The following is a 144,179-nucleotide window of genomic DNA, read 5'->3' on the forward strand; positions in this document are numbered from 1 at the left end:
GACAGCAGTTGTAATATTTCCCCTATATCAAGTAGGGGAGAAATTGTTTATTTTCAGATGGTCATAATGATTAGGGAATGCCCATTTCAAGTGGGTGATAAGAAGCATGGCCAGAGTTTCTAAATGCCCTTTCAAGCGGAAGAGAAGATAAGGGCAGACTCTGGTCAGGAAGTCCCTTGTCAAGCAGGAGACGTATATACCATGGGTAACATTTCCCTACATAGAGTAGGGATGAAATTGTTCTATTTCAGATTTCCACAATGAATAGGAAATGACAATTTCAAGCAGGCGACAAGAAGATGGGTCAGAGTTTCTAAATGCCCTTTCAAGTGGGCGAGAAGATAAGGGCAGACTCTGGTCAGGACGTCCCTTTTGTCAAGCAAGAGAGACAGATGTCAATGGTAACTTCACCATTACTGTAAGTGGGGGTTGAAATTTTGTTCAGATGACAAAAACGATTAGGAAATAACCTTTTCAAGTGGGCGAGAAGAAGATGGACCAGAGTTTATAAATGCCCTTTCAAGCGGGCGAGAAGATAAGGGCATACTCTGGTCAGGAAATCCCTTCTCAAGCAGGAGAGATGGATACCTATGGTAACTTTGCCGTACATCAATTGCGTGAGTAAATGTTCTTTTTCAGATGTCCACAGTCATTAGGAAATGTCCTTTTCAAGCAGGCGAGAAGAAGATGGGCCAGAGTTTTTAAATGCCCTTTCAAGCGGGCGAGAAGATAAGGGCAGACTCTGGTCAGGAAGTCCCTTGTCAAGCAGGAGACATATATACCATGGGTAACATTTTCCCTACATAGAGTGGGAATGAAATTGTTCTATTTCAGATTTCCACAATGATTAGGAAATACCCTTTTCAAGTGGGCGAGAAGAAGATGGGCCAGAGTTTTTAAATGCCCTTTCAAGCGGGCGAGAAGATAAGGGCAGACTCTAGTCAGGAAGTCCCTTGTCAAGCAGGAGAGATGTATACCTATGGTAACTTTGCCGAACATCAGTTGCGTAAGTAAATGTTCTTTATCAGATGTCCACAATCATTAGGAAATGCCCTGTTCAAGCGGGCGAGAAGAAGATGGGCCAGAGTTTTTAAATGCCCTTTCAAGCGGGCGAGAAGATAAGGGCATACTCTGGTCAGGAAGTCCCTTCTCAAGCAGGAGACATATATACCATGGGTAACATTTTCCCTACAAAGAGTGGGGATGAAATTGTTCTATTTCAGATTTCCACAATGATTAGGAAATACCCTTTTCAAGTGGGCGAGAAGAAGATGGGCCAGAGTTTTTAAATGCCCTTTCAAGCGGGCGAGAAGATAAGGGCAGACTCTGGTCAGGAGGTCCCTTGTCAAGCAGGAGACATATATACCATGGGTAACATTTTCCCTACATAGAGTGGGGATGAAATTGTTCTATTTCAGATTTCCACAATGATTAGGAAATACCCTTTTCAAGTGGGCGAGAAGATGATGGGCCAGAGTTTTTCAATGGCCTTTCAAGCGGGCGAGAAGATAAGGGCAGACTCTGGTCAGGAAGTCCCTTTTCAAGCAGCAGAGATGGATACCTATGGTAACTTTGCCGTACATCAGTTGCGTGAGTAAATGTTCTTTTTCAGATGTCCACAGTCATTAGGAAATGCCCTTTTCAAGCAGGCGAGAAGAAGATGGGCCAGAGTTTTTAAATGCCCTTTCAAGCGGGCGAGAAGATAAGGGCAGACTCTGGTCAGGAAGTCCCTTCTCAAGCAGGAGAAATATATACCATGGGTAACATTTTCCCTACATAGAGTGGGGATGAAATTGTTCTATTTCAGATTTCCACAACGATTAGGAAATACCCTTTTCAAGTGGGCGAGAAGATGATGGGCCAGAGTTTTTCAATGCCCTTTCAAGCGGGCGAGAAGATAAGGGCAGACTCTGGTCAGGAAGTCCCTTTTCAAGCAGCAGAGGATACCTATGTTAACTTTGCCGTACATCAGTTGCGTGAGTAAATGTTCTTTTTCAGATGTCCACAGTCATTAGGAAATGCCCTTTTCAAGCAGGCGAGAAGAAGATGGGCCAGAGTTTTTAAATGCCCTTTCAAGCGGGGGAGAAGATAAGGGCATACTCTGGTCAGGAAGTCCCTTCTCAAGCAGGAGACATATATACCATGGGTAACATTTTCCCTACAAAGAGTGGGGATGAAATTCTTCTATTTCAGATTTCCACAATGATTAGGAAATACCCTTTTCAAGTGGGCGAGAAGAAGATGGGCCAGAGTTTTTAAATGCCCTTTCAAGCGGGCGAGAAGATAAGGGCAGACTCTGGTCAGGAAGTCCCCTTTCGAGCAGGAGAGACAGCAATTGTAATATTTCCCCTATATCAAGTAGGGGAGAAATTGTTTATTTTCAGATGGTCATAATGATTAGGGAATGCCCATTTCAAGTGGGTGATAAGAAGCATGGCCAGAGTTTCTAAATGCCCTTTCAAGCGGAAGAGAAGATAAGGGCAGACTCTGGTCAGGAAGTCCCTTGTCAAGCAGGAGACGTATATACCATGGGTAACATTTCCCTACAAAAGTGGGGATGAAATTGTTCTATTTCAGATTTCCACAATGATTAGGAAATACCCTTTTCAAGTGGGCGAGAAGAAGATGGGCCAGAGTTTTTAAATGCCCTTTCAAGCGGGCGAGAAGATAAGGGCAGACTCTAGTCAGGAAGTCCCTTGTCAAGCAGGAGAGATGTATACCTATGGTAACTTTGCCGAACATCAATTGCGTGAGTAAATGTTCTTTATCAGATGTCCACAGTCATTAGGAAATGCCCTGTTCAAGCGGGCGAGAAGAAGATGGGCCAGAGTTTTTAAATGCCCTTTCATGCGCGCGAGAAGATAAGGGCAGACTCTGGTCAGGAAGTCCCTTCTCAAGCAGGAGACATATATACCATGGGTAACATTTTCCCTACAAAGAGTGGGGATGAAATTGTTCTATTTCAGATTTCCACAATGATTAGGAAATACCCTTTTCAAGTGGGCGAGAAGAAGATGGGCCAGAGTTTTTAAATGCCCTTTCAAGCGGGCGAGAAGATAAGGGCAGACTCTGGTCAGGAAGTCCCCTTTCGAGCAGGAGAGACAGCAATTGTAATATTTCCCCTATATCAAGTAGGGGAGAAATTGTTTATTTTCAGATGGTCATAATGATTAGGAAATGCCCATTTCAAGTGGGTGATAAGAAGCATGGCCAGAGTTTCTAAATGCCCTTTCAAGCGGAAGAGAAGATAAGGGCAGACTCTGGTCAGGAAGTCCCTTGTCAAGCAGGAGACGTATATACCATGGGTAACATTTCCCTACATAGAGTAGGGATGAAATTGTTCTATTTCAGATTTCCACAATGAATAGGAAATGACAATTTCAAGCAGGCGACAAGAAGATGGGTCAGAGTTTCTAAATGCCCTTTCAAGTGGGCGAGAAGATAAGGGCAGACTCTGGTCAGGACGTCCCTTTTGTCAAGCAAGAGAGACAGATGTCAATGATAACTTCACCATTACTGTAAGTGGGGGTTGAAATTTTGTTCAGATGACAACAACGATTAGGAAATAACCTTTTCAAGTGGGCGAGAAGAAGATGGACCAGAGTTTATAAATGCCCTTTCAAGCGGGCGAGAAGACAAGGGCATACTCTGGTCAGGAAGTCCCTTGTCAAGCAGGAGAGATGGATACCTATGGTAACTTTGCCGTACATCAATTGCGCGAGTAAATGTTCTTTTTCAGATGTCCACAGTCATTAGGAAATGTCCTTTTCAAGCAGGCGAGAAGAAGATGGGCCAGAGTTTTTAAATGCCCTTTCAAGCGGGCGAGAAGATAACGGCAGACTCTGGTCAGGAAGTCCCTTGTCAAGCAGGAGACATATATACCATGGGTAACATTTTCCCTACATAGAGTGGGGATGAAATTGTTCTATTTCAGATTTCCACAATGATTAGGAAATACCCTTTTCAAGTGGGCGAGAAGAAGATGGGCCAGAGTTTTTAAATGACCTTTCAAGCGGGCGAGAAGATAAGGGCAGACTCTGGTCAGGAGGTCCGTTCTCAAGCAGGAGACATATATACCATGGGTAACATTTCCCTACATAGAGTGGGGATGAAATTGTTCTATTTCACATTTCCACAATGAATAGGAAATGACAATTTCAAGCAGGCGACAAGATGATGGGTCAGAGTTTCTAAATGCCCTTTCAAGTGGGCGAGAAGATAAGGGCAGACTCTGGTCAGGACGTCCCTTTTGTCAAGCAAGAGAGACAGATGTCAATGGTAACTTCACCATTACTGTAACTGGGGGTTGAAATTTTGTTCAGATGACAACAACGATTAGGAAATAACCTATTCAAGTGGGCGAGAAGAAGATGGACCAGAGTTTATAAATGCCCTTTCAAGCGGGCGAGAAGATAAGGGCATACTCTGGTCAGGAAGTCCCTTGTCAAGCAGGAGAGATGGATACCTATGGTAACTTTCCCGTACATCAATTGCGTGAGTAAATGTTCTCTTTTAAATGAACACAGTCATTAGAAAATGCCCTTTTCAAGTGGGCAAGAAGAAGATGGGCCAGAGTTTTTAAATTCCCTTTCAAGCGGGCGAGAAGATAAGGGCAGACTCTGGTCAGGAAGTCCCTTGTCAAGCAAGAGAGACAGATGTCATGGATAACTTTACCATTACTGTAAGTGGGGGTTTAAATTCTTTTTCAGGTGACTACAATGATTAGAAAATGCACTTTTCAAGTGGGCAAGCAAGGGCAGACTCTGGTCAGGAAGTCCCTTGTCAAGCAGGAGACATAGATATCATGGGTAATATTTTCCTTACATAGAGTGGGGATGAAATTCTGCTATTTGAGATTTCCACAATGATTAGGAAAAGTCATCATTACGCGGGCGAGAAGAAGATGGGCCAGAGTTTATAAATGTCCTTTCAAGCGGGCGAGAAGATAAGGGCAGACTCTGGTCAGGAAGTCCCTTGTCAAGCAGGAGAGATGGATACCTATGGTAACTTTGCCGTACATCAATTGCGTGAGTAAATGTTCTTTATCAGATGTCCACAGTCATTAGGAAATGCCCTGTTCAAGCGGGCGAGAAGAAGATGGGCCAGAGTTTTTAAATGCCCTTTCAAGCGGGCGAGAAGATTAGGGCAGACTCTGGTCAGGAAGTCCCTTCTCAAGCAGGAGACATATATACCATGGGTAACATTTTCCCTACATAGAATGGGGATGAAATTGTTCTATTTCAGATTTCCACAACAATTAGGAAATACCTTTTTCAAGTGGGCGAGAAGATGATGGGCCAGAGTTTTTCAATGCCCTTTCAAGCAGGCGAGAAGATAAGGGCAGACTCTGGTCAGGAAGTCCCCTTTCGAGCAGGAGAGACAGCAATTGTAACATTTCCCCTATATCAAGTAGGGGAGAAATTGTTTATTTTCAGATGGTCATAATGATTAGGAAATGCCCATTTTCAAGTGGGTGATAAGAAGCATGGCCACAGTTTCTAAATGCCCTTTCAAGCAGGAGAGAAGATAAGGGCAGACTCTGGTCAGGAAGTCCCTTCTCAAGCAGGAGACATATATACCATGGGTAACATTTTCCCTACATAGAGTGGGGATGAAATTGTTCTATTTCAGATTTCCACAATGATTTGGAAATGCCATTTTCAAGTAGGCGAGAAGAAGATGGGCCAGAGTTTCTAAATGCCTTTTCAAGCGGGCGAGAAGATAAGGGCAGACTCTGGTCAGGAAGTCCCTTTTGTCAAGCAAGAGAGACAGATGTCAATGGTAACTTCACCATTACTGTAAGTGGGGGTTGAAATTTTGTTCAGATGACCACAATGATTAGGAAATACCCTTTTCAAGTGGGCAAGAAGACGATGGACCAGAGTTTATAAATGCCCTTTCAAGCGGGCGAGAAGATAAGGGCCGACTCTGGTCAGGAAGTCCCTTGTCAAGCAGGAGAGATGGATACCTATGGTAACTTTGCCGTACATCAATTGCGTGAGTAAATGTTCTTTTTTAGATTTCCACAGTCATTAGAAAATGCCCTTTTCAAGCGGGCAAGAAGAAGATGGGCCAGAGTTTTTAAATGCCCTTTCAAGCGGGCGAGAAGATAAGGGCAGACTCTAGTCAGGAAGTCCCTTGTCAAGCAAGAGAGACAGATGTCATGGATAACTTTACCATTACTGTAAGTGTGGGTTGAAATTCTTTTTTCAGATGACTACAATGATTAGAAAATGCACTTTTCAAGTGGGCAAGCAAGGGCAGACTCTGGTCAGGAAGTTTCTTGTCAAGCAAAACAGACAGATGCAATGGGTAACATTTCCCCTACATTATGTGGGGGAGAAATTCTTTACAGATGTCCACAATGGTTAGGAATGTCCTTTTCAAGTGGGTGAGAAGAAAATGGGCTAGAGTTTCTAAATGCCCTTTCAAGACTCTGGTCAGAAGTCCCTTGTCAAGCAGGAGACACAGATACTATGGTTAACTTTTCGCCTACATCAAGTGGGGGAGAAACTGTCCTATTTCAGATTTCCACAATTATTAGGAAATGCCCTTTTCAAGTGGGTGAGATGACAGGCTAGAGTTTCTAACTGCCCTTGCCACCAGGCAAGAAGATAAGACAGCCTCCGGCCAGGAAGTCCCTTGTCAAGCAGGAGACACAGATTAAATTGTTCATTTTCAGATGTCCACAATGATTAGGAAATGACTGTTTCAAGTGGGTGAGAAGAAGATGTGTCAGAGTTTCTAAATGTCCTTTTAAGTGTGCGAAAATAAAAGGCAGGGTATGGTCAGGCAGTCCCTGTCCATAAGATGGAGAAACTTAATTGTCAGTAAGGCATACCTGAATACTCTAACAGAATCGGAAAAATACTTAACGACTTTGTCATAGAGAGAAAGAAAATGAGTACAATTTTATTTTACGTGATGATAAAGGAATTTTATCTGGAGTACCTCTCTCTGTGTTGAGATTATTTTCTCTCTGGGACTTATTTTTATAATGTGTCACTTCTTTCCTTTTTGTCACAATTTTCATGTCTACTTGAATCTCTCTTTCTCTCTCTCTCGATTACACACACATACACACATTAACCTACTATCTCAGCCTTTTCTGTTCTTTTTCCATTCTTTTACCCCTTCACATTATACTAGAAGAGCTGGTAATCTTTGGCAATGTGTTTGGTTTTAATTCCCCAGCTCTTTTAATTCTGACATATAAAGAAAAAAATATTCTAAATTAAAAGCATTCGGCTACATTTGGCACAAAAAGTGAGATATACATCACTAAAATAATACAGTATAAGGTTGATTATCCAGACACATGGGGGGGGGGCAATCATTTCATCCAAAGAATCTGGATGATAAAATTTGGTTAAACCTTACATTACTAAAGGAAGAAATAGTATAAACAATGAAAAACTGGATTCCGTATGGATCATGAACTTAACTAATATTAACATTTTATAGATGGCTAGTATTAATGGAGGAAGAACAAGTTTGAACAATGAAATATATTATTTAGATACATTTGTTAAATAATAAAAGATTTTACACCTGCACTTTACACCTATTTATCACCCTTTAAGTCACCATGTATTGTTGATGGAAAGTTAATTATGTCATCTTGTATTATAGAATACATCAGATCAGACTGTCTTTAATCATGCCTAATTACCAGTAGCTCCAGATTTCTTTTTCAATTTTTTCACACCATAGCACAAGAATAAAACTTTACTCTCTTTGTAACTCCTTCTCTCCTATGTATATATACCTTGCAAAGATGATGATTTAGTAATTTCATAATACAGCTGTAATTATAATTGGATGAGATATTTCATTGTGTTTATTCCTGATTTTTACTGAACTGTATTATTTTGTGATTGGTAAAATAGTTTCTTTTTAAAAATATATGTACATATTTCACAAGACATGGGAGTAGTTCAAATAAGGGAATAATCTTGAAAATTGGTGTCTGGAAAATCAACATTTTACTGAGCTATAGAATACGTCTACTATTACACTTTTTTTTATATGACTCTTCTATTAATTCTCTCCATCTGTATCTCTTAACATTTTAGGACTTGTAGTAGACTTATTCAGTAGCAGGTCTAAATTTCAAAAAATCAAAATTTTCCTCCGGGAGTAGGCGATACCTTGACGTGGTCCGGGGGCTTAAATCTCAATATCTGTGATAACGAAAATCGCCTAACTTTCTTTCATTCGTCTGTCTGTAAATTCATCTATGTTATTATGTTTCTTGATCATTTAATATATCTTTTTCAGTTTTTCTTTTTAATTCAGACAGAGAAAAATTAATCCCACAAAATTAAAGAGTTTTCCCTCAGCAATATGTAAATTTAACCTTGGAATAGCCACGAAAGACTGCATCTATGTCAAGTATGAATAGTAGGGATAATTTAAGGGAAATCTGAGAGAAGTATTGACCCAAGTAAAAGTTGGAAAAAGTAGAAACCATGACACAAAAGCTGTGAAAAGTAGGGACCCCATTAAAAAAGGGGGTAAAGTAGTGACTGCATTAATAAAGTAGGGAAAAGTAAGAAGTAGGACTAATTTAAATATACAGCAAAATTACTAATTCAAATATGCCAAACACCTGCTCATTTACATATGGATTTTAGAACAAATTATCTGCAATGAATGTTACAAACACACATACACACACACACATTATACACACATATCTTTTTACATAAAGGAAAACATCTGGTTTGACATCAAGTAGATACGCTTTACTTTAAGAAACTGAGGTATGCTGTCACATTAAGAAATGTAGATATGCTGTTACATTCACAAACACATATGCTGTTACATTGAGATGCATATGCTGTTTCATTCTCACATACATGCTGTTACATTAAGATGCACATGATGTTACATTAAGAATTGCAGATATGCTGTTACATTTACAAACAAAGATATGCTGTTACATTAACACATGCTGTTACATTCAGAAATGCAGATACGATGTTAAATTCACAGACATGCTGTTACATTCACACAGATATGATGTTAAATTCACACAGACATGCTGTTACATTCACAAACACAGATATGCTATTATATTAACACATACTGTTACATTCAGAAATGCAGATATGTTGTTAAATTCACACAGACATGCTGTTACATTCAGAAATGCAGATATAATGTTAAATTCACACAGACATGCTGTTACATTAAAAAAAGCAGATATAATGTTAAATTCACACAGACAAGCTGTTACATTAAAAAAAGCAGATATAATGTTAAATTCACACAGACAAGCTGTTACATTCAGAAATGCAGATATAATGTCAAATTCACACAGACATGCTGTTACATTAAAAAAAGCAGAGTAAGATCATGATTTGTTTTGGTCAATTCAATTAATAAAATGGTTCAGGTTACAGTTTAATCTTATACTGTTTCTTTTAAAGAATACACTGATTTCTTTCCATTTGTGCCTGAAGCCACACATGCACCAACATTATTTACATTTGACGTAAGCAGGGTCAGAATTAGGTTAAACATTTTGCTATTTTCTTAACATCGGAACTTCTCCATGTTAACTTCACAACTGTGTAATTAACACAAGCCTCATAACTTTTGTCGAATTTACATGTAAGCTGTTTGTTTTGATGCAGTATTTGAAGAAAAATATTTAATATCTCAAGTACAGTAACATCAGCCCTTTTTCTGCTGGTACATCTTTGGATAGTACAAAAGAAAGGTTCACTGTTTTGAAGATTCATTTATTCATTGTATGAAATATTAGTGCCCTGGTGGTAAAAAAGATTTATCTAGCACATCAAAAAACTTTGGATAACTGTCTGCTGGGCTAGAAAACAACATTTTCGATTTGTATGACTAATGTGGAAGACAGACAGATGTACACATAAACTGATTTAAACATGTGAGTAATGTTTTAAATCCTCCCCGAAGAATATGACTGGGGCATAATAAAGTCAAGATCAAATGTCGTCTAAATCACTGCAAAACTGCACAAACAAGAAAAAATTTTAAACTTCTTTCATTCTTTATTTCTTCCAATTTTGGCTTTCACACACTTCAAAACGTGTCACTGAAGGTTAAGGTAACATAAAGCACAAGATTTCCTCAAAGGGACAAAGTGAAATGAAGGTCATGATTTCTCTTCGATTTCTTTGCTCTCAGCAGCTATTGCCCTGTACTCATCATAGTCATATTCACGAAATGGCAACACGTCTTCAATAAAACCTAGAGAAAGATTTCAGAAAACATTATTTGCTGTATAATTCATTTAGCTTTTGTTGTAAATATTTTGATGGTTTTGCCAACAATAAAACAATCCCATTTTCATTGGTAATTACACTAATGAATATATTTCTGGAGAGGAATGGGGTTCCACTGTCTTTCACTGATGGACCATGTTATGTTGGTCTTGAAATTTGAAATTTATACTTTAAAACACTTTATCCACCAAAACAGATTATCCCATGAGTAAAATTGAATCCTGGAAGACATTAACTAGGATGTGATCAGTAAGATGATAGAGTACAAAGTTTAATTTTTAAACACTAAACATTCTGAAACTAAATTTTATTTTAAAAAAATTGCTGAAACTTACCATAGTCTCTTGCTCTGGCTACTTCTAAAAGCAGGTTTTTGTGCTGTTTTTGACAAACCCCCGTTTTTATGGAGGCAATAACTTTCCCATCAGAAGGACTAATAAACTGTTCTAGAAGCTTTACATTCTGAAAAGAAAGGCAGAAAAATGAAGAAACTTTGAACAGAACCTGCAGTCATGTTATCCATAAGTAAATTTCATCTATGAAATACGAGTGCCTATAGGAAAGTCAGCTAAAGGATCTGACAAAAAGAAATCTCTGTGGCGAATGTGGTTAAAGCCTACACAGCAATCCTGTCTCTTTCCCCGTGTCTTATTATAACATTGAGTTTTAAGATCCATGACAAGAGAAGAATAAGAACCCATATTTCTAACAAACCTTTGAAAAATAAGTGATCTTAATTCAAATTAGATGACTACTATATGGTCTGATGATTTACCGAAGGTTGAGTTGCCTCCCATGACATAAAATTCACATGAAAGATCTGGGGATATGTACTTCATAACCACAGTTTTGCAAGATCATCAATTTTATTACAATGATTAGTAATTCAATATGATAAAAGAGAATGGATAGATTTCAACTTGGCTGTTTAGGAAGGCAGATAGATAGACAGTTAAGAGGTACCACAACTGTTTTAGCAAAGGATGTCAAACTAACTGCAAGAAAAAATCTATACCCTATAGTCTACAACAAGGTATTCATCTCTGCAAATGGGGCATGGACTCCCTGTAGCCATCTTTCCTGCTCTCTGCAATGAAAAGTTTCATAATACATGTTGGATCCTCGCTTTAAAGCCTTTGAGCTAAGCCATAAATAGTTTACCATGTTATTATCAATAGCACCTTATACAGAGGCACTCAATAAGCCCATCATTCTGTATCATGTTATAGTTAAGAGCACCTTATACATGGCAGCCAGTGTAATTGGTGGAGGAAGAAAACCCTAGATAACCCTGGTAAAAAAACACCGACCTACCCAAGCACAACACTTGAAAAACACGGACAGAGGTGAGATGGCAGTGATCAGTAGAGGAAAGCACTTTAGACAGTTCAGGGCCACGCATATTGTAATCAAAATCAATTTATCCTGAGCTACACTATAAACCTGACAACTAATAATGGGCATATTCTGTACCTTGTTGAAGTCAATAACGCCTTATACTGAGGCAAACAATCAGCACAAAAATCAATAATGGACATGTTATATACCATGTCATAGTCATTAAACCTAATACTAAAGGATAAATAAACATGTTGCCAACAGGACATTATAATGAGGTAGACAATAAACCTGGTAATCAATAATAGGAATATTGTGCACCATGCTGTAGTCAAGAACACCTTATACTTATGTATACAATAAACCTGGCAATCAATAATGGCCATACTGTGTACCATGCTGTACTCAAGAACACCTTATGCTTATGTATACAATAAACCTGGCAATCAATAATGGACATACTGTGTACCATGCTGTACTCAAGAACACCTTATACTTATGTATACAATGAACCTGGCAATCAATAATGGGCACAGTGTGTACCATGCTGTACTCAAGAACACCTTATACTTATGTATACAATGAACCTGGCAATCAATAATGGGCATATTGTGTACCATGCTGTAGTCAAGAACACCTCATACTTATGTAAACAATAAACCTGGCAATCAATAATGGGCATATTGTGTACCATGCTGTAGTGAAGAGCACCTTATACTTATGTATACAATAAACCTGGCAATCAATAATGGGCATATTGTGTACCATGCTGTAGTCAAGAACACCTTATACTTATGTATACAATAAACCTGGCAATCAATAATGGGCATATTGTGTACCATGCTGTAGTCAAGAACACCTTATACTTATGTATACAATAAACCTGGCAATCAATAATGGGCATATTGTGTACCATGCTGTAGTCAAGAACACCTCATACTTATGTAAACAATAAACCTGGCAATCAATAATGGGCATATTGTGTACCATGCTGTAGTCAAGAACACCTTATACTTATGTATACAATAAACCTGGCAATCAATAATTGACATACTGTGTACCATGCTGTAGTGAAGAGCACCTTATACTTATGTATACAATAAACCTGGCAATCAATAATGGGCACAGTGTGTACCATGCTGTACTCAAGAACACCTTATACTTATGTATACAATGAACCTGGCAATCAATAATGGGCATATTGTGTACCATGCTGTAGTCAAGAACACCTTATACTTATGTATACAATGAACCTGGCAATCAATAATGGGCATATTGTGTACCATGCTGTAGTCAAGAACACCTTATACTTATGTATACAATAAACCTGGCAATCAATAATTGACATACTGTGTACCATGCTGTAGTGAAGAGCACCTTATACTTATGTATACAATAAACCTGGCAATCAATAATGGGCATATTGTGTACCATGCTATAGTCAAGAACACCTTATACTTATGTATACAATGAACCTGGCAATCAATAATGGGCATATTGTGTACCATGCTGTAGTCAAGAACACCTTATACTTATGTATACAATAAACCTGGCAATCAATAATGGGCATATTGTGTACCATGCTGTAGTCAAGAACACCTTATACTTATGTATACAATAAACCTGGCAATCAATAATGGGCATATTGTGTACCATGCTGTAGTCAAGAACACCTTATACTTATGTATACAATAAACCTGGCAATCAATAATGGGCATATTGTGTACCATGCTGTAGTCAAGAACACCTTATACGTATGTATACAATAAACCTGGCAATCAATAATGGGCATACTGTGTACCATGCTGTAGTCAAGAACATCTTATACTTATGTAAACAATAAACCTGGCAATCAATAATGGGCATATTGTGTACCATGCTGTAGTCAAGAACACCTTATACTTATGTAAACAATAAACCTGGCAATCAATAATAGGCATACTGTGTACCATGCTGTAGTGAAGAGCACCTTATACTTATGTATACAATAAACCTGGCAATCAATAATAGGCATATTGTGTACCATGCTGTCGTCAAAGGCACCATATACGGAAGTACACAGTAAGGAAACCAATCAATAATAAGCATATTACTGCAAGGACAGAAAAAATGTTTTTCTGGTCTGCTTACTGTTCCTTTTTTTTATTGTCAACCCTCGAAATACTTAATACTCTATATATACTAAATCAATAAAACATATTTATTGTAAAAACACTAACTACCCTAATTTTAAAACCAATGCAGTAGGAAAGACACATATTGGGGGAGGCATTGGCAGGAAATCAAGCTTCTAAATTCTGTATGGTTTCAAATTAAGTTCTTTAAAGTGTGGTAAGTGGTAGTACTAGTACCAGTACCAACATTTTGTAGACGGGTTTACTACATCATAGTTAGGTGGGTGGTAAGTGGTAGTACTAGTACCTGTAACAACATTTTGTAGACGGGTTTACTACATCATAGTTAGGTGGGTGGTAAGTGGTAGTACTAGTACCTGTAACAACATTTTGTAGACGGGTTTACTACATCATAGTTAGGTGGGTGGTAAGTGGTAGTACTAGTACCTGTAACAACATTTTGTAGACGGGTTTACTACATCATAGTTAGGTGGGTGGTACGTGGTAGTACTAGTACCTGTAACAACATTTTGTAGACGGGTTTACTACATCATAGTTAGGTGGGTGGATGTTCTCAACATCTATTCTCATTATTAATTTATCCATTAATACCTACCGTTATCAAATCCAAATGATGGTTGGTAAAAATTCTTGGGTATATTTCATATTCCTCTATAAAATGATCATAAATCATCCTTTGAACTCTGTAATTTCATGATGTTATTTTGCCGAGAATGTATTGTAGAGGAATTCATTCAGCTACACAACCCCAAGTTTTTGCTATCTCAGGGGTTTTTAGAATAGGTCTCTATGTTGGAATGATACAGCAATGTATCTGTCTGAGTACTGGCACTCCAGAATGTGACAGATTTCTACTTCAGCAGGATATGATCATTTTCCTGGCTTCTTGTTGCTGCCTGGTTGCCAACTAGATTGTCAAAAGGACTGTCTTCATGGTCACAGATTGGTCATGTACTGGGTTGCCAACTGTGTCAATGACTAAGTCATCATTTGGTCACAGATGAGTTGTTGACTGGGTCATTTTTTGAATCCCCAACTGTGTCGTTGAGTCACTGGGTCGATCTGGGTTGCCAACTAGGTCATCAACTGGATCAATGAGTCATCAACTGTGTCATCCTCTGCATCATAAACAAGTGTCAATGACTGAGGTGTCATTCTGGGTCCCCAAATGAGTCAATGGGTCATTGACTGAGTGGTCCTTCTGGGTTGCAGACTGGGTCACTGAGTTTTCAACTGAGTCTTGATCACATGATGCCACTCATTCAAGACTGACAGAGAGATGAATAGGGCAAAATGATGAGAGAAGAGAAAACTTATGTGTATTCTTGCAATGTCATGATAACAAGATTTTTGTCCTTCTTAACTAGCCTTGCAGCACCTCTATTCTGGTCAAAAAAAGATCCAGCCCCTTACCATTTGAGATTCCCCCATTTTACCCTTCCTGTCTAGCGAACTATGACCAAGTGCACTTTCTCCGGATGTTTGGTTATACAGCTTCTCTTCAAAGGGCCATCTTCACACTACATCATATCATACCCCATTGCAACCAGTACTGGTCCACATATATACCTAGCAGATGGAATCACGTAACCCAAAAACTAACACACTAGATGGTGCTACAAAGCCTGCTAACATTTAATGTCAAAACTTAGCTTTAACAAAACAAAAATTATCTTCAATAAAATGAAAATTACTGTCCATGGGATTTCTCATTACAGTATATATTAACTATCCTAGGCATCAGCCTCATTTCCAAGATTAGCACATCTGGAACAATCCCATCATTTTCTCGCTAATGGTCAATGGTTGCTTACTTGTCTTTAAATCTAAACCGTTTTTTTATGGCAAGTTTTGACTATTTAAACAATTATTTGTTGTATGCACACCTTGCTAATATTCTAAGTAATATTAGCAAATGTACTTTGTTGCTACTGCTAGCAACATAAAGTTGCCCCTGTAAGAGCACACTTGCAAACTTTTCCCAGTGGTTGCTACCCAGCGAATGACAGAATTTTCCCTGCCCACACAGACTGCACAGGAAGCCACAAAGGGCTTGTCAACAGTTGTGCTAGCAAATGTTCAGCTTTCTGACAGTGCATGAGAAAATCATTTAACTATTTTACTAAGAAGGCAGTGAGCAAAGAAAAGGAACTCTTTTGTTTATTATTTTTCAGTGAATCAGAAATTTATAGTTATCCCACAATGTCTTTGTAAATTACTGCCAGTAAAATTAACACTTTTATTAGTAAAATTTAGACAGGTCTAAAACTAAGTTTTCAAATCTACATCTGTGTAATAAAAACCTTTCTGAGAATATTTGTTTATTCATTTTTATGTTTTGAATCAGCTACTTTAGCTTAAATATATGCTTAATGTGTGTGTGTGTGTGTGCACACATATGTGATTTGGATTTTTTTCTGTACCTTTAACATTTTTTCAGTCATATCACTATAATTTCTGCTGTGTGACAGCTTATAGCGATGTCTAGCACTGAGGCATCATGCTGCAGACATGTAGGATCATGTAGCACCCGTCACATTATCCTGACACCAGGCCAACCAGTCCTAACACTAACCTCTTAATGCTGAATGCCAAGCAAGGTGGCTGCTAGTACTGTTTTGATAAGTCTATGGTATGACTCAGCTGGGGTTTGAACCTGCGACTTCCCACATCTGCTTAATCAGTAAAATTGTAATCATACAGTATTTTTCATAATCCTCTGAGGTCAAGTCAAGTGTTTCTTGCAGACCTTATTCGAATAATCATGCTTATTACAGTTCAATACAAATAGGAAATCACAGATTAATAATATTAATAATAATAATAATAATAATAAGTGCAAGTTTGTGTAAGAAGTCACTGAGTGTTCCTCAAGGCTCTATTCGTAAATTATTTGTTGTTTTGTAAAGCTATTGAGTGTTTCTCAAGACTGTACATAAGTTGATAGTTATTGTAGTTATAGCCTTGAGTGTTTCTCAAGACTGTACATAAGTTGTTAGTTAATGTAGTTATAGCCTTGAGTGTTTCTCAAGACTGTACATAAGTTGTTAGTTAATGTAGTTATAGCTTTGAGTGTTTCTCAAAACTGTACATAAGTTGTTAGTTATTGTAGTTATAGCCTTGAGTGTTTTTCAAGACTGTACATAAGTTGTTAGTTATTGTAGTTATAGCTTTGAGTGTTTCTCAAGACTGTACATAAGTTGTTAGTTATTGTAGTTATAGCCTTGAGTGTTTCTCAAGACTGTACATAAGTTGTTAGTTAATGTAGTTATAGCTTTGAGTGTTTCTCAAGACTGTACATAAGTTGTTAGTTATTGTAGTTATAGCTTTGAGTGTTTCTCAAGACTGTACATAAGTTGTTAGTTAATGTAGTTATAGCTTTGAGTGTTTCTCAAGACTGTACATAAGTTGTTAGTTATTGTAGTTATAGCCTTGAGTGTTTCTCAAGACTGTACATAAGTTGTTAGTTAATGTAGTTATAGCTTTGAGTGTTTCTCAAGACTGTACATAAGTTGTTAGTTATTGTAGTTATAGCCTTGAGTGTTTCTCAAGACTGTACATAAGTTGTTGAAATGGTACCGTAACTATTCTTGAATTAAAAGGAATAACCTAATATATCTTAACTTTCCATCTCAAACACCGATAGATTTTTAACAAAGTTCTGGTCTGAACACTGTAATTGTTTGTTTTTCTCTCAGTCCACAATGCATTTTGTGTGGGTGCATTTGTAGAGACTTTTCAATACTATCTTGTGTATATGGATTTGTGCTGACTTTTCCATGCTATTTTGTGTATATGGACTTGTACAGACTTTTTCTGTACTACTCTGCATATATGGATTTGTACAGAATTTTCCATACTATTTTATGCATATGCATTTGTGTTGACTTTTCCATATTATTTTGTGTATATGGATTTGTACAGGCTTTTTCCATACTCTTTTGTGTATATGGATTTGTGCTGACTTTTCCTAATATTTTGTGTATATGGATTTGTACTGACTCTTCCGTACTATTTTTTTTTGTTTATATGGATTTATACTGACTTTTTCATACTAATAGTTGTATATGAATTTATACTGACTTTTCCACACTATTTTGTGTATATGGATTAGTACTGACTTCTCCATACTATCTGCTGTATATGGATTTATACCGACTTCTCCATACTATTTTGTGTATATGGATTTATACTGACTTCTCCATACTATTTCATGTACATGGATTTGCACTGACTTCTCCATACTATTTTGTGTATATGTGTATACGGATTTGTACTGACTTTTCCATACTATTTTGTGTATATGGATTTATACTGACTTTTCCATACTATTTGGTGTATATGAATTTATACTGACTTCTCCGTACTATTTTGTGTACATGGATCTGTACTGACTTCTCCATACTAGTATAATAATTCAACTCCTCTTTGATGTTTTCATTTTTCTTACAATACTTACAATCCAACAGAAATCAGCAGTATTTCAACGAGTTTCATTTTTCTCATCATACGCAGGAACAGCTTACCATGATCTTCATCTCGAAAACTATTGCAATGAATACTGATATAAATACAGACAAACCCAGCTACCTGGATTACATCGGGGGTGCCAAAAAATCATTGACATGACTGGGTCCAGAAATACCAGGAGGCCTTGACCTTTATTCCTGTCTCTTGCTCTTAGGTTTACTGAATATTGCTGACAAACAGGTCGTAGTTTTATGATTAATTATTGCTTTATTTGTACATTTTTACTTTTGTAAGAAGTGTTGTGATAGAATTCTGACCACAGCTGTACATAGTGCAACAATACAAAATGTTTTTTATAAGGTATTCACATATGTGTACATGTATGTGCACTCTCTGAAATAAAGGAACAATGAGTACCCTATTTTCTCTTTTATTTCCACAACCATTGTATATTTTGTAGTGAACACATCGTAGTATGAATATTCCTTGCTAAAAAAAATAATCTTACCTCCTGAAGAAATGTTAAAAACTACTAACTTATCTAATCCTGAACACCCCTATGTAAGTACAATGGATTTGCCAACAGGAAAGAAATACGATATGCAAACATACAGCTGACATGAATCTAACAATGATTATTATATTTAATGGAAACTGATACACTGTAATGTGTCACTATAGTAAAGTTTTATGGGTTGAAGACATAATCAAAATTTTAAAAAATGTTAATAAACATCCAACCTCACCTAACACATTGCAGTGGTTAAAAGAAATGATTGGGCTTTTAGAGGGGTGTTCTTCGTGTTTTCTGGATTAGCCAAATGTATGATGTAAATTAATTTTTGATGCAGATCTCTTTAAGAACAAATTTGATTGAAATCAACCTGACTGACAGTGAAAAGGCTGATAAAGGCACATAATAATGTAGGTGTATACAACACATATTGTGTAGTTTGTTTCTTAATACTTACAATACAAGTCTTCCTTGTTTCTGGAACAATCCAACCTTTGAAATTCCTTCTATAGTGAAACCAGACAGGCTTATCGCCGTAAGTGTGTGTGTAAGCTGTAAACATAAAAAGGTTATATATTATACAAGAAACAACAGATGACAAATTCATCACTGGAATAATCAACAACTATTCTTGGTCTTTTTTATGATGCATAATTTTGGGACTCACGCTAATTCTTCTTGACAACTGTGCGCAAGAAATTAACAACACCAAAAGGTCATGCATAACAAGCAAACACAAACTATGTTTATTCCTTTTTTTCTTCATTTGAAGGATAAAAATTCAGCCTTCCATAATTTCTTAGCCGAACCTGAAAGATCTATAATTATTGACTGATTCTCCTGCTCTCATTCAAGAACGCATCAGACTCAGTCTTCACATGAGACTAGTGAACCAGACAATTTGTGTTTGGTTTTCCTCAGAAGCATACACTATGTTCCGCACCTGACTAGTAAACTGGCTATTGCCTGACAAGTTGACAACTGTACACAAAAAAGTTGTCCCTGTTGCATGCATGCTGAGTAAAATATTTCATGGGGTCAATCAAACATGCCAAAACATGCAAATATGGATCCAATGGTAATTCTTTAACAAATCCATTACCGGCAAATGAATCTTCATTTAAATATGTTTTACAGTGTTCTTTGCATATGTAAAAAGGCCTGTACATTCATATATGTAGTGTATTGTGTATCCATTAAGTACTTGTGTGTATGTATTGTATTGTGTATTCATATATACTTACATATATGTATTGTATTGTGTATTCCTATGTACTTAAGTGTACTGTATTGTGCACTGTATTGTGTATTCCTATGTACTTTTGTACATGGATCAATCATATATTCATATGTACTTGTGTATGTGTATTGTATCATATATTCATATGTACTTGTGTATAGGTATTGCCTCATGTATTCATATGTACTTGTGTATTTCATTGTGTATTCATATATACTTGTGTATGTGTATTGTATTGTATATTCATATGTATAACATATGTACTTGTGCATGTGTTGTGTATATATATGTACTTTTGTATATGTATCATATGTATTCATATGTACTTATGTATCTCATTGTGTATTCATATGTATGTGTGTGTATTGTATATTCATATGTACTTGTGTACGTGTATTGTTTCATGTATTCATATGCATACTTATTTTCAAATCCTCTGTATATGTAGAAAAATCCCACCCACCCATTTTTTGCATATGGGGAAAATTTAACTCCTACAATTTCAGTTCTAGAACAGACCCTAAAACTTTTCTACCTGCCTAAAATCTATTTCTGCTAGTTGAAGTGGGTATGTAAAAATAAAAACATTTACAAAATTAAAAATGGTAGCTATAAACCTTTACAAACTTTAGTCTGCTACAATGACAAACACTGAAATTCCTGTATAATTAAGCTATTTTTGCAAGTTACCACTTAACTTTCTCCATGGCACTGTGTGTAAAACTGAAAGTTATAATTTCACTAGTTACCATTTTTATCAATTAAAATTTGTACAAATTACATGTACTAACCTAATATCAATCATACGGATACATCTTTACAAAAAATTACTCACAATTACCTGTAAAGATGGTACTGATATCTACAGGAATTTCCAATGTGTAGGTTCTCATCTTCTAACTCAAATTCATTTACATTTAATTTGGTGAACATTTTCTATGTCTACTCAACTATGAAGAGCCAGCATATGCTATTTTTGGTGAAGTATATGTTATTGGTTCTGGTATATCACTGAGCAAATATGTTTGAGACATCACTCTTTCAGGAAAAATACCCCTACTATAGAAAGTACACTCCAGATTTGATCCGTCCATAAAAAGACATTCAAATTTGATCAAATTCTATTGACTTCTTTCGAGATGTTTTAACATTTTTTGTTTCTTCAGCAAAAATATCATTTTCTGTTAAGAATCAGAATCTTTTGCACACTCTAATGATGGGCTGATATCATAGTCTACTAAGCTGGTCATGACCTTTTTTCAAAAGAAGTCCACACAAATGAATGCCGAATAATGAATTTTAAACAAGTACATTAACAATGTAGAATCCATAGGATCAAATAAATTGATAGATAACTCTACCATCCTCCCTAGCATGCAAACTAATCCTGACAATCAATCACCTGCAATGAGACCTATAGTTTCAATGCAATTTTTCAAAGCTGTCAGTATTAAGGTTTCCAAATTGTACTGGGTTTCTTTGATTTTAATCCTTTAGTTTCTTACTGATGATTTTATTTATTTATTTACTTAAATCTTTTAGTACAAATTTAAACTTTTGCACTCTCATTTCCTGATATCCTAAGTAACTGTGCATGTATTTTAAGAATAAATTTGTCTAATTTCTTAAATATTATCCTATTCCTAATCTTTGTTTTCAAATGTATGCATTGGTGATGTCTCTCACACTTACACGCTTTTTATAATATGTTTATAAAAGCATACCTGCATGTATCATACTGCTATTTTGTCTCTTAAGCTTCTGCTACTGTTGGCATTTTAATATTTTGGGTCTATTACTTTACTGTAAATATGTATGTTCATTTTTACCAGTCCATTGCAATTTGGTGGAACACTCAGAAGTCAAAAATAAAATCTCTCAGATTCCACTTTACCAGTCAGGAAACTACTATTAAAGATTTTTACTCACCCAGAATTCACTTGTAATAACTTGTGACCAGTCTGGTCTGCATATATTTGTACTGAAGAGTGACAGTGATGCATTTGTATAGTTTGATCAAAACAAATGGAAAACCTGGTTCATACAGCCCTGGATATTTTTTTTTCTCCCTTTTTCAAAGAGTTTTCAATGACATTCAAAAGTTCTCAAGGAGTATTTCTTAATTCTTCTTCAGAAATGCAACTTCATCAACGAGTTACCAGTACCTTGTTTATTATAAATTGGTACGCTGCACAAATTGGTACACTACAAAAATTGCTACAAAAGCTTGAAGAAACACAAGTACTTTTAACTTGAATATTCTTCAAATTTAATTTGCTTTCAAATTCAGCAAATCAGTGTATTTCAGCATTTTCCATGCCACTCATAAATTGAGTAAGTACGTGAAAAATAATGCAGAGTTGATTTGCCATAAGTGTAACAAACCATGTACCATTATTAACAACGCTTAATCTGATGATGTACCATATATACTCGCATATCGCTGAATAATTTAGGAAAAAAATGGCCTGAAGGGGGGGGGCGGGGCGGCTTATCTGCGGGCTAATCTCTAAACTTGACTGTTTTTAGGTCTTTTTATTGACTACAATAATGGATGTAAATCTTTGGACATGAAACAATATTTTTTTCCGTGTCCTAAGACACAGGCATGTAAAAAAAAAGAGTAACTTCAGTGACCTGACAATTATTAAACTGTTATAAAGTACTATGATTGATTTTGTTATTATTTTGCATGTGCATATTTTCTGATTGCTCCAACACGAAGTTAAATAAAGGTAAATACAGACTTCATAATTCGCAGGCCAACTGAGTTTACCAGGGAGACCATGCTGAACTATAATGTACAGTGCTTACACAGTGCAAAGCGTGCATAGCGTCACTCAAATCCTTACTTATTCCCAAACAGATGCAGATTTTGCTTTATTCATTGTTACGATCAAATTGCATTCTTCCAGATATCATTTCAGCTAGTCCTTAATAGCTGTTTCATTTACGTTGAATCACACACTCACGAATTACTCATTCTCAACGATATAAGCGATCCTACAAATTGAGGTAATATTTTTAAAAAGGAATGCACATTTAATTGTACAAGGCACATAACCATCATAATTTACATGTTCACGAAGAGTGGTAATAATAAAGGATTAAATTCTCATATAGTTCAACTAAGATTAACATCAATAAATTTTAGTTTTGTGTTTTAGCTGAACAAACATTATAACTTTGCAGAGGATGGAAAGAACGATGTTTTGGCGTCTCCTATGTTGATCGTCAGCGAATTTCTTTCATTTTGCAACAGAAGTACAGGCCAGTTAATCATTAGAACTCTGAAAGTGGCTTGTGATAAGAGGGAATTTTGACCAGTAACTATACAAGTACACTGATGTGTTATTGCCTTTTATTCCTTAATATTTGCACGATTACCATAGTTTTGTAGAACGAGTCAAAGGCATACCTATGAACTTTTCAAAAGTCAAGAAGGGAGACTGGATAACAAAACAGAGATTGGGACCTAAAATCGGGAGGTTTTTCATGGCATTTTTAAAGCCCTGTTTTCACTAAATATTTATCGATCCTCCTGGTCCAATATGCGTTAAAATCGCAAAAAGACTCACCGTTTCTCCCTGTGACATGCCCTATTTTCATATTCTGGTCAGCTGTGGTCAAACTGCACAACAGCTAAAGATTCGTCTTAAATAAACAAGAAAGCCTGTGCAACTAATTTAAAGTTAAGCCTTATCCATGCAACTATTTTGTGAAATCGAATGGCCTTCTGCTGTATTTCAAAGAAACCACGTTCTACAGCAATTGATTTGCAAATAAAGGATTCCCAATTTTGTTTAATTAAAGGTACCAAAATAGCCATCCTCAAGGTACCGTACATGTGGCAACTATTTCCCTCTCTTTGTATATTCGACCTTATTCCCTTATTGTCAACTCCGAAAGCATTTAGTATTGTTGACTGTAAAACATGTATCCTGAAATAGTATTTTGAGGACACATTTGCTGCGTGGTATGTATTTTCATTCCTTTTTTTAATTTAACAATGGTAATTATCAATGGTATATAAAGTATAAAAATGCCAGGTGTTCACTCTTGTAAGTTTCTTTCCTGGGAATGGCGCTATAGCAGATGGAGTTACAGCATTCATAGTGATCATTCTTGGGATTGAAAATTCAAGTTTTTCAACAAATTCAAGCACTTTTCAAGTATAAATCCAATTCGTTTTCAATGCAACCCATCAACATCAAGGATTTTTCAAAGGTCATAAGGTTGTTCTGGTCAAAAGTATGGACTTAAAATTTACAGTGCTGGCAAAATTCCTGACAGTACCTCTTTTTTTGTTAATGAGAAACAGTGGTCATCCCTGAATCAGCAATAATAATAATAATAATAGAGAGGACTTTGTATAGTGCCTAATCTTTAGAAGCGCCAAGCGCTTTACAACATTAGACAACACCTACAAGATAAAAAACAAATAATGATATGATTACAAAAAACAAATACCCAGTTAGGCATGAAAATGGAAAATTTACCTGATCACAGTAAATTTTCACTGCCATTTAAACCCATGATACTATACTATACAAGAGTGAAGATTCTTGACTTTGAGGACATAACTGTTGCCAGATGTCATTATTTTTTTTCACCATACTTTTTATGGACTCAAACCCCTCTCAGTGACCTGCCCAAGACTGACTCAAGGGTCATAACTCCAAACTTGTAATATTATTATACATGCATGATGTTTCTTCCTGCAAAGATGACTAAAATAAAACCTAAAACCTGATTAACAACTGTTTGAAAATGACACTGTAAATAAAATTGTATTTACTGCTGACCTCTCAACACCCTCCTAAGAACCCCAGAGGGAGCTATGAATAATGCCCTTTTTGTACATGGATTCCTACTGGAAAAGATAATGCGAAAATACTTCCATGGTTGCCATGGGAAAGTCATGTGCTTTTAACTACCTGTACGATGTTCCCATACATGCCAGCCCCTACAGAGGAAAAAGTGTAATCCACATATAACATGATACAAATTCACTGAGCATATGTACAAAATGATTTATTTACCCCACTGGTATTTTTTAACATCAATTACTGCTTGAAGTTTTCATATGGAGTACTGTTAGCTTGAAAATATAACTGACTTGTCATGTTGCATTTCAAAACACTTTGTACCAGCTGAGACTATGAATGTTTTGCACTGGGTTACTGAGCATTCCCAGTGATCACCTTCCTGTGACCTAACAGATATGATCACAACCTAGAGACTAAATGTACAAATGAAGCGTATCATAACATCCTCCGTGACAGTGGTTCCCAAACCTAGGTCGTGGCCCATATCAGAATTGTAGGATGTTCTGGATGGCCACAATAGGTCACCAGGATTTTTTGTAAGGGAGGTAAAACATATAAAAATGTGGAAATGGGGTAGTGAGACTCAGAAAAAAAGTTTTTTTAAAGAGTCACGGCAAAAAATGTTGGAAACCCACTGCTCTATGATGACCTTTCTGGAACCCAATGGACAGAAAGAGGGTATCATAACGTTGCCTAACTAATTAAACTATGGGATAGCTACCACGTTTTCCAGACCCATTCAAAATATCCAATACTTAAAACACAGCGAATATTTAATACCTTTACTATCAAGGTACTCCATACTGGTCAGGGGGTCTATTATGGCAACTTTATCTTTTTGCAAGTCCTCTGTTTTGGCTTCTTTTTCTGTGTCTGATGATGGCTCTGCCTTGAAGCAAACTGCAGAATGCTGAATCAAACGACTTTGTGTCCAATCCTGAACAAAAAATACTGATCCATTACATTTTCATAAATGTTCTAAGGAAAGTCAAGTCACAAAATCTTAAAGTGGTCCCTTCCTTTAAAGCAACTCTGTATAATACCATATCTGATGTAACAAAAGTGTGGTCATTGATCCCACTATATTGGGCAAATTGTATTTTTCCATGCTTAGTACTGTAGTCTCTTACTATAATGCTTGCACAGTACTCCCACATTATAATGCTTGCACATCACACCCTCAGTGTAATGCTTAGTATAGTACTCATAACTACAATGCTTAGTACAGTAATCCCTCATAATGTTTGTACAGTACTCCCTTGTTTTAATGCTTTGTACAATACTTAATTACAATGCGTATTACAGTCCATCATAATCCTTAATATAGTACTCACACATTTTAATGCTTATATAATATTCCTTTGTTTTAATGCTTAGTACAGTACTCATAATACATGTCAGTAATCCTCATTATAATGCTTAGTACAGTACTCCCTTGTTTTAATGCTTTGTATAATACTCTCCATTATAATGTTTGGTAAAATATTCTCTCACAAGAATGCTTAGTACAGTACTCCCCCATTTTAATACTTAGTACAGTACTCCTTCATACTAATGCATAGTACTGTACTACCTCATTTTAATGTTTAAATGAAAGCGATGCAATAATGATCAACTTTTGCTTCTGGGATATTGAGTTTACTCTCTTCAGTAAGTTTGTGGTGCACTCAATTCAGTCTAAAATCAACCACAACAATTTTCAATCTTTATTGTCTTTCATTATTATTGTGCATCCAACAGGCACCAATGTTGAAAAGCATGGGTCATTAGTGCAAGAGGCACACCCTAGAAAGAACCCTGTTGGTCCCATGGACAAAAGGCTGTGAGTATTTGTCCAAGCAACATAAGAAGTATGCACAAATTCAATCACAGGATTTAGGAAAAACAAGCAAATAAACAAACTTTCCACTAAAAAATTTTACTGGGTAACACAAATGTTCTTTTACTGTAACCTTGACCCCACAATGAATCGTTTTTGTCACAGAATTAACTTAGTTTTGATATGATTTATCCCATTATATTAAAACAACATCCATTACCAGGAAGAAATTAAATACAGGATGGTACTAAAACTGTATTTTTTTATATTTTAGTATGGTGTTCAAAAATGAAAATTCATTTTGTAAGCAAATACTTTTTTTTTTTCCTAATGGCTTGCCATGTAGTTCAACTTGAAGATTCAAATCATAATGGATGCTTTAAAGAATTGAACCCATTCAAGTGTACAGTCACTAAATTTGTACCTATTCAAGTGTACAATCACTAAACTTGTACCTATTAAAGTGTACAATAACTAAACTTGAACCTATTCAAGTGTACAATCACTAAACTTGTACCTATTAAAGTGTACAATAACTAAACTTGAACCTATTCAAGTGGACAATCACTAAACTTGTACCTATTCAAGTGGACAATCACAAAACTTGTACCTATTCAAGTGTAGTCACTAAACTTGTACCTATTTAAGTGTAGTCATTAAATGTGCACCTGTTCAAGTGTACATTAAAAAACTTGTACCTATTCAAGTGTATAATCACTAAACTTGAACCTATTTAAGTGTACAGTCACTAAACTTGTACCTATTCAAGTGTAGTCACTAATCTTGTAGCTATTCAAGTGTAGTCACTAAACTTGTACCTTTTCAAGTGTACAATCACTAAACTTGTACCATGTGCCAATAAAGCATGTTGAGTGAGGAGATTATCAAATACCAATGAAAATAAACATTTTACAGTGAATTAAGTCATCACATAAAAGTGATATGTATTTGAGGTCAAATTTTTTTCAAAGTAGGTGGTAGCAGACAAGATTGGCAATCAACAGTTTTGTGCAAATATCCCTAGAATACAATGTGAAAATGAAAAAAAGAATGTATGTTATTGTGAATTAAATCCCCAAATAAACCTAGAATATCAAATAATAAAAGTTCTGAATAAACTTTCGTGGAAATCCAAATTAAGTCCAATGCTGAATGTGTTGATGTGCCTGTGATGATTCATAAGTTGTGTTGATGTGAAAACAGACTTTTCTTGGATCACAATAATACAATCCAAGAATTAAATCCTTATTTGAAATCTCACTGTAAATCAAAGTCTCTATTTTCAAGAATATTAACAGAGCACTTTTGTATTTCTAGCGAAAGAATAATTAAAGTAATTCCAAATCAAATATTGTACACAACAATGACAACTTGATTCTGTTTAGATGTTAAAGCAAGAGTAACAGAATTTTGATCACCATTTAATATTTTCATCAAATTGCCGTTAATTTGGTTGCAAACAATACCATCTATTTGCAAAACATGTATGAACAATTAAAGCAACTTGTTATTTTTCAATTAACTGAACTTAATGCCACATTAAAACACAAAACATAATGCTGACTTTAAATTACTATGCAATCTTGGTTACACTAAGTATTATCATATTACATACAAGTTAATAAAATCTCTATTTAGAAATCAAAAATGAATTCATTATATGCTCTATATGAAATATTTACAATCATTAACATTATAAAAAAAATTCAAAGGTAAATAAAGAAAATACAATAAAATGATTTCACTGGTTTGAGGTTTTACTCACAATATAAAATTTTGGTGGTAACAGCAAAGTACATTTGTATATGCTGATCAACAACTCTTTACAAAATATTTTGTAAATATGAGAAATCAATAAAATCCATGGGTCAATTTATATACATTACTATTAGACAGTGCTGAAAGTGGGCCATATTGGCCCGATTAATTATATGTTTCAAAATATTTTTCAAAGATATGTATATTTAGTTTGTATTGTGTACTTGACCTTTGTGCATCATTAAGGATGTGATGTGATGTGATTTGGATTTTTAACGGAGCTTCAACAATTTTCCAGTCATATCGCTACGATGTCTGCAATGTGGCAGTTTATAGTGCATCATTAAGGATAAAGTTTTGGTGTGTACCTGCTTTTGTCATGTTTGTAAGTTTATAATTAGGTTCCTTATTGATATTTGAGTTGAAGGTATAGCCTTGTTTACACACTTGGAATTTTTGTAAGTGCATTTTAAACCCACATTATGGTCATTTTATTATGACTTAGGTTTTTATATAAGGATGTGATAAACAAAATTATTTCTTTCTTCGTTTAAGTTCAGTCTGCAGAATTACTTACTGCTGTGTTCAGATATAATTTGAGAGGAATCATTATTTAAAAATTATTAATTGGAAATTACAAAGTGCTAATTGACATTTTCGACTAAATCACTATTTTGGGATTATTGTCAATTCAATCAAGAACAATCTGGATTATATCAACGTGATCATTAATACTGGAATTCATTCGAACACTGTAATTTTGGACTTTTGATAAAACATTTAAGATTATTGGAAATTTAATTCACAATACCATAAGTTCCTCTAAAATTTTCACTTTGTACCCTAGGGATATAGATTTATTTGGTTTTTTTGAATATTGGACAATTCATTTCATGGCAGTGAAGTTATGAAAAACAAAATGTTGGCAATAACCTTCTACAATATGCAGAGTCCTAAATTCCGTTAAATGATATACGAATAGATCATGTCAAATCAAAACCAGAAATTTTAGAAAAATCTTATGATTGCAAAATTCAAATAGACCTTACTTCTTAAAACTAGGAAAGGTTGCAGAAATATTTATAGTATCTTGGTTTAATGACACAAAAATATTAGGAACAAAAGCATTATGGAAACTGCAACTTGAACAACCAGACCAACTGGATTGGACAAGTTATTTTGCCAACATACTAAATTACAAAAGGTTCTGATCCAATTTGTTTGAGTATAAATTTCTGCATAGACTTCTTGCAACAAGCACCTTTCTAGAAATAACTGGAATATTAAATAATAATAAATAGTCATTTTGTATGGATTCACCTGAAACATTAATTCACCTTTTTGGGACCTGCAACGCCAGTTGATTAGATACAACAATGATTTCCTGCATACCTTTTCACTTACAAGAATAACTGTTCGTATATTACAAGCAGGAAATGTGTGTGTGTGTGATTTGGATTTTTAATGTACCTTTAAAAAAATTTAAGTTATATCGTTACTATGTCTGCAGTGTGGCAGTTTATAGTGATATCTAGCACTGGGGCATCATGCCGCAGACATGTAGCATGATGTTCCACCCAGTCACATTATCCTGACACCAGGCCAAACAGTCCTAACACTAACTTCTTAATGCTGAGTGTCAAGTGAGGCAGCTGTTAGTACCATTTTTTTTTACAAGTCTTTGGTATGACTCGGCCAGGGATTGAACCCACAACCTCCCGCATCTGTGGCGGACTCTTTAACCACTAGGCCACCGGAAAAAGCAGGAAATGTAATTTTATATTGTTGATATGTAAAAGATACATGTATAATATGTGCAATGAAAGAAATCCTCCATCCATAACTTTAAATTTTTTTACCAAAAACTATATTACATTTGTAAAATGGAATTAGCCAAAATAAACAATAAACTGGAATGTTTTGAAACTGATTGGTACATATTATTTTTTGTACATCACTCAGTTTATGGCACACATTTATTAATTTAGTAGTATAGTAGTCATTTCTCTCTATTGTTTGAAATGTTTTAGGTATATTTACAATCTTGAATTATCTCTTGGTTTTATTTCTGTACATATCATCAGAAACTAGTTTTATAAGATTTATATGTATACCTAATATATACTTATACTCTTACAATACCCCTGTATCTTAATTTCTTCTGTTCCATAATTCTCTCTTCTTTCTTACATCTTAGTTTTCTTTCCACAGGCTATCCTCTTTTCTTTGTGTACCTTTTCCCCCAAATATAACAGCTCAAAATCTTGCTGTTTGAAGCTTTTATATAAAAGACATGGCATATGTAGGAAAAAGGAAGTTTAACGTCGTATGTGGAATGGTTCACTGACTCATCATAGAATACAGGGAATATTTGTAAAAATTATTTGTCAATTTTACTTAACTTGTTTGTTATGCTTCTGTTACTTAGTTTAAGACCACAAAGTAAAAACAATATTAATAACTTTGTTTTCTTTAAAAGTTCTGAGAGTAAAAAAAATCATAAATGTGATAGCTCATACTAATTGTTTTTACTGATTTTGGCCAAGAAATTTATGAAGAACGAGATTTAAGAGCTATCAACTTTAACATTTTCTTACTTAATCAGCCTGACTTCTGGTCTGAACCAGCCAGCAAATTGGTTCAAATGAGCTATAGTCTGGATAAGCCAGTCATCTAAAATGGATACAGAAGTTCAGCAGTGTCCAAAAGGCTAACACGCTCAAATATAAATGCTATTTAATGTATCCTGAGGCTGATATGTGGATTTAGCAACATCACCATCCTCAGTCGGTCTAATCAGGATGTGTATGCTCTTGTTTGCAGTTGGAAAGGGGGGGGGGGCTAAAACAAACGAAAAAATCCAACATAAATCCGTTTTGTTTCTGTTTTATAGAAGTTGAAAAAAGAAAAAGACAAATAAAAAAGTATGACCCGAAAGAAAATCTTTAGTTATTTATCCCTGTTCCCATTCACCAAATAGGAAAAATGGTGGTGTGGTTGCGCTATCGAAAATAGGTGATTCTGACTATATACACTCCTATAAAAATGTAATGCACAACTGACTTGGTTGTTGCAAATATCTTTACATAAGTGTTACCTTTATAGCTTTAGTGGAGAAAAGTCCCCTAAAAGCTAATCGTATACCATTTATTGTTAACGACATATCGAAGCGCCCTGAAGAAAGTATCGAAGTTGTATTCCAATGCGCGTTATAATCTAGGCCCTTGATGAGAAATATAGACTCAACCGAGGGGGCGAAAGGTTTGGACCCTATGGTCTAATAAGCTCACCCACTTTTACTCTAGAAATCTTGTTTTCATGTTATTTTTATGTAATGTTTTCATCTTTGTTAGAAATATGTATGTAGATTTTGAACTAATAATAAAATTGTATTTAGAATGCTGTTAAATTCTAATATTTTATTTTGTGAAAAAGAAATCTTGAAATAATATATTTGATTTTAGACTATAAATCTTATTCCCATACGAAATTGTAGGCTCGTATGGGTTATTAATAATACTGTTTATACTTTCAAAATTTGAACAGTTAAATAGTTTGAGTTTGCGTGTACATTTGTTTCATTAAAACTGAAAACAATTTATAACATATTGGAAAAAGTATTTTACTTGGAATATAATTTTGTAAACCTACAATCTTGGTCCTTTACTTGTGTGTACTGAAATCCGATTTTCCATTCATGTCTACATTCCGATCCAGCTATTGACGTCACACTAGCACATCGCGAGCGAGTTGTAAGCAAACTTGGGTTGACAAGGCATTATTAGGAAATAGGCTAAAGCTGCACCTTCTTAAAATTTTACTTTACTTAACGCAGCAAAATAATCGTTTAATGTACTATAAAAGCATTCTTATAAAAGATAATTGATAAAATAAGAAGATTTACGTGGATATAATTACGAAGAAGTGTCCGGCCAACTTGTAATCGTGAAATTGATGGCTGAGCAGATGTCGGCATAAGATACTTCGACTTTGATGCAAATTTTCAAATATTGCATATATTAATAATTTTACTCAGGCATAAGCATATAATAGCTGGCTGAGATAAAGCCACCAAGGACTGAGGATTGCAGTGCAGTGTAAGTGCACGATGATGCACGAATCCATTTTGGAACGCAGAAATATAATGCGTTGATGAAATGAGCCAAATTTCATGAGGATTTGTGTATCTTTGTTACTCTTTACTCAATTCTCTCTTTTCTAAGGTACACAAGAGGCAGAATATATTAGGACAAACAGGTAGGATGTCTGCTATATACCAGATACAGACTGCGCATTTATTTGTTAACATTTGTTCTGATGGTGCCATGCCAGTCCGCCATTTTGGAAATTCCGCCTTTTATTTGACTTGCTTTATTACAGTTGAGTTAAACTTGCATTTTTATTTATTTTGCAAATACATGCTATTCTATAAATAAATAAAATGGATTGTTTGCAGGATTAAAATTGTGTATGATAATCAAAAGGAATGTTTATTATTGGATTCTTTTGACGGAACCGAAACGGCTCTATCCATGATGACGTCAAATGCCGTTTACTTGGCTGCATGCGCCCATAGTGATCACGTGACTGGGACCGCTGCATGAATGCTGTAAATCTGCCAAGGGATCACTGATGTTATTATCAATTCTAATATCATTTTCCGCTGTAATTTCATCACAGTAACAATCAGTGTAGTAAAGCAGATCATTACGAAGATATGTGTGCGAGTCAGGATTGAATCAAGTATTTGTTCCTTTTATATAAAAATTTGTATATTTTTTAATCATCAAATGATTTCAAATGCATGATAATTGGATTCATCTTTCTTTCTTCTCTGAACAAATTTTAATTTTCAGCTGGACTTGCCCAGAAAGATAATGCTGAAAGTTGTTGTTATTATTATTTTGTAAATTTAAAAAAATGGATGGCATTCACTGATTTTATTATTTATATAATTGTGCAGTGTTAATTTACACTACTTATTCTCAGTCTGATTTCCATACAAAACTTTTATGTGAGGGATCACACTTTTTAAAAGCAAAAATATGTGAATAATACCAATTAATGAATCTAGGGATCACACTTTTTAAATACAAAAATATGTGAATAATACCAATTAATGAATCATAATAGATCACTCAACCCCAAACTTGTGGCAATACCTGTAGACCAGAACTGTCACTTGAACATATGGCAAAATGGCCATCACATAGCTGAGTAACACTATATACAATTAAAGTTGTGATTTCAGTGTTTTTCATTAAACTTTAAACACTAAACAATTATGATTATTTTACATGGGGGCTAAGTGTCATAAAATATTTGTATGGTATGCTTAATGAGTAGGTGTCATTATCTCTGCTCTGATCAGTAATATTTAAACAGTTTTAAATTGTAACCAAACTGCTGTACAGCATACCCTGTTAATCTTTAAATCAGACCAACTTTACAATGGGTGTGATTACCTAATTCACACACAGTTCCCTTTGAATTGGTCAAAAGATGTACTGTCAAAAGCAATGAGCAGCAATCTATGTTAATGTTTTTTTTTAACCTGTAACTTTATTCATTAAGAATTTGTTATTTTCCAATTTTCCATTAATATACATTGACCTGCTTCACCAGTGCATGTAAAATTGTCTGCATGACATTTTTGTGCAGTTTGAATGAACCACAGATTCTCTTCCAAACACTGTCACTTATCGATTAATACAAAGGGCACTTTCATTGATCTGTAAGCTGTTGTTACATTGTGTTGCTGATTATTTGTGACAAATGAGGAAATCTTGTCACAGGCAGGCACTTTTATAAGAGAAAGTGGTGGATTTTGGCCCATGGCTTGTAACAAGGCAATTGTTAAAGAATTTCAAATATGCAAGTATTAATTAAATGCTGTAATGGTAAAAGATTTGGAGTCTGGCAGTTTGTCATTTTAACTTCATTAGAAGAGGGTTTTTTTATGCTTATCAAAATGGCTGGATCAGTTTTATGAAATGTTGTGGGATGTTTCTTGATGTTTTTTATGAATATTGTCATTAGCTCACCTGGTCATTAGGTTTAGTGAGCTTTTGTTATGGTCTGCATTGGGCCTGTATTCTGTCCAACTTTTATTTGTTACCACTTGAGGTTTGATTGCCTAATTATATACAGATTTCATCTCAGTTGGGTAATGAGTGACCTACAATTATATTTTTGGTTTAATAATATTATTTCTTTGTTCTGATTGGATGAGCTTGTTGCTACTTTGGAGACCATATGTCAGATAAAATTTTGAATTTTTTCTTATTTCGTTAAAATCTTGGATACACTCTGTAACAACATATCCTCACACACAAATGATGATTTTGTTACCCATCTTGAAGCCATATTTCTGAGCTGATTTTAAAAAGACTCCACTCATAAGCTTATATCATCAAAATCTAGGACATTTATCGCAATGTGTGAGATCCATGCTTATTAATGATTAGCTGACCTTGTTTATTACTCTGGAAGCTAGATTTCTGATTTTGTTTTGATCAAATTTGGAATATATCCTTACGTCTTCAAGGTATTGATCAAGCTTAATAACAATTAAGATGACCACATTAATAAATTGATTTTGCATCTGATTGACTGGAGTTGTTAGTGCTCTGGAAGCCATATTTGTGATCTGATTTCGATCCAACTTGAAGTATCAATTTATAAATATCTTGGATGGGTTTGATAATATTAGGTGATATATACTCATTACTGATATAAACTTGCATCTGATTGGTCAAGCTTGTTACTACTCTTGAAGCCATATTTTCAATTTACTTTGATCGAATTTGGAATAGATGCTTCCCATAAAGATCGTGAACAATTTCAGTAATGAGTGAGACTGTGAATACTGATGGGTAATGAGTGACCTACAATTATTCATCCAAATTGACATGGTTTCTCGATGTTCTTGAAGCCATATTTTTCATCTGTTGGTTTCATTATCAATGTCAGGCACACATGGGTATCTTTTTGTTAAACAAATTTGGGAAATAGTTTTATGTCGTCATGTTTGCCAGTGAGTTTTATAATGAGTTTTTTGCGTGTTAAAGAGTTTGATCTTGCATAGGAGTGGCTGATGCTTCTACTTTTTGAGTTTTTGCCTAACCTGATTTTAATTGAACTTGTTAATAAAGTTGTCTCGTATATTGTGAGATAGACCGTTGCTTTTTTATGAGGTGAAAATGTGTTTGCATAAGATTTGCTCCATTTTAAAACTATTCTTAAAAAAAAAGATTGTGATCAAATCTGGTAAATGGACTGGAGTTATCAGGATCTTGGTTGAATATGATTATAGGTGCAATTCACATTGATGTTATTCCCGATTGAATGGGCTTTTCAACACTTTAACAGCTATATTTGAGACCAGCTTTTTCTCATACTTGCAGAATGAACTATAAAAAAGGCTGTTGGATGAGTTTGATGATGTGCAAGATCGACATATTTATGAGCTAATATGGTATCAGATTGGCTGGGCTTGTTTCCACTTCAGAGACAAGACTTTGTACCAATTTGGTAAAAAGATTGTATTATCATCATTGTCGCAGACAGGTTCTGTAAAAAGAAAACAAAAGTGTGCATAATAATGAGATGATCTTGTCTCAGGTTGGCAGATTTGTTTAATGCTCCAGTTCTGTAGGCTATATTTGTTTAATAAATCGGTGAATATGATTAATGTCATCAAGATTTTGGATGAATTTATTTATGGGCAGGAGACTATGCATATTAATTATGTGTATGTTATTGGATTTTATCACAGTAAGTAAAATTGATATGAGATAAAGTTGGCAAAATATTTTTCCTTGGATTGTATACTTCCATTGCATAAGCCTGCTTAATGAAATGGTGAAAAGATAGTTAGCGGTATTTTTTATTTATCATTTTGGTGGCTTCCCATGGAGGTGTTTGGTTCCACTAGCAACTGGGTGGAAAAAATTTTTTGGACATGTTCCATCATGATTGTGTATTTGTTGACTTCCCTGCTTCCAGATGAGTAAATTTGTAAATCTCATCCCAAACTAGAAACAGCCGGGATATTTTTTATCAGTTTGTAGGCTTATTCCAAAAGACATGTTCTAAAAAAATTGTCTGCACCAACATTGATCATATTTTGCATGTTCATTTTTATTCAAGTTGTTGTTGGGGGGGGTATTATTTTTTTAATTTGTAGCCTCCCTAGCATTCACATTTTAGCGTCTGATCGGCTTGATGAAAAGAAATTGCAGACTTTTTGTTAAATATTTGGTGGCAAATTGATATCTGGGAATGCTTCATGGCTTGTTCTAAACTGCTTTACTGTGGGAATATTAATTATTAATGGATTGTAAACCATGTAGCAGAAATTGATAATCATGAAATTGTATCCAGTTTCCAAGACGTATTGTTTGTTTTTTTAAACTAATTTGAGCTAGGAGAACATTCTTAGGTTTTAGTGTGGGCTAGTTCATATGTATTGGTTAAACAGCTTTTACTTTCCTTTAACTTAGTTCATTAAGAAAGTTAGAAAATAACAGACCTTGGCAGATGTATTGTTAAAAGACTAGCCAAAGTTACACATCACAAGACCTTGATCACTGTGTCCACATTTTTGCCAGGATCATTTCATGTCATGTTTTGATTGAATGGTGTTCTTATTGGCAAGAACAGCACCACCTATCAGGTGTAGTATGTGCAAGAAATAATGAACTTGGTTAAAATAGATTTGCATTTTTTCGGATAAAATTTTCTTCACCTGTCATAAGATGGGGATTTTGTTAAACTTTCATCCCACAAAATAACTGAAGTTCATTACCACATGCATGTTCAGTGCATGTATCATGGCCAAATTTTGTTCATGTTTTGTGACTAAGCTTGAAAGATTTCTTTCTATATTTTTAAAGGTCAGAGGTTAAGATCTCTGTATCTGACACTGTAGATATAGATCTGGTCAGTAAACACATACTAAACTCCAAGAGTGGCTTATTTTTAGGGTAAGAAAAGATCCTGCAGATTGATGTATCAGTTGAGGTTCAGGTCACAGTGACATAAAATGAATGTTGTTTCTGCATGACAGCTTTATATTGGGCAATATTCACCGACAAAACTTCACTTTTAGCTATATTGGTCATAGACCACAAGAGCTTATGTAATGGACAGTTGTCATTTGTCTGTGCATTTGTTGTCAATACTCATCCAAAACTCGATGGAGGATTAGCTTTGACACTTGACACATGCATCCCAGGGTCTTGTTGTCCCTATATGAAAATAGTGCAGTTTGGGAATCAAGTATGGGTACCAGAAGGGCCATTTTGAACATCTTGCTAATTCTCCTGAATGGATGTTAATATCAGCATGGGGGATTTACTGAATGACTACTTAAGATGACCAGTTGTTCCAAGATAAAATTTGTGCCAGACTAGCATGCAGCATGTTGTCATAGCAACCATCTTGAAAATCTTGTTAATAATACTTCTGAATGGAAATCATATTGAGATTGAGTTTTTAAAAACGAAACTAGTGGTACTTGAGAATTGCATATGGCAGCCACAGTGGCATCTTGACATTCTTGTTATTGCTGCTCCAGAATGGATGGTCATATGAATATAGTTTTCACTAAAATGCTATTTATTATGATGTCTAGTTGGTCCGTAATAAAGATGTTGGTAATCTTGCATCCAAATGGATATTGCAGTGGCTAATTTGAAAATCTCTCTCGAGAATATCTCGGATAGTTTCAGCATTCAGCAATTAAAAGCATAAATGGTCTGAATTCATGGAAATTCATTTCTTTACAGTATATTATTGGTCCCTTCAAGGGTCTCTTGTTATTCATTTGCTTGTATTGGCCTAATAAGAGGTTGACCACTGGATCTCAAAATGCAATGCTTGGCTTGCATTTTAAGCAGGGAAGAAACCTTTAGTTTGAGGTCATTGGTCAAAGACATGTGTCAAACAATGGAACTAGTTTCTGTAAAATAAAGCAACCTTAGCAACAGTTTCAGAAAACACTGTACATATCAGACCATATACTATGACTGAACTTTGAAGGCAGGTTTGTTATGGCTACAAGTTTGCTATAGACCATCTGATCAGTGTCTTAGTCTCAGCAAACTATAATGTGAAAATGATTTCAACATGGCAGCTTTTGTCTTGTGCCCTGGACCATTTGCTTTCAGCAGTCTTTGGGGCCATCCATGTAGTACATATGCATGAGGGGGGTAACCCAAATGCATATGCTTACGTATGGGGGGTTTACTGACATATGCATAGGAAATGGAGTTGGGTGAAACCGTGATAATAAACTGTAAAATACTTACCTGTTCTACTGGGTTCAGTCGGCGTTTGAATTTTAGCTGACACTAGACAAACTTTTCAAAGTTATGCAGCTTATTTCTTTGATGCAGCCAGACATTCAGTGTCGATGGATTATCAGTTTTATTAAACACATTAATGTTATAAATTCTTGATCGTTTCTGCGTGGATTAAATATAGGCTGTTCTATGGAATTCGGGGGGGGGGGTGTAAAAGAAAGTATGGTGGGGGTCATGCTTTGCCAGATTTTTGCATACATACTAAATGGATGGCCCCTTTATTGATAGCTTATTTTGATGGAAGCAAAGTGAGTCTCAAGGTTTTAATGAGTTAGCTCCAAGAAAAAATTTGTTTTTGTGTAGGCCTTTGACATGGGATTCCACTTTAAGGAAAAAAGTCAGTCTTGATGGTGTGAATTGTTTCACTCCCATGCACTAACAAGGCTAATGGTTGCTCTGTGATGTTGATATAGCCTACATACAGTATGGTTTAACAGGGTGGGCATATTTCTTGAACAGTGCTTGTGTTTGTTTTTCCATCAGTGAGAGACGAAAATTGAGCAAAAATGTGATTCATAGGCATATAAAATAAAATGTTGCTAGGTAATTGCTCAAGTAAATTCATGGAAAGAAAACCATGTGTGTGTATATAAATTATTACAGAGAACATTCAGATAACTTTTTAATTTTGACTGTAGTGGCTGTACTATTGTTGAAACTATTTAGAACATCACAAGACATTACAGCTAATGTCATTTGTCATTCATCAGGTGTCCAAGATTAGTCTGAGGGCAGTTGCTTTGCTGATTAGAATATGTATGTTCACCAAGAAAATTTTGGATGGACAAAGAGTTCAGGGTTATAGGTGTTAATTTTGTACAGATTTATATTCCTTGGAGTACCATATATTCTTTATCAAGGTTTTGATAACATTGTTTTGTTGCAAGTTGGTACTGTTTTTATATTTACTCATATTAGACCAGTAGAGTTTATGGGATGAATGTCAGCTAGCCAGCTAAACACTACTCCTGAACTACTTGGAGGATTGCTGTGAAACTTTACACACACAAAACCAAGGTCTAGTTAGTCCTAAATGGAGCTTTGCCACCACAGTAGTCATCTTAAAAATATTGTTAGTGATACTCCTCGATGGATGGTCCTATTAACATGGGGTTATTTTTTTAAAAATCCTTCCCATCATGCCTAGTTGGTCGTAAATAAAAATTGTTCTGCTTGGATATTTAATATGGCGGCCACATTGTCCATCCTCAGAATCTTGCTATCACTACCATCCCCAGAATGGGTGGTCGTATCAACATGGAAGGTTTCACTAAAAGACTTTTTATGATGTCTAGTGTGTCCTAAACAAAAATGGTGCTGGACGTTCGTTGTAGCCATCATGGAAACCATAAAAGAAATCTTGTTATTACTTCTGTCCTGAACGGAATGACATATTGATGTGTGCTTGTCACCAGAAGACAGTGTTCGTCATGAATATCTTTGTTGCTTCTCGACCAAAATGGATGCAGTCTCGGATTGGGGTTGTCATGGAAAGACTTCATGTGATGTTAGTTGGTTCTAAACGAAAAAAGCTCGTTGATCTGACATCCAAAATAGCCACCACAATAGCTGTCATAAAAGTCCTGTTATTGCTATTCCTTCTGAAACAAAAGTCACATCATCATGGGGTTTTCGTCAGATTTCTTATGGTGTCCGTTGGTTCTGGTTACAAAATGTCACTACTCCTCTCATGATGGAGTCCTATCAACATTGGTATTTCACTTGAGGACTTTTTTTTTATTTCTTGTTGGTACTAAATGAAAATTCTGCTCATCTTACACCCATTGTGGCCACCATTGCATGTATCTTGAAATCTTGTTATTGTTACTCCTCTTAAATGGATTGTCAGCATGGTGTCTTCACCAGAATATTAATTAATTACAGTATATTGTTATTTCTTAATGAAAGTATTGGTGATCAAATATGGCTGACACAATGAACATGTTGAAAAAAATCTCCATTTTTTCTGACAATGGTCATATTAACATGGGGTTTTCATCAAATGACTTCAAATGGTGTCTAGTTTGTCATAAATGAAAACTCCCATTTTAAATCCAATATTGCTACCATTGTGGCTAATTTGAAAATCTTTTCACTTGAGAATATCTTGCATGGTTTCAACACTAATTAGTTATAAGGGATGGTCTTATCTTAAATTTTTGGAAATTATTTTTAATAGTAAGGCATCAGACCTTTCAAGGGACTCTTGTTCCTACCATTGTCAATAGTTAGGAATTTTTCAAGAGAGATGGACAAGACTGGCAATTGTAATGAATTTTTGCAACCAAAAGAAACTTGGGGAGGGGGGGAATGGAGGCACAGTTTGTGATATTGTGCTGTGGATTAAATGCAGGGGATTCATTCCTGAAATTATAAAAGACGAATTAGAAAAACAGTGTACCCTGCATACTGTATACAAAGTAACAGTTTTAAGGGGGCAGTCATTAGAGAGAGGAGGAGGGGGGGGGCTATTTATTCTCACACAAGTTTATTATTTTAGGCACTTTGTTGGGGCATTTGTCCTCCAAGAACATAGTTTTAGTTATCCAGTCTGACCTTTTAATAGTTGATTTTTTTTTAAAATTTAAGCTATGTATGCAAGGAAGTTAACATTCCCTCCTTATTTGCTGTAGTATTTGTTAACTGGCATGGCACCATCTTGAAACAGCATGTAATATATTTGTCTGCCTCTTGTTTACCTACTTTTATTATATTATTGATCTCATCATCTTTCTTTCATGCATTTCAACATTGCCTGTCAAGTGTTTTAAATTAAAAATTGATTTGGATAACGAGAAGAAAAATCTCTACATGGACCTTGTTTGAAATAAAAATCTGGTCTGTGCAAAATATACAGGGACTATTATCAGTATTTGTTTATATTTTTGGATGCACAATTGTGAAATTGGCACTTATTTCTGAAAATGTCAACAAAATGCATAAAGTTGCGTATTATTTTTTCAAGCCTTTATTTCTTGAATAAATCTATAGTCAGAAGGAAAAAAGTCCCCTTGTAATATGCCTGCTCTAAGGCAGAGTGTATGTTTTGTTGTTGTCATCCATCTTTCTGTCAGCTGCCAATTTAATTTCCGCACAAGTTGAGGTCTCCCAATCTTAAGTTTGCAAGCTTTGTGGATAGCTTGCACTTCAGATATGGATAAACCCTGTGAATTTTGGGGTCAAAAGGTCATGGTCACCAACTACATGAACACATATGGTCCATGTTTACCATACTTTTTGGATGGGTTGCATATGGGATAAGGGCAGTACCTATTGAATTGTAGACTAAAAAGGTTACTGTCACTTATTGAAAGAATAAATATGGTTTCTAAAATTGTACAGGACAAACCTGGACTGAACATTGTGGATGGCTTGCACATCAAGTAATGAAAAAACCTGGTGATTTTTTAGTCAGAAGGTCACTGATGAAGATAGCTGTTTACCTGGACCAAACTTTATGATGGCATGTACTTTTGGGTGGTCAGAGGGCAAGGTCACTGTGACTGGAAGAAGACCAAGTTTCTGCACAAATATTTCTACTTGAGGAACCATGAAACATACAATATATATAATGTGCTATTCATGGTCCTCTTGTGTTTAAATTGGGGATCTGGGAAGTGGCCATGCTAGAATGTAACCTGAATAAGGATTAATATTACAAATATAGTCAGTAGAGATTAATATGATGATAAGAGAAGAACGAGTATCAGTGCTCACCAAATAAGTCGGTGATAACCATAATATATATGGGTAAATTAAATGGAAAAAAAAGGAAACGAGGTATTGAAGAGTTTTCACTATATTTAAGCTTTTTTAGTATGATCAGTGGATTGCATTTTAGTAGATCTCTTTGATCGGTAATGTATTTTATGGAATAAAAAAAAAAGTTTATTCAGAGTTGTTTCTAGTTCAGTAATAATCATTGTTAAGTGGAATTTTTAAAAAATATTTGATATCAGTATGGAATTTGTAGTAAAAAAAATTGACGATTATAATTTTGATCATAATTCTAATTGATAACATGGTTCATACAGCCATGAAAACTCCTTGAACAAAAGTACTTTTAACAAAAAAATTGAGGGCTGTGAAGGTGAAAATACTTGTCTAATCAATTTTTTTTTAAAACTGCTAATCTTAAATTAAAAAAACATTTTGTCAAGTTCAGTATGTGACGTGTTTTCACATTGGTTAAAAGTAAAGAGATGGTAGAACCATTATATTATTTTTAGCAATACCATAATAAAAGTAATATTAATAATTCTAATGATAACAATAGATAAATGAATAAATTGAAATAAATACTTGCTGATTATGAGATTGAATGGTTAATATCCCAAAATAAATTGCAAGGCCCAAACAATTTTTAAATTGAATGATAAAGTTAACTGATTTGGCCAACCAAAAAAAAAGGTATATTTCCACTTGCACTACTTTTACAATTGGGGTACCTAAGTGAGTTTTTTATATATAAAAAAACACCTTCAGTACAGTATACAGTACAGTATAATGTACTAAGCACTTTAGTTACTGTGTAAAACCAGCTCAGTTGGATGTACAAATCAATTGTGGGAATTTTTAATTTTTGCTTTATTTTATTTACTTTTTGTGTCTACCCTTGGAGGGGAAAAGTGCTAGGGTCAGCAGCAAAAAACAGATGGTTGGCTGACAGGAAACAAATTGTTTTTGCATTGTTAATAATTTAATCATTAGTGATAGTACAACATCGTTTGACTTGTATTAAAACTTCAGTTGGCAGATGACTTTTTAAATTGCTTATTTTGAGATCTTTCCTCTATAAAATTGAAACTTTGCAATGAAAAAAATAATATTGATATGGAATTTTTTTTGAGGTAATATGATGATAAATACATTGTCTTGATTGAGAAATGAATTCTTTGTAAATATTGTCAGTGGAAATATAAAATTCAGATAGCCTCAATTTTAAAAAGAAGGAAATAGGAGTTAAAAAATAAATATTGATTACAACAAATATTCCAAATATTTATAGCAAAATATTTGCTTTTAAGCAGTGGAAGAATTAACCAAATAAAATAATTATTTAGTATTTCAAGATTACATTGCGGTAAGGTTCGCGTCAATCCAGATCTGATTAGGAGATAACTAATGAAGGCCATTGGATGGTATACGTAACTCCAAATTTGAAATATTAATATCAGTAGCTGGACGTCAAACTATGCTAGTAAGTTACAGTATACATTATTTATCTGAATGTAAGCTTAGATGTCAGCTGCATCCCATGAAATTTAGGTTCTGTTTTATTGGGGGGGGGGCCAGAGTGGTCTAAAGTGCTCTCCGTTACGGATCACTGCCATTTCACCTCTGTGTGGGTTCGAGTCTTGGATTCAGCCAATGTGGGTATATGAGAAAGCTTGCCAGTAGCTTTTCGTGGGTCGGTAGTTCTTTTCACGGTTTTCCCGGGTTCTTCCTCCACCTTTAATACTGGCCGCCATGTATTGCCTATCGTGTGCTGAAAAATGCCGTTAAACCCTAAAACAACAACATTGGGGGTGGGTTAGAAAAGAATATCAGTTATGCTTTACTTAACATTTGCACAAAACAAATTGGAAAAATTCTATACTGTTCTAGAGAAGCGATTTTCCTTAAAATTAAGAAAATGCTAAAACTGCTTTATTTCTATTATAAAATATTCTTGGCAAGTAACGTGATTGATTTCCCCCAGTAAAATGTTCAGTTTGTTCAAGTTTTTAAGATAATGGTTTTCTTAACAATTGAAATGTACTTGGTTCACATTGTCATTACCATATCTATGCTAGAGTTAGCACCAACCTAGTACAGTATACATATCTATAAATTACTTATCTTGTGGCTGTGCAAAAACTTTTCTACTCAACATACATTAAAATGTGAATTGAATGAGCACACATTTTTTTTAAAAAATTCTCTATTTTCAAGCATCTGAATTCCACTTGTACAGGGTTCAGGGCACAACATTATTTAGACCATATATGCATCATCCTTGTCACTAAAAATCAATAATGTGTGCCTTCAATAGGCAACTGTATTATCTGCTTGCTTTCTCTTATTACCATGCTTACCAAGATAGTGGTTCCCACTAAATAAGGAATAACACCAAACTTCAATCAACAGGACTGCACCTCGACCTGAAGATTGCTACTTCTTAATTGGTGTCCGCCTCAGAAGCGGGAGGTCGTGGGTTTGAATCCCAACAGAGTCATACCAAAGACTTACAAAAATGGTACTAACAGCTGCCTCGCTAGGCACTCAGCATTAAGAGGTTTGTGTTAGGACTGGTCGGCCGGTGTCAAGATAATTGCAATGTATGACACATCATGTTACATGTCTGCAGCATGATTCCCCAGTGCTAAACATCACTATAAACTGCCACACTGCAGACATTGTAGCAATATAACTGAAAAATTGTTAAAGCTCTATTAAAAATCCTAATCACACACACTTATCAATTGTACAGGTGCAAAAGGTAGTAGTTTTGCCATTATACTGTATGTGTGTGAAACAAACTTGTAAGAAAGGATGCAAAATTGGTATTGACATACACTAGCTTCATTCCCTGTTTTGTAATTGCTTTGTTTTTACAGTGAGCAATGCATAATATTGAGTTACTGCTGTCTAATTGATAGTTTTATATATTTGGATGAGTTTTATATATTTGGATGGTATCTTTACACCCTTTTCTTGTTCTCATTTCAGGTAGATGCCTGACAATCCTGTGGTTAGATGGACATAAACAATTGTGATGTACATGACTGATCATAGGTGTATAGAATAAATGATAGATATGGTAATACTCCTCAACTAAATGAGACTTTATTCGAAGTTTTCTTTTCGTGAAATAAAGAAAATTAATTTTCTCAAATAGCCAGGAACCAACAGCTCTCTTGGATGTGTAGTGAATTGTTTCCTTTCCTTTACAAACAAAATATATTGCTATCGACATGGGAAAATGGTTCATTTATATACATCAACATCTCGGCTCTATGATAATTTAGTTCCAATCATCCAAAGGTACCGGGATAACTGTATCTGCACAGGATGACGCTTTCTATTATGTACCTCTATAATCACAATAGTTTTCATCATCGCTGTAATTATCTTTGCAACTATAATCTTCAGTCCTGAGAACTGCCACAGTTATGTTCATTTTTTTTTTTTCTTCAATATAAGCACTATACTAACTGTAGGAATGGTCTTGGGTTTCAAGCTGATACCAGGATAGAGTATACTCTTGTGCCCAGAGCTTGGGTGCTACCATAATGTTGAGTGTTTGTTACTACATGTTCAATTCACGTAGCCCAGTGGATGCTACTACATTTTATTTCTTTCACATTTTTGTTTCAAAACACAAGTCAAAAAAATAGTTGAGAGAATAATGTATGACAAATAACAGAAAAATATTAGACTTTTAATCTAACAGTTCTATATTCCTATGACATCTTTAGGCCACCAAATTTAGTTGGGCTTCAAGCCCATTTTATGGTAGCCCAATGGGATACCATTATATATTGAAATTGATAGACAATTTTTATTTCCAAGTTGTAAATTTTTGTTTTGAATTTTAATCATGAATATATACATAATTTGAGAGCTAGATAAATGCAGACATTTTTAATAGAAATTATGTTTTGGGTGCAAAGGCAATTTAATTCTGGAGAAAGTTACATTGAATTTCATTTGTCTTGTAAAATGTGATGCTTGTCATGCTTTTATTTTCATATCTAGTGTTCAGGACAATGCAGTTGTTTTTATATGACAGACTATGTTATGTTGTGATTTTTTCCATCTGTCTGTTTTTGTTTCCACACAAAAGCTGGACCATGTACAGTTACTAAACTGGCTTGTATTTGGGATAATAAGGAACCCTATTGATTTCTTAGACAAAAGGTCAAAGATTCGTGTCAATTCTACTTAAAGAAGAAGAATGGTTTCCACACAATAACAAAGTTCTCCACCATCTACAGATACCAAATTTTGTAATTGGCTTGCACTTGGGATAAGAAAGAAGCCCAGGGTGAAATAGTGAAATCACCGACTGAAAAAAAGAAAAGAAATGATTTCTGCACATTAACTTGGAACTCTTTCCACCGCCACAACCCCTGACAAATACAGTTATCAAATTGTGTGAATGGCTTGCACATGGAGTAAGGAAGGACCATGTAGAGGTCAGAGGTCTTGGTCACTGTGTCATTAACGTTTGTTCTCTGCTATACTTACCAGCCTTTGTGAATGGCTTTCACTTGGGCTGAGCAAGAGCCTATTGCATTAATATTGAGATCAAAGTTGCAGCGACTGAAGAAACAAAATGGTTTCTGCACATTAACATTAGTTCTACATCGCAGACCAGGACCAGCTTTGAATGTCTTGTACTTTGGACAAGAAAGAAGTCTATTTATGTGATGTGGATGGGGTAGAGGTTAAGGTCACTAGGCCTGAAAGATGATAACTTGTTTATGCATAATTTTAGTTTTAGACCACATGCCTGGGCCAATGTTTATGGATGGCTTGCAATTGAGCTATGAAAAAGGTATTTTGGTTTGGGTGTCTAAGGTCAGGGTCATTGTGGCTGAAAGAAAACACGATCTTGCAGATGAACTTTGATGTGTCATTTAGAACAGTTCATACTTTTGTTCTAGAACAAGATCGTAGACCAAATTTTATGTTTGGCTTGCACTTGGGGTAATAAAAGCATTGATTCGTGGGTCTGTCAGTCAAAGGGCACAGTCATGGTTTTTCAGGTTTAAAAAAATGGTGGGTTCTGGACATTAAGTTTAGTTCAAGAATACATACCTGGACCATTGGTCAGTAATCTCCGGAGTCAACCATAACCAACTAGTGCCTGTGAGGTGTGCTGCTCAGTGTTGGACAGGTATATCATGTACTGTTCAAATTACTCTTGTAATTAATGAGTATATCTTGTTCTCTTAATCATATCACTCATCAACATTTCTAGTACCAACATATCTTTTATTCTTAATCTTGGATCATTTGTTTTAGAATTTGCGAGACACTGGCATTGATGTCACTTCAGCTATGACAGATTCATCAAACACTTGCAAATTTTTTAACTTGAAAATTTCATTTGATGTATGAACTTGTTACAGGCCAATGCCATTTGAAGATATTCAAGTTTTTCCTTAATTTTGGCTTGTTTTGATCAGTTCGTAGTCGAAGCGATGCACATGTATCTTTTGAACTCGTCAAATTGACCTTTCTGACATGAAGTCTGCCATGTATAGCACCAACTTTACTAATTACCTGGCACCAGTGGGAGGGCCGTTTGGCTTGACAGACAATGAGTCATAGCATTGTGTTGCATAGTGATGGATAATCTGTGGCAGTGTTTGCTTTGAGCCAAGATATCTCAAACTGCTCATTTCATTTTAATCAATTTTGTGGATGTTTTTCCTTAACAGTCCGTAACAAGTTAAAGTTTCTTATTGCTGCTTTAGAAAGATTTTCCTTTATAAATAAATGTATGAGGCTTGGCGCAAATTTCAGAAAGGTCCTTTTTGGCAGAGATGTCTCCCCTGATTAAAATGCAACTTTTGCCTTTTAATCTTTAGTGTTCTATTTGACACTGGCTAGTTTTATAGGAGTTAGATTGTCATTATACATACTGAGCTACTCTTTCTCATGTACTCTATTCATATTGATGCCTGTCTGCCATTTCAGTTCTTTTGACCATTTCATCCATTTCTTGTAAAATAATTAATGATCCTTTGTGACTGTCATGCTACCCAGTTCGACACCCTTTCACATTTGATTGCACATTTTTACTTGTCTATTAGACATCGGTCATCAGTTTTAATCCAAGAAGGAATCGGCCCTGTGCTTTTTCTTTCGTGATTCCTACTCGTTAATGGATGCAAGTGCTACTTCCTGGGGAGTCGTGGTTACAGTGTTGGACTCTATACCAGAAGGGTGTGGGTTGATTCACACCATAAGAACGGCTCAGATTGGCTACCATGATGTGTTCTTGGTGAAGGCACTTAACTCTAAACCTTCTTTCATTAAAGAACAGCTGGCAAAATTTGTTCCATTGTCTTGATATTTTCCGTGAATCACATAGAAAAGAACCAATCAAACTCCAAGTAAACAGAAGAAACTAGTCTTGAGATGTGGTACAGCAGGCATAATTATGGGTCCACATCAGTCTATGAGAACAAATGGTGATAGATTACAAACCGAGGCATTTTTCCATCTTGGCGGAGAAGATATAGGCATTGTTTCACAGTATATTTTCACCATAATTCTTAGCATTTCTGTTACAGTGAATCAAGAGTCAGTGGGAGTGCTGTACAAGAAAAAAATGTCTGGAATTGATGATATTGCAGAAGCTGATGATTTTGATTCAGTAGTGGCAGTGATACAGTCCAATGTGAGCCCCAGGAACAATTTTGGCTAGTTTTCAGAGAAATATCATTTGCAATCAATACGCTAATATTAAATGTTGAATATCCACATGATATGCCCTGGAGTGACAGGTTTTGTCAAGATCGCTATGCCCTAATGTTTGTTGGAATACAGTCACATTTTTCAGCATTACGGTCCATTAGGTAGAAGTTGCAGAAAGGGAGGGAAAGAGAGATTGTGTGTATGTGTGTGTGTGTCAACATGAGATTAAGAATTGGCAGCTGGAGTAATAATGAGGTGAAAATGCAAGTCCATGCCAAGCATTCCAAAACTAATACATAGCGTACCCACTTGGTTAGTCTCATTATTAACAGGATGAAATTTCAGATCAATCAGTCTTGAGTCAGGCTTTCTAATGATGTATATATAGCAGGCATTAAAACTTTGAACAGATGGAGTCGGAGTGATGAAGTCAAGGACCTGTGAAGCTTTTGACTGACTCTGTGAATTGGTTCAAGTCCAACAGAATATTAATCAGGTTTTCACTGATATCTAACTTAGAACTTCTTCGTCTTTTAATACCTCCTTCCCTTGAAAGTCAAGGTGAGCCTATGGCATGTTCAAGCATCCACTGTGCATTGTCTTTATTGTTGATCTTTTTACTTTTTGAATTATACATCTTTTGAACTTTGCACAAATGGTGCTGAGCTGCTATCAAATATGGATGCCATTACTATAAATAGAAACACTTTAAACAACAACAAAAACTAGAGTTTGAACAAATTTGATGATCTAAACATGAAGGATTTTTTTTTTTGTATGATGCTGATGATCTGGTTTTTATATATATATATATATATATATATATATATATATATATATATATATATATATATATATATATATATATATATATATAAAAACAAAGAAAGAAGCACAGAATTAGACCAAGTATGGCAGAATACTTTCTGGCATAAAGGGCTTTCAGAATAATACAAATTATACCAATCCACTATCTCACCTCTGTCTGCATGGGTTCGAGTCTCGGATTCGGCTAATGTGGGTATGTGAGAAAGCTTGCCGGTAGCTTCTCGTGGGTTGGTGGTTCATTCAGGGGTTTTCCCGGGTTCTTCCTCCACCATTAATACTGGCCACCATGTATAGCCTATCGTGTGCTGAAAAATGGCGTTAAACCCTACAACAACAACAACCAATCCACTATCAAGTGTGGATGTTGTTACTAAAACTAAGAAAAACTCTAGGCAGTATTTAACCAAGTCTGACAGGGAGCATCCTGGTATAATAGATTTTCATTTTATGCAAATGATTTGATGTTAAATGTAGCTACTATTTCTGAGTTGAAAAAATACACTCGAAATGATTTCCAAAAACTGTTGTAGAGAATTGGGCCTAAGTTAACCAAAAGCATCCTAGTGTGAAGGGCTTTCTATCCTATACAAATGATGCTTATCCACAATTAAAAATGGCCATCATTACTACAGAAAAGGCTTCATTTGAAGTCCAAATCACACACACACACTACAGAAAAGGCAAGCGTTTAAATAATGTCTATTCAGGCTGAACAGAATTTGACAAAAAGCACAGTCTCATAAAGGCTTTAAATGTTGAAGACCTGATACTAATACTCTTGAAACCTCTTGACAGAATTTTACACAAAAAAACACTGGCATGGAGTGGTTTCAGATTTATTCAAGTGATACCTTTACACCATCAAATATGGCTGTTGTTGCTAAAACTAGGAAAACCTTGTGACAACTGGAGAAATTATACTGTTGTGGCATTGGTTACAAAATATAGAAAACCTGGACACAGTTTTCACAATATGTGCAATCAGCAGCATGGGAAGACATTTCTACAGAAAGCTTTCTACTTGATCTAGTTTTCAAAGTCACCTGCTTTTGCATTTGGTTATTAGGCAGATGTCCATCAGTTCCAAGGCCTCTTGTTGCAGGATGTATTTTCAGAATATTTGTTAATTGAAGGTTTTCTCATCACTTAACTCTCCCAAAAATTTTACATTTAGTTCCCTTGTTGACAAATTAGTAAGAAATATCGCTTTTACACTGCTTGCATTACATCCTAAAGAAGCTTATCTTGTTACCTCACTTAAATAATGGAATAAATAAACCATGAGCTTTCACAAGATACCTGAAATAGTTGTAACATGCAGAAATAAAATTGAAACATTTTGATAGGGTCTGGAAAATGCATTTTTGTTTCACTGTAGATTTTACGTAGTACAGTAAAAACCTGTCTTGAAAGACAACCTGTCTTGAGAGACCCCACTCTTAATGCAAATGTATTGATTGTATAGCGTTGTTGTCTGTTATAAAACACCACCTGTCTTCAGAAACCATAATTTTTTGGCAAAAGAGGTGGTCTTTCAAGACAGGTTCTATTGTAATATATTCATAGAGTGTTGGACTCCTATTCCAAGTGTTTTGGATTTGATATCCATCCAGGTTGGCTGCCCTGGTGCATCCTCAGGAAAGGCACTTGGCTCCTATTCCTTTGGTATGACATAGCCAGAAATCTGTTAAAAGTACCATACAAACATTTTTTTAAAAAAACACAATTGAAATAAAAAGTGGACTAAAACCAGGCTTTCCTCTGTGAACAGATCTAAGGTGTGATGGCTAAATGATTTTTTAAAATATATTGAATGACCTAAAAAGCATCTCTTCGTTTAAGAGTTCATTTTTCTAGAGAATCCTTAAATTTGTATAAAAAAATTAAGGGATACATTGTTAATGGAATTATTGCTTTAAAAAATGAACTTTTTCAAGAATGATACCAATCACAATCTATGAAGTTACAAGAGTTTGTATATAGGTACATGTTCAAACCATGGTGACCAAATCAGCTGACAGGAAGCACCTGACATATAAGGCATGGTACATTTTCTTCGGTTGGAGAAGGCATTGCTGAGTTTGTGCAGTGCCATCAAACACTATAAATTTTTACATATTTATTGAATCTGGAGGGGAATGATATTAAGTGAATTTCAGTGGCAAAATATTGCACGCACTATTAGGCCATATTTTAAAAAAATTGTACTGTCCTCTTTCAACCTATCATTATTGCATTAGCTGACTTTTCTTTTTTTTTTTTTAAATTGCAGGGATAACTTTGCATAAATGACAATGTTGCAAGTTAAAAGTAACCTAATGTCATGCAGCAAGCCCCTTTCCCATTCTTTTGCTCTCTCTTGCAGTCTTGTTAGGGTTCAAGTAAACTAAAAAGATTTAAAGTATTTTATGTCTTCTTTAGTTGGCTTCTGTTTAAAGAATAATTAGAGTAACTGTATCACAATATCTATTATACAACTAGTTTAAAATATTTGAAACAAAGAATTGGGTTCAATGAATCTGTAATGATGCACAAGGAACCAGCAAAAACATTATTATTTATTAATGAGAAAACTTTAATAGACTACTTTATTGGCCTATCATTTCAGTATGGCTCTCTGAAAATAAGCATTACAAATTGTAGTTTGCCATTAAAACTGCTTTGTAACAGTTTTAAATATTCACTCCCTCTTGAGTTTGTGTTTATAAAATCCGCATCAGCATTTCCAGTATTGGACATAAAGTGGCATTATTGTAAAAATGTAATGGACCTGAATAACCAAGCATGTTTATATTCCCTCATTATATCACAGTTCATGGATGCCACACAAGTGGGTCTTATACTGAGGTAATTTATGCTGTATTACTAATAAATATAAATTGGGATCGATGACCATTCCTACAATATACTCGAGCACTTAATGTCGAGGGAGTGCTAATATCAAATAATGTCATGATTAGAAACAATTTCATGTTGATGAAAATCAGTTTCTTTTTCTGATAGTTGTTGGGGAAATAAAAAATCTTTATAAAGTACAAATTCTCAATAAAACTTTACTATGAAACAAATTGGGTCTCTGCCCCATGTCACATGATGTCAAGCCTGGGTCTCTGCCAGATCTGGAGCAAATACAGAAAGTTGAACAGTCTAATGTGCTGGTATACCATAAAATTGTCTTTAAATCAAGCAAATAGCAGTAAATAAATACTTAAATACTTTACTAACTTTGCTGTAAGATACTTTTAGAAGGTTTACATGATGAGTAATGATATGCACCGCTTACAGTGCATAAATCAATAATGTTTATCAGAAGAGAGGCCTCCTATGGGGTGTATCCTTTTATTATTCAAAAGTTATTTCATGAGGTATCTGCAATTTGTTATAATTGGAATATATAAAAGACGGGGCATAGTGTAGTATGTGTGAATTAATTAAATGCCAGTTGGTTGTACAAGGTATAAATTTATCCCACCTAATAACCATTTATGTGGTATTTTGGCTTCTAAAGAACTTTTGTGGGGTTTTTTTTATTTAATTTTTTGTCATTAATGTTAGTATTTTATGGAAATTATATTAAAATGTGTAGCTATTATTTAAATATTGTGCAAGTATTACCCATTTAAAATTTAACACATTTCCTAGTTTCTAGTTAAATAACAGTAGTAGTAGTTTTTCTAACACCCCACCCAAGGGAGCCTCCTATATTTGATTTAGTCCAGTCCAATGAACCAACCATCTGGCTGCCACCTTTTCTTGTAAGCAAGATGGTAAAAATAACTAGTCAGCCTTGGGATTTAGATACAAGGTCCCAAGTTCTGGTAACTTGCTTTATTGTCAACTTTTCCATTCATTTTTGTACTTGAGCTTTGGACATCAACTGTATTAGCACATTTGAGCAGAAATTACTTGAAGTAGACAAATAAAATGCAGTATGCATTAAGAAATTAAACATGGTATAGTTATGTATTGTCATTGGAAAATGTGCCACATACCATATTTGGAGTCTGATCTTGACAATTAAGTTCTGGCTCAATAGGCCTGTTTTCCATCCCTCTTTCCACTTGACTAGAACTTTGAAGCCATTAATGAAGGGATGAAAATTGGTATATTTGTACCTCATCACTAGAAGGTGTCTTGTGTGACATTGGCATAATCATGGCTCAATACTTTACATTTTCAACTGTTTTCCTTCCCATCCTTAACTTTGATCAAGAAATTAAGCTTGCTTTGATTTATTTGTGTGTCATTATAAGATGAGGCACAAATCATGTGGTGGCTCCTGTCTTTCATTATCGAGGTGACTGCTCAATAGTTTCTTTTGTCACCCATTCCTATCCACTTTTGAGATTGAGGGATGAAACCTCATGTATACATCATTACTAGAAGGCATGTTGTATGCCACATTTGTGGTCCTATTTTCAAGGCAAAGGTCATGACTGTTTTGTTGCCATCATGCTCTTACTGGATTTTTAAGCCATTTTGTAATTAAGTGCTGAAACTTTTTATACATGTACATCATTACCAACAGATTTGTTGTATATGGGGGTGATCTCATCTAAGTCAAGGTCATAATATTTTCAATTTTCCATAACTTTCCCTTCCACTCCATAACTTGAACAGTTTAAGATAACAGTGAAATTTTATATGCTTGTACATCATAACTTGAAGGTGCATCAGGTAGCATATATGGGGTACTGTTTTTTTTAATGTCAAGGTCACGGTCAGTATGCAGGTTTTCAGTCACCTTTCCCTTAGCTGGTTAATCTGGGCCATTTGGAATTAATGTAAAAAAAAACTTTGTTTACTCTTTGACAAGCAGCAATGTAGTGTACCAAATTAGATGTCCTGTTTTCAAGGTCAAGGTCACTGCTCATTATTTTTGCCATCACCCTTTCCCTTCCATTTTACAACTTTACAAATCCATTTGAAATGAAGGGATGGAACTTGATTTCCTTTAACATGATTACTAGAGTAATGTTACATACCACATTAGGGATCTGTTTGTAAAGTTCAAGCTCATATCTCAGTATTTGACGTTTTCCCTGCCCCTCTATTCTTCTCAATAACAAACCTTTCAAAATTGACTGATTGATACAGTTGTACATATGACATAAAGGTAGTTTGTATGGGAGGGAGGCGGTGTATGTGCTGTATCGAAGGTCAAGGTTACAGCTGAATAATTTTTTACTTTCCTCTCCTGTATAATTTTATAGCCTTTTGAGATTAAAGAATGATGACCTTGATGTGGTATATGGGTGACCCAAATTTACTGAACTTGTTTGTTTTTATTTTAGTTTGCCTTTTGGGTTTTTTACATTTAACAACTATGGAATCCTAATTAAGCAGATTAATTTAACGTAGAGCTACAAAAATTTGAAGGCATTTTTGGGGGGGAAGATAAAAATATTTCTAGCCATTTTAGCAGTTTTACACGTGAGGACAGAGCTGAAAGTGCCTTCCCTGCAATGATTTTTTATAAATTCACAGATCCCCAAAACTTCATTAACAAGTTAAAGGGTTTTCTATACCCATGTATCCTACCCCATCCCCTGCATATTTTTTCTGTTGTCTTTAATGGGAATGACGACACGCAGTTTCTATGGGTAGAGAAAGCTCCTTATCACCTGAATGCCTATACAGGTATTGAGACTTGTCTAGGTGCTGTCAGTTAAGAGGTGCCATACGGGGAAAATTCAGGAAATTGTTCTATATCAAAATAAATGGAGGGATTCAAGAATCACCTCTTGCCTCCATCTTTGTGACAAGAACAAGCGGCTGCTGATGAAGGAGCAGGGCATCATTCTTGGAAGGATTATAGTTCAAATGAAAAAGGCTGACAAAAAAACTAGAATTAAATGTTAAGTATTCACATTGTTCAATGACTTAATACCAAACTTTTTTCTCCAAGCATATATTACCAATGCATCAAAAGGAAGTGCATAAATGGTAGTTTGTATTTTAAATTTAAATAAAAATTGATTTCACAATCCCATCCCAACAAAAGCAAATATAAACCCAGAATTGATATTAAATGGTATAATACTTTAAGTCGTAATAGTTTATGGAAAACTTGTAAGATCCTGAAATGTAATATTTTTGCATGTACAGAGCAAAATCCACACACACATACATTTATCCATGAAATAAATGGAAACTGCAAAAATGTAGAAAAAGGAAAACATTTACAAAGAAAAGAAGTCACTTGTGTATTTAAGTAATTACAATAATTGCTTGATAGTGCAAAATGATCCCACTAAAAATGTTCATCAAAAAATAATTCTACAATTCAATTCAATTCATTTAAACATTTCCTAAAATAAGCAAAAGGTACTGGATGTTTATTAAAATCTGAAAATCCAATAAAAGCCATTGACCATGGATGATCAGCCACATAATCTTGTACAAGCTGGTGATGGGATCAAACCCAGAACTACATGGATGCAACAGGAATGTATTTACCTCGTTGCCCTTGTCATTGGTATCCAAGGTGAAAAGCTGACACTGAACTTGTGAAAAGACATGGATTGAAAAACAAATGCATAAATTGTCTATCATGCACATGTAGTTCAGTATTAGGTCAGATTAAACGGCTTCAACTTTGAATACATTTAAATAATTTATATTGTAAGAATGTGATAAAAGTTGGCAAATGCACTCAGAATGAACAAAATAGGAATTCTTGTGGATACAAAGCTTAGCAATTTAATCAATTTTTCCCAAACTTTACAGAATAGGGAAACTACAGAAGTTAACAATAATTGTAATGAATTGTGCAACTAAGATGTTTTTTTAAATTTCCCTATATATATGTACATCATGCAAACAAAGACCTACATTTCACAAAACTCTGAGGTTGGGCAGGGCATTTATTGAACCTGCAAACCTTGAACTACAAGTACAGTGCTCTACCAACTGAGCTACCAAAGTTGTCGGAAATGAAGCCAAGTGCCTTGTGAATTTTTTTCAAACCTGGAGTGCAGTACCATTGTCAACACCAGACAGACTTGTGATTATGAATTGTGCACAAGAGAAGATTGCACACAAGCACATTAAAGTTTTATATTTTTCGAGACTTGATAAAAAATGGTGAGCATGGTTTAATAATCGAAGGGAGGGGATTTATACATGAATACAGTATGACGAAGTACATCCTGATAACATAGCGACTTCATGTTACAATAAATGGTTTTGGGCCGGTGCAAAAATACTCTTGAGGTTAATTGTGTTAAATGTGAAGCTGGGTCTTTTTGTGTCCTATGGAAAGATATAGTCTGAAAATCTTGAATAAAAAATTTGCTTAAACAAGGGACTATAATCCTGCACTTCGTGAGCTGTTGGTTGCTGGCATTATATGTCAAGATAGATGATGGTAATTTGCTATTATTTATATTGCTATTATTATTATTATTATACATTTGTATTAATTGCTTTAATTTCTAAAAATATATTGTATTACATATTATTTTTAGGGTGTTGATGTTATTGTATTATTTTTGGTCCAATTTCTAATATTAATGTTATTATAATTATCATTCTGTTTTCAGCATCCAGTCGATCCAGCACAGTTACTGAAGGCTCTTGGTCCACTCCTGGCTCAGAATGGTGCTATCAGAGGACCTATAGAAGCTGCCAGAATAGCTAGGTGAGATGGATGATCAAGGATTTAATGTATATCAGTATTATAACTAGATAGACGTCATTGAAATGGTCCATTTGTTACATGTACTTTCTTTCTTGTGATCCAAGAACAGTATTGATAGAAACTGCTTTTTACTAATATGTGACATGATTTTATATATATTGTTGGATACCATTTTTAATCTTGATGTAGCATCAAGGTCAATGTCACAATCACAAGAATGTTTTAAACAATAAAAAAGGACACCAGAAGTTTGTCCTTTATGGACAGGTGTCCTCTATATGCCATTGATGAGCATGTGTTCTTTATAATGATGTGTCCATTGAAAAGATCCATTGTTCATGTAATGCTGTAGTGTTCACAAATGTAAATAGCTTTACTGCCTGTAAGCATTTACAAAATCGGCAAATGTGTAAACGACCAGTTATTAGGCTCTCGGTAACTGCCAGTGCCAATTACTATACTTAAGCATCTCCACTTAAGATAACTATTTAGTATAATTTCTCTGTTTATACTTTTCTTATAGCAAATGTTACGGCACACATTGCACATGAAAAACTACATTATTTACCTTTGAAATACATGCCTGTTAATAGAAATTTGATTAATAACACTTTCAAGTTTGTAAGCCCACTGCATGGTTTTTTGGTCGCAGTAGATCCACAGAAACTACCTATGTGTGTGTGTTCAGGCTGTATTTCCAATTCCATTGTCAACATTTTTTTATTGTGTACATATATGAAGCAGTTAGAAACAACATCATGACGATCCTAAAGATATGTTACTAAAATAAACACATATTCCGATAAGACATGTCTAAAAAACGAATCCAGAAAAAAAGAGATAAAAGCGGACAGCAAATAAAATGAACACAAATAGAATGATGTATGGTATGCACATAAAAACTACCAGCTGTTCAGTAAGCTTGATGAGTAGAATGGGTGAAAGAGTTTTTAATTGTCTTAATTAAACATCATCATTTTTGGTTATTGTTAACCACATACATACTTAATTTTTTTAAATCATATTGCAGTCTTAGTTTTTGGACCAGAAAAGAAAAGACGATTTAATGTTATGATGTATCAGCACAGCCATTACTATCACATATTTGTTTACATTAAAAAGATTTGTTCTCTGTACTGAATTTTCTTTTCTTTTTTTTTTTTTTTTTTTGCATTCTTATCAGTATTGCTTGTAAAACTACTTGAAGTAATGCAGTCAATTCATTGCATGTATAGATTTCTAACTCCATGTTTAACAGTTACACTATAAAATAATTTTGTGCTTTGTTTCTCGACTTCAGTCTCATGAAAGATGCAAATAAGATTGTAAGTCGGTGTATATATGTCAACATCTTGAAAGCAACCCAGTCCAGTGACACATTGGAGAGGTAAGAAACATGGATATTATAATAAAAAAAAGCAATAAAATTGCTTTTGTACATCTTGTTTTCCTTCATCTGATGCCAAGACTACATTATAAGGTACCAGAGTAGCACAGTGGTTAGCTTGCCAGGCTTGAAACCAGAAGGGTGTAGGATTCAATTCTAACAGAGGATGAGCCCAGGTTGACTACCATGATCTGTAATTGGGCAATTCACTTTACTCCAATGACTCAGTACTAAATAACCCACTTATGTTGCATTGCTATAAAACACAAAACCAAAATTACATTTAACATAGCATTTTACTTCAGTTATGGTAATTAAAAAACGTTGTACATTCAATTCTATTCATGAGATACTAAGGACAGTTGGGAGGTACAAAAATTAATTGATGGCCTACTCAGATATGAAAGACACATCCACGTGTTGCAGTTTCTCAATATTCAGCATAAATTTCAAATTTTGCATGGCTTAACATGAATCATGTTGCTGGTTGTGAAATAAGCTCTGCACCATAATGTGCACATTGGGTATTTAGCTAGACTGGTTATACTGTTCCATATTACTAAGTTTACATTTAACTGTGCATTTAACAATAACCAGTCATGCTGTATTTCATTAGATATTTTGCAACATAATGAGGACTTTATTGTATTCACCCAAATTTGAATAAATCAAAGTTGTACCATTAAATGGAAATTGTCTCCCTTTCTTCATTCAGTCCACCATTACAACCAAATGAAATGAACTTTTCAATACTAAAGTCATCAACTTAGACAACATGACCTACAACTACTATTGTGAAAAGGGGCCCCAAGTGGTCTAAAGTGCTCTTCGTTACGGATCACTGCCATCTCACCTCCGTCTGCATGAGTTTGAGTCTCGGATTTGGCTAATGTGGGTATGTGAGAAAGCTTGCCAGTAGCTTCTCGTGGGTCGGTGGTTCTTTCCAGGGTTTTCCCCGAGTTCTTCCTCCGCCATTAATACTGGCCGCCATGTATAGCCTATCGCGTGCTGAAAAATGGCGTTAAACCCTACAACAACAACAACTATTGTGAAAACAATTTGAAAATCCAAATTTGTGTTCATCTTGCACAGGATAAAGACATTACTAGTAGGTAGAGGTGATTCTAAAATTATCTCACTGTAGCTAGATACAAGGGAAGTGATTGTCATTTGCATGTTGCTTTATGTTTGCTTAATGAAACAATTCAGGTTGCTATCCAAAACAGTTTAAGTGTGTGTGATTTGGGTTTTTAACGTAGCTTTTTAAAAAAATTCCGTCATATCGCTATGATTTTTATAGTGATGTCTAGCACTGGGGCATCATGCCTCAGACATGTAGCATAAAGTTCTACCCAGTCACATTATACTGACACCAGGCCAACAAGTCCTAACTCTAACCTCATAATGCTGAGTGCCAAGCGAGGCAGCTGTACCATTTTTGTAAGTCTTTGGTATGACCTGGGGGGGGGGTCTGGGATTGAACCCACTACCTAACAGCTTAAGTAAACAGTGCATCAGAAATAAAAACCACTGCAGCATACTCATTGACGCTCAAGCAAAACACCCCAAATATTTTTAATTTTGTGTAAAACTTGTTATTTATCTACATTCAAACATGACAATCTCTCACAAGCAGGCCATTGTAAACTTTAATTCGTTGTAAATCGAATGGTGGATAGTCAGACAAAATACTTGCAACACAAATGAGGAATTTTTAAAAAATGTTAATCTGTTTACAGTCATGATTATACATTGCTTGTGAAATTAAAGCAAGAATCATTTTCTATGTTAATAAGCATGTTACATTTATTTATTGTAAAGGTTTATGAGTGTTGGAGGCTGGGACACCCTCAATGCCTGGCTACAGGAGAGCAAGGATGATGAGAACTGGCCAGTCTTGGTGGAGATCTTGAAGGTCTATCAGAATCTGCCAGTCTCAGTCGACATCCTGAAGAAAAACAATGCTGCCAAAACAATAAAACAGTTGTGTAAATCAGATAATGATAGTAAGTACCAATGACTGTGTTCCTTTGTTTTTTTTGTCCATCAAATAATGGGAAAATTATACAGTTGGTGGAGTAGGAGCCAAGAAATTTTTTTTTAGCTCCTCTGATCATAAACCAGAAGAGCTTATGGATTGTCTGTTGTCCAGCAATTTTCCTTGGTCTTTTGTGTCACATGCTGCAAACAAGTCAAGGAGGGTGAGGAATGTTTGTCACTCTCTCGTGTATTCTTCTGCTCGGGTGTTAATATTGATGGCTGTCAGTGTTAGACATGGCTAAGTCACATGCATGTCAGTTGGGGGTTTACTTGGTCCTAAATGAAATTGGTGCCCATCAGAACTCTAATATGGTCACTACAGCAGCTAACATGAAAATCTTGTTATCGCTGAAGGATATCAAAGATGGTTTCAACACTCGGCAGTTAAAAGACAGAAATGGTCATTTCTTAAATTCCTGGAAATGTTTTAATGACCAGTAAAGCACCAGACCTATCGAGAGTCTCTTGCAAAGTCAAAGACGAAGCCTGATGGATGTTTCTTTTACAATTGCTAAGACTAATTTTTTAATTTTAAACCACAATAGATTGTTTTTCAGTGTTTTTTATCTTGTTGCCAGTAGAAATGAAAAGTTGAAGAGATGAGTACTTTTTGGGGATAGGTAATTAATGTAAACTTGAGAGTAGACTTTTATCTTGCATATAGTGTTTCTCATATTTTTTGTTGTTAGAATGTTATGGTCGTACAAACATGTATAGAGCAAGAACTGTTTTAGATTACAGATGAAATGATGTGAAAACGGTCCTTATCACAAAAATTATTTGCTCCAAGCCACCTAACACTTGTGAGATTGTGTAAGCATAGTTATTGAGATCATTGGAATTGATACCTAACAATTTATTTCAATACTAAAGGTTCCTTTTTCAAAATCAGTGAGATTTTGAAAATTGGTTTCAGTGGTATTTCAGTATGCTTTGACTTAGATCAGTTTGTTTACATGTACTATCCATCATTACAAAAAAAAATTCTTGTTTCTTTACATTAAGGGGTTGTCCATAAAGGACATCCATAGATAATACCTGTTTTCATACCCCACTCCACCCCTCTCCCCTTGTCTACTTGTGTCCACATATGGCTTACCTTACACACACACACACACACACCAGCTGCGGATGTCCCCATCTAGCATTATATGCTGCTCTATGGTCTGGCAGTGTAATAGCTGTTGATCTCAAAATACAATGCTCACTGATCTCATTACAACATGTAGCTCAAAACAAAGAAAAAAATAAACAGAAAATACTTTCTTTAAAAATAAAGTCTTTATTTAGGACATAGAACTAAAGTTTTCATCTCACAGAAAGCTAAATTCGATAGACTGTCAATGTCTTTCTCCACTTCAACAAACGTAGACTGTAGCCAGTCAGATAAGTTGCGAACAAATGGCAGACCAACATCACTGCTTTCAGTTGCGGAAGTTGATGATGCAGTTGACAGAATAGAGCTAAGAGATTTAGGCTCTGCAGCGCCAGCATCTGCCACTTCAGCTTGTGTGCTCACTGCTGCATGCCTGTGAATACAGGCATGATTGCATTTCGCAGCCGGAGATGGAAATGACAGGCCACACAATATCATTACAAAAAATACTAGCTTGCAGACATCCGCAAGGTCCTTTACACCTCCTCATCCCATCTTTGCGGACGTCCTTTATGGATGATCCCTTAGTGCTTGCATGCTCACCAATAACTCGAGTTCTTATTCAAAACAAACATAGACCCTTATCTGACATCACTTAATGGGACAGCAAATCAAGGTCTATATTGTTTGTTCTTCTGAATATTACTGCTAAATAAGCAGTAACTTCAATAGCATAGTGATCAGCTAACTGGATTCATAACCAAAACGGTGGGTGTTAAAATTCTAACATTTGATCATCCCAGCTTGGCTACTAGGGTGTGTCCTTGAGCATCACGTCAATTGCCTTGGCTCTAAATAAGCATTGGTTTTGTTCATCCACTATTTTTCTTGTTTTGTATTTGTGGATAATAATTCATGATCACTTCTAAATAGAATAAGATAGTTTTGTACATACAGGTTGGTTTTTTTCTAAAACAAAGGCTATACTTTTGTGGGGAAGTGTTGTTAAACGTTTCACTGAAATAGGTTTTCTCTTTCAGATGTGAAGACAGTTTCTGCAGATATTGTGGATGGGTGGATGAAGAAAATTAGACAGAAAAGCAATAATGATATAACACCTAGTAATGGTTAGTTTTGCCAAGTTATTCATAAATGTTTACTCCTTTGAAACATTCTAAACAGTTGATAATGAAAATAAAGATCAGTAGGTTACAGCAATTGTTACCAAATGGCCTGTCATGGGTGACCTACCAATATAACACCAAATGTTATGTCATTATAGTCCACAGTTTCAAGTTCAGACCCTTAGACATTCTTTGTGATGTGGCACAATGAAGCTTAACTTTTTTAAGAACTTTGTAATAAATTATTCTAAATGTTTATGCCTTGCAATAACTTTCCATCTGTACACGTCTTCTTAAAGGTGCCATTTAAATCAAAATGGAGGAGTATCATGTTCCATGAACACATTTCTAGTTTAAAAATGGAAAAACAACCTTGTGTTTTGATCAGGGAATTTTAATGGTGGTTTTATTGTTGTGCACGAGTCTAAAAGGTGGGATAAAATTAGTGTCACTTGTGAAATACAGGTTGTATGCATACATAAGCCATGTCAAAAAACTGAATGCCCATTGAATCCTTTAATTTTACATTTTAGTTTCCTTCACATTTTTCATTGCCTATTCATTTTCTTGCAGATAAAATTAAGAAGAAAAAGAAGGACAAGGAAAAAGAGAAAACCAAAGAAAAAAATAAAAATAAGGACCACAAACATCATTCAAATAAAAATTCTAAATCTGAGAAAGAGGAACAGAGGAAAGAAGATAATGAGGATGGAGATGAAAATGAAGAGGAGGAGACAGATACTAGTGAAAGTTCACATACTGAGATTTTAACTGTGACCCAATCAGAAGGGCTTAAATTGCATATAAAACTAGGCAGAACAGATAAAACTGAGTCAAGTAAGGGAGATAACTCTTCTAGTGGCTTTGCAGACCTAAATGATAAATTGGAACCAGAGAAAAAGAGAGCTTCCACTGTGAAAAGGCCACCTGTGAAATTCAGGTCAACAGGTGAGGATTTGATATAGTCAGTTGTTCTCTCTCATGTTATGGCTGTGCAGTACCTTTGTGCATAGATGAAAATTCAGAAAGTGGAAATATAAAATTTTCACTCTCTTTCTTTATGTGCATTAAGTTTGTGCTAATAAAAATAATAACACATTGTCCCTAGTACGTATAAAATTTTAGTAGCTGTAGAGCAACATTCCAAAACTCTTTAGTGGCAGTTTGAAAATTTAGGTTACCGAGCCATAAATGGTCACTTAGATTAGAGGTCTTGACCAAAAATTACCAAGACGGCCACATTTAATCATTTTCTGTTCATAATGACTGGCCTCAAATTTGCCAGTAAAGGGTCTTAGCCTTCGTTTATATCTGATGATAGTTTATATTAATAAAGTCTTAGCCATTCTATATTTGTCTCCATTAGCTAAGGTTGACTGCAGAGGCCATGTATTAGACTGGACAGTTGTGAACTGTAAGCCATACTAGTTACAGGTAAACATGGGGACTTAATATTGGAAACAACAGTCTCTCAATTGAAACAGGATTATGCTGTAAATTGTATCTGCTGAATACCTTTAGCATACTCTGTGGTATATACATGTAATAAGAATATATTTATGCATAATGTCAGGTTGACACATCATGATTATGAAGGTTGGCATAGGGCAACCAGCTGACGTTCACGTACCAGTTCTGAAGTGTTGTGACCATTTTCAGTTGCACATGGACTGCAGTAATATCTCATGTATTATGGACAATAATTTAAACAAGTTTCTACATTTACTTTCCTCCATAAATGTTGGCCATCTACAAAATGTTATTATTAATTAAGTTCATGTTCCATACAGAATCCAGTTTTTGTTGTTTATACTATTTCTTGACCACTCCGGTGACCTATTGGTTAGAGTGCCCACCCCGGTCAAGTCATACCAAAGACTTACAAAAATGGTACATACAGCTGCCTCACTTAGAGCTCAGCACTAGGAAGTTAGTGTTAGAACTGGTCATCATGGTGTCAGGATAATGTGCCACATCCATCATGCATCCACCATAATGCATCATATGTCAACGATTGTTTTGCTTTGAACATAGTCAAAAAAAACACTGGACCAGTCTCAACTTGATGGAGAACATTTTGGTACATGTATTTAAGTTGTATTCTTTTTTGTCTTAATTTCAAATTTGACCTTACGTTTTGTCTGAAATATACATATTTTAAGAATGTACTTGTGTAAGGGCTGTTCCATTTAAACATACATGGTACTAAGGGAAGGCATTTTTTTCAAAAATATATGCCAGGATATTTTGATTTCAGAGAGTTCATAGTAAAATGATAAGAAATTTCTAAATTGCATCTTCGGGTGAGTACCCCACTTGAAAAGAGCATTTCCTGGGTCCCATGTATGCTTTAATGAAACAGCCCTAACCATCCCTATTTATTTTATGTACAATTTACAGTGAAACTCTTGTTTTTTATCTTTTATATTTCTTGTTATCATTTGTTGGGATGGATTTATCTTCCTAAAGGTTTTGCACAATTCTTCTTTTGTATATTCTTCAAACTTCTCACCATCTAGCCACTCTGTGCTGTAGTACTGTTAAAAGCTTACTTCTCACCATCTAGCCACTTTTGTCCTGAGGTACTGTTAAAAGCTACTAAATCTCTACATACTGACATATAGCTATTTTTTGCTAACTTTGGTATAAAAAATTTACCCCACTTTTAATCCTACTTTTTCACAAAAAGTTGCAGGAAGACTGTTTTGATGGCCAGGGTAAGTAGAGCTTTCATGTTTAATTAATACATTTCTAGTTCATTGCAGCAGTGAAAATTGCTTGCAAGAAAATCTCAACAATAATACAATAACAGATCAGTCTATAATATATTGTTTTGTATTATTACGTGATCAAACCACATTAACATTTCCTTGTAGGTTTAATAGATGATGAAGGTTCTGCACCAGTACCACCAGCACCGATAAAAAAGAAAACTCTGTCTGAAAACAAACCCGTGCCAAAGAGAACAGGGTAAGTGGGTCCTTATTTTCCAAACTCTGTGTATATTCCCATATGTTACTGTTAATGAGAGGATATGTTAAAGTAACAAAAGTAGTAAATTAAACAAAACTTTCCAGGCATGTCTTTAGTTTATGCTGTTGAAGTGCAAATTATATATCATTCAGTAATACAGTAAAAACTGCTATGAGCAACCAGTTTTTTTTTTACCACAATCGTAATGCACGGATCGATTTTATTATATAAATGCTCTGTTATGAGCGACCACCTGCTGAATGCGACCAATGACCACGATGACTTGGCAAAATATGCATTTCATCATTGCTGTGAACGACCGCATCGCAAAAACGATAAACTCCACCGACCTTTATTTCACACCTGTAAAAATGACCGCTTATACCTAAATTGAAATTTTTTGTATCAAAAAAATAGGCTGGCGACCAATGGCTGAATTTTTTTTAGCTGTGCCTATAGTGTTTTATAAGTTCTGTCATAAACCAGACTAAAGTATATATAGATTATTTCCTAGTCTGGTTCCCTGCTTCGTATGCTACCTGTGTTGTTCTCTGCTATTCATATAGGGGTGAGCAATGCAGGGAGCATAAAAAGCATGGAACCAGACTAATTATTCCTGTACTTAGCCTGCTTCCTGACCTTATCGTCTGACCCGGCATCCCTATCAATGACTAGTGCGAGAACAACACCACTTACCTATATGTAATCAGTTGTTACAACGACTGCTTGATTAGTAATGATTGTTCTGATTTTTAAAAAAAAAGGAATATTTTTTAAAAAAGCATTGTTGCTACCGGTGATAGATGCTACAGTCCATAAACCAGGCTAATGTACATGTCACAAATTGCCCTTGTAGTGCCAAAGTTGATGTAATGGTTGCATATATTGTTTATAGAGTTAATCCATATTGCCTGGGGGTGAATAAGGTCATTGTCTATTAAACCAGCAAGAGAGAATCGTTCGCAGGAATCGATTGATAGTGTTCAGGACTTGTGATGCTTGTTGTATTTTCCCCTGATGTTAAGTGATTACATTCCAATCACAACGCCGTCGTCTTTTCAAGTTGGTGTGACCGGGTTACACACTCTGCTTAGAGTTAATCCCTGTATGTAATCTTTGAATGAAGCCATTGACTTTTCTCTCTGAGTAAATGGTTCTGTTTCTGGATGGTCTGCGTGGGTTCGAGTCTCGGATTTGGCTAATGTGGGTATGTGAGAAAGCTTGCCAGTAGCTTCTTGTGGGTTGGTGGTTCTTTCCGGGTTCTTCCTCCACCATTAATACTGGCTGCCATGTATAGCCTATCGTGTGCTGAAAAATGGCGTTAAACCCTACAACAACAAGAACTGTTTCTGGATGAGATAATTGTTTCTCTTTACTTCATTAATTGTTAGATATGCAATGCATATTATAGATTTTTCATATTTCCCCGTGCCCTGTCAAGACCGTCTTTACGTTTGATATTACAATTGAGCACTAATAATTTGAACACCTAGAACCTTAATAACAATGGACAAACCTCCAACTAGAAAAAGAGACAACTTTTAAGGCTGGAGAAAATAATTACTGTAACTGAAAGAAGTGACAGAAGAGCAGACCACTTGCAAAAAGCAGTTTAAACATTGGTAAAACAAATTTAGTTTGTTATAAAGGAAAACAATGAAATAGAAACGATTTCATATGTATAAATATGTGATCTTCAAATGTAAATGTGATTTCGTGTTTAATGATAGAATTATATCTTTATTGCTATATAATTTTGTTTTTAGATCTATACAATATTTTAGCAAGAACTATTTATAAAGAATAGAATATATTTACAGTGATTGTGGTTATTTTTCTTGAAATTGTTCTGAAACAGGACCATGGAAACTGGTCTTTTTCTACAAATCTGCTATGAGAGACTGCTTTTTGTTGGCAGAAGGGGCAGTCTCTCACAACAGGTTTTACTGTATTGTGATTTGGATTTTCTGAACATTTAATGTGTCTCCCTATTTTCAGTTGCTATGCACTGTTTTCATGCAATGTTAATTTTTGTTACTGGTCTTAATGACTATTTTTTAATCATGTCTGTGTAAAATATTTTTCCTGGATTCTTTTACTTGATGTTAGTGTCTCTTGCATTTTAAAGCTTTGAATGTGATTTAAAATGATTCATTTTCAGATTCACCCAAGAGAAACCAGCACTTGGCACTCTTGAGTACATTTCTGATATCCAATATGGCCTTGAGACTTTTAAGTTTGTGTCTTAATACAAAAATCTCAAACATAGGATTGTTCTAATACTGTGTATTGACAGTCCTGTAATAGAGGAGTTGTGGCATTAACATAGATGCCAACTCCTCTAATATGGCCAAAGCAGCTCAGAGAATTGGGCCATCCTTCCAAGAAAATTTTGAGCTCTGATGAAAACATGAAAAACATGTGATATTTCTGCCATTTGGCTTTTGGAGTATCATCAGGCAGATATCTTTTCTTCGCAATATGTTCGTCATTTAGGAAAATAACAGCCATGGAGAAGACAGAAACTCGTTAATTTTTTTATATGAATATTAATGAATTCCTGCATTTTCATTGGTAAAAATTACATCTTGCTTTTAGCTGTATTGTTTTTGTTCATTCATTATCTTCTTCTGTTTGAGTCTAGTAGCCATGAACTTGGCAAATTCCCATCTCTTAAGTTAGCATCAAAATGAAAAAAAGAAAGCATGAACAGAGATTTGGTAAGAAGTACACCAAAGAATTTACAGGCATGGCAAAATCTAGACATGGTGATGAGTTAGCATTTTGCATGTGGTGTAGGACCTGTCTTAATTTGGTTTGCATTGGATCAACAAATTTAGAGAGACACACTAAAACTTCAAACTACTACGAGTTAACCCTTCCATAACATTGACATGGACAATATGGAGACTGGCTGCCTCGTAATTCTGTATGATGCAGTGCTAAAGAAAAATGAAAGTGTCACATACCAAACACTAAATGCACAACTATAATTTACTTATAAGAAAAGCAATTCATGTGAAGGACAAATAAGTTGGTAGAACTTTTATTTTTCATTTAGGTTTTTAAATATTATAATGTCAAACATTCTGAGAGATGCACATGATTTCGTTCCATTTGCATTAACTCATTCGGCCCCAATCCCATCTGTATGCGTGATCCAGTTTCTGCATTCATTGGCTGATCCTGCCTATAGTCGTGGATTGTTTACTGCATTCAATGTCCGATCCCATCTCTAGGTGTGATGAATGTGTTAGATACAACGTATCTGATTGGTTAGAATTTTTTTGTTCTTCAAGAAATGAACAACTATTAAACCAATCAGAAATGATTTTACTTTCATTTGTGGAAATTTGAATTGTTCAGATGCCAAGGGTTACTGTTTGAGAGCAGTTTCACTACACGTTCTGTTCATGAAAATTGTAAATGATGGCGGAGGTAAGAGTGATTTTTGATGAGAGCAAAAATGAGTTTCTCGGATTTGATCTAAAAGAATATTGAGCAAGCTGAGGAAAGATATGTTCGGCAGTTGGATATTTTGCGAGATTTAGAGTCGGACATAGATGTTTCTGAGATTGAATCATCAGAAGATAAGGATGCTGACAGTGATGATGACAAGAGTTCTTGCAGATAAACGTTGCACATAATTTTGTAAATAGTGTATAAATATGTTGTGAAAGACGTGGACAAATAGGAAAAAAATTACATCACTGTAGACAAATTCATTTGAAATAAATGGTGAATATTTCGTTGATTTTAATGGGATATAAGAAGAGAAATTAAGGTAAGAGTGAATGCATGTGCACAATGTTTTCAGAATTTTTCAAACAGGTAAAAACTCTGGGGCAAAGCAGCAGAGATACTGATAACAGTTCTGTGGCTGAATGAGTTAATCAGGCAATCATCCAATTTAAGAGACACATAAAAAATGTTTTCTGTTCTTTTTGTGTCATCTCTGCCTGTGTATATACTGTTTAAATTTTGCTTTTCTATTTTTGTGAAGTTCAGTTGGTAAACAGATAGGTATGATGGTAAATAAAAATGAAAACAAAATGAAATGTCTAAAACAACCATTTTAGTTGGGGATTATTTTATATCCCCAAAATATAAACAAGTGCACCAGATTGCACCATTTTCTGACCCCCTCGTTTGATGTGCCTTTGCATGTATTTGTGGATCTGCCTCTAGGGTTGGCATTTCTGCATTAATGGTTGTTCTGTTGTTACAGCTCCAGTTTTGTCCATGCCACATCAGTGACTATGGTTATTTCCAAAGGTTAAATCATTATTATTTTCAAATCCACAAATAAAATACTTTTGACCAATCACTTTTATTTGACACTTTAAGTCTGAATTTTTTTTACAAAGTTCAGTTCTCAGTAACACTTTGTCACATGGATCATCAATCCAACAGAACCATTAATAGATGCTAATATTTGAGTTGTGTTGTTAATTTTACATTCACGAATTTTCACATGTAGGATTTATTGAGCATTTACTTTAGAATTTTGTTTTTCTTTTCCAGGTCTGAAACCAAAACTTCTGCTGAACCTCCAGAGAAGAAATCTCGCTTGCATGTCAATATTCCTAATTTGACAATCAATCCCACACCCGCCCCAAACACAGCTCCCACATCACCTTCGCCCTCACCTTCACCTTCACCTTCTCTATCACCAGGAGAGTTGCATGGCAGGATAAAGATAATACCCCCACGACCAAGACGTAAGTGGATAAATTACACTCCAAATTAATGACATTGAAGCAGTTTTGAGATAATGACTTGAAACTGTTACAAGTCCTTGATATAAATCATTTGCATTTACTGATTTGGAAAAAAACATAACTCATAATGCTTTCTTGCCACTTTTTTTGCTTGGGATACTTAATTTAGGATGTTATAGAGCATTCGGTTTATTAAGAGTAATGAATAAGATCTCTGCCTGAGGCTTTCTTTGGAAAAAACCAGCAAATCCTGGTTACATGTTGACCAGTTAGGTTAGCTGAATCAAGTGTAACTGCCTCAAGAGATCACCTAAGGAATCCAAAGAGTAATAGATCCTCAAGATGCATGTTCCTTTTGCACAGTTTTTTTTTTTAAAGTCTATAAAGTATTAAGTACAGAATAAAATTTTGTGGTCTTGGGACAGGTGGTGTCATAAAATATATCTTTTTACCTCAGGTTTAATGTATTTTATGGTTATTGCTTTCATTTTCGATTGTTCATTGACAGTTTAATTTTAAATAATTCCCTCGGAGTAAATTTAATATTTGGACATGTTTTACATCTTGCAGCAGTCCATGAGATTCAGGAGAGTTCAGGGTTCATGGACTCTCTGGCAAGGTCTGATAGAATGTATGGAACTATGAAGAAGAGGAAGAAAGGAGGAACAACACCACCAGTTTCAGCTCCCAACACAATAACAACTCCAACAAAACCAACATCACCAACATTACCCATATCACCCACCACTGCCACAGCCAAGTCACTCCCATCTGTCCCTTCAGTAAGTTTTGAAGATAAGTAGTCCAGGGATTATATTGGAATTTTATGTACAGTTATTGGTGTGATCTCACATTTTAGTTTCATCACTGTTCTTCTTGAAAGTTACAAAATGAAACAAAAGTCAGGTAAAGGTAAATATTACAGTTAAATGTCGTCACTTTCATTTGATGTATTGGTATCAAATAATGTAGGAAAATAATATGGGTTTAGCATGAATTGTCCAGTTCCAACTTTATGCATGACTTGTTCTGAATTGTTGCCATTGCTTTACACTGGGAGTACTCACAGCTTATTTCAGAGAGAAGAATGGTTGGCACATACTTAACAACCATTACGCTTTTGGCGTAATCATTACGCTTTTTTTTCACCAAATTACTCCTTACACGTAACTATTCGGCTTGCACGTTTTCAGTATATCCCCCTCAAAAAAAATTTGTTTTCTCATTTTTATTAACATCCCATTAATCCCACAGACCATATTCTAGAAATGACGGCTTCTTTGTAACTACAACATAAGAGTACGCTTGTCTGAAGACTTGCGTGCACTTTCCTAACAGTATTATGTTCTATTTATAGCATTTGCCCTACTTCAAGAAACATGCTGGTTTCTACTTTCAACTTTTGATCTCGGTTTCTATTTATAGCAGCTGTATGGCTTAGTATGGAGAGAACAGACTGGTTTTCTAACTTTTAATCTTTGCTCACAGATTCATTGTTCTAATTCAGAACAGAACCAGTCTGTAGGTATTTGGTGCTAAAAGTCAAGTCAGATTTATTTTAGTCGATGCGTGTTAGAGCAAAAATATTTTTCAAATAATTTCACGGATTAGGAAAAGACGAAAAATTGATTCAGAGATGAATACATGAATTACACAATACAGTGTTCCATTCTAGGGAACTTCATGCCCTTTGCAAGCTGCATGAAAAGGATTTTAATATTGGTCATGGTGGTAAAACAAGAAACCTTGAATTAGCTCGTTTACTAATTCCAGTACTGAGGTAACTTCTTTTTATACAGCAGAACTAAATTGTGGACACGAATTTTATAAATGCAGATGTGTTATCTACCGAGTTCTTAATAAAACACGGACAGCCTCTAGCAGTAGAAGACTACATTGGTCCTTTGCTCAGACAGATGTTTCCTAATTCCAAAATTGCAGAAAATATGCATGTGCAAGAACAAAATCATCTAATATTGTTAGGTGTTTAGGAGAAGATACTTCACTTAAAAATTGCAGAAGCCATGAAATTTGGGCTGTTTAATATTGCAACAGACAGGAGTAGTGATGGTAAAAAACAGTTGTACCCAATCTTTGTAAGAGATTTTGACAACAAAAGACAAATTCAGAGTGCTCTTCTTTCATTACCAGATTTAACAGTAGATTCCACTGGAGAAAACATTTTATTTATTTGCTTGATAATGCTTTGAATAAAGTTTAAGTTGGCATAATTGTATGGGGTTTTAAGCTGATACTGCATCAGTGATGACTGGAATTCATAAAGGAGTTGCATTCTATATTTTGAAAAATGTCTCCATCATTGTACATATCAGGTTGTCTCTATCATATGATGCATGATGTTGCAGGAAAAGCTGCTGATAAATTAGAAGAACTCTTGAAGTATCAAGTTGGCACTCCACTCTTACCTGACAATGTACTTCATATGGATAGAGTTGATTTTTTCATCTTATTTCCCAGCTAAAAGACTCAATAACTGTAAGATATAAATTTCCTTTTCTTTGTCATGTTGTGAAAGGAATATTGGTTCTTTACCATTCTGATGCTGACTGTGAGAGATTGTTCACAAAAATAAAACTGAATTCAGATCCAGGCTCTCTAACCCAGCACTTATTGCTTACTGGTGCGCAAAACATTCATAATCTCAGCTGTACAAAGTGTTTTGAAATGTAATATGAGTTAGTTGCTTTTTAAAGCTCAAAGTATTATATACGAAAACTTGAAGCAGTAATTGATGTTAAAATTCCAGAGGGATAAATAAACCATTTTGTACATATGCTCATTGAATTTTTATCATGTTATATGTGGATTACTCTTTTTCTGCTCGGATTACTCTTTTTGTCCGCTTGGATTACACTTTTTCCTCACCAGGGGTTGGCATGTATGTTGACATTATAATAACGTTGATATTTCTCATGGAGTGAAAAAAAATGTGTCCAGGTAAAATATCTGATTGATGCCAAATGTCCAATTTTCATGAGATGTATTTACTTTATTACCTAAACGCAATAGTTAAGAGGTAGTCTTTAATATCAATCTCCCTGGGAATCTTGGACTGCAAGTTTTGTGGATTTTTTTATTACAATCTTTAAATTTGTTTCTCAACTACTTCCTGCATTCTCTTACTTACATTCACTCAAATCTGGTTTATCCAAAATATGTGTAATTGTGAATTTGAGTTGTATATCCACCAATTTATAGTCTTTACATCCATGCGTGCAGTCAGGACATGCTCAGCCTTTTCAGTAAAGTCAATAAAGAAATTGTGAATATAACTTATTACCATTGAAAACTATATTCTGAACTTTTTTGTTCACATAGAACAATATGTCATCAGAAGGAGACAAGTCACAAAGGAATATTGTTGGCGTTAGGTGTTGTAACATGTGGTGCACTTCACCAGATGCAAATCACCAAACACATCAAATTTATTTGTGTTCCTAATACTACTTCCAAGGTTATTTCACTGATTGAGAAATGACAAAGCTATGTTCTGATCAACATTCATGTTCTCTTTGAATATGGTATTAAATTTAACTGCTGCGCTCTTAAACTTGGCATCAGTTTACATATATAAGCATATAGGCATTATTTCCACAAAGGCAAAGTGACATTGATGTGTGGCAACAATAGCTGTGTTGCGCAAGCCATTTTTGACACCAGTGGAGCAACACTGGTCACAATTTTAGTTAAAGACATGGCAAGTACATGTAAATTTTGTTGCTTATTTGTCATACTGTCCTTACACTAAACTGATGCATTCATCATCTGGTAAACATTGTAGTTACCAAAAAGTTATGTTTTAATAATGAACATTGAGAATTGTAACAATTACAAGTAATACCAGTTCATTAAAAGTCTTACCATCCTATAAAAAGGACCTTTCATTATTTCTAACTCGGTAGTTAGTCTAGTTACTCTTGTTCTTTACCCATAACAGATTATTACAAAATTGACTTTGTTGTTATGTCCCTTTCTCTTCATTTCTATAATTCTTCATGGATTAATCAGCCTTCTTATTAGCTGCTGGCAGTTGTTGGATCAAACACCATTTACTTTCACAAATTTTAATATTGCAAACACTGGATATTTTTTGTTATTCTTTTGCATTGATGTAGCTTTGTACTTTTAATATTGACACTGCTAATTCCTAAGATAATGACAAGGCAGGATTAACTGAGGTAAACAAATAATCTTTCTGCAGAAAAGCTGGATTTTTGCCCATGATTAACAGAAGTTAAAGCTCATTTTAGATTTTAATTCCTTGTTTGTATACAATACTTGTACACCCTTTCACTGAAAGCTTTAATACCCAGAACATAGGATTGGTGTGTTTGTGTGTGGTCTCTCTCAGACATGTACCCATTCGCATCAGCTCTCCATCTAGTGCTTATTTATTTGTGGATTATTTTGCTAATTGAAACTGTTTATAATTTGTTTATTCCAAATGGTTATTAGTGATGTTACCATCTAAAATATAACATGAGTTTATGGCAGTGTATTTGGTGAAGCAACTATGTCTTAAATTTGGTATAGGGACACTCCATTTTAGTGGTTGCGTTCTATTTCAGCCGTGGTTTTCTATTGAAAATTGTCTCAGCTGCTGAGAAAGATGTGAGCTCTTACAATGTAAGGCACTGACAGCAATTCAAAACAATTCTTTTAGTAGGTCAGGATTGGATGGTTCATTTGAAACTTGTAGTAATGATGATATTTTGTGGTGGGTATTATACAGTGATAGATTCACTTGTGACAGTCTAAAAAGGACAAGCCCCTTCACCTATCATGGTGTCATCTTTTTCAGGCAATTTAAATTTAAAAAATATTAATATCTAGTGGACTGAAGTGGTTAGAGCGTCTGCCTCGGTTGTGGGAGGTCGCAATTTTGAACCCGGCCGAGTTATACCAGAGACTTAAAAAAGCGTTACTAGCAGCTGCCTTGCTTGGCACTGAGCATTAAGAGGTTAGTGTTAGGACTGGTCAGGATACTGTGACTGGGTGAGACATCATGCTACATGTCTGCGGCATGATGCCCCAGTGCTAGACATCACTATAAACTGCCACACTGCAGACATCGCAGCATATGACTGAAAAATTGTTAATGCTGTGTTAAAAATCCAAATCATATATGCATGTATGCACACAATTCCTAGTGTTATATGTAAAAGTTAATCATATAGATAGAGATATATAAAAATAAAAATTGTACAAAATTGAGATGTATGAGAATAATGTATTTCTTCCATTTACACTCCAGTTTTACAAAGACACCTTGGAGACCAGTGAAGAATCCTCAGAAGTCAAGAAAGCGGAAAAGGAAGAGAGTTCAGCTCAAGGAGAGTCATTTGAAACAGCAGAGGAGAAATCTTCTGAAGACATTGCCAGATCTGAAACCACTGAGGGGGAGGAGGGTGAAAAAGTAACAGAAACAGGTATTTCAGAATTGGAAAATTTTGTTAATTTAATTCCATTTTTGTTGTGGAATTTGGAAAACATTAAAATCGCTCAAGTTGTTTAACTGTTCCCCAATTTGTATACGTATCAAGTTGACATCCATAAGAGCTTGTTCTCACTCGAATAAAACAAATCGCTGACATTTTGTTCCTTTAAAATTTTCAAATTAACAGTAAGTTGGGTACCTTGTAATTCTGATATGAAAGTACCGCTTAGATCTTTTTGTCTCAAAGCCATGATGATGAAGATAATAACAAGAGCAACAAAAATATCATAAATGATTATTATTTAAGGGAAAAGTTATTAAAGGTAAAGACCACCTCAACGCACAAGTCGACCTGATGAAAATGTTAGAGTATTCCCTGTACCTCAGTATGAATTAGAAGATCATTTATTCTGAAAACAATAATAATTCATGCAGTGACGATCCTTACTTTTTATTCATCAGTACGAAGAACTCTGTGCAGTTAGTAAACTAGTATTATGTAGACCCATCAGAAGACGGGTTGTTTGAACAGCTGATAAACTTCTTCAGATTAATTTGTGTATTTGTGGTCCAACAGTCCATACAAATAGTGTTCATTTAACTGACATTTTATTCTGTCATCATTATCATTTATCTGCAACAATAAGTCTTGATTACTGCTGGAGTCAGTATTTTGTCTTTGAAAAATATGACTCTTTGCCTAGATATTTTCATTATCCATTCAACTGCAGATAATACTGAAAATCAGAATCAAAATTTGTATATAATAAACACAGTATTGCATGAGATTTACTTGTGTTATCTCGTTTAGAGGCAAACAGTTCTCAGATTTCACTTTTACAATTTTTAATTTAGGACAGTGTTATTTTTAGGCATTGCTTTTTCTGTATTATAGAGCTAGATGAAGATGAAACTTCTGAAGAGGCAAAGGAAGAAGGGGTTGATAGCAAAGGGTCTGAGACTAAAGGATTGCTAACTACAGGTGCCACTAGAAGGAAAAAACCGAAAAAGAAAGTCTCATGGGCAGAGGAAGCAAGAATGGAGGAAGTTTTCTATTTTGAGCTGGATGAAACTGAGAGGGGTAAACAAAACAAAACTATTCTTATTGTTTGTTGGACTGATATACATTCTTGCATGCACGATTCAATAAAGTAAATCCAAAAGGCTGGATGATTTTTTTGTTAAAATCATATACATGATTTTTCTGGTGTTAATAATGATAAATTACTGTTGTAATTATTGCACTCAAAATAAAACCCCAAAGGTAATGTAAATAAAGCTTGATCAAAGTAAAGATAAAACGAACATAAATACATAAAATGATTCACATCAGCACTGACAAATCATATCCTATTTTGTTTTGTATTATATTGCAGAAAATGTGAATAGACCAAAGGATTTTGATCAGATGAAGAAGAGAGACATTCTAATGGATAGAAGGGTATTGAATATCATTTTTTGTTTGCTTTGAAGATTTATTGTTTAGCCTTATTTTAAGCAGATACAACAATCCCTCATTATAATGCCAGTCATGGGAGCCATATAGTATACCACCGTATAGTGAGTGCATTATTCATATAATTTTATTATAATTGAATGAAATGGGATCCATAACCATTCATACTGTATAACCAGAATTGTATTTTAATGAAGCACCTTATGGTGAGGGAGTCATGCATATTTGTATCACTTTTCTGGCAGTACCAGCTGAGACATTAACAGTTACAATTTGAGTTCAAGTTTTTTATAGGATATAAAACTTGTACAACATTTGTTGGCTGTATTCAGCTGAAACGTGGGTACAGTTTTAAACTGTGCTTTAAGCTTGTACCCTGACAGCTAGGATTCCTGTCTTGTTATTGTTGTACCCTGATAACTAGGATTCCTGTCTTGCCTCAGTAGCATTGTTATTGTTGTACCCTGATAAGATAGGATTCCTGTCTTACCTCAGTAGCATTGTTATTGTTGTACCTTGATAAGCCAGAATTCCTGTCTTGCCTCAGTAGCATTGTTATTATTGTACCCTGATAAGATAGGATTCCTGTCTTTGCCTCAGTAGCATTGTTATTATTGTACCCTGATAACATTGGAGATAATGAAACATAACTCTGAATAATTTTTTTGTGGAAAATGATAGTACTTTGTTTTTAGGAAATGATTTCTTATTAGTACAGTAGACTCATTAATTTTGCCAGTCAATGATTGGTGGCACAGGATAATTCGCAGTCTCTCAAACCTTGGGTTTTTTATTATTGTTTTATGGAGCTTTCATAAGCAACACAGCTTAAATATCCATGAACTAGTGTTCTTTCTTTAAAATTTTAATAATCACCAGATAATTGAAGATTTTGCTAATTGGCAGAACCTTTGGTCCCGAGGGCTACCAGTTATCGAGTCTACTGCTAACATAAAGAATTAATATAGTCTTACAGGAGCTTGATGATATAAATTGGTGTTATTCTTTTTCTGAACTTAATTTGTCTTTCTGTTTTAGGCAATGGAATCAGCCAAAAGACAAGTGAATGATAAAATGGTGGAAACAGTACCGGTAAGAATAATTATGCAAGAACTATCAGGGATGTCGATTGTATTCTTCATATCTGAAATTGATGTAAATACTGTTTTATTCATAGACATGTTGTCATGGAGGTATTTGTCCCTTCATGTTTATGGCATAGTGACCACTGTTTCCAAAATATTATTTTTAAGATCTTTCACATGAAAAAATTCATGTACAAAGTCAGAAAGAATGAAAAAAAAATGTCAGCATATTGGCCAACAGTAAAGTACAAGTCTAAATCGCTATCAAGAATGTTTTGTAGAAGCATGTGGAGACCAAATTTACAGTGTGTTTTTAACCTGTATAAACCCAGATACCAGACTTAACTTTAAATAGTAAACAAATATTGACCAGTCTGTAAAGATGATCATACACCTTTCCCAAACCATGAATTTAAGGACTCGACAAATAATGATCAATCTGTGAATTTGATAAGGCACCCTTCCCAGTCAATGAATTGAAAGTAATCAACAAATAATATATAATACTATGTAAAGATAATAATACACTTTTCCCAAGCCATGAATTTAAGTACCTGACAAATAATGATCAGTCAGTGAAAATAATGTCACCCATCCCAGTCTTTGAATTTAAGTTCTTAGGAAAATGTTATCTTCTGCAAATCCACAAAAATAAATGCCCATGAAAATAAATACACAATACAAACTTTTTTCTTTTTTTTTTACAGTGGTACAAGCCATTTGCTATTGCTGGTATAAAGCAAGCAGTAGAACCAGGATGTCAGAGTCTGGAAAAGGACATACAGCGGACTCGTGAACAGAGTGTTCTCCAGGTGCTGTTTTTCTCAAAGTAAGTAAATTTTTACAGTGATTTTATTGGCTGGAGATGCTAGATAATTGTATGTGTATCATTAACCTGTCCACTTCTACTTTCATCAGTATGCAATGGAAAGCTAAACTTGGGCCTGGGGAAATAGTGAAGTGAGATGAAAAGAAGGTACTCCAAATTTTGTTGCACTAGATAGTGCTGCAAGTGGTGACTGAGATTTAATAATAATAATAATGAAAATGAAGCATACAAATTCAACCTTTTTAGCCACAGAAAAGTATAATTTATATCAGTTATGAAAAATGTTGAAAGAATAAATTTGTTTTAAACAAGCCTAGCATCCTGTTGATATCATGTACAATATGATGTCATATCAATGACGTCGACATTTTTTTAATGGATTAGGTCAACAAGCCATAAGGTAGCAAGCAATGTTGTTTGGGGGGGGGGGCCAGACTGTTATATGCAAATTCTCAATGCAGATATTATGTGTGCAGTCGATGATTATTTTTATATTAAGTACCCAACTAAAATCAGGATAGCCTCGTGTCTGAGCGCTTATTTTGTTCTTTTGATTTAAATCAAACAGTATATTTCCTGATTGGCTGGTGTATTATTTGCATTTTATGGGTAAATACCATATCCTTGCAAGAAGTTTCAGTTGTGAAATTTTGAACCCTATGTGCGAAAGTAGCCTTTGGGCATATAGAAAATGGTAAATGATTATGTTAACTTTATATTCAGGGGCCCCAGATGGCCATTTGCTGCCATCTCACCTCTGTCCATGTGGGTTTTTAGTCTCAAGCTCGGCTAGTGTGGGGATGTGAGAAAGCTTATCCGTAGCTTTCCATGTGTCCACGGGTCTTTCTGGGCCTTTCCCAGGTTCAGCCTCATCCAGTTACAATGGCTGCCAAATATAACCAATCATGTAATGAAAAAGGGCATGAAACCCACAGCAACCTTTATATTCAGATAAGTGTGTAATAGGATTTATATTGGATCAGAGCATGTTTCAGAAAAAGCATATTCTTTATGTGATAGAGAAATTTTACAAATTATATTTTTAATTATAAATATTCCTGAGGGCCCTGAGTGGTCTAAAGCACTCTCCATTATGGATCACTGCCATCTCACCTCTGCGTGTGTTCGAGTCTTGGTCTTGCTAGTAGCTTCTCGTGGGTCAGTGGTTCTTTCGGGGTTTTCCCCCGGTTCTTCCTCCATTTATACTGGCCGCCGTGTATAGCCTATTTTGTGCTGAAAAATGGATTTAAACCCCATAATAACAATAACAATAAATATTCCTGTTATTGTTATGTTTTATATATTGTCTTACACTTTTTGGACCATAATTTAAGTGAAGCACAGTTAAACATTTGCAATAATTGCTGACAAACTTGCAGCAATTTTTTTTTCTTCAGTGCTTTCAAAAGTCTTGACACCACAGCTGAATGGATATTGTGTGCACAGACCTTAAAGGACACACATTTCTGTTGCATAAGATTTTTGCACTCTGCGTTTTGTTTCTTTACCCAACACAAATCGTTGCCACTAAAAATGTCAGATAAAAGTGATTGTTGAATTACTGATTTAATTGAATCACTTTTAAGAATCATTCCCATTTGTGACATTATATTGAAACAAAATATTCCAATCATTCTAGAATTATAGAATTGTTAGAAATTTTAAAGGAAATTCTTCCTTCCATTTTATAAGGATGAAATTATGGAAAGTCTAACTTTTCTCAAAATCAGGTTTGAGTACAAGTTTTCTGTTTGGACACTGAAGAACAGTACTTAAGCACCAATATGACAGACTAGTATATAGAATATAGTTTATAGTTTAAAAACTATGGAAATACTAGCCAGTAGATTAGACTGTAAAGAGGTGAAAAATGGCACCAGAGATGAAAAGGAAATCTATGATGCACATAAATCATGAGGAAAACGAATTCCCGATGGTCTGCCTAGATTTGGAAAAATTTACTATAGTTCTGACAAGTATCTTGAAGGGTTGGCATCTCTGTCAAATAAGGGTAAATGATACTAGACTGCTGTTATTTATTATCTTTACATGTTGTAAATAGTACAGTTTATAAATTCTCTATATTTTATCTTGAGAGTGTTTGACAGCTATTTAGATAAAGGATCTCACAGGAGTACTCATTCCATACATCATTCCTGAAACTATTTCTGTATCTGTAAAGTCTTGGCAAGCAATGATTCAATATGCTTTGTATGTGCACCTCACATGAGCACAGATCAAAGATTCTGTTACTTAGTTGCTGTTGTATTTGTAGAAAACTATTATGGGCTGTTCCATTTCAACTTACATGGTACCCAGGGAAGGCAGTTTTAAAAAAAATATATGCCAGGGTATTTTGATTTCACAGAGTTCATATTAAAATGATAAGAAAATTCCAAATTGCATCTATGGGTGAGCACTCCACTTTAAAAGTGCCTTCCCTGGGTTCTATGTATGTTTTAATGGAATTATCAGTATTTCATTTTCCTCTCCTTGTACAATCTATTTCCCTTAAAGCATAATTATGAGAAATAGTTGCACACAAGGGAAGACTATCTTTGAAACATTTCCCGGTATACTAATATGTGCACTACTGGCATTTTAGAACTGTTTTCAAAATGAATGAACCTGATCAAATACATATGTGCAACAGTGTGTTCACAAAGAGACAACAGTTCTTATTTTTATGTAAGCCTTAAATAAATCAGATAATAAAACATTAATGGTGATGTAGGAAAGAGGCTAAACTACATATACTTACCTCTCATTGCTGTGGACAACCAGGTGCTTATTTTCAATTGAACATGTAGTTGTCCACAATACTTGGGAACCAATAGTTTGGTCTATTCCCAGAATATCTGTATAGTTTACCAGATGACAATACAGAACATTTTAATGCAGTATACAATGCAAAATGAGTGTAATTTTTAAATTTTGTTCACCTGGAATGATGGAACCTAGGTAAAAAGCCAATAGTTGTGGATTCGTTACCTACACCAAAATCCAGAATGGGTTAGATACTTCTGTATGTCCTTGGGAAAGGTTGTCAACTTCCATTTCCTCTACATGATGTATACAATAATGGGCTCAAAGTGCAGTTAAATACCATTAAAACAAACAAACATCAAATGTAACAAACACAATGATTAGACTCATTTATCAGATGATAGAACGTAACAGTTTTTCTTAATATGCTGCTAAAAAAGTTGAAGTTTCATAAATTATTGGCAGTGCAGACACTTCACATACAATTCTCCTACCTCATCATCTGACATGAAATTTACAGTCTGATTCAAATTGAGATTGGCTTATAAATCTGATAGGCAGCGATATTTTGATACATATTTTAGAAAGTGAAAAACACTGTTTGGAAGATATTGTTAATAATGATAAATCTTTCTAACAAAATGCAACACTTTATCTGATGGGCTTCTAAAATAAGTGTACCTAGAACTCAAAAAGTCAGCAGAACATGAACTTTTATTGGTGCCTGTCAGACCTCTATTTGTCAGAAATCTCAATTTTAATCAGATTGCACATTTTCTGATGGAGAGACAAGTGTATTATGCATTAGATAAATCATGCTGTCATCTATTTTTAGAATACCAGACAGTCCTGCAGAACCAGATTTGGAGCATGTGGAACCAGCAGAGCCCAAAATCATTGCACTGGAAGATGTAAGCAGGATTTAATCTAATACTAGAAATAATTCTGGGCAATATTTAAGAGTTAATTTGCTTTTTCTGAGTTTATCAGTTGCTGAATCTCACACAGCTATGTGAGTTGGTAGCTGACAGTTTATGCCATGATAAACTCAGAAATAACAACATTAAACTCTAATAATTTACAGTTCATTATACTTGTATTAATTCTTTTATTTTTAGTTTGTTTTATTAAAGATATTTCCTGTCAGTTTTAAAACCTTATGTAAGCATATGAGTTCCTGTTGAGGGGTTCTGCCACAGAGTTGTTTTTAGAACAGGGGATTCTCTATCATTAACATTATAGCTATGTCATCAAACAAGCAATTCCAACTAGTGGTAGATAATATAAGGTTTTCAACATTCAACACAACGGTCTTATTATTTTATCTAAATTGGCACATGTTATGAGTAGAAGCTCAATATTCAAAGCAAAGGATGTGTTGTTTTGTTGGACATGCAAATGACTCATGGATTTGATGCTTTTGTAGAAGAGTTCAATGTGACTATGCCAATTCACTATTCTAGACTTACAAGTAACCAATTTTCATTTCTTTGAATCCATTTTTGTGTTCATTAACAAGCTATGCTATATACAGGGGCTACTTATAAATGAAATTAAGACTATAAGTAAATCGTTTTAGTAATGAGGGTCCAAGAATCAAATGAAGTAAGACATCAACATTGATTATTTATGATGGGGGATGGACAGGATCTATATCCCACCCCCCACATGGTAATTATAAGGGTTGCCGTTTTACATTTTGGGACTATAATGTTAGTGTTTGATTCCTGCTCCTCCCAATCCCTACATCCATTTATCTGTAGTTTTAATTTGTTTGTAATGGGTCACAGTGAAATACCACGATCTAATGTTTATGCAACATCAGCTTCTCGTGGGTCAGTGGTTCTTCCCGGGGTTTTCCCTTGTTCTTCCTCCGCCATTAATACTGGCTGCCATGCATAGCCTATCTTGTGCTGAAAAATGGCGTTAAACCCCACAACAACAACATTTCCCTTCAGATTTATATCAAAATTAGTTAAAGAAAAGAATTTTTTTTAAAAAAATATGTTATTTGATTCTGTCAAATTTTTTTTTAAAAAATATGTTATTTGATTCTGTCAATCAGTTTATTTACTTTTTAGATTATGATATAAACCCACCAATATTTATATTTCATTTTAAAAGGCATGCAATGTGTATGCCCTCCATTTCATTGTTTTGCATTAGTTCCTCTGTATTATAGAAGTTGGTTTTAAGTAGGTCTCTGTACAGTTTATACAGAAATAAATGCACCATGGCCTGAGCATACGGTTATAGTCTGACCAATGGAAATTTACCTACATTTAGCAACTAATTTAATTGCAGTTATAAAACTGTAAAATGTTGCTTTTAATACATTTTGCCTGCTAATCAGCATGGCATATTTAAGGGAACCTGTTTATAACAAACTTGGATTTAAGGAACCTCTAGATATAATGAAGCATTGATTTCAGTCCACGTTATACAGAGTATTGAAGGTATTGATGACAGATCAAATAAAATTCATGTAAATTCATTCCACTGCCATATTCACTCCTCTATAATCCATTTACAGCTGTGAATAGTGTAGACTCGGGTCCCATATTCTTCAGTCTCTTTTAGTAAGAAAACTTGAGCTCACAACCAACCCCAAAATCAGATGCGATTCCTTGGGTATACCTACATAATCAAAATTTGGCAGTCCAGTAGAAGGATCGAAGTTAAGAAAAGTCTGAAAGTTCTGTGATTATAGCTTTATTTTAATTAAACTTGCAGGCTGTTAAAGGTTTTGGACTTTCAGCATGAGTTCCTCAGTCACAAAATTCTGAGAATAAGAAACCTGATCTGCCATCACACAATGCATATGCAGATTAGGGTCTACACTGTTATATCCCACCTCAATAGGAATTCTTATGTCTGTCCCAGCCAACCATCTTTTCATCCATCACAGAATCTTGTGAACACAGCTACTCCCATGGATGTTATTCAGATTGTCATGAAACTTGTTAAGTATTATGGTCATCATAAGATGTATATGTAGATAATTCTCCTTGTTCCTGTAATTTTTATAAGAGTTATCGCCTGTTGTCTTGCAGTTTATCGATTGCTCTGTAACTTGGTACATTATATGGTCATTATCAGAAGATGCTCGTATTCTTAAGTCTTTGCGTTGCTTTGATTTTTGCAAGTGATACTGCCTTTTTTTATACTTGTGACTCAATGCACCATGTGACGTTGTTTTATGAATACAACTACATTTTTTACTTGTGACTCAATGCACCATGTGACATTGTTTTATGAATACAACTACTTTTTTTTACTTGTGACTCAATGCACCATGTGACATTGTTTTATGAATACAACTACTTTTTTTTGCTTGTGACTCAATGCACCATGTGACAGTGGTTTATGAATACAACTACTTTTTTTTACTTGTGACTCAATGCACCATGTGACAGTGGTTTATGAATACAACTACTTTTTTTTACTTGTGACTCAATGCACCATGTGACAGTGGTTTATGAATACAACTACTTTTTTTTACTTGTGACTCAATGCACCATGTGATAGTGGTTTATGAATACAACTACTTTTACTGTTTTAGTGAATAGCTGTGAACTTGGTACATATTATTGTCATCAACACAAGGATATACATGTTGACTAATCATTGCACTCACTATTTTATGCCTTGTTTTTACAACATTCTCATCTCAGTCATATGGTTAGGGTGGGATGTGATTCCAAATTTTTAATGCTTACATTCTTATTTGATACTGGTAGGGGTTAATATCTAAAAATTGTAAGGGGGGATTTGTGGCAAAAACATGGCTCATACTCAGAACCTTCCTAACTCTGGAGTGGTGGTCTGTCATTTGAGCTATCCACGCTAATGACCCTAACTGGTTGATGCAGCTTTTACCCAGATGCAGAAAGTCAGCTAACAATATATAATTGGAAAATTACTGTGAATGCAGAGAGAAACAAATGTGGAAACAACTTCATTCCTATCAAAGTTGTCTTAACTGTAGGTGCCACTGTATCATAGGTGCCGTATGGTTTTTGCCATTTTTCTAAGTTACTGACTTTATGCTTTTATTCGCAGACAACTGGTGAAGAGGAATACACGTATGACTACAACGAGCATCCGGGACCAAACCTGTGTAATCCACCATCGAACCTGAGTCCTAGTCCAGCTAATGCTGGGGGTTACAACCTTCCACCAGAAATTGCTAATCTGCTCAGTTCAATACAGCAGCATGGACCACCAGATACTACCAACCCAGTACTAGCTAGTGTGCAAAATATACTGACTTCCTTAATGGTGAGTAAGAGTAGTGTGGAATTGTATGGCATGTATAGATCAACCAGTGACAATGTAGTCTGACTTTTTTGTGAGAATAGTAATAAACAAATCATTCTAATCCAAGATGACCAGTCTTACCAATTAGCGTAGCATTTTCTATAAAATGAAAGATCTCTTTTTTTATATTCTAACACTTTTTTTGAGAGCAGGTTTCGATTGATAGTGAACAGTTAACAAAAAGTGAGTGAAAGATAGTGCAGTTATTTGAGTTTGAATTCGAACATATCATATAGTGAAATTTGGATTTGTGTTAGACCATTGGTTAACCACATTCCTTCAGTCACAGAGATGCTTAGCACCCCAAACATTGTTTCCATTTTAATTTGCATTTGTGTTAGACCATTGGAGAACCATATTGCTTCAGTCATAGAGATGCTTAGCACCCCAAACATTGTTTCCATTTAATGTGAGAATTTTGCATTTTTCTGAAAGATAACTACATTTTTTTTTAACATCAAGTTCTTGATTTTCATCAGTAATGCTGCTTTTCCCTGCACTAGTTAAGCCGACTAGATAATCAGAACATGGTCATACGGTGCAAATATCAAGATCACCAGCTAAGAAATATGTCGCATCTTATTTGATGATGATCTCTGAACTGTGAGACATTTACATTCTCAGTCATTTTTGTGTCAATGAATTGTGGCAGCTCAGTGCAACATAAGCATGCCGGACTTGCAACTGAAAGGGTGAAGGTTTTAATCCTTCCATTAGATGAGCCTGATTTGGCTGCCATGGTGTGTTCTGGAGGAGACACTTTATATTTTTTTTTAATGTTTTGAAAAGAATTTGCTTTTAATTATCAGCCTTCTTTTTATTTTACTATTGCCTTAATACATTATCATGAATCAGAACAGTTTAATGAAAGTTGTTCAAAACAAACTGATATTTCAGATATTTTTGGGGCAATTATTTTGATGTGGATTAGCAAATTATCATGATTCAATAACTAAAAGTACGTAACATCTGCATTTACTCAACAACAAAAAATTCTTTTAACAGGGAGGCAGTTCTGAGCAGGAATCGCGTGAGGCTTACAACCAGCTTCAACGGATGCTTGAACCTTTCAATCAGCAAATGTTAGGTAATCATTACATTTGATGTGATCAAACCAGTTCAGCTCCTGTGACACTGTACATTTGTGAACATACTAGCTGATACAGGTTATCGTTGTTATTTAATTTTTTTCATTTGTAATAATGGACTGGTTTTATGATTGACCATGCAAGAATAAGGTTTACACATAGTTTGATAAGTCAAACATTTGCCAGAGCACTCAGATAAAATGGACTTTCAAATCCTTGGTTTAAACAACTCCCTTGTGCTCCAGCAAACATTTGAATATAATAAACCTTGTATCATTTCTCTACTGTAAGGTTATTTAGTATTAGAGCAAGAGTTAGTACATATACTTATTTATGACTAGAGTCCAACTACAAACAACATAAACCCTGATCTGTGGTAGCATACTGCAGTGTCAGATCAGGGTCTGAGTTATTTGTTCTACTGATTACTTTTAACAAATGATTCCAGTTACAAACTGCAGACCCAGATCTGCTGGTGCATTATGTGACTGTAGCTCTGGTTCTGGTCAGTTTGCAGTTGGACTCTACTTATAAGCGAGTATATCTGGCATATACTACTTGATAACATTTTGTAGATTATGGTCACTTCAAGGTCTGGCTTCTTGTCTAATCTCAGTCTATGTGGACAGGTCCTGGGCCATGTAAACTGATTGCTGTATATAACTTTGGTTCTATATGGACTAGTGCTTTATATATTTTACTTCTTTGTTTCATTTTTATTTTATTTTTTAAAAAAGTGTTAGGAAAATCAGTCATCAGTTGAATGAGAGTCAAACTTATCAAAACAAGTTTTTTAAGCCTTGGCAGAGGCAAACAGTATAATGACATTCTTTCACTTATAAGCAGTTTAATCACCTGGGCTTACAGGAAGGTGGGATGAGTTTGCCAGTTTTACATTATTAATCATTAAGTAGGCCCAGCAACATGCATTCTTCCCCTACTTTGGATTTTTTTCTTCCTAAAAACATTGAATTTTAGGTAGCTTTGTCCAAGACCACCTCAATACCCACCCATGTTCACTAACTTAGCCGGATGGATTCCGTTGGTTTAACATAAGAAAAATATCGAGTAGTCTTGTTGGGGGGTGGGGGTGTTGTTGCTATTTATTCTAAATAAAAACTACTCCTTCTGGACAAAACCATCATAAAATGTTTTAGTGAGGAGGTGGTCCAAAAATCTCGCATTGCAGATCGGTACATGGGGTTGCATATCAAAAGTTTTATGTCTTCATGTTAAATCTTTATCCTACAGGTCCTCCTATGCAGGAGGGTGGAATGCCCCCAAGGGGTCCAGGTCCTATGGGACATGGGGGCCCAGTAGGATTGCTGGGACAGGCCCCTCCAGGCTTTCATCCTATCAGAAATATGGGGCCAAGGTTCCCTCCAAATGGTAAGACCCAAGCACTTGAACTATACTAATATTTAAAAAGCTTTTAACATTTGAGTACATGCTTGATATTTGAAATTTCAAGCAGCATTTTTTTAAATGCAATAAAGTAATAGCAGAGATTGTTTTATGTTTATTGATTTTAGCTCATAATATAAAACAAAATAATTTTTGTGTTATTTAAATTTTATTTTAAAAGTAAAAGTTTTCTTTTGAGAATGTAATGTGATTAAGAAACTTTAAGACACAAAGATGCAGGTTTTAATTCGAGTCTTTTACCCGTTTATTTTTTTATGATTGAACCAATTATGTTTATATCATTAAAACAAATCATATATGAGTTCATTTTTGTGCATAATGTTTGAATAAAAATTATTCCTTTGGAAAGAATTTTTGTAAAATTATGGTAAGAGGTAACATAGCATGACATGGTATAAGGATTCAGAGATTATATTGAGTTCTTACAAATCTGCAGTAGCCTGCTTAGTTAAATGGTGAACTGTTAGGTTATGTAAGCCAGGTGAACAATATCAGGCCCACTTGTGACTCTTTTACTGATAGATTTTTCACCTACCTTATCATTCACTTTTAGCAATAATGTACTTGTTGTCATGTGCTGTTTCATTGGCAGTCTTAGTCTGTAAATTTTGAAACAATAAAGTTTGGAGGATTTTGAATGTTGTCATCTTTAAGCTTTTGAAAATATGCTGTAACTGAAGGAATTAATAATGTTTAATATTTTATAACAATAATGTATATATGACCCACAAGTAAAATACAGTGGTGTCATAACACCATGTAAAAGTTATTTGTCACAATGTCCTGACACCATAACATCAGTGCAAACAGCTTTTGGCTTGTAATATCACTTGACTTGCTTTAAATAAATGGTATATCTATTGTACACACACTTGTGTAAAATAATGTCTCTAATTTTATTCCATTATTTACAGGTCCAGGTCCAGGTCAAGGACCCGGTCCAGGTCCAGGCCCGAGGATGGGTCCTGGTCCAGGGGATGAGGGCTGGGGAGAAAACATGATGGGAGGCCCTAGACCAGGTCACATGGGGCCAGGCAGGGGTGGCCCACCACGACAGGCCTTCCGAGGTCGAATGCCAGGCCCAGGACCCCGTGGGCCTGGTGGTCCACCATTGAGAGGCAGAGGTGGCTTCAGACAAGGTTTGTATGCAGCTGATTTCATGTCTGAAAATATCCAGATTAATCCAGAATATCAGCATCATGTTTTTTTTTTTATTTGTGCATTGAACTACCCAATAGAAATACAGCAAGGATACTCGAGATGCCCCTGCTGAAATACTAATAAAATATTGTGGCCATTTTCAAAATTATTACCACTACTCCTCCTAGATGGGAAGTCATATCAGCATTGGGTTTTCACCAAATGTTTTATCATGTCTAGTTGGTAGTGACTGAAAAAAGTGCCCATCTAACATCTAGTATAGCCACCCTCACAGCCATCTCTAAAACCTTGTTATTGCAACTCCTAAGTGTAAAGTCACATCGGCTTGAGATTTTCACATGAGGGTTCCTTTTGATATCTAGTTGATCCTAAATGAAAATGGTGCCAAATCACTATTTCTCCTGAATGGATTATAATATCAGCATGGGGTTTTCACCAAATTTTTTTTCAATGGTGTCTATTTTGAAATCTTGTCACTTAAGATTATCAGAAATGGTTTCTGCAGCTAGCAATTAAAAAGCAGAAATTGCATTTTCTTAAATTCCTGGAACTAGTTTGGGACAGTAGAGTGTCATCCCCATCAAAGGACTCATGTTTAACTATTTTGGGACAGTAGAGTGTCAGCCCCATCAAAGGACCCATGTTTAACTATTTTGGGACAGTAGAGTGTCAGCCCCATCAAAGGACCCATGTTTAACTATTTTGGGACAGTAGAGTGTCAGCCCAATCAAAGGACTCGTATTTAACTATTTTGGGACAGTAGAGTGTCAGCCCAATCAAAGGACTCATGTTTAACTATTTGGGGACAGTAGAGAGTCAACCCCTTCAAAGGACTCATGTTCAACTATTTTGGGACAGTAGAGTGTCAGCCCAATCAAAGGACTCGTGTTTAACTATTTGGGGACAGTAGAGAGTCAGCCCCATCAAAGGACTCCTGTTCAACTATTTCACTGGCAATAGCTTTTATTATTGACCAGCATTTTTTATTTAAGGCATTTCATTATTTGTTTTAACTGTTACTTTGGATTGAAATCGTGCACATAAAAATAATCATCAAACAAATTTGTACTTGTTACTAAGAAAGCATGCCTAAAAGTGCAGGAAAATACATATTAGATACAAATCACTTTTCCATACTTCTAAATCATATGGACTAATGGAGCATTTCCAGAGGTGGAGAAGTTGTTGAGGCAATCAATGCTCAAATCAAAATTTTTGCAAAAAGGTACAGATATTTGAAATTTTACTGTAATAACCCTTATGAAAATTTTCATTATGGCTGTTGCTTAGACTCCATCTCATTCATTAATGTCATCTTTAGAAGCAAGTTCAGTTCTGATATTTTTAGGAAAAAAACAATATTCAAGGCTTTTGTTAAGGAAGTAAACAAAAATATCAGATGTTAATGTTTCTGTTATGTTTAACTTTGATTTCTTCTTAATATCAGGTATTATTTGCCGACATTTTGCTGCTGGAGACTGTAAACGTGGCAACTCTTGTGGATTTCTGCACCCAGGTGTCAATGGTCCACCTTTGGGAGCCAATGGTCCCCCTCATCCGAGAATGAATGGACCAAGGATGGACAGGCCACCTAGAATGGATGGACCTCCCCCTAGAATGGATGGACCACCAAATCCACGGTAGCAATAAATTTTGTCCACATTATGGGGCAAAAAAAAAATACAGCCAGAGATTCGAAGGCACATCTGTGTAATATCATTGAAATGCAGATGACAGCTTGATCTGCATTTGCATGCCAAAATTCAGTGCAATGGATCAATTGCCATAGGAGGCAAACAGATTGTGACAGTGTGTATATTTTGCAATAGGTGCAAAGTCTACTTCTGTGTTCACTCAGTAAAGCTCGTGAGACCCTAAAACCACACCAGTGTTGTCAATTCAGAATTGTCTTCAAGACACTGAAACAAACTAGAACAATATAGAGGATTGACCTCTTTCTAATCCCTGTATGTTACAGGACAAGAAAAATGGAAGCCATAATATGGGCACCAAGACAGTGGAAGTGAGATGTACATGATTGTTATGAGTTGAAGCTGTGTATTGTGTGAACATGTTAAACTGGAACAGTGCACTTAACGTGTATGTGTATGAAGCTTTGAAAGGAGAGCATACATGATACTTGTGTTTCATTAATAGCATTAACATTTCAATCATTATCATTTGCTTGCATGCAAATTCTTCCTTATTGTTGTCATCCTCATCTTCCTCATCTTCATCCTACACTTTCTACATGTTAATCATTACAGACAGATGAACTGCAACCATGTACAATGTGGCTTATTTATAATAAAGATAAATTTAGCTCAGCTCTGCCTGAAAGAAAGTACTGAATGTATTTTGTCATATTTATAAAAAGAAAATTACTTTATTTGGACGATACTTTACCCCCAGGTGTTTATAATTCGTATAGTTAGTATGGTTTTTTTAACCCATCTTGGTGGATGCTTGACACTCTGGCATCTATATGACATACATTTGTCCCTACCCTGTATTAAGGTTAATGTTAAAGTTTTAGATAGGCTCATTGTTAAAGTTCTTACTTTCAAGCTTAATAAAAGGCTGGTTCAACAAAAACAAATTAAGTGGGTCTTTTGTTAGATAACTGGACATTAAGTACCCTTTGATTAGAATAAATGCAAAGCACAGAATCAATCCTGAAACGCTGCTGGAAGGCTATTCGTTACTATTGCAGTTCACGATTTATAACAAAAAAAGCAACGGTAGAATGATCTTCAATTATTTATTTTTTTCCAGCTTCACTTTTTTAATTTTTTTTTGGTACTTTATTTTAGCTCACTCTTCCTGCTTAATTTTATAAATATGGGCATTTGATTGTCTAGTCTTCTAGTTTCTGATTGCTTTGAATTTTTGTCATATTTTGAGGTCCAAATATTTGCATCTGCATGAAGCTAAAGGTATCTGCAATTGAATCCTATAATGTTAAACCTTTGCAATCTTGTGACCAAAGTTTGAGCTTTTGTAGAAGATGATAGCCTTTAACAGGATTTGGGTGAGATGGTATGGAAGCTGTATGCTATCCAGCAGGGCTGTACTTGGGTGGGCATTGAGATATCAGATATCAAAATTAAACTTCTTTTTACCCATAGTTTTTGATGTTTCATTGTTAGCTTAAATTTCTGATCACCAATGATTTCATTATTGATAATTATGCATATTTGGAGTGTATGGTGCCAACAAATTGAAGCAAGCATTTCATTTGATTTTGTATTTTCATTCTGCAGTGAGCCATTGTTGTAAAATGTCTAGAGGGTTGTGTGTGTCTGTTTCCATTTGGATTTCTTGTGTACGCGTGTTATGACTTGGATTTATGGCACAACCAGTTGTGCCAAGTTGGAGAAAGCAAAGTGGATGAGAGATTATTTCTCTGTGATATCCAGTACTCTTATAATGATGTGTACACTGTATTCCATGTAATGGAACAAGAAATATTATCATGTTTTTGCATCAGAGAGAATTCTGTACAGGTATGTGTGCTCATTTTGATAAAATTTACAACTTTTCTGCCAGAAGTAAATTATTTTTCTATAATTGCTCATGCTGTGTTCTTTATTGTGTCATACATCAAAATGTATATATAAGAGTTTAATGGCATGTCAGAACATAGTTCGAAAATCGTAAATATAAAGCGTTGCCAAAAATACTTTAAGGTAAATTGTGCAAAATAAATGTATACATGAGGTGCGTACTACAACATAAAGGTAAAAATTAGTAAAGTTCTATAAAAGGCATTAAAAAGGATAATGGTAACAATGTTATGTAGATGATGATAATATGACATTTATGTCTATAAGCATAATGGCCATGTGTAAATAAAATCGTATATCACACTGAGATAATATGTGCAACCATCTTACGATGATAATTTCATTGAAAAACGTAAAACCATTGCAGTAATGAGATATCTTCATTAGAATCATAAACTTGGACACAAGTAATGTCTGGATAAATGGGGAATACAGGTGAACAATTATGAGCTGTTCAAATCTGCAGTTTGGGACATGCCTGTTGTTTTGAGAAATGGGTATTCTGGGTGAACGAGATTTTGCATTAATGAGATTTTACTAGATGTTAGTTCATTGGCTTTGTAATGGCAAAACTAACATGAAAAACTTTGTCAGTAGCTTCCCATGGGTCAGTGTTTCTTTCCAGGTTTCCTTGGGTAGTCCTTCACCAGATATACTGGCCATCATGTATAGCTGCCTATCATGTGCTGAAAAATGGTGTTAAACCCCACAAAACCAAAAACTAATCAATTCGTTTTCTGTATTTCATACTTATTGAATGCTCATACAAGATCCTCAATGTATACAACCTTCTTATTGCTCATGAGCAATGTTTCTAATTGAACATAGATGCAATTAACATCTCTTGTATAATTTTTTGGTTGAAGTTTGGATGATTAATCTGTTATGTTATTGAAGAGTTTTGCGAATACGAGGTATCATTTATTTTATTGGGTTCATATCACTGGTTACAAAATTGTTCAGGGAAATAATGAAAGATGTTTTTAGCTTTCCATTATGAATACCTTAGTTAAACTGTGGTTAAGTGCAGTTCAAAATGATACAATCAAACCTACCATAATTTTCACCTGTATTCAGCAGTCATGTCTTGTACAGCAATGTTTGAAAAGACCTGTGATGGAAATTTTGTACATGCCCCCTTTTTTTTTCTTTGTAAAGATGGTTCTAGGTCTGATGTGTGTCAGACTAGTTAAAATTTTGAAGTAGGAGGTACAAGAGTATGTATTACAGAATATTTATCACCACAACAAATGTGTTTGATCATATCGTGTCCCTCTGTACCTTGATCTGTCAAGGTAAGTTTTGCGTTTATAAGATCAGTTCTTGAAGCACTATGGTAGAGCATTTGTGTTCCATTAACACAATTTCTTGTTGGACCCATTTTATAGACTAGTTTGCCAAAAATTTCTTAAGCACAGTCACATTCGTTTTATTTTGATGAACTATTCCCATTACAAAATAAAGCTGACATAATTAAAAAAGACTACTACTACTTCTATACTACTATATTCACTAAGAAGATAAGTCCAAATGCAAGCTGCACAGACCCAGATTTGCCACTGCACAGTGCTCCAGCATATTGAGCAAACTTTCCAGTGCAAGTGCCGCATACACAAATTTACACCTTGTCGCAGGCTGCATAGTTCATTAAGTAATATAATTAATATTTGAAATAGCAAAAACAAAAGGTTTTTTCTAAATAACATCTAATTAATTTTCAGTTGTTAATATGTTGTTAATATTTGAAAACTTAAACTTCAAAAGAAGCACATTTATTTAATAAACAGAGTAACATAAACAGAGTCAGTGCAAATGATGACTTGTTCCTAGGCCGCATGAAAACCCTTGGCGAGCCGCATGCAGCCCGCAGGTCGTAGTTTGCCCTCCCCTGACTATTAACAATAGGTGCATAACAAAGGGCCCCACTTACTACACTTAAATGGAGGTGTATTAAACAATAGCAAGCACAAATTTAACATATTCAAGCTTCACATATAATTGGATTGAATCCAACATTTCTGGCAATGTTAGGGTACAAAAAGCCAACATTCCAGAAACAGGACTAATGATACTAAAGATATTGCATCCATACTCGTGAAAAATATTGGTCTGAACAAATTCTTTTCTCAGATCTCATCAGTATAAATTTGCAAAACAAATATGATTGTAATCCACCAATCTTACATAAAGTAATGCTATATAAATGTTAAAGTGTAGGGAAAAGGGCCTTAAGCACTACAAATCTTGCTATAAATCATGGGCCTTAAGAACTTTAAATCAAGATAAAAAATGTAGGGGAATGGGGGTTAAATACTATATATGCTGTAAAGTGTAGAAGAATTAAACTTGTGTACTACAAATCATGATATAAAGTGTAGGGGAATGGGCCTTAACTAGGACAACCCAAGCTATAAATCATGGTCTTTATTACAAATCATGTTATAAAATGTTGGGGAAAGGGCCTTAAGTACAACAACCCAAGCTATAAATCATGGTCTTTAAGTACTAAAAATCATGTTATAAAGTATAGGAGAATGGGCCTTAAGTAGGATAGCCCATGCTATAAATCATGGTCTTTAAGGTCTACAAATCATGCTATATAGTGTTGGGGAACTGACCTCAAGTACAATAACCAATGCCATAAATCATGGTCTTTACTGCAAATCGTTTTATAAAGTGATGGGGAATGGGCCTTAAGTAGGATAGCCTGTGCTATAAATCATGGTCTTTACTACAAATCATGTTATAAAGTGTAGGGGAATGGGCCTTAAGTAGGACAACCCATGCTCATCACTACAAATCTTGTTATAAATTGTAGGGGAATGGGCCTTAAGTAGGACAACTCATGCTATAAATCATGGTCTTTGCTACAAATCGTGTTATAAAGTGATGGGGAATGGGCCTTAAGTAGGATAGCCCATGCTATAAATCATGGTCTTTAAGGTCTACAGATCATGCTATAAAATGGGGAATGGACCTTAACTAAGACAACCCAAGCTATAAATCATGGGCTTTGTTACAAATCTTGTTATAAAGTGTATGGGAAAGGGCCTTAAGTACAACAACCCAAGCTATAAATCATGGTCTTTAAGTACTACAAATCATGTTTTGAAGTGTATGGGAAATGGGCCTTGAGTACTAAAAATCATGAGCCCTAAGTACTACAAATAATGCTATAAATTGTGCACCTTAAATATTACAAATCATGCTATCAATTATGGGCTTTGAGCGATTTAAAGTGTTGGGGAATGAGCCTTAAGTACTCCAATAATGCTTTATAGTGTGTGTGAATTTGCCTTGAGTATTTCAAATCGTGCTATAAAGTGTATGTGAATGTGTCTCAAGTATTCTAAATCATGCTATATAGTGTAGGTAATGGGCCTTAGGTACTCCAGATAATGCTTTAAAGTTATGGGGAATGGGCCTCAAGTACTACAAATCTTGCTATATAGTGTAGGTAATGGGCCTTAGGTACTCCAGATAATGCTTTAAAGTTTAGGGAAATTGGCCTTAAGTACTCTAAATCATGGTATAAATCATGGGCTTAAGTACTTAAGATCATGCTATAAATTGCACTTGTGTGAGATCTTGTTAAAATATATATTCTTTTTGTACCATAAGATGAAATATATTTATAGGTTACTGCATTTGTATGGGAAAATATGAACGAGTTTTTTGGATGGAATACTGCATGACCTTGGGAGTGCAGTATATCCATCCGACAATTCGACTTCATATTTTCCCATACAAATGCAGTAACCTTTTAATAATATGCTATAGAAAAAAAACTATTCTACCTAATGCTTAATTATATTAACAAAATACACAACAAAAAAAAAGGTAGATGAATGTATGCCATATTCCAAACTAAATACACAAGCGCAGATTCATTACTACACAACTTTATTACTGCACACATAACTCCGCCCAGATAAATTTGAACTTAGTCGCGCGCTCGACACAACTTTCGAAAGAAAATGGTGTGTCTAGTTAAAATTGAAATTTGCAGTCATATTGTGAATGAATGCGCATTGCAACAACTTTTCCATTTGATCTGGAATGAATAGATTTCGGTATTTTGTTTCGATTCTACGGAAGTTCGTGATTTTGGACTGGATTCATCTGTACAAATTGTACATGAAATACATCGGATTGAAGCAGCGTGGGAGAAGCGTGTTTACATATGCAAGTGTATTTGTTTGTCATTGACTATTTTAAATCATAATGTGGGGAAAAATATGAAGTGTTCCAATTGCAATTATCAAAAAGACGCTATTGAATTTAATGTTTATTTCATTTTGAGTGCAGTAAGGAAGATGTAATTGCACTTGCAATATAGTCGAAATTACAGTACAATTTCGAAATGTATAATCAAGCTTGAGAACTCGTGACATGGCTCATGTAATTCGGATTTGCAGAACTAAGAAAATATATTTTGAGGAAATTCTGGGTGTGAGCAGTAGGATTGTGATGATAATATGTTGTAGTAAATTACATTTTTTATAATTGATAAACTAAAAGAACGTATTTGACCACAAAGCAAATCTAATCAGAAATGTCCCACAGGAGGTTTGTCAAAAATTTAAGTAAAAACACACTTCCCTGTCTGAAAGATAATGGAGTTTCCATTTATTTGTTCTAGCTCACAGTGTTTGATTTCCTTGCATCAGGTATAACTTGTATAGACACACAAAACCCAGCATGATCACATGACATGATTGGAAATCTCGTATCTTCACCACTGAAAATATAAGGATATAATTCTTACATGTGAAAATATGAAAAGGAGAAAATTATTTAACCAATAATTTTCTATAACACTGAAGTATATAATATAAAGCTAAATAAAATTTTTGGCTGAAATTCAAGATTCCTTTTAATAAAATAAAGCACAAAAACTGAAGTATAAGAGGTCAATCAATCAGGGGTCATATCCTCACTAAATGACTGAAAACTGGAGAAAAAAAACTTTTCAAGGTATTGTCAACACAAAGCTGCATGTCATATTTAATTCAAATCCAACAATTCCTGATAATGATGAGCAACTATCACTGAGGAGAACGGGCAGTTAAGGGCCGTAACTCTGCTAAACAACGACCAAGAATCATGGAAAAACATTTTAAGATTTCGTCAACATAAAAGTGCATGATAAATTTAGTTTAACAATCCTTAGTAAAAGTATGCCGTTGAAACATAAATTAGTAGCATGGCTAAACATATACCATATCTCGCCTGAATGATATCTTGGAAAGCTGTGAACCAAACTCGAGCAAGATCTTGTCTTGTCAGTATTAAACTGCATGCTAAATTTGTTTGAAATCCAACAGTCCTTGTACAAGTTAAGGTGCAGAAACGAAAGTTAAAAGGACAAGCAATCTGGGGACATAACTCTTGAAATCATATTAAGGAGGGCAGGCAATCAACGGCCACAATGCCTACAAATTATGTCGCGGAATGCTGGAAATCAAACTCCTTTTTCCAGCAAAAATCATGGAGGATGGGAAGTCAGTCACCATAACTCCTGCAAATGATGTTGTGGAACGCTAGAACTCGAACTTATTCAAGATCGTGTTAAAATAAAGCTGCAACCAAATATGGTTGAACTCCAATAATCATTGTACAAGATTTAAGCTGCAGACATGAAAGTTAGAACAAGCAATCAGAGGGTCATAACTCCTGTTCATGGTGTCGTATAATCCTGGAAATCAAATTCATTCTAGGTCTTTGCAATATAAAGCTGCAATAGAGATTGGTTGAAATACAACACCCATTTTCAAAGATGTTGAAATGACAGTTCGGAGGATGGACAATCAAGGGTCAGAACTTCCCTAAATGACAACATGGAAGACTGAAAATCGACCCTTGAGGTCTCTTCGGTATCAAACTTCATACCAGATTTGGGTAAAACACATTTGTTGACAATAGTTATCCTGCGGAAACCAAATTAGTAACAGACAGATGGACGTATACTAAAGGCCGACCGAGATAAATCTGCAGTATGTATTTAAAAAACTGTAAATGCAAGAAAGTACGTTCCAACTTTAATAAGAACAGGTTGTACTATTTTATTGTAAATAATAAGTCTGAAATGACTAATTATTCAAAATGTATCCGTTTTCATAACTATGATAAAGTTCTCAGTAATTATGTGAAGTTTATACCATTTGGCTGTCTATGATTTACATCTTCCCTCTAATTACAGGATGGTCTCTGTCCATTGTTTTGGGACTCAGATCACGAATGTAACCCTAGTCTATTTTTCTGAGCATTTTTTTTCTTCAGTCTGGTGGTGACACAAGAGTTAGATTGAGGCATCCTTGGTGTTGATTTAAAGATAATTGTTTATGCTTTAGAATTTTAGCATTACGATGTGGTAGTCAGTGTGCATTTCGGCAAGAGCGCAGTCCGTGCTCGACGCGAGCTCGATGTTGAAATATAAATAATCTGAAGGGACAAAAATTATACCTACTGACAACAGTTACCTCAGATTATCTCCATCACCCGCCCTGACATAGGGCACTGTTTATCATATTATAATCTTTTATGATATGATAGACAGAGCCCTATGTCAGAAATGATCATGGGGGTAATCTGAGGTAATTTTGTTATTCGATGTGATTGTTTCCTTCATAGTATTACTTTTCTTGCAACATCAAGCTCGCGTCGAGCACCTGTGATTGATGATGATCCGGTAGTGACCCAACGTACGGTATTTTGTTTATACTCCAGCCTCTCAAAGCAAAATGCCGGATAACCGTTGACAAGAATTTTACCGTCAGTTCATCTTTGTAGGTACTTTAGAATGATATGTGATTTATTATCAACTGAACACAATGGACAGTTCAGTCCTGAGAAACAAATGTAGAGAATATATAGTAAAATTACCATTTGTTGCTGCCAATTTATACCCCGCGAGTAATCATAGCAATTATGGCAACAACTACAGTCATCATCACATCACAATAATAACAACAGCCATGACATAACAATATAATAATAACATTAATAATAATCATCATGATCATAGTAAACATTTTTGAGTCATTCTTCAGCGTTTGTCTGCTCTCTCTGTCTCTCTCTCTCTCTCTCTCTCTCTCTCTCACGGCCAACCAGTGCCGGATTAAACCCTGTGGAGACCTTCGGCCCTTAGGCAGTCGAAATCTTGGGCTCCCCCTCGCAAATTATCTCCTAATACGTTTTATCAATATTATTTTGATCCGTTGTCGTGGGGCCCCTAGGCCGGTGCCTACTCTGCTTATTTGGTAACCCGGCACGGCTGCCAACATAGTAAACAACGTTGCATCCGATTTTTCAGGGAGGCAACTCGTAAGGAATAAAATAAAACTGACTCTTTCCTAGCATGCTTGTCCACCTTGCTATATAGTATTCTTAATAGACTCGATACAAAAGTACAACTGTCAAGCAGGTCCGGTGCAAGGGTATTTTGCGCCCTAGAAGCAGGGCCGATAAAGGTGGAGGGGCAACCGGGGATATATCCCCGAACAACACTTTTTATTTTTTTAAAAGAAAAGTTTTGTTTGAACAAGAAGTATGAGAGGCTGTGGTGTTTCTTACCTCAGGGTCCGTGATCGCTCTACACGGAGTTGCCTAGCAGAACCTTCCAGCTTGCACCCCCTCCTACCTCTCTGGGCATCTCTTATTATAAACTGTTCATTAGTATTAATACACATTCTGCTTGATAATTTATTAATTTCATTATTTAGTCTACATATTTAATGATAATAAATGAACAGCCCAACAGCGTACTTTGTTTTAGACACACACACCACCCCCAATCTTGGCGCCCTAGGCGGCCCGCCTAATTCGCGTAGCAGTTAAACCGGCCTTGCTAGCAAGACTAAAGTGAACGCATAGACATAAGTTTGATTGATCCTCCATCACATTTTGCCAATTAACATGATGGAACGTTCCTCTCATCATCAAGGTCCAACCAGACACCCTTATGTCTACATATTATCGAACTCCAAAATGCAACGAGTATTATATAGTACATGTATGATTTTTAGGTAAATTGTAAGCTATGATACGTGCCCCTGTAAGTGTCCCTGTTGGAAAAAAAGAAAAGTGCCCTTGGTCATAATTTTTTTTTTCTTCTTTCGTTCCTCTTCTCCCTTAATATAAAAAAATGCACTTTATCCCTGCACTAGTGTTTATAAAAAAAATCCTAAAGCCTATTTTCAAGAATCTGAAACGAGTTTGAACATGTATATACACGCGGGGGGGGGGGGCACAAATTGTCCAGAATTTCGACATGTTCTGTTCATTTACACGTAATCTTATGATAGAGAGACAGCATTATTTTAAGTTAATCCTACATATTTGAGTGTGCGCAATTTTTCTTCTTCATTTCTTTACCCTATATTTCATATTACACCACCCCAGCTTTCTGGTAAATATAGACCACTCCATAATGCTATCAAAACATTCTGGATACGAATTCTCTTTCACTTCTCGGTATAATCATGCACAAACTTTATCGGTTGTCAGTAAGCCAGACTAAATCCACTTAACTTCGCACTGTCAACACGTTTGTCAAACGACTTGTCAACTTTACCATAAACAGTTAAGTTTATCAAATCCCTGTCAAATACGTTTCTTCACTTTTCGACATAGATCCACTTGACGTCTAGTCTAAATATTTACTCTGGAGTTATGTTGGTAGACCAAACTGAATAAGATACACTGAGAAAGATGGATGTGTGTTTTCATCACCTCGTTTATCTATATTACCGGCCTAGCGCGTGCTTGGATGTCGTACATCAAAGAGAAGTCGCTTCTGCGAGCTGTTGTGACAAGTCAATCTCGGGCAACAGTGATGGGTACCGTATGTGTACTTATATATGTGAAACTTGCCTCTATTGGAACATTTGTATTTGTCTTATTAATTGTATGTCTTTGTTAAATAAATGCATTATATAGTATAGTATTGTAAATCAATGCCAAAATGGAAACCTGATCTTGAGTTGTACCTTATTATTTCTGAGTACAATCCATTCTTTAGCGTTTGTCTGCTGTCTCTCTATTAGTGCCTTTATCCATTAGTATGTTGCCTATTGGCCGTTTTTAGTTATGTCTCCTTTACAAACCGTCTCCATCTCTGTCTCGTGCGTTTTCCGTCTTTCTGTCCCGTGTGTTGGTCTCCTCCGCCCTTTCTCTTGCTATCGTTGTATTTTCTACCTTATGTCTCAGGGTCTGTTTGCCTACCTCTTCTCTACCACTGCCCATCCCCCTAACTGACAACTCTCCATCCGCCGCCACAGCTGTCCCAGGGTCGCTACTATGGTGATTCACTTGAGCAGCAGAGGGTTTTAAAATGCAACATTCCTCTAGTAATTTTTATGCAATGCACACACGCATACAACATACTGATAATTAGCTACGATGTCGTAGCCTTCACTTGATTTGTTGTGGTTGAGGCTACGAAATGATCCCATATCATGTAATAGAGCAATAAAAAATCATCACTAAAGTCAGAAAAACAGTGTAGAAATCGACTACACAAGTATAATCATGTTGTGAAAGAAGTTTGGCTTATTTTGAATTTATTAAGCCCTAACACGTTAAAATAAATTGGTATGGTTACACTAACCTCGCCGTGTCCGCCATGACAGATAACGCAAGACTCTCGCCGTGACCCCTTTTCTACTTAAGGCTTTCCAGACCATATTTGGATATTCTGCGCTATGTTATTATCAATGAAGTGGCGAATAATGGCTTCTTGGGGGAATTTCAAAGTTGCAGATAAACCGTATTTACTTTTAATGCGCAGAATTTCTGACTCAAACCGCGCCATATTTTTACTACTATTTGTTTACGTTTCCAAATAGGGCCTCAATGTCCTTATATGGCACACAAGCAAACGAGGCTGAGAACGGAATTACTCATTACTTGAACTAATAGGGCGGACGATCTGAACGAAAATATCGGATAAAAAAGGTAAACGAGATTCTACAACTATTTATGCAATGATTTTCGATACTTCGGTATTAAATAAGAGGACTGCTCAATTTATTGGATTATGCAAGGAATATGTTTATATAGTTGATATTAGGCTAAAAGAGCGCCGGGTGTAAATCACATCCAGCTTGTTCCATTGACAGGTATATGCTCGTGTTAGTACCCTGTCCACGAGGTAGGAGTAAGGGTACTAATATTAGTACTAATTGATAATCTGATCCAAAAAGATTATGTCGTCCGCAATCACTGATCTCATAAACCATATGCGTACACACAGGGCAAGTCCATTTCACCTCTAAATGTGTTTTGATATACATAGCTGCCCACTACATGTTTCCCCACCTATCTCATGGAAACAAAATTCTGTAGGCGCCCTTGCCAGACATATACCAGGAAACAAAATAAATTATACTGGTCGAAAATGCTTAGAAGTATATTGCTATGGCTCAGAACAAAGTTCAATTTTCCTGAGACTCAATATTAACATTTCAGAAAATATAATTATTTTGTGCACAAATTGACCAAGTGCACAACATATGTACTTCGCGATTGATGATAGTGCAATTTTTTTTAAATAATCAACACATGGTGCTTTGCGATTTTTTCATTGATGTTAACAGCACTAAAGACAGATAGTTGCCGAATATGCCTAATCAACAGTCTCGCCTCTGGTAGGCACATAAAAGTCGTGGCCACCCGGAAACGAGTAACAAAAACTTGCTGCAAAATACAGATCTCTCAGGAGCTTAATGTTGTACTGATTGCAGGACCTCTCGGCACACTGCTTGTTTCTGTCTAATGGCTGGTTGTTTGTGTGGTTACCCTGTTCTTTATATTGTGCTGTTTTCTACGTAGTATGGGTCTGTGGGCTGAAATGCTAAATATATGTGCCGCACTTGCTCTTACTTGCAGTCTCTTTCTGTCAACCCTGTTTTTGGTCGAGGGCTATGTTCACGTATATTTGTTTCCACAGGTGCATCCCGTGTCTGTCTAGGTCAGTGTATGTTTGTCTGTCTTGCTAATCTCTCTGTCTGTCTGTCTTTCAGTTATGGTTTCTGGATCTCATACGTATCACTGTCTTTAAGTTTTTATATAATTGCTGTTGCTTTTTTATGTCGTTGCTGTTTTTATGCTTATGGCCTCCTATGTCCGCTTCAGCCACCTTTGTTTGTAGGTATGCAATTGTCCAACACACGCGAACATACACATTACTCGTACTCATGCTTTGTATACCCAGGAAGACGCCAGTATATCTTACGATGGCAGTGTGAGTTACCATAATGCCAGAAGTTTATAACAAAATATTTATATTTTTATTGACTGTTTATCTAGGTATAGTCTCGTACATACCATTGGTACAGTCTTGTACACACCATTGGTACAGTCTTGTACACACCATTGGTACAGTCTTGTACACACCAATGGTACAGTATTGTACATACCATTTGTACAGTCCTGTACACACCATTGGTACAGTCTTGTACATACCACTGGTACAGTCTTGTACACACCATTGGTACAGTCTTGTACACACCATTGGTACAGTCTTGTACACACCAATGGTACAGTACTGTACATACCATTTGTACAGTCCTGTACACACCACTGGTACAGTCTTGTACATACCACTGGTACAGTCTTGTACACACCATTGGTACAGTCTCATTCACACCATTGGTACAGTCTTGTACACATCATTGGTACAGTCTCATTCACGCCATTTCTTACATAGAAAGAATATCTCGAACAGGTTAACTCTCTACGGGGCGATAAGAATTTCCAGGAATTCAAAATAATACACTTATATTCGTCAGCAAAAATATATTAGAAATGAGTAGCTGTAGTGGACATATTTTAAATTCTGACCAAGTAGACGTCGTCAGAATTTTTTTCGTTAACTCCCAATACCAATATTACCATTCATTTAAAGGGAGTAGCGACGACAAAAGTTCCCCGACAGCTATCGTGGCAGCCACATCGCTGTACAACCGCAGATTTCATTTAGGACCAGCTAGGTATCATAACAGGTCTATTGGTGAAAACCCCAAGCTGATGCAACGATTCATTTGGGAGGAATAGAGATACTAATAATATTTTCAACATGACCACCATGATGGTCATATTCAGGGTCAATTTACGTTACATGAATTTAGGAACAAGTAACTAAACACCATAAAACTCGTCCCATGAAAACACCGTGTCAAATGACATTCCATTTAAAATGAGTAGCAATTAAATGATGCTGATAATGGCCACCATGGAAACGATAATGGATGTCAGATCCGCACATTTTTAATTTTGGACCAACAAGACATTATAAGAAGTCTTATTGTAAAAATGTCGTTTTGATTTGACCTTCCACTTTGAAGAAATAACAACAACAAGATGATTGTCACGGTGACCATATCGGATATCAGATGCGCACCAATTCCACGTAGGACCAACTAGATATCATACGAAGTCTTCTTGTGGAAACATCATGTCAGTATGATTTTGTTTGTTCAGGAGGAGTACTGATAACAAAAGTTTGAAGCTGGCCCCTGTAGCATCCATATTCGATATCTGTTCGGTTCCATTCTATATATGACCAATTCGACATCATAAGAAGTCTTTCAGTGAAAACCCCATACTGATATGACCATTCAATCAGGAGGAGTATCGACGCTCTTACCACTAGGACACCGGAGCGGTCTTAGATGATCTAAACACAATTTTAATGCGCATACATCTGTAGAGAGCCAAATAATCACATAAAATACAAACTTGTTCCTCAGCTAACTACTGACCTTTGAAACACTTATCTAAGATCCTTTTAAGAACAATAGAAAACTTGTTTTCTAGGATATCTCAGAGGCACAGTTCTCTCACCATGACTGTTTCAGTTTTCTTTCATATTCCCGCTATTCTAAATTGGCTACCAACACATGTTTCTTTTAATGAAATTTAGTTAGATATTGCAACTTACTTCAAATACTTTGAATCGTATATTATCAACAATAAAGTGAAACACACTTGTGGTCATAGATGAGAACCAGTTTATCGCCATGATCAAATAAGACGACAGAAAGACATAAAGAGAAGCAAACAGACGGTATATGTTTACACAGATCTGACGAGATGGTTCCGTACAAAATAAATATTTATGTCGCCAAAACATAGACTTGTCCGGTATGAGAGTGGACAGCTCATTTATGTCCTAGATGAACATGACGCGCCTTTCCCAATATGTCTGTTATTGAACGCATTTAGTTGTTCTCTGAAAATAAAACTTGTAACAGTAACCAGTTCTTGTATTCATACAGTTTTCAGCCATTTATAAACAAAAGATGACTCGCCAATATTTTGAAAACAGTGGATTATCAGATATATTCAGACCTATATAGTTAGATAGATTGGTATCGGTCTGTAAGTATTTATGTCAAATCCGCGCACACGTACACATTCGTTTATATACATAGGCACGTACAGACGTATAGTCTGTTTAATGCATTCTTTACCTTTTGCCTATTTTCTTTTGTCTTGTGGTATTTAATGTTTTCATTTGTTTCGAAGGGTTTGTTTTCCACGTTATCTTGTACAGTTTTTGATATTAACCTTCTTAGACCTTTAAATTTTTAATGTGAATTGCCAAAATATAGCCATGTTGTGCTTATCTGCAGTTAATCCCTCATTTGTTTTTGGCGGTTACCACACACACACACACACACACGCGCACACACACACACACACACACACACACACACATTTTACAATTTCTGAATTCAAGTTCTAATCATTATTTCATGTTGATTCAATGCAACTAGTTGCCCATGAATAAAGAACAGCGAATAACAGGGACTACCCAGTCTAACAGTAGGAACCACATGCTAACTGTAAATGGAAATACCAAATGGCAAGGTACAATCTCATACACGTAACTAGAGGTTAACATCAGACTCTGTCCACTCATGTTAAATGCAATGTGTATCACCAATGTGGTTATTCACCAAAGTATTTTTTTAAAAATATTGTCATACTGGGCAAACATTTTGATAACAGCCCTAAAAATTAAAATGTCAAATGAAGTCTTTATGTTTTTTACCATATTGTTTATAACTCTAGTGTTACTTTAAACATCGAGTTTGCCTATAGTTGGGTAGATATGTGATATGCGAATTACATTGGATTCCATGACCAGTGAAGGGAGAGCAAATATTATAAATATACACCAGACAGAACGGAAAGTGCTATCTATTCCTGAAATCTATATAAGAATGCTTGATAATAGTAGGCAGAATTAATATTTTAATACAAATAATGCTATCATACAGGTTAGAGAATTTTTAATTCGTACTCTACGGATATTCGAACCCAGATCCGCGAGGAATGACTGTGTAGATACACGAGAATTAATTACTAGGTCGTCACGCGAGTGTGTCTGCTACACACGAGTGCATATAACACCGATTGAGTAACATCATTTTGATGTGTGCTTAGTCGTGAGGGAATATGGGCTCGTGTGTGCAGGCAAGGCGATGGGTGCCGTTTACCCGCAGACCTGGATTCGAATCTCCGTAGAGTACGAATTAAAAATTATCTAACCTGTATGATAGTATTATATATGTGTGTGTGTGTGTGTGTATATATATATATATATATATATATATATATATATATATATATATATATATATATATATATATATATATATATATATATTAAGTAGTAATGCTTTATTTTCAGCGGCGAGCATTTCCAATTTAGATTAAATATTTTTTTCCTGGGAAACTGTTGGTCACATGGTCAATCACATTTATCTTCATTAGTGAGGAACAACTCGGAAATGAGCGCGGACTGTGGTTTTTATAATTCTGTCTTCTGCTATGTCCAATCATTTGTCATTAGGTTTACCATACCTAACTTTATTTTGGACTCCAGCTTTGATTGGTGTTTTACACATTTAAGAGATGAATTGAGAAATGCTAAAGCTCTGTCTGTGCCGGAAGATGTTAGCAGTGCCGGAAATTCTTATCCATTAGTTCCAAATTCGAAGTTTCAGATCTCACTGTAAGCTATGTCTGTATCCCTGTGTACTCTCACCAGGAATATTAAGTATGTCTAATCTTGGAGTGACATACTTAGACATTCTGAACTTTTCACTACAAAACAACAACAATCTAAAAAAAGATATAACACCACTCTGTTTTTCATCCACTTTTCCTTAAAAGATTAATACGTGCGATGAGTGTTAATTTTTTAAATTTTTTTATATATTTTTTTTATATATTTTTTTTTGTTTGTTGGTTGGTTTCTTTGCTAAACTTTCTATAGAAAAAAAAAATTGGAATTGTAAAATTTACTTCATTTTGGATGTATAGCCGGGTGGGGTGGGTAACATTGGGATATGATCGCTTATGGCTGTACCAAGGGAAAAAAGTAACAACCTTGGAAAGCGTCTTATTGCTGTTTGCTGTACTTCGTAATTAAACTATGTTAACATAAGCAGCTGTAAAAATATCAATGTTTGTATGAACCTCTCTTCTCATTAGAAATTCAACATCGATGTGTGTAGGAACCAATCTTCTCCGGAGAAATTCAATATCGATGTGTGCAGCTCGCTTAATTCTCTGCATATTTCAATATCGATATGTGTAGGAAACTCACTTCTCTGTAGAAATGCAATATCGATATGTGTAGGAAACTCACTTCTCTGTAGAAATTCAATATCAGTGTATGTAGGAACCTCTCTTCTCTGTAGAAATTCAACAACGATGTGTGCAGGAAGCTCGCTTTTCTGTAGAAATTCGATATCGATATGTGTAGGAAGCTCACTTCTCTGTAGAAATTCAATATCAATGTGTGTAGGAACCTGTCTTCTCTGTAGAAATTCAACAACGATGTGTGCAGGAAGCTCGATTCTCTGTAGAAATTCGATATCGATATGTGTAAGAAGCTCACTTCTCTGCAGAAATTCAGTATCGATATGTGTAGGAAGCTCACTTCTCTGTAGAAATTTAGTATCAGTTATGTGTAGGAACCTCTCTGCGCTCTCTCTCTCTCTCTCTTTGCGACACTATCCAGCTGCCATAGTCCCTCGCGTCATTGCTCAACTTCGTTTAACTTCTTCAAGCACTTGTCTCGTTGGAATTAAACGCATATGTTTGTTTGTTTCGATTTTTCCATACTTATCGCGATTTCCTCCACTCCAAAGGGTTCACTTGATTTAGTTCAAATTAATTCGTGGCATGTTTTACTGACAAGGAAAAGGCCTTATACGTGCGTTATCGCTGCTCCAAGCGTGCCAGCACCTTCCTTAATTTGATCATTTTTTAAAAATTTATAATTTAAATCCAATTTTCGGCGCTTATCTAAACCTAGTTTGTAAGTTTTTTCTTGTAATTATTATGGGAAAACTATTTTCTTTTATGCAAGTCGTGATTGCCCGAGAATTTATAGCAAGTTGTCAATATTTCTGTGTAGGTTTGTTATCCTAGTGATATCTGAGTAAGAAACGAGCTTCGCGTATGCAAGTCACATTGAAAACGTGACGAATATCAACATTTTTGAGGGTAAAAACCATCCTCAATGAAAACAAAAATGGTTTTAGTACTGAATATTATTTTAGATCAGTTTTTCTACAGGTCATCTGAGCTGACATCATGGTAAAGTAAAGATAAAAATCAATGTAAAAGTAAAGAGCATTATAATGAAAACTAATTTCCTGGGCATGCGCAGAAAAAACTTTAATCATTTGTAAATTTGGCCTAAAACAATTAATTACGGAACTAGGTATAGACGATATTGGACTCCTGCAAATATCATCAGGTCTCTGCTGACATGGCATAACTCTCGTGAAATTGACTTATTTTTCAACTATTTAAACAGTCAACTTGATGAAAAGATAAACCAAAACACCTTCAAACTTTTACAAGTTATTGTTTTCACCCCACCCTCTGACCCACGGGAGAATGAAATGTATTCTTGTATACACACGCATATGCATACACAAATGCATATGTGCATGCATACATTCATATGAAATATGAGTATCATTGCGATAGATAACTACCAACCTGCTTACCAGCATACCTACTGCCTGCGTATCTCCAAGTGGTCAAATGTCATATTGAAAGGCACGACAATACAAATCAGGGTGACCCTGTCCAAATATTAAAAAAATGAGGTAAGAAAGGTAAGGGCCTTAGAGAGCGATCACGTACCCTGGGGTAAGAAACACCCGGGCTTCTCCTAGTTCTTGTTCAAAAAAAAATTTTCTTTTATAAAATTAAAAAGTGTTGTTCGGCCTGGGTCACGTTATATATATGTCCGGTTGCCCCCCCCCCACCCCCCTTATCGGCCCTGTGAATGGTCACAAGAACTCTGACTATATAGAGACAGGGCCACCTTTGACCCTATCGATCCTCTCGTTCCTAGTACGAAGCACATGGCAACGCTGACTCAGACAACATAACATAGCATGACATAGCACAACATCTTATAACATGACATAATATAGCATAACATATCATAACATCACATCGCATTATAACTTCATTGCATATCATAGTATAACACATCACATAACACAAAACATAACATAACGCAGTGTTACATTTGGTGGGACAATATAACGAAACGAAACTCAGCGTAACATAACATAACATAACATAACAAACCACAAAAGTGAACAGGAACTGCCTTAGCAAACGCGGAACACAATTTGGATCATTTTGACAGCCCCCACCCACGGATTTACGCGCAGGGATCCCTGTGCACACGACATTTTGGAAATAAGCTTTTAAAAAAGTTGTATCTGATACTGAACTTAAAAGTTCTTTCTTTAGAAATACATTCTCTCTATAGATACATTTTTACAAATTACTAACGCGCGGTGCCCTGTGAGCGCGGGGCCAGATTTTAGTCAAATCTTTCCAATCGCCCTAACACCGTCCCTGAAAGTAAACCACGCTCAAAACAATGCGCAGTAGAAAAGATGGTGACTGTCAAAATAGCTTACTATATGATAGCTTAAGTATAGTCACTGCATGTAATGACACAAAAGGAAATATATGTTACCTCTCGGTCACTACATGGAATAAAAAATTAATTACATAGCTAAGAAAGTATCCATAAAATGTTTGTTTTTACTGATATAGGCGTATTTTTAAAAAGCTAGACGAAGGAGAAGGAAGAGTTGGGTATTTGGTGCCTTACAGCAAAGCAGCACAACCAGGCTATTCAGTGTCGAGGCAGCTGGAGTAAAATACAGTGCCCAAGGACACGGAGGATGACAATAAATGGTAACTGTATCAAGGACACGGAGCAGAACTTCTGAAAAGCAAGAACTCCGTCAAATAGCAAGGAAATGAACGTGCTTAAATTCTACCAGTGATATTATTACCCAAGCCATCAGTTTATCTCTTCCACACAAATGAGATAAAGCAGTCCCTTCGGCTGATGACCACAAAAAAATGCATTAATTACTAGTCCATCTGCAAGAGCTTTAGGGATGGAAACATCGAAAGACTCAGAAATGTCTGTAAGCATTGATTCAGGATTCGCCCTGCTCACCGTATTTTGTGTTTGTATCAAACAGTGTTGATTGATCCTTGACAAAAATCGATAATCATACAGTTCCTCGCTTCTTTCCTCACCACCATTTACTAATTTTCTTTCTCCATCCTAATTAACAGGCGAAGAGTAGCCTTCGGGCGTCAAATTGGAAGCAAAAGAAAGAAGATAGATGACCTTTTCAACTTGTATTGCTCTTGTCAATTTAACAGAGACGAGCATCACGTCTGTAGAATACTCATGCAAAAGAAATTAAACAGACGACATGCTGGTTTCGCAAGAAATGCTGTTTTTATATCATCATTTAGCAGTGTTCTATTTCGGACTTTTCTGGGTTGAAATCTATAAAGAAAATCAGGTTTTCGTGGGTGTGACAAGATTTTATTAAACACAAACGTTTTCGTCACATTCTGTTCCACAATGACTGAACTCCACACTAACTTCCAACATCATTTAGACAGCACTGAATGGAGGAATATAGAAACGTAAATTTTGTATTAACAAATCAACTTGTAACATCCTATAGATCGCGGTGAAGGGAGGGGGTATAGGAATATAAATTGTCTACTAAGAAACTGACAAAGATCAAATATTAAACAAGTAAGTTTGTAGCTATTTAAATTCAGTTCCATTATATTGAGATGAAAGCATAAAGATCATTAAATGTATAACTGGTTAATCTGGGGGATTAAAACTGTCTGAAACAGCACAATTGATATATTAACAGTTATGGATTATAGTAAAAATAATATAGCCTTTCTTCGCCAATGATACGCCCAGGCGTAAATAAATATTCATCGAGACATTGCCGTAAATTCCTATTCTAAAACAGTAAATATAGCTACTATGACAAAAATTACTGGACCAGTCAGACTTGAATATTTCAAAAATTTAAAATTGCTAGACCATAAACACAGTTGGGAACATTAAAGAGTAATTTAATTATTTTAGCACATCATAAATAATGGCAAACACTAGACTGTAACGAATTCAATAGTTTTCAGAGAGATGTTATAAATATTTTGCGAGTTTGACATAAAAGCAACCGCATTGATATCATGAGACGTTGTTTACAAGTTTGGACAGGATACAACTGTAGACAACGCCAGATGTTTTGAATACTAGTATTATAAGGAAAAAAAAAGTGTTAATTTCTTAATGTGAAACATCAGCAAAAGATATACTCCAAAGTTTAAAAAACAACAGATTTACTGACAGGGCCGTAGAGAGCGATCACGGGCCCTGGGGCAAGAAACACTCAGGCCTCTTCTAGTTCTTGTTCAAACACAAAATTTCTTTTATAAAAAAAAAAGTTTTGTTCGGACCGCGCCCCGGGGATATATCCCAGATTACCCCCCCCCCCTTGTCGGCGCTGTTTACTGATTATTTTAAAGATAACATTTAAATAAGAAGCATCATCCGCAATAGCAGGATGGTTAAACAATATGAGCAAAAATAAACCGCGTATTTGATGTCGACGAAAACACAAATGTGTATCCTGCTAAATTTACATTACAGGTTAAAGGTCTCGTAACATTTTAAAGGTCAGTCTGAAATAATTCAACTAAAACAAAAATTAAACTTTATAGAGGACAAATTACGAGTTAAAACAACATATGCTGATTTATATTGTAAAGCAGCTGAAACAGAGCCAACCACAGATAAAGCTAAATTTGACATAAATCTTAAATTATTTATACTTTTGATGGCCTTGAAGAAACTCTGCAAATTGTTGAGAAAAAAAAGTACGTATTTTAGAGGGTCATAATGTTGGCGCCTTGATAATAACTAAAGACAGTTTTATAATTTGTAAGGAACTCTTTGGATAATTTTGTATCGTTTAAAATGACCGACAAAGAATTATACTTGAAACACATTATTATTACGATGGTAACAATCCAGTTGCTAACACAAATAATAATCAATCATGGCAACATTAAATGGGACAAAATGAAAATGAAATGCATGAATTGAAAAAATTGGTCAAATCAACTATCTACCTACACGTTATGTAAGCAAGCGAAAAGAAGATTTTCTACAAAAGATTTATGTGAGTTACTTGCATAACCATTTGAAGGCAGATATAGTCGACATGCAATATTATGACACAAGAGAAAAAAATATATAGAAGTGCATTTTGACAGTGATATGTATTCGTCTTGAAATACTCGTGGGATGATTACAGTAAAAGCCTAAAATGGAGATGGCATACACAATGCTTTAAAGGAACATTTAAAGACAGAAAACATCAAATATGCAGTTAGATGAAAGAAATTAATTTTGCAACAGGAGAGTTAATGATATACATGTAAAGGAAAGCGTCAAACATCTTTCAACTTCTAAGACACAACTAAATTGAATGTGCAGTGGAAATGTTTAACAGACATATAAATACTAGCTTGTGGACGTACCTAACTCAAAATGAAATCAGAAAACGGATATAGATCTTACCATAATTAATGTTGGATATAATAACATTCATCACATATCAGTAGGCAATACACCAGTCGAAGTGAGCAAGGGAGAAACAGATCAAAGCTATGGATCAAACTATTCGGTTACTTATCAACTGACACATTTTCCCTCATAGCTTTAAAGACGAGAAACAGAATTTAAAAATACAATTTTTGTTTTTATATGTGTACTTTCCTAGCATTACCAATGAAATATTTAAAATATAGCAATACATATTTGGTGATCCAATCGTGCATCAAATGGAAGATTTGAAATGAAATGATGCAGACGACATTTTTTACGAACGAAAATTTTCTACATAGGACCAACAAGATCATATTTACCATGTTAAAAAATCTCGAAGACAAACAGGATGAATGGTAAATGGTATGTAATCGAAATATGTACGACTCAGTTCACAGATCCAACAGAAGAAAAAAAATATGGCAATAAAATAATAATGCGTCAAAAAAGCACATCTCTCATCCGGATATGGAGGAAGCACAATACATCACCAGGATTAGGAAGTATGAAACTGAGATATGGTGAGATAACGAGATGTAGACTGTAACAGCTGTGAAGACAAAAATAGGGAAAAAAGAAAAGGAGAGAAAACGGTGCGTTAGAGCACGAAAGAATTCGTAATTGCACATAATACGAATTTATGTTGATCACATAACCAGAGGGGAAGAAAAAGTCAGTCAAAAAGTTAAATGGCAACAATTTAGACAATGCCCTAAGATGATAATAGTTGATTTTGCTGAAGATATTAAATGAGATTTAAAAAAAAAAACAACAGATGAAACGGATTCAGATTAAAACTTAACCTGACAACAAATCTCACAAGAACCGTAACGTTACATTGATGGGGATGTTTAATTTTTTCTCGAATTGTATGCAAAGAAGATAATAGCAGTTGTGTAAAGCTACACCATCAACATTATATTTTGAACATTTCTGAACAAATTATGCATTATGTAAAATTTTAACTCGTCTATAAACTCTTTGTAAAGAAGAATGACCACAAAATTAACCAAAGTCAGTTGAAATTATATAATTTTATACCACGTGAATGAAGTTCAATCAGGTACACATTTTACAACGTGTTGACATTTATTGTACATATATTAGTAAGTCATATTAAACATTTCAAATAAATGGATAATTGTACGTATATAGGAGATACACGCAGTTGCAAAGTGTTAAACACGCAAAGGAACAAATGGGAAAATACACTTCAAAAAAACATCACACAGAAAACACTACAAAATTAAAATGCCATATATATATAAAGACAACGAGATCCAATCGTAATACACTGGAGAAAATGAAACGATTAGAGATAGAAACAGCAACGAATTTTGACGTGAATGTGAAGAAAAATCAATAGAGGCTTTGTATTTTTGCAAATAAAGTAAATTTCACATTAAAAAATGTTACGACATATAAATTAATTTGCATCATATTCAGACATTGATGCAATATTTATTTTGTATACCCTAGAGACTCAATGGAACCTTCACACGTGTCCATTCCTACTGTGCATGTGCTGCGCACGACGACAAAAACTGGATGAATCAAGTTTTAATGCAATAGACTCTTGTAAACAAAATAGGTTCTACTTCTAATGCAAAAACGACACTCGTTCACAAACCGTTAAACATTTGTTTTAAACGTACCCTAAAATTTTATAGTGAAAATTATCGTATGATGTACAGTGCGTATGGTAATGTGAATGTCTGAACTAGATACGTACTAGACAAAAAAGAGAGAGAGAGAGAGAGAGCAATACCACTTTCTAACCAGGCAAAATTTGACACAGCCAACATAATCATGAAACAATTTAATATGATCTGCTACAATTGGAACATTCCGCCATATCATTACCGGAGATGCATTAGGGGAAAACGAACTTGAAAGTTTTACATTGATAAGTAATATCGGAAACCATGTAAAGAGATTTATTTCATGCGGAAATAAAATATTAACGGTGGAAAAAGATTTTGTTGGAGGTAACAGAAGATAAAATTACCACACATATGTTATAATGAGAAAATCAATACAAACGAAAATACTGGATGGATTTGCTTTTTTCTACAATGCAGAAATGGACTCGCAGATGGGAGAATAGCTAGACTGAATATAAGATTGTACGTAATCTGTATTAAAGTGCGCATGCTCAGAACATAACATATATTCAACAGGATATATCCACAGTATAATACACTGGTAGAAAGTTATTCGAGACTCTAACACATGGTTATCTGAGTCAGATTTTAAACTATATAAAAGCTTAAAAGTGATATTAGACTATGACGTTGGTGGTGTGTGACATATTAATAAAAATGGATACCATCATTGGATACAGCATGTTAAAGAAATCCAAATATCAGTTTAAATTTCAATTAAACCCTATTATTAATATAGCTGTTGTAAAGAATGATATTTGAAAGGCCGATAAACTAGCTGTGGCAGAAGAACAAAAAACAAATATTGCAGACGACCTCAAAAAGAGAAAAGGAATAAGGATTATGTAGTACAGAAGAATGATGACTCTAATCCGCCTGTCGAATATAATGATGCGAACCGAAACTTTGACGTCCAAATGACACATTACAATAACAAAAGTGTGGATAAAGTTCAATATACAAATATTGTTTTCCTTAAGAAATATTCATTACTGAAATAAACAAACAATCATTCATATTGATACCAACTATTGCACGAGATTCTGAAAATTACTTGAATATAATGATGCGATCCGAGACTCTGACGTTCAAATGAAACATTGCAATAACAAAAGGGTGGGAAAAATTAAATATATAAATATCATTTTCTTTAAGAAAATATTGACTAATGAAATAAACAAACAATCATTCATGTTGATACTATTGCAGGAGACCTGTAATTTACTTGTTGAAATAATGTATGACTTCACCAAATGATTAGATTCGATAACTTTCTAAGTTGCCGATGGCAATTTTTGGTGAAGGCATAACTGTGCTTTGCACATGAGCTTTTCTCAATCCTCTTTGACGATGTGTGAAACCTTTTGATCAGAAACGCAAATAGCAAACCCAGTAATGCCAGACAAAGAAAAATAAATAGTGAAATCAGCTTGGAAAGAAACAATCTGTCTAGCTGCTTTCGAAAATCATGATTATACTGCAGCTAATTTCAGGAAATGCCTCTGCCGCTTTATGGCTTACTAAAACAGATAATTGCCAATATTTATTAAGCCGTTCTTAATTTTGTCATCGAGTTATATTTGCCGCCTGATGTAACATAACCTTCTACTAAACCTCTTAAGCATTTTGCATTAGACCAATCAACAGTTGATATTGTCATATACATTTTAGAGACCGTCACAGCTATTGTTAAACTCATTTGATTTAAACAGATTTTTCAGCTATTCGACAAACTTTAATTTCTCTTTTTCATTAATTCTCTCAATATTTTATTTCTAAAATATATATCCAAATCTGTTATGTGTTCAACTAGTTGTGCTCCTTTTCCTTCAACACTTCCACTTATTATTCGCAATAAGACTATTTTGTTTGGATCTATTTCTTTAGTTTACTTCCTTCCTTTGCTTTTACAACTCATTAATCTCTTTGCAAGCGTTTCGGTCTTAATGTTCGTAAATTCTATTTTTATCTTCCACAGTGTTACATAATTCCTTACTTCTCTTTCCTCTTGTGTGCATCGATACTCATCTATTAAATGTTCCCTTTCCCTTCCTTGATGAAACGACTGATTATGTATCTTGTTTACATCATTATTCCCTCGGGTACTACACTGGGTTCTGACGGACATTTAGGCTGGGACTCCTCGACAGCGAGTTCTGGATATTTAGGTTGAGACTCCTCAACGGGTCCCACTTTTTGTGAGTGTAGTGCAGCCTAATGTGATCATCAACTCCATTCCAGTCTGGCGTACTGTAGTCATGAGCGACATAATTTATATGATGGTGCTTTTTCAGCATGTTAATTTCCTTGGTCTTATGATCAGAATCAAGTTTTGCGTTTCATTTTTTTTTTTTATTTGATCATTAAATTATTGTTTTCGAATTCGCAGCGATCTTCATCTATGCCATGTCCAGTCTGTATCTGTGCCTTACATCAACGTGTATTTGATCTTGTGTTTTTACTATATCATCATCATACAAAGGATTTTCAGCTGAATTATCAAACTCATCATCGCCACCCTCAGACATTATTGTGATAAAATATTTACAAAAGATACACGCCATTTATCATGCATTTAAATGAATTGTACATGTGTTTTGTTGAATGTTTGTATAAACAACTACATATCTTTCCACAAATCAAACAAAATTATGGATTTTGTGATAATTACAGAGTTATAAAGCGTACTGTATCAAAATGTGAATGCTTACATGATATAAAATTTCGTCAACATTTATTGAACAAATAATTGAATAATATGCAAACACAACCTTAAATAGTGAAGATTCTGCTATTTAGGCAGCATGTGTTTGCGTCACGTTATCAGTGGTGAGCAGAAACATAATTGCCGACGTCACACAGAGGTCACCCAGATGGATATTGTCACAAACGCAAAGCATGATTTTATTAATATATAAATGGCAAAGTAAACTGGAAACAGAAGTATGATTTATCGAATCTAAAACTTGCAATTCCCCACTTTATCCAGTAAATGAAGAATGCAAACAAAAGTTCACTTTTCAATTGTAAATGGAACATGCAAAGCAATAGCAGGTAAAAAAATGAGCAGTTGGAAAATATGAACTGAAAAATAGAAATCATGAAGACGTGCAGTCCGTGGAAATACTGTAGCTGCTATAGTTGATAAGTCATTCACAGATGTTGTAATTAGCAGATTTATTCAAATCAACAATTTAGACACTGTGCAGAATATGATTACATAATCTGAAATGGAATCGGATACTTCATTGGATTTTTTTCTTCATTTAAGTTTAGATACAATGCATGCAAGTTTGAAAATGTTAAAACATAGATACTCAAAAGTTTAACAGAAAAGAAAAAAAGTGGTGTTTATTGTCATAATATATTCGTCAAAACACTCGCAATATTGCTGTATTCATCGCCATTTTCTGAATGTACTGTTTGCTTTCATTTCATCACTGAACATTGTACGTCCCTCTATACGTTTTGCAAAGACCACCGTTAAACACGATTACTTATTTCTCGTTTTTGCCGAATCAAATTTAATAGCAACAGTGAAAGTTTGCATCTTGGTTTGTCTGGGCACAATAGTTTATAATTAACCTTTCAAACTGATATAACTGAAATTGTTTTGGGATAGCTTAAATAGAAAATAATAAAGACAAAAACTCAAGACTAATCTACAGTTAATAAAAAACCTAGATTAAAAACTCCATTACCCCATAAGATTCAAACAGAAATGAACTTGGCAGACGCCTTGAAAAACATTCAAAGAAATTTTAAAACTTAACATTTCAAAAGGAAGGAAAAGCTTTAAGGTTGACGATCATGCAAAAAGCACAGCATCAATGGATGAAGGAAACTACTAAACTTTACAAAATTCAGACAAACTGTATTATTTTGGTAGAGTAGCTGTTTTGGGCATCTTGTTTAATTGGTTAAAATGTAATGTTGTTTCATTACAGATGTTTTAATTGTGTGCCTTCAGCATTCGTGCAGGGCAGATGTATTAGAACAAGATCAACCCATGTGTGAACAACAAGATCAACCCATGTGTGAACAACAAGATCAACCCATGTGTGAAAAACAAGATCAACCCTGTATGTATCTTACAACCCAATACACAAAATGCTTTAATGTTCCATGCAATAAATAACACTGTATTTGTTTACAGACAAATGTCGAGTGTAATAATACGTATTATTAGTTGTTTACCATGTAACACTTAACTCTGTTCTTATAGCTGCCCACGTCATACTTTAGAAGAAGTTGTTTAAGCAGTCAATATATCCACCATCAATCTCCACTACTGGGGACGAAATTGTAAAACTAATTATTCCATTTTCGCTTACTTTGCAGTTGAATACCTGACAGGACACGTGCTTTATTTGAAACAAAATTAAAATCGAATGCTGGAACGTTTTGGGCAAATACATAGAATAGCTTTTACATGCAGACAAAGGTCAGCTGTCATAAAAAATAATATGAAGACAATTTATTATGCAGCATTGCATTCTGACCTTCCTGTTGCCTACAGCATGCCTTTCAACTTGCTACTGAGGTTTTCAATTAGTCCACCGTCAACAATGGGTAGTGTAGAAGTTCTAAAGTTGATTATTCCGGTTTCAATTATGCAATTCACAACCGACTCCCTAATAACTCGCTAACTTTTAGATGACAAAATCGTTACTCCGGAATTGTTTGCACATTCGGTGTAACCATTACTGCAATTTTTCCAGCACAGAAAATGATTATTTGTTTGATCAAAAGACTGTTCCTTCTTCAAAGCACACGCTCTGCATGATATGTTTTTGTTTTGAAAACTAACCTAAAGAAAGAGTATGCAGCATCTGTCAAGGAGAATGCAACATATACAATCAACGAAACTATTAAATTTGATATCATTGATATCATAACCGAGTCTAAGCAGTCTCTTTTCTACAGACGCATGAGTGAAACTACACCAAGTGTGCAACCATAGGGAGATGTCACTCTGGAACAACACCTCCTTGATATTCTACACGCTTTACACGGAGACATGGTATCATCTGCTGTTCTGCATGGAGAGCAGAGGTCGACTACGGGTACGGGTATGGGTTTCACGTTCACCTTTATTTCAGTGAAATCAAGACGTATTTTCCATACTTTGCAATACGATATGTGGAAAATAAACTTTACAATCGCAGCTGCAACAATTAGAGAAGAATCTGAACGTTGAAATGAAACAAAACTCTATACTGAGATTACGAAAGCTAATAACAAAATTTATTGACTTTAACAACAAGATAATTGCTAACACTAATACGTTGTATAACTTGTAGAAGAAAGCTGATTTAGCAAAGACACCAACAAGCAGAAAACATTAGGTACATGATAAATGTAAATGGCAGCATGATAGAAGATATGCAGACAATGTATGATTTATCTTTTGCAGATTTGATTGAAAAATCAAAACGACAAACGATGTTGCGTTTTTGACAAGTTATAAGCTGAGATTGAACAATATAAAAACAGATGCGACAGTTCAGTTGCAGAAGAATACGTCGATCGACAAAGACAATATGATATAACGTGTAGCGAAAGAGTAAATCGGTTTGGAACAAAAATTTACAACGAAGACAGTTGCAGCAACAAAAAGAAAAGAAATATAAAAAATCGTGCTTGCTTAAAGTTGTTGAATTGATACGGAATATAACGATATTAAGGAAAACGTTGAGACATTAAACTGGATTGAATGCGGAAATGGACATAAAGAGTCCTGCATTGGGTGTTAGAATCGATGAATTAAACAATGAAATCGATGATAACAAAACAAGTCTGAAGAAAACATCTCAGCTAATGCTTTGATGTATAATATGATTTTCGCATTGTAACTACTATGGAGAACCCAGATTGGTATTGACTGAAGTGGGAGTATAGTAGACGTGATGTCAACTGTGAAAGATATGCTCTGACCACAAAGAACATCCATGAAGCGCACAACAAAGTTATGATTGTTAGACGTGTTGTAAGTCTGAAATTCGTCTCAGATAATAGTAAACAATCATTACATTTAAACTTGCATATTGTGTAGCAGCACCGTCTTCATGAACAGGGTCTAGTAATTTTCATTAAAAAATACGAACCTCTTCAACAAATTTCACTTACTATTGAAGTATATTTCGTGTTCTTTTAGCATATATATATATATATATATATATATATATATATATATATAACAAAGTTGTGATATTTTAACGAAGTTGTGATATTTTAATTTCGCATGCGTTGAGGCAAGCGAGTATATTCGAAGGAAAATTAAAGCGTGTAATAACAAAATAGAATTTTCAATTCTGAGTGTTCGAGTTATGTGCTCAACAAGATTTCGTAAATAAATTCGCCTGACGGGAAAAAAATAAACTACCGATATATTTATTTTCATGATTTTATCAGATTTATTATACTGTAGAGTTTGAGAATTTAAACACTGGATCAGCGTTATGATCCATAGTGCGCTTTTATTTTAAGCTACGAGAAATGCCAGTACAGTCAGGATATTAACGCCTGGGCTTTGTTCCATTCGACCAGATTCTAAAGGGTGCAATATTTAGAACCGAATTTCCAAACTGACTGGTCGGAAAAGAAAATATAAGCATACTTTCTATTGTTTTCATCCAGGTGTTTGATAAACACGTGCTTAATCTATACAAAAGCACTGTATGTGCTATATCCATCTACGGTGTCGGTTAGGCTCTCGCGCTGACATTAAATTTGTAATGACGCATTTATAAACGCTAACATCTTTTCAATTTCCCTCTCATTTTGTCGTTGTAAAACACGCAAATTCCCCTCGTTTGATAATTGCATTGTTTTATTTTGTCAGATAACAACAGTACAAACTAGATTTAAGCTTTATTCACACGGGAAAGAACCTTTTTCTGACTGGGAAAAGTGGAGCAGTGTGTCATTTGTAACAAGCATGCAAAAGTGCAATCTACGGTAATATATTGAAAGAAACATCGTTCCCGTAATAAAGACCGATTTGTTTTATTTAGGTTGCGTTGAACGTTTTTTTAGATTATATAATATGCATTATAAACCTTGTTAAAAGGTACAAGGATGAAAAAGTCGAGATATCTCACATATCGGAAGGTATCATTTGCATGGTGGATTGAAATAATTTTATATACTTAAACATACAAAAGACTTTTATTGTTACATGTGAATTAACGACAACAAGAAATCCAAGGTTCTTAAAGACTTCAGAGTCCTCACTTTCAGAGTCCTCTCTTTCACGTAGATAAGTGTATTTTAATTAAGAGACAATCATGGAATGGTTCACACGGTGAATGTTTTAAACGTTCCTTTATGAAATACATTTCTTAAACAGAGGTTTCCTTGAAGGCAAGTTTCAACATACTCTTTGAGGTTTAATAACAATCCGAGTGGTCTTTGAGGTGGAAACAAAGAATGAGAAGGACGAAGAGTAGGGGTAAGGGGTGGAGGTGTAAAAAGTGAATGCGATGATAATAACAGGAATCAAAATCAGTGCTGACGGATGCAAAGTGTATGAATTAAACACAGCTGTTTAGAAATTACTGAAGAGTGTAACACGTAGTTTGCTGAAAATATGGTACTTGTGAGGCAAAACAAAGTAAATGAAATTAATCAGTTGTTTTCTGTACATTCATTTTAAACACCAAAATATTATTTCTTTTGTAACTTCTCAGTCGGAACATCCTCATCTCTTTCCGATGCGAATCGAATAACTTCAACTCTCTATAAGAGACTCGTTTGTTATCGTAGTGATAGGTCCGACATACATCCGAGGATTATTTTGTTCTCGCTGATAGAGCTAAATGGTCTGCATGATCTTTTGAGTATCCGTTCAGACAGCCTTGCAGTGGCTTGTTAAGGTTTTTTAAATTATATATTCTTAAAACAAAACGAGGAAATCTCCGCACATGAAGTGGCATGTCATAATGGACCGTTTCGGATTATCGTCCACAGCTTGCGTCGATGTCCGCAGGATTGGCCTCCAAGGTGGACATAGAACACAATTAATTTTACTATATGTTTTCTACATTTGTTTCTCAGTACTGACCTTTCCACTGTGTGACAATCAATGCAAATTATATGTTAATCTAAAATACATTCAAAGATGACTTCACGGTGAAGTTCTTGTCAAAGGTTGACCAGCTCTTTTTTGAGATGCTGGACTGTCAACATAGCAGCATGTAAACATAACACAGATTTCACTTCCGGATCATCACCAAGGCCTTTTTACTCACTGTGCACTGTCGCCGAAGTACACACAGGCAACAACACCCTGAGCTCATATTATCAAGAATAAACAGTTACCTTTAAATCCCTACCAAAATTACATAAATAAAACTCTTCTATCACCACCAAAATGAGAGAAGAAAAATGTGGGTACTGAACTGGAAGTATTAATTGTAACCCGATTCCAGGTGCAAATGTCGACCGTGCTTTCCGTCAATTGAAATACCACACTTCGAGTGATAAATCGCAGAAAGGCTAGATTTATGGCGCGCCTTAGCGGACAAAAGCTGGTCCAATGAGAAATTTGCAGCTCCCTCGTATGAAATCCAATTTCACGTGTTGGATCAAACTGCATGTCCTTAAAGTTCTATTTTCTAGATTGAGATTTTAGATTTTATTTGTTGAATTATACAGTGGTGGTTTAAAGTTATATTTCCTATGTCGACATTTTACAGTGTATATTTTGAATTACACAGCGGTGGTTGAAATTTCAATGTCATATGTCGAGAATCCTTCATTCACACGTTAAATGTAACTGTTTGTGATGAAAATTCCATTTCATATATCGAGTATTTAGATTTCATCTGTTGAATTTCACAGCAACGAGAAGCAACCTCCTTTTTTAAAAATAACGCGGTCCGTTCATGAAAGCGAATTCTAGCGAAGAAATTCATAGTAATTCTCGACCTGTGAATGGTAACTTTCAAACTGTAAATGCATGAAATGTAATGGCACCTCATAACTGAATACACGAATGATGTATCTTAATAACCGATATTGTTTTGAATTGTTAAAGGGGGACATTGGGTAATGTTACTTTTAACACCAACACATCATTTCACCATATAAAAATAACAATTCTGACAAGCACAATAAAATTTCCAATCACCGATGTGTAATTCAAACGACACAATCTAAAACCTCGACATAGAAAGTATAACTTTCAACCACTAATGTTTAATTCAACAGATGCAATCAAAAATCTGGACCTAGAAAATGGAACTTTAAGGACAATAAGTTTTGAAACAACACGTGAAATTGGAATTCTGGACGTATGACATTCAAATTTCAACGGCAACATTCTGATTGGACCAGCTTTTGTCCGCTACGGCGCCTCATATAGATTCGTCGGAAAACGGCGAAGTAGTTCAGGCACACGCTTAAGTAGTCTAGAGGAAATACACCAGTGTGAAAGGCATTATAGTATATGCAGAAATGATGTTTAAAAAATTATATGGTGAGTTCATGCTTGAAAACAGAACACTGGGAAGGTTCTACTTAAGAGTAAGTCAACGTGGAATGAATTGCCCGCTGAACTTAGACACAAAGACACAGTGATCCCATTCAAGAGTGCTCTCAAAACTCACTTATTTCGACTGCAAGAACAAACTTAAAGCCCTAATAATGTTTCCTATCTTAAATATTTTCAGCATACTTTTTTATATTTTCTAATTTCATGGTTTTTGTTTTTGTAATCATATCGTTATATATGTTTTTTATCTTATAGGTGTTGTCTAATGTTGTAAAGCGCTTAGAGCTTCTAAAGATTAGGCGATATACAAAGTCCTCATTATTAGTATTATTAGTATTATCTCAGTCAAGCTACCTGTAATAAACGCCATTATGGTGTGCTGTGCATATGACGGTAAGCACGTTACATGTTTATCCAGTTAGCGGATACTGTAGTATTTCTTCGGTCTGACTGATATCAGATCTCCACTGTCCTATGTGAAGGACAAATGAGATCAGATTTTAATCAGCTTGGTATTTCTGAGGTGTTTTTCCGTTCATTGGCGGAAATGCCTGGTTGTGTCCCGTTTGTGCTTCCGTTTGTTGCCTAAGGCACGACAAACGGGAGTAGAGTAGGAATATATGGTTTAGATTTTTTTGTAAAGTTTAATCATTAGGCTAGGACACTTATTCCAAACTCAATCGTTAGAAATCTTATTTCCACTCAATTAAAAGCTTCAATTTGATTCAAATTGAGATCTACCGGTACTTATTAATAAGTGCGTGTGACTGGTACTCAAAACAAGCACCACTAACTACAAATCTCTAACAAGAACTGCAAGGCTTTATCTTATTTGCTAGAATTGTTTGCTAAAAAATTACGTAATTCACCAGAACATTAACTTTTATCGGTGACTATCAATCTGTGATGGAAATATCGATTTTAATCAGATTAGTACAAACTTTAAGACCTTGCAGAAATATTTCAAAAGCAACCGATTAGTCACAGGGTCATGCAACAATCATTAATAAAAATTTGACGTATTTGATGTCAGTGTTTACAGTAAATTTTCTACAGTCATGCAAATTTATGAATACATTGCCTCCTTTTTAATCATATTGTGATGACGTCAATCCTAAAATTAATAATAAAACTTTGTGTGGAATAGGCATGAATGTGGGAATAAATTATTCCCAAACCTCTGAATCTCTGTCATTGAGAAGCTCTGGGGGAAAAAACTACCCCAAACAAAATTCAACTTTTAATTTTTTTCTTTGTCATTTGTGGCTGTTTACTAAAATGAATCAGCGAAATCGTTTTACAGAAGCGAGCACCTTGACTCGATGACACAATAAAAACACTATTGAGATAGGTAAACCATTTCGTTGTGTTTAGTGCAAGTAAATTCACTCGTATCTAAAGAATTTCCTACTCAAAACCTTATCAAGCATAATTTTCTTTGATTATCACACATTTCAGATAAATATCCTTGAATAAAAATAAATCTTGAAAAGTGTTTGACCTCGATGACAGTAAATGAAGGACTTCAAGAGATACTACTCTGTTTATGTTGATATACATCAAACTACTCGTTATTACAAAGGCCGCGTACTGCATTATTACTTTTGAATCGCTTTATTTGTACACGTACTGGCTGAAATGACGCTTTATCTACGTAATTTAACTTTGAGTAATGTATTGGTATACAAGTTCTGTACGCTAAATGCATCAAGTGATGATACTGTGATCTTGGTAAACGTAAATTCCAAAAGAATCATTAAACTGAATTCCCCCAAAAATTATACCTTGACGTCCATACTTTGGACTACTCTTTGATGGCATATAAAAATAAGGTAAGACCTTACAAGTTATTGTAAAAATTTTTGCAGTCATATTTTCTCTTTTACTTCAAATCGTTTTAAGATAAATTTGAAGGACTTTCGCATATATATATATATATATATATATATATATATATATATATATATATATATATATATATATATATATATATATATATATATATGAGTGTGTGTGTGTGTAATTTGTAAGAGAGACAGGCTAATGTAATTTATGTAATGCATTTTAACAAAGCACTGTCATGACTTTCTTGCAAATATTAACATCTTGATTGTTTCGACCTTTTCATATAGCATCACAAACTTTCATGATGACTTTATTTTAAATTCCATCGTTTGTGTCGATCATTGATATGTTTCAGCTGTATGCATGAAAAAAAAAAAGCAAAATACTGGCCAAGAGTACATGAAACCATTGTTCTTGAATTACATGAACCTTATCCTTCGACCGAAAATTGGTAATATATGGACGGATGGACATTCTGACAATTTATTAAAATTGATATATACTGTACTTCTAATATGTTGGACAGACTGATAGAAAACTATACGTCTCTTGATATGGCACAAATATTTTAAGCGCATAACCAGAATAATACGGAAGACTAAAATAATCCATTATATGATTTGGTGCACGACTGGGAAATCTCAGCCGAAGGTCAGAATTTGTATGCGGAGTTCCTGCCAACAGATTCTGGTACTGTACATGGGAAATTCCTATCTCATATAAACCACAAGTTTGCGTTTTAAGAAAAATATGGCTCACCATCCGTATGGAAATAGATTAAAAATACATATTATTTTCTGACAGTTACTACATCATTAGAAAGAACTTAATCAGTTTTGTTTCCAGCTACAACAAAACAATGTTATAAACTAAGGTTGCTGTTTATATTTTTGTTTTCTTTACTAAAAACACAAAGAACATGAAAGAAGCGTTCCTAACGTAATAAGTATGATGCTGACATCTACTGTGTCAACAAGGGCTCTGAGGTAGGATTGGAGTATCCCATGTGTCATAAACTGTGTCGATGAGGGCTCTGACATGGGATTGTAGCATTCTACTTGCCATCTTCTGTGTGAATGAGGGCACCGGTGTGGGATTGGAGTATCCCATGTGCCATCTCTTGTGTGAACGAGGGCACTGATGTAGGATTGGAGTATCCCGTGTGTCATCTAATGTGTCAATGAGGTTACTAATTTGGGATTCTGGTATCCCATGTGTCATGTGTCATCTACTTTGTCAATGAGGGCACTGATGTGGGATTGGAGTATCCCATGTGTCATCTAATGTGTCAATGAAGCTACTAATTTGGGATTAGAGTATCCCACGTGTCATCTACATTGTCAATTAAGTCAATGATGTGGGATTGGAGCATCCCGTGTGCCATCTTCTATCTCATTAAGGACACTGATATGGGACTGGAGTATCACATACGCCATCTACTGTGTCATTTAGGACACTGATGTGGGATTGTAACATACCGTGTGTCATCTACTGTGTCAAGGAGGGCACTGATGTGGGACTGGAGTATCTCACGTGCCATCTTATATCTACTGTGACAATGAGAGTACTGGTGTGGGATTCGAGTACCCCATGTGTCACCTACTTTGTCAATGAGGGTACTGATGTGGGATTAGAATATCCCGTGTGTTATCCACTGTATCAAGGAGTGCACTTATGTGTGATTGGAGACTTCCATATGACATTTTCACATTGTCAGATGGTATCAAACTTATACATGACCAAGAGAAAAATGATACTGTGTGTGGTTCCATCTTATAACGAGAAACAAAATACTATTGCTGTCAATAACAAATTACTATTGCTGTCAGTAATAATACCAACATTGACCCAAAAGCTGAAGGACACGTACTTCATGCGTTTTACATGAATAGATCACGTTCTAACTGGTTATGGTAATATACGCAATGTCGTGATAAAGACTTTGACGTGGAAAAGTTTGAGATAATGGTACAAAACTGCCGACATTTTGATTGGCGGTCGCTAATTCTTGCATGAGACAAATCTCAGTGATGTTCGGCCTCTTCATATAGATTGGCAGAGGGCAATATGAGAGTGGCAGCAAGAAAATAAATCTTCAGTGTAAAAAAATACGGTTTTAATTAAATTTTGGTGATGAGAGAGACATATGCAAATAATAAATAAACACTGTTGAGCCGATTACGTGCATCAAAGCCTTAGCACAAAAAGTGCATGTTTGAAACAAACTGATCCCAACTGATTGATTCGAGAATTCAATCATCTCCTTGATTGACATATTCACATTCTGGATTCTTCCGCCAAATATACATAATTCTGACACACCTCAAGGTCCAGTCTCTTCGCACTTTGACCGTTACATGTCACAGTTGCGACCGCTTATTGGATTAGAGCGTCCGCCGCGGATGCGAAAAGGTCGCGGACTCGAACCCCAGCCGAGTCATACCAAAGACTTATAAAAATCGTACTAACAGCTACCTCGCTAGGCGTTCAGCATTGTCAGGATACTGTGACTGGGTGGGACATGATGCTACATGTCTGCGGCATGATGCCCCAGTGCTAGACATCACTATAAACTGCTACACTGCAGATACCGTAACGATATGACTGAAAAACTGTTAAAGCTACGTTAAAAATCCAAATCGCGCGCGCGCACACACACACACACACACACACACACAAATGTGAAAGTTGCTCCACAAAGCCATTCGAGACAACGAGAGATTGTGCTCTTGAGCACAAAAAAGTGCGATAGGAACCTCATGGTATCTGCGAGTACCACGTGTATTCGGTACATTTTCTGTGTACCTTTTTGTTTCGCGCAAACTGAATACCCTTCTCCGGGCGTTTTTCTTTTTATGAATTAAATATTGCAACTGCATTGTAATAGCAGGGTAGGGACAACATGAATGACCTTTGATGGGTATTTATGATCTTGAAACATTAACACAAATAAGTAATTGTCTGTCGACAATTATGCAATCCCCCAGTAAGAATTATCATATCATCTTGATTAGAAAGTTGGGGACGATCTTCGCTGTCAGAGATTTTAACTTTGCGGCGCAGAGAAGCGAAGAAGGTCACACGAAACAAACCCCTGAATGGCAATTAAAACCGTGGAGCGACGACTAAATCCAGATTAAAATCTTGCTTAGCTTGAATATTTTGTGAACTTTTAAAGCTTTTCACGTTGTTTTTGATGTTAAAAGCTGATTAATCGGTTCACATAACATTTAAGTGGACACAATAAAAGAAGAGAAGGAAAAGAACAAATGATATCCAGCTTTTGCAGACGACACATGCCAATCTACAACTCTGCGGTATTGTATCATATAATTTTGGTTGATGAAATCTTCGATTTGGAACATTAACTTTTTATATGATTGAAGTGTCAAAAGAAGGTAAGTCCGGTGAAATCAGGAAGCATGTATTTAACGCTGATATACAAAATTCTATTTTTAAAGATCGGAAGAATTTTATCTCATTTCTTGCATCTAGAAATCAATTAATGCAGGAAGCCTCTTCTCTTGAATGAAATTATGCTGAAAAAATTAACTTCGTTTGCACCGCATAATTAGAAATGTACATATAAATCACTTGTCTAAAGAAGTTATTTTTCAATTTAACTTACAATACACGGATAACTGAAGGCTGTTTGTTCTGACTTAGAGAACTTAGAACGAAATGAATGATCCAAAGTGAGGAGTGGTTTAGCTAAATATGGCGGGGGAACTTCTTGGGATGGACCAGCATTAATTTGCAAGAAAGGATAAACTATATACTTAAACTGTATTCATTCTTTAATGATTCCCCATTATGATTAATTGAAAAATCGAATTGATTTGGATCCAAGATCAACATGAAGAGATACTCGGCCTACCAAATAGTCCTGGTGGTCCCTTATATTTTAAAATGTCTAATTGTTTCTTAATTTATTGTATTGCCTAATATAGGAAAATGGAACTGTCACAAACGCCCACTAGTTTTCTGAGCTTGGGCAATACCTAAACTTGGAGTGGTATGGAGAAGTTAAAACGTATTTCCGTATATTTTATGAAACATATATATATATATATATATATATATATATATATATATATATATATATATATATATATATATATATAAAATTTCCTGCTTTCTTCCAAATCAAGACAATATATAATATAACTGATAACTGTATAGCAGAAATGTTATGTATATTTGATTTAATTTAATTGTTTGCTTGTTAGTTTTAATTTTGTAATTTATTCCATTACCTGCTATTGTAATGTAATATTGTATATTAGACTTTATTTTTTTAAATAAAATTAAGTTCAGTTCTGTTTGAACTGACTTTTTTAATTTTTATTGGTAAACACCTAATAATAGAAACACTGTAACTAGTTTCTGACCTTGATTCAGAACCAGTGACAGTTGTAGTAACAACTTTTTTTTAAAATTTAAAATTCTTTCTCAGAGTAAGAATTATTAAGTTTTATCAAGGCCATACCTGGACCACGTGATATTTATCATGCAACAAAGTTCCATTTCTAGAAGGTTGACCCCCATCCGGGCATCTGTTCTGCGTCTTAGTTAGACTTATTACTAACATTTTGAGAAAGAATAGTCAGTCGTGCCTTAACACTTGAGACGTCAAGGTGTTTTATGTTGTGTCCAGTTTGTGCTGATTATTTTATTTTCTTCAAATTATTGAATTTGAAGTGATTGCTTTCCCTGGAAATACTAGTGCTCTAAATTAATTATTGGACAAGGACATTTATCGAAATGTATACAGAATTAAAAAACTGAAATAATATTTTCTGTGATTCAACAAGAGACTGTTGACATTGCAGCACATCGCAGGTTACAATAGACATCGTCGTCTTCCAATTTGGATTTCATCCGGATTCGAACTCAGTTTCATTCATGGTTTTTTATTACTAGGACTTTTGTTTTTTAATTCTTTGATTAATTTTGGATTTGATTCGTAAAACTGTAAGTTCTTTTTTTTCCCCTCATTTTTCACTTGATATTCATGAGAAATAAATTATTCGTTACATTTTACAAAGCTTGTTGTTATCACTTTTTTCCTGTTACTTTTTGTAAGAGCCTAGACTCGTAACAGAAGTCTTTTACATTCAAACCACCATCAGTTTCATCCTCATACCATATGTAACCGCTTTTCTAAGGTAAGATCATCTGGCCGAAGTAAGGGTGAAAATAAATAATTATTACGTGACATATCCCTCTGCTCGGATTTTCTGAGCTTGTTTCTTGTGGACTTGGAGTTTATTCGTATAAAAAAAGCGGAAGCAAAAAAGTTCAAAGATTTTCTGAAAGTTGTATTCAGCTGATGAAAAACGCATTCCAAAGGAAGCAAGATGGAACATCAAGTTAAGCACGATATGGGTCAGTATACCTAAAGAGCAAATCGCTCGCTGTGCATAGTTAGGTTTTTTTCGGTTCGATCCTCAGACTGGGATGCGTAAAGAATGGACAATGGTCGCCCTACAGTAAACAATATTATTAAGATTTTTTTTAAAAAAATCAATAGGATAGCATAGTGGAAAGAAGAAGACCGACATTATTAGCATAAACTTTACAACTGCTCAAAATAAATATAACTAGAAAAAAAACCATGGTATACTTCAGAAACGCGTTCATAATTGAAATTCTACGCAACGTAAAAATGGGTGATTTACATGCAACTGGAAAATATTTGAATCTAAAGCTTTTAAATTGATCATTTACAGAACGACGGCACGGAAGGAGGCTTATCGCATGAACGCATAAACAATAGTTCAAAGACTAACAGCTTACCAAAAGGAGGAAGGCAAAAATGTTTTATTCCTTGACTTTTGGCCTTATATGATACAATAACGGATGGTTTTTGCCTTATACTAAGTGACTCAATTAGTCCGAATAGTTTCAATCGTGGAAAATCTAGCGTCCGGATGTGATAAATTGGTCCAAAAACGGATGTTTGTGGCGCCTTTCAAAGTGCAATTGGAAAAAGTGGTTTGCGTACGTATCTCTTCAAGTAAATGGCTCTATTAAGCAACATCAATTTTAAATAATTATTGACCTAATATGTCCATTGCACTCTTTGCAGGGGTGATTGCAAGATTTTTCTTCGTTTTATTTCCTCTTGAAAATGGGTTGTTTCAGCGCGCGCAGAGGCGAGTGGCTCATTTGACGAGTAACATTTGTTAAAGGCATTTATCGAGGTGAATGTATGAAGACACACATACAGACATACAGTGCCGGATTTAGCCCGTCCAGGTTCCAGAGCAATGAAAATATCATGGTGCCCCCCTCTCATAAAATGTGAAACAAAAAAATGAAACAACAAAAACGCTATTAAAGGCTAAAAAAAAGGTGGAAAATACCAGTGTTGCCATCATTCCAAATCAAAATAGTCGCACATGCAAATCGAAATGGTCATATATAATTCAGTCAATTTTATCATCAACAATTAATCTGAATTTATTTCTGGTGCCCCTGTTGGGCTGATGCCCCAAGCACGTGCTTAATGTGATTAATGGGTACTTCTCACAAACATAATTGACCGCTGGCAATAATAATCTGCTGTCATTTCATAGCACACAAATTCGCTGCAACAGCTGTAAGAAAAAGGTAAATACATAAACACCTAGTTGACGTGTACAATGGAAATTTCAATTTCACATTTTAGCATCGAGTTTATTTAAATCTGTACGAATGATGCGGGATAAGTGTATCGTAAATGGTTTGGGTTCGAACTTAGTTGACATGTATAGTAGACAAGTCTTGAGTGTTTTCTGTTGAGTTTATAAATGTGATATGCAAGATGGAATTGATAATTCTTGTTTTCTTTTTTTACGGAGGTTTAAAGAAGATGGTGATTAGCATTGTTTAAAATGGTCATATATCCATAATTTAAGTGAAAAGTGTACTCTTTTTCGTGACGAAAAGGGCGCGTTTAACCGAGTACCCCGAACCGGACCCTAAACCCACCACTGGATTTGGTAATAAACTGTCATGGAGTTTGTATTCTCTACGGAAGCACGAAATAGCGGAATGAATGGCGTAGCACATATACGTATTTTTCTTTTCTCAGTGACTCTCCCGAATCGCTACTTCATGGTCATGCTGAATCTCAATTATAATGTGCACCGAATTGTCTTCCCCGAATTCAAGTACATGTATATAAAGTTAATTACCGAGAGCACATTAATCGGCACATATCGAGAGCATGGTATTTGCTTACCCTATCGCTTGTTTGTACCCCGTCTCCCCTATTGAATTTTAAAATCGAAAAGCATCTAGAACACAAAAAGGAATAAATCTTAGTCATTTCATTAATCAATGTGTAATTTCGAAACTGACTGTCACCAAGGGATCCATAACGCTGACAACTTCATCTCGTTTCCAACCATGCGCGAGTTTCTTTGCTAACACGGCGCCATATCTGCGCGGGCCAGACTATTTTTTAAGATAACAGATATGATAGTTTGCCCTCCTCGATACTCTGCATAATTCCTTAAATTTCATTAAATTTGGGCGCTACATCCTTTAGAACACAGTGTTGTAAGAGCTATAAAAAAATAATTTTATTTCATTCTTATTTTATAAATATTAAAACTTGATATTGCAAATATTAATTTTTGTTTAGAAATAATAAAACTAGACATTGCAAATATTGAGTCCAGACAACAGTATTTTGTGTTTTCTTTCTTTTTTCTTCTTTTTTTTGTCTTCGTTTTTTTTTTTCTTTTCTATTTTTTCTTCTTGAAAATGGACTGGTATAGAAACCGGAAAAGGACAGTGAGCATTCTGTCTGGTTGTTCTGTAATGACAACGTCATTTTGGTTTATATTGTTAATGGACACTTGGCGACAATCAAGTTAGAAATCATAAACTGATGAATGAAATGATTAAGTTTGTTAATTTCTTAAAATACCATTAACTCTTTTTGTTTTTAAGATCGGCGGGGGAAGAGGGGTACGAAACGAACGGGAGGAAAAGAAAATATTATACTATCCCTGCCGACGTGCAGCCATGGGCTACAAGTGTTACGTTTTTAGGCTCTTACAAAAGTAACAAGAAAAGAGTGAAAACAACAAGCTTTGTAAAATTTGACAAATAATGTATTTCTCTAGAAAAACAAGGTAAAAATGAGAAATAGAACTTACGGTTTTACGAATCAAATCCAAAAATATTCCAAGAATTAAAAAATAGAAGTCCTAGTAATAAAAAGTCCTAATGAAATCCAAGATGGAAGGTGATGACTTATGATGTGGTCATTGTCGTACTGATGTGTCAACAGTTCTTTGCTGAATCACTGAAAAATAATATTCCAGTCTTTGAATTCTGTGCAAATTTCAATAATTGCCCTTGTCCAAGAATTAATTTAGAGCACTAGTATTTCCAGGGAAAATAAACTTGTAATCCAAATTCATTAAACAAAATAATTATTCCAAAGCTGCTCACAACATAAAGCACTTTGACTTCTCCGGTGCTATGGCAAGAATAACTATTATTTCTCAAAACGTCAATAATAAATTTAGCTATGCAAAACATATACCCGGATGCGGGTCAATCCTCTGTAAAAACCAGAGTTTGTAAGAATTGCTAAATGTTATTTGTCACGTACTCCAAGTATGGTCTCAATTTCATTATATGAATCTTACTCTGAGAAAGAATAAACAAATAACAAAACGGTGTTTACTTCAACTCTTACTGGTTCTGAATCAAGGTCAGGAACTAGATCAGCATTAGATACAGAGTCAGGTCAAACAGAACTGAACCGAATTTCTGGACAATGTGAAATCCAGTAAATACAGTTACATTACAATAACATGTAATGGAATAAATAAAAATTTAAAACTAACAAACAAACATTTAAATTAAATCAAATATAAATTAAATCAAATATATATAACGCTAGGAACATCGAAATACGCTCAACCCCTAAATACACAAGTTTTAAAAAGTTTTTGATACTGGTATACAGCAATTTGATATACTGATCTTATTAATACGCATATATAAATATTGTTTCAATTGTATACCATCGATTCTATCGATGAATGTTGAATTTCGACTGATTCGTCATTAGTGACGTAAGAAAATAAAGACAAAAAATATTAATAATCCTGTTTTCTAACTGAATTTAATATAGTACACTATTTCACTGCAATTCTCTCTCTCTCTCTCTCTCTCTCTCTCTCTCTCTCTCTCTCTCTCATGCATAAGAGATAAAATACGCAGAAATCTGGAGTTAGAGTTAGAGGAAAAAATAATTCGGGAAAGATAAATCCCTTGAAACTGAACTTACGCCAAGTAACCAACAAGAACCTGGTTTTCTCGTAACGGTATGTGTAGACTTTCTTGGGGATTTACTTGGTTCATAACATTGCTACAAATTGTACACGAATACAAATATACTAGTTTTATCTACATGTATTTTGAGACTACGTTAAGTACGATGTTATGCTCAGGAATGGTCTGTATGATTTATATTATGTACAACGATCGATGTATTGAACGATGTCCGCCATATTATTTTTTTTTGGGGGGGGGGGGCGGAGGAGGGTGAATTTATGTACAGGAGGCACCTCCAGAGTTTCACATCGTTTGTCTACATTGTTTGTAAGCTGTAAATCACAAATATATGTACAGATGGATATTATGAAACAATGTTAAGTACAGTGTATTGCCAAAAAATATTCCGTATGATTGATATTATGTACAACATTCGATGTATTTTAAGACGTCCGCCATCATTTATTTTGGAGGGAATTTATGCATTGGAGGCCCCTCAGATTTTCACTGTTCAGTGTGTACAATCATTATTGAACACAAATAAACCGTTTATATAACGCTATTTACGCAGAATAAATTGTGCTCAACAATTTTAAAAGAAATGCACTTACTATCTCCTCCAAGGATAACGTATCTGCATAGTGTATCTTCTAATTTTCCCGCACCAAAAACTGATTTCGAGGCCAATGTTTACGGTTATACGTCTGACACAATGATTTTAGTACTTGGTCATACTTTTGTAATTAAAAGTGTACAAATATAATTAGCATTCAGTATTTGTCTTGAATCTCTATATTTTAACGATATTTAACATTTTCTGTGTCTTTAATACCTGATAGCAATATGTACTATTTTGGCGGAGTGATACATTGTGTAGTGCAACCAAAGGTTATAAATACGGGTGTCATACACACCGGTCAGTTTACCTTCAACCGGAATCGAGTTCGTATGTAAATGCAATATATACTGTATAATCGGCTTCCAAAAGTGATAAGGAATGCCATCATTCCCTAAATAGAAATTAATAGAAAGTAATCATATTAGAAAATATACATTATTAATTTGCAATATCACTATTTAGTAAATTTCGGAAAAAAAAGAAAATAAAAGCAAAGATATAGCGTGAGTACTTGTACGTAAGTATAGAGAGCCTCCATAACGCAAATTTCAGTACATTTGTATGATTTTATAATTTTTTCGTAAAAGAAATGGTCATCCATTTCTCATGAATTTTGTTTATTTGAATTCGTTTGTTATTAGGATTTTAATGTTATTTGAATTCGTTTGTTATTGGGATTTTAATGTTACCAATATGAATATACTTAAATCTTAATAGTAAATTATGTGTGATCAATATTAATTGTTGAGAATGTTGGTTATAATTACAAGCAATGAAATAGAGGGACCATAATATGAGTTCACGTAAATACTGTTATATTAATTAATTAATTTACATCTGAAGTCTAGAATAACTCCTCTAATTTTCTCATTCAGAGTTTATGCTGTCTGTACATACTTTCTACATGGATTTCGTCCGTTGCCACACGACTTTCTATATATTACCGATATATCCTAACATTATATCCAGTTCTATGTTTCAGTTTAATGAACAGGAAGTAACTTTCTAAAAGTAAGTGAGCTTGCGCTGAAAATAAAACCAGGGTGAACACGTTACAGTGGTGGCAGAGGTGGGATACTTCCTGAAAGACACACCATTTGATAATTCAAAAGAATGAAGAGGAGCATGGCGTACACAGAAGGCACAGTGGATACAGTAAACCCGTTGCCGGGAGAATTAAACTCACGCAGGCCACTTTGTATACAGCGGGAACACCAATAGGAAAGTGCAGTTAAGGAAAGGAAAAACTTACAGTATCGACTGGATATGCTACAAAAAGCATATGATGACCTGAGAACCACAATGGCGAAACAGCGACTTGACATCCACGAGGAGCTGCTGTTTGTGGATCATTCCAGGGGAATTTCTGGTTATAGTCGTGGAGAAGTGTCCCAGACTAAGGGAACATACAATTCTAGAAGTTATGCTTCAAACTTTGAGAATGGTGTGGGGTGTTCAAGCACTAATTTGGGTACTGTGCTGGGCATGATGGGGATATCCAGGGATTTTCAATGTGAAACACGGCAGAGGATCTTTGGTACATCTATTTCCTATGCTGGTGGTGATAGAACTGGCCAGCGGTCAAATGGAATTGGGAGTTTACAGGATGTCAGTGATGATACAGGTTATTTAAGTAGAAGTCGTTCTCATGTCCGGTTTAAGCACGTTACAATATCAATTTTACAAAGTTACAAAGTTACAATAGCCTCTTGACACTATACGGTAAATTTCTTGATTATTAGGCATGCATACTGTAATCTATTTAATGATTCTTTTTGTTTTTGCTGATGTGTTATTGTTTTCTTCTTATTTTTAAAATCATAATAAGGTTCTAAAAATCTGATTATTTTTAATATGAAAATGTCCGCATCCCGAATCCCTTTTCTCTCACCGTGTTGGTTGGTCAGGCATCAAAGTAATATACCAATAGAGCAACAGGGACTGACAATAACAAACAATAACAAAAATGCTATAATTCTCCCTTAATACACAAACATCTCTCTCTCTCTCTCTCTCTCTCTCTGGATCATTCGTAGCCAGATACTTTTTCACCTGTGTCATGCGACGATGTCTCTCGTCCTATGATAGTAAAAGTTAGAGTCCAACTGATTAATGGAAAAGGCAAAGAGAGATAGATGTAGGATTGAAAAAAAATTGATGGTTGTTAGTAATGTTACTTAAAACAGAATAATGACTTAGATCAACTGAATTACCTCTTCTTGGTTCGTCATTTCGCTTAGTTTATTTTCCATTATCATTTCCATACATTCGCCGTTACGCGAATGGTTGAGCGTTCAGTGTTTAATAAGCTAACCATGTGTTCGCAGTACTCTACTTTTAAAACCATCGTTACGGTTTAAATCATAAGTGTGTCTTATATTTATTTAATCAATATGAATGAAAATAGAAAATCAAAAAAGAAAAGAAGCAACTCAGTTTGTGAAGGGGATTGTGAATAGCCACAAAAGGCACATACCTACATTGTCCAGCGGATACACTGAGCAGGGATGTGAAGAGTTCATTTACTCCGTCAATACACAGTTGCCTGTAGTCCATTTTAACTCCGTTCAAAGGCAAGTATGTGTATTTTTATGTGATATAAATAAAATATATGTATTCTATGAACGCTGTTTCTTTCATGTGCCTCGTTGAACAAATTTTCAAGCCACGTTTCCTTGAAATGAAAGATTTATAAGCCTCGTTGTGTGTGTGTGTGTGTGTGTGTGTGTATGGTTCCGTAACAATAGAAAGCTAAATAAACATATAATTATTTAATTTTTACCTATTTATAGCATAATTTATGTAATGATGACACTCGGTCGTACTTGATTGGACAGGTAAAATTAACGGCAAATGGTTCCTAATTTAAAACAGAAAATGGTATATGCAAGAATGACATTATTGCTGAGATTTTAATTGGCCAGAACATTTTACATATTTTTATGTTTACATCATATGATTTTTATTTACAATGAGCCCTAATGGTATTTGTCTAATCATGTAATTAATATACATAAAGAAGTGACAGGTTGAACAGATTTTTGAAGTTAAAACAAATCTATGTTCTATTGTTAAATAGCTAGTCATAGAATTCACACACATACTCCTCTTTTTTTGTACCCCCTTTTTTAAAAACAAAAAGCATTAAAGATATTTTAAAAAAATGCACAAAACTTAGTCATTTCATTTGGTGATTTAAAAGTTTTAACCTGATTATCGCAAAGGGTCTTAAACACCGTCAACTTGTTGGCGTTCAGTATAAAACAACGAGTTTCTTTAGCCGACAGTGAAAGGACCCCTTGGCGACAGTCAGGTTAGGAATTATAAATCAATGAATGAAGTTATGTGGATTTTTTAAAAATATCCTTGATGTTTTTCGTTTTTAAAAATGGGGGGGGGGGTACAAACAAACAAAGGGCGTGTGCGAATACTATTGTTATTATTTTATTCAAGTAAATATTTATTTCTACTGATGCTGCTTGTTTTCCTTCTCCACTCCTACCCACCACCACTCGCTTATTTCTTGACTAACTTGCGTACAGTTTCAGGGTAAGAACACGACAAATCACATAGAAGTGATATAACAATACAAGCTGCACAACCTTCGTACTCCGTCCAATAAATTTCAAGACACAACTATCGACACAAGCACCGCACAACTGAATCTTCTTTGCTGGAGAACTGAAATCCGAAGACAGGTGATGCCAGTTTCCCGCGGAACTTGTTTGCTGACAGCTGCTTGTATTTTATTTTGTGTGTGCAGCTTCAACAAAATTATGAAATGCAGGACTGATTTAACACTGAATCTTTTGAGAAGGAAGACATTCAGACATTCCTGAAGATCGTTTGGCAAGTGTTGAGAGTCTAACATTGGACTATAATTAGGGACACTCTACTCAGTCAGGTTAGAAACTATAAATCAATGAATGAATTGAAGGTCCTTGCACTTTTTAACACATTAAAGGTTTCCATTATTTAAATCGGTAGGGGGGTTCAAACAAACGGGGTTGTATTATCAGACTATAATATACTGGTGTGATTAGAAATGAAGCCGTGCTCCAAAAGCCCTATGTATCATCCTTTCTCATATGGTATGCAAATGAGGCTTCCAGTGTCGTTTGTTTGACACCGAGGCCTCAAGGAATACGAAGGTAAAGTTACCATACCCATATGGAGCAGATCCCAGGTGTATTATGCTGTCTTGGAAGTTGTAGTAAGCTGTAACAGTGTTATAATACAAGAAACCAATTTTCTGCGTACGGTACCCACTCTTAAGTTAAAACGTTTAAATTGAACGAAAAGGAGAAGCTAATTTCTTACCAGCATAGTTAATTTTTAAAATAAAAAATATGATTAATTGAAACCGAGATATTTTCAGTGATGATTCAGGGCCTTATTTCACCCATATATCAAATGTATTGAAAGAGTTAAAGTATGAAGAAAAATAAGCCGAAGCAATTTTCAAGAAGAGAAAACAATATTTAATTTTTCTTTGTGTGTGAAGTCTAAGATTAATGACCTTAATCATTACTATATTGTTCATACAGTGTTGCACCTCATTTGGCAGACATTTAATGTACCGTTGTCTCACTACCATGATCAAGTTTAGGCTGATAAATCAGCCCCACACTCATGATGGGATTAACTGGCAGTTTAGGGGCTGATATTGCCTATTAATTAAAGTCTGCAAAACACAGCAGGAAATTTTGTCTGCACACATTGGTGTACATTATATTCTCTTACCGATATTTCTGTTGACTGTGGAGCTACCATTGACTGAAGGGTTCTTTCAATGACGTGCATTATATTTCTGGAGCAAATCACATTTTAATGAACAGGTGACATCATACCCACATATTGTGCATCAGTATCAACACAGATTTGGGGTGTTGATTTATCAGACTAGGTGCAACACTACTCATACAGACTTGGGTCTGACAGAGTACATTTCATGTTTCACTATACAGTATGATGCAAATGAAATAATTGGGGAATTTATTTTGTGTTTATTCATTTGACCATCCCTGTTTTTGGTGCCGACCCTGGCACTTTGTTTTCCCCAGGGTAAAAAAAAAGATTTAAAGAGATAGTTTCAGAATTGATTTGTGCATCTAACTGAGCCAGTTTTGTCCAGTACTTGAAGTGCTTAGTATATCATATAAATAGAAGATCTCTAATGGGTAACGATTTAATATTGAATTTATGAAACGAGTTGAATAATGTCCAGCTTTTGCGAGCCTTGGCTAACATTATTCGAAGAGTTTCATAAATTTAATATTAAATCATTACCCATTTGAGATCCTCTATTTATCACATAGTATGTATAGTGTTCCTATCGTATGTGCAGTGTCATATTTTTGATATTACCACATGTTAAAATATCACTTTATGTGATTCTGATTGGTCCAAATAAGACCATTGACTGGGATTGTGGGAAAACGTTTTTAACCCTGCCTTCTGGAGTGTTTGGTTTTCAATTAACATTTTTATTGGCCACTTTTGAACTCAATTCGCAAAAGGAAATTGAGGAAAAAATATCTCGGCTGTCTGAATATGGATATGTTACCCCTATAGGGATTTGTTATAGCATGTATAACAATATCATAATGAGAAAAATGGCGTAAAACTACAACAATAAGAAATCAAACTAAGGGTATTGATTATTTGATGGTGGGGTGGGGTGAGGGAGTGGTATATCCATAACATAGATATAGAATCCACCGTACATACAAGCGTGGTTTATATGTTAACTTACAGAAGTAAATAAACTCACCTCTGTTCACAGAAGAATAAGGACATAAATGGGTCTCCTAACTGACAGTTGTTGTTGTTGTAGGGTTTTACGCCATTTTTGAGCACACGATAGGCTATACATGGCGGCCAGTATTAATGGTGGAGGAAGAACCGGGAAAACCCTGGAAAGAACCACCAACCCACAAGAAGCTACTGGCAAGCTTTCTCACATACCCACATTGGCTGAATCCGAGACTCTGACCCACGCAGACAGAGGTGAGATGGCAGTGATCCGTAACGGAGAGCAGTTTAGACCACTCTGCCACTCGGGGGGCCCCCCTAACTGACAGAACTTTATTTAACCACAGCATCTTTACACAGTACATATGGTATGCAAATCCGACTCAAAAAGAAA

The 144,179-nt window shown here is 35.1% G+C and overlaps 2 protein-coding genes across 5 annotated transcripts; one reads left to right on the forward strand and one right to left on the reverse strand.

The window, feature by feature from the left end:
- Positions 1 to 10,014: 10,014 nt before the first annotated feature.
- On the reverse strand, positions 10,015 to 31,627 carry LOC149778763 (small ribosomal subunit protein mS40-like). The gene is made up of 6 exons (XM_089939511.1): positions 31,469 to 31,627; positions 25,575 to 25,731; positions 19,183 to 19,277; positions 11,284 to 11,355; positions 10,604 to 10,730; positions 10,015 to 10,233 (listed from the first exon to the last, which is right to left on the reverse strand). Exons 1-6 carry the CDS (start codon positions 31,532 to 31,534, stop codon positions 10,139 to 10,141), a joined length of 612 nt encoding a protein of 203 aa, XP_089795637.1. The 5' UTR covers positions 31,535 to 31,627; the 3' UTR covers positions 10,015 to 10,138.
- Positions 31,628 to 32,077: 450 nt separating this feature from the next.
- On the forward strand, positions 32,078 to 94,125 carry LOC149778764 (serine/threonine-protein phosphatase 1 regulatory subunit 10-like). 4 transcript variants are annotated; one of them, XM_089939514.1, is made up of 22 exons: positions 32,078 to 32,123; positions 45,450 to 45,540; positions 49,028 to 49,134; positions 57,524 to 57,621; positions 58,922 to 59,008; positions 60,830 to 61,014; positions 63,185 to 63,271; positions 63,842 to 64,216; positions 66,145 to 66,238; positions 70,766 to 70,962; positions 71,533 to 71,744; positions 76,238 to 76,412; positions 77,316 to 77,501; positions 77,797 to 77,861; positions 78,915 to 78,968; positions 79,669 to 79,790; positions 83,392 to 83,467; positions 86,619 to 86,837; positions 87,882 to 87,963; positions 89,216 to 89,353; positions 90,304 to 90,528; positions 91,998 to 94,125. In XM_089939514.1, the coding sequence occupies exons 3-22, from the start codon at positions 49,066 to 49,068 to the stop codon at positions 92,192 to 92,194; spliced, it is 2,943 nt and encodes a 980-aa protein (XP_089795640.1). In that variant the 5' UTR covers positions 32,078 to 32,123; positions 45,450 to 45,540; positions 49,028 to 49,065; the 3' UTR covers positions 92,195 to 94,125. The 4 variants fall into 4 exon arrangements, with proteins under 4 accessions (XP_089795640.1, XP_089795642.1, XP_089795638.1 ...); XM_089939512.1 differs by having other exon boundaries at positions 32,093 to 32,468; XM_089939516.1 differs by lacking the exon at positions 49,028 to 49,134.
- Positions 94,126 to 144,179: the final 50,054 nt, after the last annotated feature.

This window comes from Sinohyriopsis cumingii, chromosome 17, assembly GCF_028554795.1.
Source record: "Sinohyriopsis cumingii isolate HCF-2022 chromosome 17, ASM2855479v2, whole genome shotgun sequence".
In the NCBI taxonomy this organism is placed as follows: domain Eukaryota; kingdom Metazoa; phylum Mollusca; class Bivalvia; order Unionida; family Unionidae; genus Sinohyriopsis; species Sinohyriopsis cumingii.

Excerpts from the sequence above, each read along its gene's own strand:
- LOC149778764 (XM_089939514.1), top strand. The coding sequence starts at position 49,066 with ATGTCTGGAATTGATGATATTGCAGAAGCTGATGATTTTGATTCAGTA. Across the intron at positions 64,217-66,144 it reads TGTGAAATTCAGGTCAACAG|GTTTAATAGATGATGAAGGT; the intron begins GTGAGGATTTGA and ends ATTTCCTTGTAG. Across the intron at positions 79,791-83,391 it reads CAGGTGCTGTTTTTCTCAAA|AATACCAGACAGTCCTGCAG; the intron begins GTAAGTAAATTT and ends ATCTATTTTTAG.
- LOC149778763 (XM_089939511.1), bottom strand. The coding sequence starts at position 31,534 with ATGTCGTTAACAATAAATGGTATACGATTAGCTTTTAGGGGACTTTTC. Across the intron at positions 10,731-11,283 it reads ACCTTGTTGTAGACTATAGG|AATGTAAAGCTTCTAGAACA; the intron begins GTATAGATTTTT and ends CTTTCTTTTCAG. Across the intron at positions 10,234-10,603 it reads AGCCAGAGCAAGAGACTATG|GTTTTATTGAAGACGTGTTG; the intron begins GTAAGTTTCAGC and ends ATCTTTCTCTAG.